This window comes from Copidosoma floridanum, unplaced genomic scaffold, assembly GCF_036245765.1.
Source record: "Copidosoma floridanum isolate Cflo_tuat_1 unplaced genomic scaffold, Cflo_Japanese_pri ptg000012l, whole genome shotgun sequence".
NCBI lineage: Eukaryota > Metazoa > Arthropoda > Insecta > Hymenoptera > Encyrtidae > Copidosoma > Copidosoma floridanum.
This window is the reverse complement of record NW_028321889.1, coordinates 3,899,777-4,017,538: the sequence shown is the minus strand read 5'-3', so window position 1 is coordinate 4,017,538 and position 117,762 is coordinate 3,899,777. Positions and strand designations below refer to the sequence as shown.

General features: G+C 34.9%; 11 protein-coding genes across 25 annotated transcripts; 6 read left to right on the top strand and 5 right to left on the bottom strand.

Moving 5' to 3' along the window:
- Positions 1-6,487: 6,487 nt before the first annotated feature.
- LOC106637253 (uncharacterized) lies at positions 6,488-24,680 on the top strand. The gene is made up of 13 exons (XM_089590368.1): positions 6,488-6,941; positions 11,065-11,244; positions 15,411-15,607; positions 15,694-15,835; positions 16,247-16,550; positions 17,430-17,582; positions 17,665-17,938; positions 18,932-19,210; positions 19,319-19,520; positions 19,890-20,083; positions 20,472-20,779; positions 23,426-23,608; positions 24,477-24,680. Exons 2-13 carry the CDS (start codon positions 11,114-11,116, stop codon positions 24,633-24,635), a joined length of 2,526 nt encoding a protein of 841 aa, XP_089446494.1. The 5' UTR covers positions 6,488-6,941; positions 11,065-11,113; the 3' UTR covers positions 24,636-24,680.
- Positions 24,460-29,135, bottom strand: CSN6 (COP9 signalosome subunit 6). 4 transcript variants are annotated; one of them, XM_014350018.2, is made up of 6 exons: positions 28,704-29,134; positions 28,192-28,475; positions 27,947-28,112; positions 27,680-27,873; positions 27,457-27,600; positions 24,460-24,696 (listed from the first exon to the last, which is right to left on the bottom strand). In XM_014350018.2, the coding sequence occupies exons 1-5, from the start codon at positions 28,999-29,001 to the stop codon at positions 27,460-27,462; spliced, it is 1,083 nt and encodes a 360-aa protein (XP_014205504.2). In that variant the 5' UTR covers positions 29,002-29,134; the 3' UTR covers positions 24,460-24,696; positions 27,457-27,459. The 4 variants fall into 4 exon arrangements, with proteins under 4 accessions (XP_014205504.2, XP_089446500.1, XP_014205505.2 ...); XM_089590374.1 differs by lacking the exon at positions 24,460-24,696 and adding an exon at positions 27,285-27,388; XM_014350019.2 differs by lacking the exon at positions 24,460-24,696 and having other exon boundaries at positions 27,285-27,600; positions 27,947-28,109; positions 28,704-29,135.
- Positions 29,136-29,485: 350 nt separating this feature from the next.
- LOC106637338 (3-hydroxyisobutyrate dehydrogenase, mitochondrial) lies at positions 29,486-35,713 on the bottom strand. Of its 2 annotated transcripts, none has more exons than XM_089590376.1 (6): positions 35,539-35,713; positions 31,823-32,087; positions 31,617-31,738; positions 31,338-31,548; positions 30,169-30,295; positions 29,486-30,074 (listed from the first exon to the last, which is right to left on the bottom strand). In XM_089590376.1, exons 2-6 carry the CDS (start codon positions 32,035-32,037, stop codon positions 29,886-29,888), a joined length of 864 nt encoding a protein of 287 aa, XP_089446502.1. In that variant the 5' UTR covers positions 32,038-32,087; positions 35,539-35,713; the 3' UTR covers positions 29,486-29,885. The 2 variants fall into 2 exon arrangements, with proteins under 2 accessions (XP_089446502.1, XP_089446501.1); XM_089590375.1 differs by lacking the exon at positions 35,539-35,713 and adding an exon at positions 33,915-34,300.
- A 262-nt stretch (positions 35,714-35,975) lies between these two features.
- On the top strand, positions 35,976-38,052 carry LOC106637252 (luciferin sulfotransferase-like). Its single transcript, XM_014349963.2, has 6 exons — positions 35,976-36,036; positions 36,666-36,913; positions 37,010-37,106; positions 37,197-37,498; positions 37,565-37,659; positions 37,735-38,052. Exons 2-6 carry the CDS (start codon positions 36,739-36,741, stop codon positions 38,050-38,052), a joined length of 987 nt encoding a protein of 328 aa, XP_014205449.2. The 5' UTR covers positions 35,976-36,036; positions 36,666-36,738.
- A 4,688-nt stretch (positions 38,053-42,740) lies between these two features.
- Positions 42,741-43,924, top strand: mRpS26 (mitochondrial ribosomal protein S26). The gene is made up of 3 exons (XM_014349962.2): positions 42,741-42,778; positions 42,856-43,244; positions 43,368-43,924. Exons 2-3 carry the CDS (start codon positions 43,009-43,011, stop codon positions 43,810-43,812), a joined length of 681 nt encoding a protein of 226 aa, XP_014205448.2. The 5' UTR covers positions 42,741-42,778; positions 42,856-43,008; the 3' UTR covers positions 43,813-43,924.
- Positions 43,925-49,123: 5,199 nt separating this feature from the next.
- On the bottom strand, positions 49,124-58,914 carry Med (Smad/Smad4 homolog Medea). 4 transcript variants are annotated; one of them, XM_089590369.1, is made up of 11 exons: positions 58,561-58,914; positions 57,758-58,477; positions 56,388-56,539; positions 56,031-56,310; positions 54,150-54,425; positions 51,883-52,029; positions 50,996-51,160; positions 50,390-50,920; positions 50,028-50,309; positions 49,820-49,950; positions 49,124-49,749 (listed from the first exon to the last, which is right to left on the bottom strand). In XM_089590369.1, exons 2-11 carry the CDS (start codon positions 57,822-57,824, stop codon positions 49,669-49,671), a joined length of 2,112 nt encoding a protein of 703 aa, XP_089446495.1. In that variant the 5' UTR covers positions 57,825-58,477; positions 58,561-58,914; the 3' UTR covers positions 49,124-49,668. The 4 variants fall into 4 exon arrangements, with proteins under 4 accessions (XP_089446495.1, XP_014205530.1, XP_023248609.1 ...); XM_014350044.3 differs by having other exon boundaries at positions 50,390-50,647; positions 50,732-50,920; positions 57,758-58,912; XM_023392841.2 differs by having other exon boundaries at positions 54,150-54,410; positions 57,758-58,914.
- A 3,598-nt stretch (positions 58,915-62,512) lies between these two features.
- On the top strand, positions 62,513-70,669 carry CkIIalpha (casein kinase II subunit alpha). 7 transcript variants are annotated; one of them, XM_014350029.3, is made up of 8 exons: positions 62,513-63,132; positions 65,617-65,869; positions 65,957-66,068; positions 66,147-66,359; positions 66,429-66,623; positions 66,698-67,049; positions 67,237-67,314; positions 70,061-70,669. In XM_014350029.3, exons 2-8 carry the CDS (start codon positions 65,775-65,777, stop codon positions 70,225-70,227), a joined length of 1,212 nt encoding a protein of 403 aa, XP_014205515.2. In that variant the 5' UTR covers positions 62,513-63,132; positions 65,617-65,774; the 3' UTR covers positions 70,228-70,669. The 7 variants fall into 7 exon arrangements, with proteins under 7 accessions (XP_014205515.2, XP_014205519.2, XP_089446498.1 ...); XM_014350033.2 differs by having other exon boundaries at positions 62,518-63,132; positions 67,237-67,330; positions 70,061-70,134; XM_089590372.1 differs by lacking the exon at positions 70,061-70,669 and adding an exon at positions 67,883-68,512 and having other exon boundaries at positions 62,519-63,132; positions 67,237-67,330.
- A 5,815-nt stretch (positions 70,670-76,484) lies between these two features.
- On the top strand, positions 76,485-78,151 carry Arp6 (Actin-related protein 6). Of its 2 annotated transcripts, none has more exons than XM_014350107.2 (3): positions 76,485-76,693; positions 76,800-77,793; positions 77,864-78,151. In XM_014350107.2, the coding sequence occupies exons 1-3, from the start codon at positions 76,645-76,647 to the stop codon at positions 77,991-77,993; spliced, it is 1,173 nt and encodes a 390-aa protein (XP_014205593.2). In that variant the 5' UTR covers positions 76,485-76,644; the 3' UTR covers positions 77,994-78,151. The 2 variants fall into 2 exon arrangements, with proteins under 2 accessions (XP_014205593.2, XP_014205591.2); XM_014350105.2 differs by having other exon boundaries at positions 76,488-76,693; positions 76,816-77,793.
- On the bottom strand, positions 78,061-80,413 carry Uba5 (Ubiquitin-like activating enzyme 5). Its single transcript, XM_089590373.1, has 6 exons — positions 80,172-80,413; positions 79,683-79,818; positions 79,228-79,424; positions 78,928-79,114; positions 78,513-78,846; positions 78,061-78,431 (listed from the first exon to the last, which is right to left on the bottom strand). The coding sequence occupies exons 1-6, from the start codon at positions 80,312-80,314 to the stop codon at positions 78,256-78,258; spliced, it is 1,173 nt and encodes a 390-aa protein (XP_089446499.1). The 5' UTR covers positions 80,315-80,413; the 3' UTR covers positions 78,061-78,255.
- A 4,223-nt stretch (positions 80,414-84,636) lies between these two features.
- Positions 84,637-94,211, top strand: LOC106637352 (phospholipid-transporting ATPase ABCA3). The gene is made up of 22 exons (XM_089590367.1): positions 84,637-85,332; positions 85,708-86,021; positions 86,341-86,499; positions 86,588-86,828; positions 86,900-87,067; positions 87,152-87,339; positions 87,407-87,574; positions 87,669-87,777; positions 87,859-88,013; positions 88,086-88,244; positions 88,370-88,441; positions 88,521-88,897; positions 88,970-89,129; positions 89,222-89,435; positions 89,721-90,242; positions 90,319-90,444; positions 90,517-90,741; positions 90,816-91,420; positions 91,488-91,635; positions 91,715-91,925; positions 92,004-92,217; positions 92,302-94,211. The coding sequence occupies exons 1-22, from the start codon at positions 85,017-85,019 to the stop codon at positions 92,485-92,487; spliced, it is 5,037 nt and encodes a 1,678-aa protein (XP_089446493.1). The 5' UTR covers positions 84,637-85,016; the 3' UTR covers positions 92,488-94,211.
- Positions 94,212-94,935: 724 nt separating this feature from the next.
- On the bottom strand, positions 94,936-101,875 carry LOC106637351 (uncharacterized). Its single transcript, XM_089590355.1, has 7 exons — positions 101,857-101,875; positions 99,662-99,830; positions 99,531-99,563; positions 99,468-99,491; positions 99,160-99,381; positions 95,815-96,036; positions 94,936-95,105 (listed from the first exon to the last, which is right to left on the bottom strand). The coding sequence occupies exons 1-7, from the start codon at positions 101,863-101,865 to the stop codon at positions 94,936-94,938; spliced, it is 849 nt and encodes a 282-aa protein (XP_089446481.1). The 5' UTR covers positions 101,866-101,875.
- Positions 101,876-117,762: the final 15,887 nt, after the last annotated feature.

Genomic DNA, 117,762 nt, shown 5'->3' with positions numbered 1-117,762 from the left:
ATATAGGCACCTATTGCTAATCCATAGGCCGCGCAAACTCTGTACAATATATAATGGAGCAATAAGTCATGAGCACAAGAGGACCTCAACGAAAATTACATCGCGTACACATACGTATTATACGTCTTACTTGGCTTCCTTGAAAGGACCCCCCCCTCTTCTGCACTACTTTATTTCTCCTTGTGCCCATACCTAACGGTAACCCAAGGGCTTTTAATGAAATAAGGAAATTTACGGAGCATAATGGACGGGCATCCGCGTGAAATTCGGCCGAGTTAGCGCTTATCGCGGGTTAAACAGGGAAGAAAAAGATACCCCCCGGCGTTTGTTCTTCGGCACAAAGGGGCGCACGGACGGCACACACCCGACACTAATTTCTTTATTAAAGTTGGGTGTGCCTGGACAATAGTGGGCGAAGCAGGAGTAGCTTGGATTAGTATTCAAGTGAAAGCAAAAAAAAAAACAAAAAAACAAAGCGCAACACCTTAATTCCTGCCTGGAATAATATTTAGTTGGTCCAACCACAGTTTGGTTAAATAACCCGTGATCATTTATTGCTTGGCCTAATCAAAGGAAATTCAACGTTATTCAAGTGAACGTGAATATTTTATTTTAAACTATCTTTTTTTGGAACCCAATAAATTTATTGAGTCATGTAAAGAAAATATTTACGCAAAAATTATTTAGATTTACACATGTACGAATACATTTGGGTGTGTAAAACAGCTGTGATAATTAATTGTCACGATAATCTCCTGCCAAAAGATACTACATTTACTTACGGAAGGCTAACGCGTCGCTAATGGTTAATATCGATCTCGTCTTAGCCACCCTAATCTCGTCGACCAGCGCACTCCCTAAGACCTGCGCTGCATGTCCGTGTGTATGTATCTGACGATGAAGCGCTTTAGGCCCCTTCTGATTAAGATGCATCCAACAGAGGCCCGACATAGGGAATAAGGAAGTAATAGTCGTCCAGTGACATGTACTACGCCGTTATACACATTCAAACTGAAACAGAGAAATAATTATTGTTTTGCTCAGTGTACTGAATACTTAGTAGTTAAGAAATAATTTTGAATATTTAATTACATACAAAATTAATAATAAAGCTTTGATTAGTAAATAATCTTAAACACAATAATAAACTGAATTATCAATAATAAATCGTAAAATAAAAATCTAGTTCAAGTATAATTTTTATGAATTCAATTTAAATTGTTTAATTGATTTTAATCAAATGTAGTTAATTCCAACAACTTAAAAAAAACAAAAAAACACACATCTGAAACAAGATTCATTTGGTTGATAATTATTTAAATAATTCAATAAAATTGCAAGTGTACTAATAGTTGTGGTTTATTGGTAACATAATTTTTTTTTAATAAAAAATGATATAAAAAAACCCCATGTTTGGAATATTTTAGTTGGAACACTTAAAGAATTCACTAAAAAACTTTTATCTCGGACATTGTAAAAAATTTTTATTTCAATCGAATACAGTTTTATTTTATCAAAAAAAAAACAACTTTTTTTCAAATACATTTTATATTAAAAATTGTTCAAAGACACCAACTGTTTTTTTTTTTTAGTGCAAAAATGTTTCAACTTACATTTATATGCGAAAACATGGAATTATTTAATCAATAATGTTTTATTTAAAAACACTTCACACATAATCATCAAAAATAAATTTTCATTTGTCGTTTCGAGTATATACACATCCGAAATTTCAACAATTCCTGCGTCAATCTAAACAAAAGCGTATACAAAGGTGGCTCGTATGGAAATCCCGATGGCATAGGGACATTATCCAAACGTGGAGCAAAACAATATGATAAGCACGCGCCCGTCAATCCGGAAGGAAGGATGCCGCAGCTGTGCATTCGTACGTGCGCACAGCATCTGCAGGGAGTGCATATATACCTCACCTGCATTGTCGGACTCGTCGACGATGGCGAGAGTTAGTGCCGATCCGCGTGAATTCAACGGAATTACGTGATTAAAGAATGAACGAGAGGGAGAGGAGAGTTTACGGCGCGCTTCGCTGACCCTCGATTCGTTGTAGCCTGAGCTAAACTAGTTTCTCCATCCCGTTGAACCAACTGGTTTCTAATTGTCATTTGTACAGTATCAAACAAAAATTCTTTTATTTTTTTTTATTTTTTTTTTATTTTTTTTTCAATTAAATTTATTTAGCGAAAAATAGGGTGGAAAAATGAACACGATTTCTTTGCTCTGATTTATTTGCCGCTTTTTTCTTATACTTACAATAGCGTTTATGTGTACGTGTATTAAAATTAAATATTATTGGTCGTGTCATCTAGCTTTTACAATAAATAATTAACGCTTACTTGGTAAACATCGATGATGACAGTCGGGTATTCAACACACAAAACTAATGTACCATGCACAGTTTCATTTGATGTTTCAGTTTGACCTTGACAGTATCATCAAACAACCAAAGACAATTGAAATGGTTCAAAAAAAAAAAATGAACAAATATGATAAACAACTTGTGTATAAAATTGATCTAATCGCATCAAAACATTATTGTTCAGCTCTGTACCAAACAACAGCTTGAGTTATACATTATTAAATTAATTATGTCGATGACTACACTAGAATTTTCAAACATCATGCATCATAATTATTAAGTAGAATGTGATATATTATAGGTACATACGAAATGTTCATCAGCGATTAAAAAAGGCCTCTCGCGTGAATTAAACGATTTATGTGTATTTAAGTAATTTGCTTAATATGTGTTGTATATCATGTAAAACCTTGATTTTTTTAAACAATTGAAGTAATTTTCAATCAAAACTTGGACCATCCCTTGAAAATCAGATATGAGTAATCTACTTAGGCAAATAAAAAACTTGCTGCAGAATATTCAATGCTCAAAGCTCTACGAATTTTGCATAATCTCCTAATGAAATTCTACCCCTTGCAATGCAAGTCCTGACTTGAGAAAATTTTTTTTTGCAACAGTTCTTACCAAACCTGCGAACCGACTATAATAAAAGAGTTTCAACTCCCACGTGTCTTCGCACCCGAGAACAGTGTGTCTTGCAGTTTGGCGTCAAAAACAAAGTGTATACGGAGAGACTCGTCCCACAAAGAAAAAAAAAAAAAAAAAGAGGAAGAAAAACTTAAGAAACTCGCCTCAAAGGGAGATCTTGGGCGAAAAAGGGGGAGCAGAGATGTGGCAAGATGAAAAAAAACCTTGGGCTTTCGCGGTTCATGTAAGCATATGCGCTGGCACGGCTCTCACTTGTCTTGGAAGTGTATACGCACATCAGGTGTGCTAAATGCTAATGTGCTGTACTGTATCAGAGCTTTGTTAAGTTTATGGCTGGGAAAGCAGCTAGAGCTAGCTTTTTTCGAGCACAGATGAAAAAAAAAAAAAAAAAAAAAATTTGGTTTTAAGACCTACGAATTCACTTTGTAAAAATTTCATGCGTGATTTTTTATGTTTATGAATATTTGATAAAAAACAAGTTGGAAGCATCAACTTGTTTTATTTATTAGTTTGACCAAAATACGAAGACAATAATTATGCATTATTTTCATGGTAGCAAATAAAGAAACACGAAACATAAAATTAATCAATAATCAGTTCACTTTAATGACAAAAGTGAAAATGATTTATTTATATTAAAAATATTTATTTAACTAAATTTAAAATTAAGTTCAGTCCTTAAAAACAATTTTTAAAAAATCTTAGATTTATAATGTGGAATATTATGTCAGTTATTCTTTGAAAATTATTAAGGTAGAAATTTTACTCTAAAAAATTAGTAATACACTACAATATTTTAATTATTATTTAAACTATAATTACAAATAATTACTAAAAATTATTTATAATGCTCTTGCGAATTTCCTGCTAAGAAGCAATTTTATTTTGTTACACAAATTTATTTTTAAAAAATTTATTCTTTGACAAAAACCTTATTTTTAACCGCACATCCTTTTTTTCATCAGTCTATAGTTGAACACGAGAAATATAAAAATCAACGCTTTTCTGTATGGATATGCAACACATATATTATTATACGTTTATTATTCATCTGAGATATCAATAATGTACTTGAACATTTTCAAAAATTAATAAAATATGATTGTGATAAATTTTGTCTGCTAACACAAGTATTAAAATACACCCACGCTTTTAAACTACTCGAAAAAAGCGTGTCTACAAAATATTTCTGACTTATAAGATTTTATACTTTATGACCTAAGAGTAAAATAATTATTGTTTATTACTACTACTGTTACAAGTGCTCAATAGAAAACTAAATTTTTATCTATAAAATCAAGTCCTACTATTGCATCAAAAAAATTTTTTTTAATTAAGTTAAATACTCAATTACTCAATGAAATTAATTTAATAAATATGAGCTTTTAATAATTAAAAAAAATACTCTCCAGGATGCTAGTATGATATCCAGCATGAAAATTCGGGAAACTGCTTTATCTGCAGATGAGAAATCCCACAACTCGATCAGATTATCGTGCGTTGCCACATCACCAAATGTTCATATTTAATTTCCCTCGGTTGAAAACAAAACTAAATTTTCAAAATAAGTCTTTACACAATATTAATAAATGCTATTTATTGTGGTTAAAACGTAAGTTTCGGGTGATTATTTAAGATAAGAATAGTAACAATGAGGATCTTTAAGTTACGTCACACAGTGATAATTTTTATTATAGTTCTGATTTTTATGATTTTATACTTTTAGACACTTAAAATAATTACCACAAGAGACTAGTTTTCGAAGTATTATTTATTTTATTCATTTATACTTTAAATAAAAAAGAAAATAGCAAGTCACTTAGCTCTGCTTACAAACCTTTAATTTTTACCCTGAAAATCATAAACTGCCATCTACTTTTATCACTATTTTTATTGTTATCGACTACTGTGAATTTTTTATTTCCATTTCCAATTGACGATGCTCTCCATAACGCGAACTACATGTATGTGTAAGTATACCTTTGATTTTCATCAATTTATATTTTAGCCCTCTTTTATATATTTTTTTGTCATCCCTTTGTATTTGTTGTGCTATAAAGTAGGCGTAAAGATTTTGGTGTTAAGTTCCAAAGAAACTAACAAGACTTTAGAATGTCATTTAGTAGCCCCGAAATCTAACATACCTTGTTTAAAGACGTGTATTGTTATATTTGGGCAGCAATACTTTTTCAAATACTTTGCTTCAATTTTTTTTCTAATAGTTTACTTCATTGTTTCTGCTAAAATTTTCATAGTAATCAATAAAAATATTTCCAGTAAAAATCAATTAATTATTGTATACTAAAATTCGAAGTACATTGATTATTGGTTTAAATTTTTTTTCAAATACTTTCTACTGAACCTTATCCTTTAAAAATATATCGCACAACTTCAAAGTGTAAATTATTATGTTTTATAGTGTTTCAAGTAGTAGAACAAAAAAAAGAACTTTCCTTTTTTTAAGATAAAAAATTTTGTATAGCAATCCTTATAGTTTATTCCTATCATTTATAAATCAATAGTAAATAAAATATTAAAACAACATTTTTTTTAAGATTCAATGTATATTAGCGTTACAAACAGATTATCAGAGAGTAAAAATCACTAATACATAAACATCACATTTTGTTTAAAGTGGAGTTTTTTGAAAAATTTAAACCATACTCATTTTTTAAAGGACAACCATATACTGTATTATAAAACAATCTGAGTCACGAAAACTTATGCAATCTATTTAATATAATATTAAGTAGGGCTAAACTTTTTTTTTTTAAACCGAAACATTAGATACTTTCTCGGTCATTATTTGAAAAGGGATAATCTGATTCTCTCAACAGAAAATAAAAAAAAATACACATAAATATATTTCCATCGCAACAAACTGTCTCAAATTCCTCGTAACTAGTAAAAAAAAAAAAAAAAAAAAAAAAATGATAAATAATAATAAATAATAATAATAATAAGAAATAATGTACGAAAAAGCAATGACATGTTAAAATCACGAAGGCTCCGTCCACACTTGACCCGCATAAAAACAAAAAATCCCAGTTTGAATGAGCCCGTGAAAAATGCAAACACGCCCGTACAGGTGCACCGATGCATCTTCATGAATGACGTAAAAGGGTTAAAGGGTCGCGAGGGATGGAAATTCGGTCCGATCGAGAGCGTGTAAAACATTCATACTGCACGGTACACCGGGGTAAAGAGAGGGGAACGTAAACCAGAAAGAGCGGGATGCGCAAGCTCCGCAAATAGAATATATACAGCACTCGGAGCTACTATACCCCCCCCCCCCCGCGCCCAAAAAAAGCTCTCTCTCCGATTGTCGTACTGGCACGTGTGTATGTGTGTACACGGCCACACACGGATGGTGTGCGTGTGGTGAAAGCCTCTGCATCTGCAGCGTGTTATACGGTACAGTAGCGCACAAGGCGCCGGAGCGCGCGCACCCCTCCCGCTCGCTGCAAGCTTTGCGTGCTTTCTTTTATTTCGGCAGTTTTTTGATTTTTTAAATTTTTTTAATTTTTTTTTCTCGGGCCGAGCTTGCACGGACGCCTCTTCCCGCAAATACACAAGTCGACGCCGAAGGACAAAGCATTTTGGTTTGTTGAGAGGTGGTGGCGTGGTGCGCGCGAAAGTGAGAGAAAAGTAACAGAAGAATGACGTCGAGGAGATGAGAATAAAAAAAAAAAAAAAAAAAAGCTGTTCAGTGGCGCGTGTGTGTGTAAGCGGTGAAATATGAGCACGAAGGAGAGCAAAAGTACGAGGGACGTCGTCGATTGGCCGGCGCTCGGGTGGCTGATGGCGCTCGGGGCTAACGATCGATCGCGATGACAGCGAAGCGGCCCGCTGTGAGCGTACCCTCGTATAGTAGTCTGGTGCCCCGCTACCACAACCACAACACCGAGTCACGGAGGTTCGTAATTTTTTGGAGATGATGATGTTGATGATTTATTTTTGGCCGAGACTCGAGGGTAAAAACGATGTTGGGTGGGGGTGCGAGGAGAGAAAGGGGGGGGTGGTTTTGATTCGTTGGTGGAGCGGCTTTTGACTTTGACGGGTGCGTGGGTTCTCAGGCGAGATTTGTGGCGTGAATGATGTGTTTTGTGGGACAGCTTGAAGCTCGGGTATGGAGCATTTGATGCTGAGTTACCTGTAAATTGTCGGAGAAAGAAATTTTAGAAAAAATCCATGGATATCTCGTTTATTCTTTCTCTATTGGTCAACTGAAAATTTGTGCTAAATTTTATTCTCACATTTTCTGTATGTTTAACATTTTTTTCTTCTTTTTTTTTTTTATTTCTCAATGTATTCAAATTTTCACCTAATTGTTTCTTTGTTAACTCGTTCATATGTGGCGTTATTTATCTGTTTTATTATCTACTAATTTATTCATCAATTACTAAATTTCTTCATTGTTCTTAGTCATTTATTTTTTTATTTATTGACAATTATTTGAAACACTCAATGTGTTTAACAGTCTATTCATTAATAATGCATTCATGTACTTCTTTTTTCATGTAGTTATTAGATTTCTTTTTTTTACTTATTTTATTTCCTTTATTTAGTCAATTATTTATTTACTAACTTTTTCTGCTCACTTGTCTTTTTACTTTCTTACACTTTTTTTCATTTAGCGTTAACGAACGTATTAATTAATTTATTAACTGACATGTAAATATTTATTTATTTAATTATTACCTCCCAAGTTTTAGCTTTCATATTCATTTATTTACTCATTTGTTTTCAAGTACATATATTTACGAAGTTGTGCATTGAATAAAAATTTAATTAACTTTTTTTTAAATTTATTTGATCGTACGTATAAATCAACATTAACATTATTGCAATAAAAAATTAATAATCTCCTCGGTATCATGCAAAATAAAATAATCCCATTCAAAAACTACTCAAGTGGTACGCAATCCTTTGTTTACCAAAATAGTAGACAAAATATTTAACAAGCCCGCCCACAACAGCAATCTTTTTCAAAAAAAAAAACGCACAAACAAAGCGCTCAGTCAGAGCAACGCCCATCAAAGCAAATCCCCGCACGACCCAGAGCTTTCTCGCGTTACATAAAGGCCAAACTCGCCAGACGATGATATCACGCACAAAAGGTGCAAATGATGGGAAGGAAAGGCCGGGAGAAAAAGAGGAGAATCTCGCTCGCGACGCGAAAATCGCCGTAGCCTAGTTTTAAAATAAGATTAAGCGGGTTGTCGGCAAATAATGTATATACACGTTTTCTGGCTTGAAAAATCAGGAGTATTGTCCCAATGATGCTCTCGGTGAGTCCCATCTTGACGAACACAATTTGACAAACGGCACTGCTGTTGCTTGGGCATTTTGGATTTTTTTTTCATTTTTAAATATTGAATCAAGCCAGAGTCGTGAAAACGGTAGTAATACAGTGCCGCAAATAGCTGCGTCTTGAGAATCTGTGCACTACAAAAGTGTAACGGACTGACATGACGGTCGAGTTATTTAAGAGCGTCCGAGCTATGGTGTCACTGTCGTTATTCGATTCATATTCTTCGTTTCTCGCGTCCCTCGTCACTTATCGTTGCAGCCGTACGTGCACTATTACTCATATTTTGAAAATTCAACGAGAAAAGTCTGGATTTTACATTGCACCTAATCACTTCAGTGATGATTATACCCTCACAAATGCAGCACAGCAATAAGTATTGAAAAAATTACATTTATCGATTTGTTGTCAACTATTCAACCAGTTTTTTTTTTTGGTTTTTTTTTTTTTTTTTTTTTTTTTTTTTTTTTTTTTTTTTTTAATTGGCACAATTTTTGACTGAAAATATTTCAAGCATTTAAAGGATGTAAAAACACGGGCTAAACCCTCACCGATTGAAAAAACAATATTGCCATGCATTTTATAAGAAAAACATCAAAATTTCGATTACGCTCTTCGAACACACGTAGTACTTTACACTGGGATCAACGGTGTACAAGGACACTTTTGTTTTTGATTAATCTCAAGAGCGATGAATAAAAAAAAAAAAAAAATATGTATCGTTGAAAGCTCCAAAGCTCCCCTTGGTATCCGCATCGAGCTCAGGGCGTCCGTTGATTCCACTATCTTCCAAAATTCCCGTGTCGTGCAGTGTATATAAGCGGATCAAAGTCAGTGAACCGAACTTGCAAGCTATACACCCAGCTGGCGCACACACGTGCGCTTGATGTGAGCTCTTGTGTTCATTTGTTGGCGCAGGCGCGTCAACGTCACTCCCACCCTTTCGGAGGATGTATATAATATATATATATATATGTAATGTGTACCAGAGACGATGGAAAAAGGGAAAAACGTAAAAGCTTCGTTGTGACGTAGTTGACGCGGCAGTGGGTAGACCGAAGAAACGAAAGGAGAAGGGCTCAAGTTCGCAAAGTGCTCGCCTTGCGAGTGAGCTTTCCGCCGGTGGCGTAATTTCTACTGACGGGTCCGAGAGCTTTTTTCGATTCGGTTCACGAGAAGGTCGATATGTGACACCGGCTAGCCAGGATGGAAAGGTGGTGGGTTTTTTTTTCACCGTCAGTGTCTGGAGATTGGTAGTTTTTTTTTTTTTTTTTTTTTGTGAAGAAGGAATTTTCTTACTTTCTTTGTTGAGGACAAGCAAAGTTGTTGAGCAGTACTTTTAGAGCTTTTTACGAGATAAGAAATTACCGTATGACATTGAGGGGATGACAAGGAAGGTGAAAAATTATTTATAGATTTTCGAGCGATAATCCGTGTTTTGAGAATATACTTCTCCTTGTTTACTTCAAATTTTTTACCAAAATTATCCATCGTGTCTTATCTATATTTTGAATTATCTATATTTTACAAGCCTCTCACACAAATTTTGGTTAAAATTTTTTTTTTTTTTTACTTAAAAATTTTAGAGTGTACATAAATTACTGCATTGATTGAGCTAGTAACATTAAAAATTTGGACAATGTTATTTAGTACTAAAATTTTGATTATGTACTTTTTTTACTTGAAAATTGTTAAAAATTTTCTTTGAAAAATCGAATACATCCCAATAAAAAAAGTATAAAATTGTATGAAAGAAAACGTTCTATAAAGAATTACGTAATATTGAAGCAATAAATACGTTTTTTTTTAATAAAATCTATTTGCATCATGATATAGATTTGTAAAAAAATAAAAATTTTTAGTTGTGCATTTTAAAATGCGAATGAACCTCTCTCATTTCTATACAACTCAGGTACAAACGAAGCTTGTTTTATTTTTACCGTTTTTAATACAAAAAATATGTCAAAATAAATATAAATATTACGTTAAAATTTGAACATTCCCTTTATCAAAGAAGAAATCTAATACCTTGACAAAATAATTTGATACGCATTTTCGGCATTATTTTTTAATCCATGTATGTTGCATGTACTTATTGTACATATTAAGTGAAAAAAAAAGGATTTTGTGAAAAAACCCCTATACTTTTCGGCAAAACAATCGTAAATAAATGAATTCGCACTATGTTTACGGCACAAATCATTCGGAAAAACATCGAAAACTCATCCTCTCTGACCAAAATACCCTATCACCGAGAAAGAAGAGAACAAAAACAACACTCGACACGCAAAACATGACTTTAACTAAAGACTTGTAAAGATCAAAATTCACCAAACAAATTCAACTCGACGAAGAAACAAAAAATTAACATTGTTTTTGGATTAAATTTAAAAAATAAATAAATAAGAACCCCCTCAGCAAATAATAAGGTCGATTCTGCTATGCATAACGTGCATGCGGGTGCTCACCCATTTTTTTTTTATTTTACAGTCTATAATCATCGTCTCCCATTACTGCACACTCACTTGGCTCTCCCCGGCTTTCTCATACTCATTACCTTGCATTACTTATTCGAGAGCACGAAATTAAAGAGGCGCGGCACCGCGTCTCGTGCACGCGAGCACGCAACGAATGTAAACACGTGATACACCTTACAATAATATTACACATGCATATTATTTCATGGTATATTATTAACGTAATCTCAAGTCGTAATGAATATCAGCAGGCCTTAATCTGAGACTACGGAAGAGAAAAGGAAGGAGAGAAAAGTTACCATGGCACTGGTTATGTTGCCGTGTGACCTGCCCTGGTGGTCGGCGGTGACAAAACAGCTGGACAGAGCTGCCGCGGCAAAGGACTCGATCGAGCTCATCGACGCCATGCGCCGGCTTCACGACATGTGCAAGTGAGTATATTATTTTTCTTTCGGGTAGAAGTCAGGGATGAAAGAATAAATAGTCAGTCTTAACGCAAAACTGAGAATCAATTGTGAAACAAACATTTTTCATTTTTTTTTATCTTTTTTTTTTTACTACAACTACTAAACTAGATTATTATATTATTGTAAATATGATTCTTACAAGTATAATAATGTCATTTATAAAATTTTAATTAATTATTACATAATTTTATAACCGTTAAAAATAAAAAAAATTTGTGCTTTTGAATCCCCACGTTTATGTATCACGTAGTTAAAAAAACCAGTATACCAATGATAATAAAAATCATTTGTTGAAAAAATGTTAACTTGAAACTTCTGTGACTACATTTTCCAATAATAATAATGGCAATGATATTAATTGTTTCATGTACTAAGAAATAAAATCAAACAATATTAAATTACTAAAATTTAATTTATTAATATTACTATTGTACGACTTATTACTAAAAATGTTTAACTTATGATAATTTTAAAATTAAATAATTATATTTAAAAATATCTGAAACAAGTAAATAAAAACAAACAACTTATAGATTATAATTTTAATTATATTTTATAATAGTTATTATAATCTGATTCAGAATTAAGCATATATTAATAACTGAGCCATAAAAAATTATTAACCACATCGATTGATATGTATGAAATACAAAACATATACTTAATGTACGAAGAGAAATTTTTTAAAGATTTTCTTTACAGTATAAGAAAATTCTGAAAATTTTACAACACGAAAAAAATGTATTTAGAACTATAACGAATGTTCCATTAACGATGATTCATGTGATAGTTTGTTTCTTGTAAAATAGTTGAATTTTCGCCACTTTGATAGAAATACAACATTTTTTGGTTGACAAATACTACTACGATCTAAACGGAATTAACATATCATCAATTCACATATTACAAATATCAATAACTCTAAAATACATTTAATTTTGTTCCATCAATCGATACAAAGTTAATTTAGCATATCTACTACTGTACGTACAATTATATTAATTGAGTAATCCAATTATTATCAAACTGACAATAATTGTATATCAACACGTTAATACACGAATGAGGTACATTGTTATTAATTTCATTAAAACAAAACAAGTACTCCCCAGCGTGTATATGCACTCGCACGTAACAAAAATTCTCCGGAAGTATGGATGAATAATGAAAAAAAAAAAAAACCAAATGATTTACAGTATCTCGGTAAAAAAAGCTAGCCGGCTAGGAAAATATAGCCGTCGAAACTGGTTTACGACCTCTCGCCGATGCAGCTTTATGTACGTATATATATATATATATATATGTGTGTGTGTACCTACATAGATGATCAAAAATATAACACAAACAAAGCGTGCAAATGAGATTTCTATGGCCGATAGTCCCTAAAATAGCACGTTGGCCAACAAGTAGTAGTAATGGTCTAGTAGTAACAGCTAGGTATGGTCGGGCACATCGTCGAGTCAGCAAAAACAGAAACAAGTCACGTACAATGTACTTGAAAATTCAACGATTTTACGTATTTTGACTCTTATACAATTTGCACGCGAAACAACAAGAACATATATCATTGAAAAACTGCTCGGGTTTCTCAGTCTCAATAATTAATGTACTCCGTACATAAAATATACATAACAGGGGTGACACGCAACTTCCAATCATTTTGATATGCATCAAATCGGAATGAAGCCAATAAGTCAAGAGGCAATGTCGTGACTCGACATTATTTCGTCTAAAATGTTAACTAGTGATTGAATGACCGATTTCATGGAAATATCTACCAAAATGTCCCACTAAGCTATGAAAAATTTCCTTTTCAAGGACTCGTGGAGTACAAGAAACTTTTTAAACTTGCGGTAAGGCTGAACGTGGTGTACTTTTTCCAGCCTTTTTTATCATAAATAAACTATACAATAACACTTTATTTCAATAATTTATTTTATAACGATGGAGGAAATTTTTTGTTTTTTTTTGGCGTAAAAGTATGAAAAAATACTCCATACCTACCAACTTTGTTGCACGTCCAAGACTTCTCATTCGTTCTCAAAGACAGTTGATGGAAAAAAAAAAAAAAAATGTTCCTCCGAAAAGCATCAGGACTCCCAAAAAAAGGATTTGGCACGTTGTAACCACTGCACCACGTGGATGTTGCATTATATTGGAGCATACACGCGTAAGCCTCAGGACGCGAAGCGAAGTAATTGCGTGTGTGACGTGTGAGAGCGTATAGGGTACGTAGGTAGGCTCTATATCCGTCGGCGTGATGTGATGGACTTGGAAAGCCGAGCTGGTGCGCGGCACTGGGCGATATTTTTGGAAGCAAGCGAGAAAGAGGCTGTGCTCCTCTTCTATTTCTTACATAAAACGTTAATGTGTATATGCCTATGGGACAGCGATCTCGACCTTCGAGGTTCGACGCACTCGGACTTTTGCTTTGCTCCATTGTATAAGGGTGGGTATGGTATCGGTAACTTCCGGTTTCCTAATGGTTTTTTTTTTTTTTTTTTTTTTTTTTTTTCAATAGATTTTAGGTGATGTATGGGGTTACATGATGTTTACCACTTACGAAAGTACCGGATGGATGTGGGATTGCGAGAGTTTCTTTTTTGGGGTGAAACTTTTCTGGACTGCTTTAAAAATCGTTGTGGTTTAGGATGTTTCTTGAATTTTATTTCATTATTTGTTTACAGACATATGAGTTTTAACTAGAAAAGTTTACTGTTCTAATAGTTTTCTCGGAGTAATTAATTAATCACCACAAGGCTTTCTGTCTAGAGATTATATATTTACTTGGCTGATCGAATAAAACCAAATAAGTATGAAACAAATAAATTTTTTTATCATTTTCCTAAAAACTTATATACGTTTATTTCGTTTGATTGTTCCTTTTTTTCATTTTTTTACTTAAATCACCACTGCGTAAAGATATCATGTCTATGTCTACTTGCAATATTTTTCTAAATTGTAGTAAGAAAATGTAAGAACTATAATGTAATCAATTGAGCTTGTTCTTATGATCTTCAAACTTTTTTGTATATCCATGAGTTGCAATGATGATGAATAAAATAAATAAATAAATTTAATTAAATGAATTTAATCACAGATCAACGTCATAAATTTATAAGATGAGAAAAACTAAAATTAAAAATTATTCTACACTGATTTTAATTATATTTAATTATACATCGTAAATTACAAATGTAATTATATTTAATAATACTATTTAATAATGTAAAGTTGAATTATTTATAAATTTATAACTTTAATAAAAATGTCACTCTGTACTACAGAAGAAAGTTTTACCTCTACTCTTACTGAGCGCAAAAATATTTAAGAGTGTATTACAAAATCTACATTAATAAACGCATTCTCACGGTACTTGACAAAAACTTTTTACAAGGTTAAATAAATTGGAAATGCACGTTTGACAAATTTTTAGTTGCAAGGGAATGTGTTTTGAATGAGCCGAGCTGATTTCATAATAATGACACAGATTAAACAACTCATCATCGTCTAATACATAATATGGATATGCATGTTAATCTTTTACAGTTTAATGATACGATAATTTATTGTATGAAATCATAATAATAAAGAAATATTAACGTAATGAAATGTTTCACTTTAAACGTTACAATATTTATAGAACTAACCCAAATCTTCGGAAGATTAACGATTTAAATTATAATTTATGACTCTCGCGCTTCGATACTCGCGTGGATTAGATTAAAACATGTTAACAACATATACTTGATTTATCATCAATTTTGAATCACATATTATTTTCTTCTTATTGCTTTTCGAGGGAATTTTGGATCAAATAAGTAAAATGTAAATTATCCTCTTAAAACCATATTAAAAAACATGACTTGTGATGTAAAAATCAAGACAAATCATTTTTGAAAAATGCCAAGCTAGGTAATTGTATTTTTACGTATTTTTGCATTTCAATGATTCAGATCTTAAAATTTGTCTACTAAATATTTTTACACCGATTATCCCACTCTGTACGCATTAAATAACTGATATTCCATTAAAATGTAAAAATGACCAGCTGCACTTTGATGTAATCACGTAAATCATGAGCCAACCACCGTACGACTGAAATAATACTTTTGAAATGTTGAGCGCAGCATCAGCCTGGATCCAGAAGAGGACGTGCAAGACCCCGACCTGTTCACTGGCTTCGCGAACTACCTCGATCGGGACCTGAGCCCCGACGAGCGCGAACGCGTCTTCGCAAAAACCATACCCAGGATCGCCAAGCAGGCCAAGGCTCTGAAAGCGCACAAACCGCCGCAGGGCTTGCACTTTAGTTTGCAGCAACAGGGCATGTTCTTACATATGCTCTTTAATTCATCGTCTCTTGGGTATAAGGTGAACAATAAATTTTTACTCCCCGCTTTTCATCCCCAGGCGATACGATAGAGCACAGCTACGCGTTCGTGTCTTCCCTGATAGCGAACGCCTTCTTCTCCACGTACCCGAAACGAACCCTCAAGACTCATCCGACACTGCGGGACTTTAACTTTACGAATTTCTTCAAGCACCTGCACTTGTAAGTTAAAAAAACAAAAATTTAGTAATCCAAATAATTTATAATGAGCCATATAAACATTTCAATGGTTTTTTATTACTGTGGTTTTTTTTTTTTTCCTCTTCTGATTAAAACTACGATGAAAAATAATAGTTATGAAATCGTTATACATGTATGTAAAACAGCTCGAACATTTCATACAATTTTCACGTACAAATGATTTCCAAATCAATATAGATGTCATTTTGAATAATCTCGAGTCAAAGTGAGATTTTAAACAAAAGTACTCGCTATGTATAAGTAAATGATATTGCATGAGACAGCCGTTGGAATTAGTTGGGGAAATCGTTTTAAAACCTTGTAATGTGAAATAATGATTAAACGAGTGAGATAAAAGGCACGTGGAAAAAAAAATAATGATAACAATCCTAGAAACAGCCAGAAAGCAAAGTTGCGCGGAATATTCCAATACTTTGACTACCTGGACAGCGGCGGGGAGAAGGTGCTGGATGGCCAACTGTTGATATCGCGGCAGGTGATGCTGTCGAAGCAGTGGCTGACGATCGAGGACTGGTTGGAGAGCAGCGCCTGTCTGTGTCCTCTGACCATCCGCCACGAGGGTAGGCTCGAGCGCGTGGATCAATTGGACTCGAAGCCCGCGATGCAGGTGTGCTTCGCCAGTAGGAGCTTCGGCGACGGTGTGCTCGAGGCTGCCGCCACCCAAGAGACTATACAAGTAAGTAAGTACGCACGACAGGCTTATTGTTGTTGTATTTCGCCGTTTGACGATTTTTAAGGGGCGTTGCGACTTTTTGCTTCGGCAAGTGGTTTGTGGAAAAAAAATACATTCATACAAACTCACCGAAGAGTCGGTTTATCAAATCGGAGAAATAATGGGTCAAAGATTATACTAACGGCTTTTCTAGAGCTTAAATTATATATGTTTTTACCTTCCGAAACTGCTTTTTCAAGATGAGAGTCCAAATAAGGGCGATATGTGTATTGTTGTAAACAAATTTGTAAATTTTTAAGTTTTTACAATCAAAATGTCCATTTGGAATAACAGAATCCCAAGCGAATAAGATATCTTGTGATTTTTTTCAAATTTTATGATTTAACGCTTATTTCGGTATTAGACAATCTGTAAAACTTAGTCTACCCATTCATAATCTCCTACATAATTTTTTAAGGTAAAAGTCTAAGAAGGTGCGAATTTATTTATTTTATTTTTAATTCATTTGATGTAAATTTTAATTTTAATCTATACAAAAAAAAAAGAATTTTCGTTTACAACAACTAAATTTTTCTTTAATTTCTACTTACTCTCAGCAATAAAATTATTGTGTGATTTTTAAAGGACATGATTGGATTTAAAAAAAAAAGAGTAGTTATCATATCATGAGTCACTCCGATTTTTCTCTAGATTTATTCATAAATCAAGATAACCAATTGAGATGTTCCAATCATTCAAAAATTGTTGTAAAAAATCAAATGTATTTTAATGTGAGGAAAACACATGCATACAATAAAAATGACCGATTTGTCGGGGACACTATATAATCAGACGTTGACACTTGCCTCATTTTATAATAAAATTCCATCGCCCTGCCAACAGGTAGCGACGCATCCCGAGCTCCTAGCGGCCATCCTGTCCGTGGAGGCGTTGGAAGACAACGAGGCTCTAATCGTTGAGGGCCTGCGCCACATATCCCGGATCCAAGATCCCAAGCACCGCGCGATATTCGAAGCCGTTCCCGAACCAAAGACTGCAAGTCCAATCACCATCTTCGTATATTTCATGAGCGAACAATAAAAGAAAGAAAAAATCCAATGCTGCATTGTCCGCGCAGGTGATGGTCTGCTGCATCGACGCGGAGGACTACTCGGGACTGCCCTTGGCACAGTACGAGGAGGACAACGTGCTCAGGGAGCTCAACAAGTCGCTGCTGGGTTTTCGGCAGCGCCGACCGCCCCAGAGCCCGACCGCGAGCTCGTCGTCGCCCGCGACCGAAAGTGAGAGTTGCGCGCGAAGGTTGTCGCCGATCGGCGAGAGCTTTAGCAGCGCCTCCCCGGAGATGGACGACGCCGCGCGCAAGGCTTACGAAAAATTGAACGGTAGCCAAGGTGAGTCGAGACCAAAGTTAGTTGGGATGGAAATATTTTTGCCCATCGTTTTGGAAAATTTTTACCATACGACATCTCATGCGTTGCATTGTACACGTATTTACATGAATTTTAACATATTTTACAATACTCAAGATGTGCGTCCGTTGACATCAAATTTAATCGGTCTATGAAAAATTTGTAAGTTTTTTTAACAAAAAATCTGTTTTCCTTTGGGTACAAAAGTATTTAATTCATCAATTATATACAGTGTACCTATTGTGTAATTTTAAATTACATTTGCATGTAATTTTTTTTTTTTTTTTTTTTCATACATTTTTCAACAAATAAAACTTGTATATTCTCACGCATACGTTTGAAACAAACAAACGCAAGAAACATTGTACATTAGCGTAGCATGATTGATTAGTGCATATAAAAACTGATTCACCATAACTTTGCTTTTAATACTCTAATTAATGTAATGATTTTAATACAAATGAATAATCGCAAGAGGGAAAAACAAACAATTAATGGGTGTGTATCATATCATAATTATATACACGTTCAATCTAGGTGATGGTAACTTTTTTTCTTTCGATAGCCAATTATTATTTAACAGCCGTGTTTTTCATCTTCATCTCAGGATTTCCAAAAAAAATAGTTTTACGTTTTTTTACAATTTTAGTCATTTATTTGTGAAACTGATGCTCCTCACTGAAAGGTACGGGGGTTAATTTTTCATCCAACAAAACAATTTGAATTAGATGATGAACGACATCTCCACCTATATGCATGAATACCATATGAATGTAACGATTAGTTACTGGCATACTTTACAAAATAATTTATTTTTGTTCAATAATGTTCTCACTAAATGCAGCACCATTTAATTTTACAAATTAATAGTTAATTTAATTTTTTTATGGCAATATTCCCCGTTGAATTACAAAATTATCCAATTTAACGAACAATTACATGTTTATAACCTGTAGAAAATACCGATATTTTCAGGGTCACAACTGGCACCCACGGAGGTCCGAACGCGGGGCAACGGCTCGTCGGCCTCGACAACCCGAGCCACGAGCCCGGGCCGCCTGTTTAAGGCCAACAGCGGCGCCAACAGCACCTGCACCGGCAGACGCAGCCGGTTCATCGTGTTGGGTTCGAGCGGCGAGGCCTTGCCGGTCACGCGCAAGTCCATCGCCCACTCCTCGGTTTACAACAGCCTCAGCAGCCAAAGCACCGATAGTTTTCACAGCGCCAAGGAGACCATCGACGAGGAGCCTGCGGGTATTACGCTTGTATACATTTGCCCGTGATAAATATAAATTATAGCACTGTGTGATGTGATAAAATGTACCGATTTAAATGGACGTTTGATGTTGGGTTTTGCTTTAGAAAACGACGAGGACGAGCAGAAGCTAACGAGGCGCTACAGCACGCAGCTCGACACTCCGGAACGACGGGGCACGTTCGCCCAGAGGCTTAAAGAAGCGCTCAAGAGGGAAAGCTCGGCCACGAGCACCAACGATTCTAGCGAGAGTAGTTACGCGGTTGGCATAAGCGTCGCCGGGAGCCAAGTTACCGATCAGAATATCAAGTTCGTTCCATACATTTTTATGTGATTTCTTCTCACAAAAATAATTCATAAATGTTGTAAAAATGTTGGCAATGCCCCCTGAACTAAAATCACTTCTGGACAAAGTAGTTTCGCGTTACTTCATTCGTTTGCCATTGGTGATCGGAATAGGTGCTACACCATCTTCATAACAATACCCGTAGTCAGGTTTTAAGCTAATTTTTGACTGTCTTGATATTATATCATCTAGATAGTAAAATCAATGTAAGACACCAATAACAAGAAAATTAACACAATAGAAGTCGAGATATGGTTTTTAGTTCTTCAAAATGATGTCCTGAAACGATAAAACATCAGCGAAAGCTCTGATTGTTGGACTATGAATTTCAGGGTAAAGCGAGGGGGTTCCCGGGGTTTCGTATTGAGGGACGAAACGGTGGACGAAGAGTTTCTCAAAGAATCCCTCGAGGCTGAACAAAAGTGGCTGGGCAGGTTCCGTCAGAATCATCCGGCCATTCTGCAGCGCAAGGACACAGGGGGAGGCGGTAGCAGCAAGTACAGCTTCAGTACCGAGTACAGTTCTGGTAAAAGATAAATTTCCTTATTTTTTTTTTTTTTTTTTTTTGTGAAAAACAATTGTCATCTTTTCGCTCCAAATTATGTATGCTAAGTAACATTATTCTCTATGAGAAGTGGTAGTCCTAGTAAGAGAAAATGAAAATTCGATCGCAGCACCATTACTTGTTGTACCACTTAACCTCCAAATATCTGCTTCGAAAACATATATTTTATAACATAATAAATCGTGATTTTTCTGATTTTTCAAATTTTTATCAGTCTATAACGTAGTTTTTTTGGTAATTGAATTTTGCATAAAAGCCCATGTTAAACACTTGAAAACAATGATAACCCACTCACGCACACACACCTTGAAATCCTAACCTAAATTTGTTTGTTTGCCTCACGCAACAGATTTCTGCTCCGAGTTGGAGGAGGTCTACGAGCAACTTTCCAGGTGGCTGGAGGAGCCGGCCGATTCCGGCAAAGGCGGCGTTTGCGGTGGCGGCGAGCTGGACGCGCGAGACCGCGCTGTCGTCACGTTTGCCGGCTCGCTGCTGAAGCGCGCGCTGAGCGAGTCGTTTGCCGGCGTGCCGGTACAGGAGGGCGAGCCCCAGCCGTTATTCGATGCCAGCGATCTCCACCAGAGGCACAAGCTCGCGCTCGCCGTGCGCAGTCTCAGTTTCGAGCTGGCCAGGCAAAGGAATCGAGGGCAGCCATCGGTGAGTCTCAACTCAGGACTAAGTATAGATTTTTTTTTTTTTTTTTTTTTTTTTTTTTTTCATAGGCTATTTGAGAGCGAATGAGGAAAGATGTAAAATAGTTGGAGATACGAGGTTATTTTTTGTTTTTACGGCAACTTTCAATAGGATGTATCGTGGATGGTTTTTTGCGAATCATAATTTTTAACACAACATGGTACGCAGGTTTTTCAAAATCATTCTACAAATGTAGAGATGGAATGAGAGACAGTGGTAGAGGTATTTTACAGCTGGCTTAGTGCAAATTTAACAGAAATAGTTTTCATCGCGATTTTTTCATAAATCATACGACAAATTATTTGATGAGACGCATACAATATGTACATAATTTTTTTATCATCACGATTTTTAACATGCAGTAACTAAAAATTTTAATGTACATTTTTGCTCCTGTGGTGTGTATGTAACTTATTTTATTTATTTATTTTTTTTTTTCATCAATTCAACCGAAAGTGATAGGTACTTACCCTCACCATCATGAAACGATAATAAAAGTATACTACTTTCTGTTGAGGTGGGTAAAAATTTACTATTTTATGATGGTACAGCACGTATATTTCAAACACACCCTCGTCCATCAACACAAATGTAAACAAAATAGTGACTTTGAGTTTATTAACTGTGCTGATGTTAAGATTTTGCACAACAAATTTTTCTAATGATCAAGTGCACTTAATCTGCTCATAAATTTTTTTCATCGCTGGTTATTTTTTTATCTCCGATTTGTGTGTGTGTGTGTGTCTGTGTAAGCCGTTTTAACATGCACTTGTAAATAAAAAAAGACCACGTAATTTTTTTTTTGTTTTTTTTTTGTAAATTAATTACTGATAACTTTCATAAATAATTGAACATGGCTTTCCATCTAATAGTAAAAATATAAATATAGCTATTTTTTTTTCGTTTTAATGATATTACGAGCTTTACCAACAAAGGGGATGAATAATAGCTTTCATTTAATAACTTTCCAATAAAAAAGGTTGATTTACCGCTCTCGGACAGAACAAATCACTTGAAAAGCTTGAAATTTAATGAAAAAATTTTTTTTTAAACCAAGCAATTACAAAAAAAGGTAAAAAAAAGGATAATTATTAGAACAACGGTGGACTAAAATTGGACTTAAAAAATGAGTTTGAAGATGAAGAGGACAGATTCGAGGATGCATTGAGCGGTGAGCCAAAGCAGTTTCAAAAAGCGAAAAACTCGCAGCGACGCAAACTAATGGCGGTTACCTTCACTTCCGAGATATATCAAACATTGTTTGAGGACGAAACGACAATAAGTTTGCCTAAACCAGAGAAGAAGGTGCCCATGACGTTGTATATACAACTCAATGACTTTTCACAGTTCAAAAATACTACTCAAGCTGCCAACAATATACCTAACCTAACTTGCTTCATACTTTTCCTGTAGTCTGCAGTTTAAATGAAAAAAAAACTTCTTACTGAGTGTTCGGCTTTTGCTTTTCATAATTTCTATTATAAACGCAAACAATTGATATATATCGCTTTGGTGTTGTTAATTTAAAACTAACAAAACGCAATTTTCAAATTTTATTATCCTGTCTCTCGTTCTATCGACGAAACTGTTTGATGCTTGCGATGTCTTTGTTTTAAGGTTTTTATGTATAGGCAAGTCTTTTCAATTCGGTAAAAAATTACTTTCTTGAGTTTTTGCACAATAATCAATGTAAAAGCCGAAGAGAAAAGTTTTTTGATTTTCAAGATGACTCGAAGTTCAACTTCGCGTACCTGCCCAGGGGACCACAGACCAAGGGTTAATATTGCGTAACTTTTTCACTTGTCCAACTCTGCGTTCATGAGAAGCTACCTTATTAAAGTGTAACATACGTATACTTATGAGATTATGCATGATAAGTACATGGTTGAAAGCCTGCAAGATAGCTTGTAATTTATCGATACCTATATTATTTGAAAATAACTATAATATCCATGATGTCATAATTTCGCCATTTTACAAGTTTGCACTGCGGAGCTATAATCGCAGACGCTGGAAAAGTTACGCACGAACGCCCCAGATGAAAGCATGTCACAATTAATTTAAATACTCGTTTGGACAGACGCTTCATTTTTCCAATAAATTTTATTTAATAACGAGTTATATTATTATAAAAAAATATCAAACTGCATCATTTTTTAATGAAAATTTATGTATGGAATATCTTAAATCTACATAACGGGATAGCGTGAGATGTGCAATTTTTACACGGGGAATATACATGAAAACAAATTCTTTTTTTTTCCTTTTTTTTTTGTTTTTAAGGTACATAAAAGAAAAGAAAAATCTTGGGAGGATTCCAAGGTTAATTTTATTTAAGGGGGGGAGGCGGTTGCTTGGACTGTCGTCTGAGAAAAAGGAGGGGTTAACTTAGTTATTGATCACATTTGTATTGCAAAGCAAAATTGTCCCCTTTTTTTGTCATGCAACGATGTACATACAATACTCTTTATGACATGACTAAATTTTCCACACATGCGTTTATTGACTAATTTTTATTTTTTGTTTTTACGAAACTTCCCGATTTTTTAAAATTTTTTTATTTTTTGTTAAGAACAAAAGTAGCCATTCCACGAGTCAATGTTTGTACAGGTTTCTCGAGAAAACAGTCCACAAGACGGTGGCCTGCTTCCCGTCGCAACCGGCAATTGGGGCTGCGGCTCGCGCCTCAAAGGCGATCCTCAACTCAAACTCGTCATCCAATGGCTTGCCGCTTCGATAGCCGGAGTGCCTAGACTGATATACTACACATTCGGTCATTCTACCCTGTCAAAGGTACACTAATTTTATTTAACTAATTTTGCGGTCAAAAATTTAAAACATAAATACTACGGCACGTTAATTTTGGGAAAAACTTTTTCGTAAGAGTTGTACAAAATTAGTGAAAATTAAGACTTTTTTTTCCTTTAATACATCATTATGGAAATTAAAACTATGATAAACAATATGTTGAAACTTTGAAAACAAACATCAGTTATACAAATAAATTACAAACATCTGGTGGGTCAGGTTGAAAAGTTTAAATGTATATAGACATTGGCAGTACTTTTTTAACATTTCATTACTTTATTTAAATAAATTTTATTTTTTTAATGTATTTAAAATAGTAACCAAAGTACAAAACATTACATTTTGTATAAAATACTGCAACGATTAAAATTTTCAAATATTTAAAGAATAATAAGCATATTTATAATTATTTCATTTTATGTATTAATAATATTTCGTTTTAAATAAAATCTAAAAAAAAAATTTGAAATAAGATATTTCAAATGGCGTTTGATTAAATACTGAAAAACTCTTTAAAAAATATAAACACACAAGAAATTTCACATACTACATAGAAAATTTTAAAATAAAATATTTGAAATATATTTATGTTTGATTAAATTGTTTGAAATACATTTAGCAAATGCACTTCAATTTGTCCAAATTATTAACTGCTTTGATGAATATAATTATATTTGAGACATTATGTTTAATATAAAGTATTTAAATTTTTTAGAATGTATTTTAAACATTGTAATGGAATAACTACTGGCTGTTGTAATAATGTTCAAACTATTTATTAATTGTTGTACTTTGCCAAAGTCCGACTGAATGAATAATATACCCTAAATTGAAAAATTCGTACGAACCATAGCTGGACACGGTAAGCCGAGTGCTGACAGATCGGCAATGGTCGGTGGGCGATCTCGCCGCCGCGGCGCTGAGATTCTCCGTGCAAACGATCGAGGAACGACTCGAGGGCAGGAACAGCCTGTTCGAGGAGCTCATCGGCATGGACAAGCCGAGCCCTTAACCCGAACTCTCTGTTCTCGTCGATCTGATCGCCACAATGATCGAAGACGCTGCCGAAGCCGCTGCGATCGGTAAAAAATCGGTTGGATAAAGAACCAACTTGGATTTTTTTCACGCTCAAATTTTATATCGTATACATAAATGCATGGCGAGCTGATATATTTGCAATGTAAAATATCATAGCAGCCACTGAGTTCGGGCTTACCTTATGATGCCAGTTGGATTTTTAATTTTTTTTTTTTTGTTTGGCTTTTTTTTCGAGCGCAGAACAAAAATTAATATCAATAGCCTGAATAATCATAAAATTCGAGGACGGTGCTCTTTGTATACCGACAGGAGATTTTTCCAACGAGTAGCGCACAAAATAATACTTTGAATCCGTTTTTTAAATAATTTGTACAATAAAACTTTTTTAAGTATTATTGACCGTGTTCTTTTTGAAAATTTCATGTTAATTTCGTATAAAAAAAAAATAATAATAAATGAATAAAAATAACAAATAAAGCTCTAATGTACTGCAAAAGCACAAAAACACATAATAGCGTACAAAAAGCACAGCTGTGAAAGTAAACCGACTTAAATTGTCTTGTTGCACGCGTTTACAGGAGCTTGTATGTAGAGGTTGTGATGTGCGGTATAATCTGAAATATCGTCACGTGCAAGCTAGGGAGAAAAAAACGGTGGTGCTTTATTTCTTCAAAATATATATAAATACCTATAATACTTCGAGCCTAATGAAGATGCAAAGTGATTGGATGTGATATACATATATATTATACAGGCACCAAAAGTGATTTTATTTTATAAGTGCAATAAACTATACCAAAAATGCATGATTTTTTTTTCTCGTGAAATACATGAGTTTCACTCAAAGTTCAAAAGCTGTATATATAAAATCTATGAATTTTGTCACGTGCACAAAAATCTTGGTACCTAAGTATACCTATGTATTTCAATCTAATGAAATATTGAAAACACGACAATACAATAATTAAAAGATTACATAATATATACTATACCATACCGTCTTAAATACACTGAGAAAAGTTTTTAACGATAATTAGTATGTTTTTTAAGATGAGATAGTGAAGCTGTAATATACATACTTGGTGAAATTAAAAATTTCTCATGATGCAAATACATTTTGAAATGTTTTGAATTTTTGAAAAGTATTTGAATTGTTTTGAAACGTACCTTCTGCGAGCAAAAGTGGATTTTATATGGAAGATACTTATTATTTATCATCATCTTTACTATTTGACATTGTTTTAATAATTATACAATTCTAGAGTATAAATAACTAGATTTTAATACTCAAAGTGGCATTTTCCAATGAATTTCGAGACCATTGTTGGCGTTTCGACATATCAGCACAAAAGTTTTAATGTAAATGTAAATGAAAAATTAACTTTTCACCGTAACCGTAGAGTATAATGTTATAATATACTGTATAGCAAAATAATTTAATATCGTACGATTTCCGATTGGGTATCTTCTCAAGACAGAGGAGAACGTTATTTTAAAAGATTTTAAATAAAATGTAAATCCCAACGGTTACAAATCTATGACGTAGATGTAAATAAACTAAAATCCACGAATTTTAAATTTTACAAGTGATATAAATTCATTGTAAAAAACATGCAATAGCTGGAGAAGCACTACATTTTAGACATTACGGCTTTATATGGACGGATGATAAGTTGGAAGTTAGATTTATGGAGAGTCATTTTTACAACAATTTTATGAAACAACACCGGAATAAATAAAATGGCAATTAGAAAAAAAAAAAAAGTACTCAACGCGCATTTGCTTGATAAACAATAATGTAAAATGGACATGCTTTTTTTCTTTTTTAATGGGATGAAGGAAACTTTAAAAAGTTTAGCAAAATTAGTTGATGCTTACGCTTTTTTTTAATAAAAGATTTAAAAAAGGAAGTTTGATGAGCGTTAGATGAAAACGATTTGTATGTTGTGGCCTAATAATTCATGAATCGGTAAGAATGTGCCAATAAAAATAAGGTCTTCCATAAAAGATTGATGTGAACATATTCAAGTGAGCATAAAGTTATAAATTTAGTTAATTTTTTTGACACACATGTACGTTGTTGAATGTGTATTCACTGTATATGTATATAATGTTTATTGTTAAGAGTTTGTTAAGTGTAAAAGATTTGATAATATGAGAGAAACGCATGAAGTATGTAAAACATATGTAATAAATAAATAATAAATTTCTATAATATTTAAGAAATAAGAGATATATAGAGTAGATTATTTAACCATTAATTTATTGAGTCAAGATTCTAAACATTTCTATTACGTAGTTTTATTTGAAAAAATTCAACTGAAATAAAAGGACTTAGTTTCAAATTCGTTTATTTCATGGGCCATGATAGCTCCAAGCTTTGATGAACTTGAAAGATCGATGTTTATGTACAAGAAACATGAAGGATAATTATATGAGCATAGGATGAATGTTTGCAAGCAAACAAACATGTAGACTTATTAAATAATGGTTTTCACAAGTGTTCTAGTCAAAGTCATTGATTAATAAATCACAGCTTTTTTATATTAATATCACATTTTTTCTATTATTTTCTCAAATTTTATAAAATTCAGTGTCAATTTATTTCAGAAAGTATCTAAAGTAACCAAAAAAAAGTAACTGTACTTGGTTAAACTTTAATTATTGAAATTGTAGCAAGTATTTTTCGTAATACTAAATTTTTTTCTTCTTTTTGATTGCAAAAATCTTAAAAACAAGGAAACTGGTGAGATAATAGAAAAACACATAACATAGAAAAAAATAATTATATTGACCTATCAGAAAAAGAGACTTCTCACACGACGTCCAACGCCTTGTCTATCATACAAAATATTGAATTTGTGGACAAATTGATTGGTATCATTACAACCTTTAGTTATGATGCCAAGGTGCGTCATAAGGCCAAAATCATTACATTGCTGAAAGAAAATTATTCGTTTTATTTAGTTATGAGTTATTACAATAGAAACGATACATTTTTAATTTGGTCAAACTTACGTCATAGAAATCAGCTTTGAATTTTGGACTGTTTAATACAGGCAAGCGATGACTTAACGAGCATGCAGCTCTTAAAACTTCATGATTACCCTGAAGCTCTCCATTTCGTACTGCTTCAACGTACCTCAAAACTAACTTTACCCTTGAATGAAGCATTTTTATCGCACTGTGTTGTGCTAACAAATGTTCAGCCACTGCAGATAAACAAAAAAAAATAAATATGTTTTTATATTTTGTATAAAACCAATTTGAGAAGGAAATAGTCACCTAATGAACATTCTGCCTGTTCGTTTGTACACATTCTAGCTACGTGATCGACGCCAATCCTTTCTGCTTCTTCGGTAGCAAGTGTGTATGTCAATGGTACAAACAGCATGGTCGCTTCACCATTTACTAAATCTATAACTGATTCATAAATCGATACCGGTAACTGCTGCAAAGAAAATAACCAATGGTTGATGGTGACCAAAAAACTAATACAACATCAAAAACTGTTTAAATCTTAATGTTACCTCTGTACTCTTAGGTCGTGGATCAAGTTTTAGCATGACTGGACTCTCGTTAATTTTACATATCTGTTTGTGAACTTTAATATCTCGTTCATTGGGTAAACCACCAGTGGTGTACCAGCCAAGAAAATCCATTTCACTGAATACTTGCTTAAAGTGGCTCTCTTTTGTATCATAATAATCCCTGTCAATGATAACATCATCTCCGATGCATGTAAACAACAACTCGAATGAATTCATAATCTCAATGTTGCGTCCTTTTTGTTTTCCAATTAGTGCTCCATACACTACAACACAACCGGACAAATCACTCATTACTCCAAATGAAAAATTGAAAAACCCTTTTAAATATACAAAACAAAACTTCAGAATTATCTTGTTATCAAAGAGTTCTGTTTTTAAACTAACCTAACAACCTTACAAAAAAAAGTATACACCTACAGGAAACAATTTAACAACCAAGAACCCACCTCTTTGGAACAAAAAACCATTGAAATGAAATCAAAAAGACTTACCAAGCTGATCAGAGCCCTCCTGAGCCCTGAGTCTAGTCCAGTGTTCACTGACATTCATAATAACAAGCGGATGGAGACTAATGGACACAGAGCCGACAGTCCCAGAGGATGCCATGACTCTTGCGCTGTTAGCCTGTAGCTGCTGCTGTTGGCTAGGGATGGGGGCTGCAGAAGCTCCAGCCTCCGGTGGCTGGACATCATCCATTGTCACGTCCTCCGGGACTTGCTCGACAGCATTGTTTTCATCCACGTCCATGCCACCGACTTGCTGCTTTGGTTGAGCTTCGGACTCGTCCATCTCAAATCTTTAAATTATTGCTCCCGAAGACGATGATTCTTGAGAGTCGAGTGGAACTAGAGAATACAGAACCTGCACAACCGTGCACTACCACAAGACCAGTGCTCCGATATTTCACGGAGAGCGAGACTGCGCGAGAGAGATGCTTCGAGCTTCGAGGTATGACGTCTGCAAGACGACAATCACGATACCTATCGACACTCGAATTTGACACTTTTCAATATGCGATATCTCGCAAAGTCGTATGGTTTTCAGATTTTACTGAAATCATCCAAATCATTTCATAAAATCTGCAGACGTCACTGAAATCGTTTCAGATTCAGATGCATATAGGTAGTAGATTCAGACTGTTCAGACGTCATTTGAGGTGGGGTTAGTATCGACCCTTCGATGTATCGTATTACTGCAACGACAGCAACCTGATAAGAAAACCTACAGTAGGGCCCTCACGAGGACCTTGCGGGGCTTCATATGAGCAAAAAAATTTTTTAGCACGAAAAATGAATTTTATTCAAAGAAAAAAAAAATTACTTTTAAAGTTTTTGAAAATCCATAAAATAATGATGCCCAAGTCTGATTATTTTACAAAAAGAGCATAATTGTAGACTCACCTGTTTATTGTTTACAGAGCATAAAAATTAATCGTATACGCGCACACAATGTATATAATATATATGGTACAACAAACAAACATATCAATATACATATATGTGTATAAAAAATATAAAAGAAAAATCTTTACGACATAACATATTTTAAAACAGCTGGAATATGCCAATTAAAAATCACAAGAATGGAATCATCGCAACTTAAAAATCATACGGTCCAACGCACCCGATCGATCTCGATTTTGTTTTTTTTGTTTTTTTTTTTTTTTTTCTATCCTACTTTTTGGTCTCGCCCTGGAGGAATTTATACACCACGCTGAAGTCCTTGTTTCCCAGCTCGTGGGTCGACAGAGTCGAATAAACCTGGTGGCTCAGGGCGCCCAAGGGTATCACCGACCCGCTTCTCGTTGCGGCCGCCTGCGCCAACCCAAGGTCTTTGGTTATCAGAGCCGTGCTGAAGCCACCCTGGAATATCGTGTCGTTACTTTATTTTATACTCCGTATTTTATATGTTTACGAGATACGATGGGTATAGGCGTTTGAGACAATTTTTTGATACCTCGTAATTATTAGAACTCGGTACAGTTGGAATCAGTCCGGGGACGGGATTGTAAATTTCCGACGACCAGCATCTCCCCGTGCTCGTGTTAACGATGTCGGTGAGGACCTTTGGATCGAGCCCTAATCTACGAAAAGAAAAAAAGAAAAAAGAAAAAAAAAAAAGGGATTACTGGTGTGCATTTTGTAAATATATTGGACGACCATGATGACCTCTTAAAAATCTCGAGAGAAAAACATTATTACCTCATTTGAATTTTGTATGAAAAAAAAAAAATAAACCAATTTTTCAATATGGTTTTTTTATTTATTTACTTATTTAGTCTACGGGCCCATGCCTCGGTTACACAGGTAATTAAAAAAAAAAAAAAAAAAACAACAGGTTTGCATTTTGCTAAACGCAACACATGCTCAAATTAAATTTAGCAATATAAATAGTAATAGTATTTCATACTATTTAACCAACTAAAAGATTTAGTAATAAATTTTTTTGTTCAAAGCGATTAAATAAATAAAATTTGATATACAAATGAAAAAAAAAAAAAAATTGATAACGCACGTAAATAATCGAGAGAAAGAACAAGATAACATGAATGTCTAACAACTAATTAGATTACGGTGAGCATGTTGAAATAAATTTTATGACTCACTAATCCAAAAAAACGGCTTTTTAATGAAAAATTCAAATAAATTCCATCACATTTTTTTTTTTATAATAAGTATAGAGTGAGAAAAAGAGATATTTTTCGCACTGTTTTTTTCCAGAAAATCCCACCACTCGGGGTGATGGACTCACACTTTTGACCGATGCCGGAAACTCTGGCCCATTCGTGAGAGTCTATAATAGGGGCAAATACGGGAAACCGTCTTTTCCGCACTTGTTACGTAAACTTATCTATTACATTACACCTGCTGCTACAAATAATAATTAATGTTGTACAAACTATTTTCCAACTATTTCAATTAATGAATATTCGAAGTTATTTATCATATACGAATCTTAAAATTTACGTAATAAATATTTTTTCAATTACTGTAGTAATGCACAAACATTATTCTTCAACCCAGCAAATAAATGAAAAGAAAAAACTTGCTAAAGGTAATTTTTTTCGTTTGAGATCATTCAAAAGGCAATCGATACGTATATATATATATGCGATCAATGCTCACCTTTTCCCCAAGTTCAAAGCTTCGGACACGCCAATCATTGAAATGGCAAGAAGCATATTGTTGCATATCTTTGCCACGAGGCCCATACCAACGTCACCGCAGTGAACGGCCCGCGAGCCCATCGCCTCGAGGACGACCTTGGCCTGCTCGTAATGGGACTTTGCTCCGCCAACCATGAAAGTCAGGGTGCCATTTTCAGCACCGACGACACCTTTACATCAAAATAACAAAACCCAAATTCATACCCAACGAACGGTGAGTTGGAAAATGTTTGTTTACCTCCCGATACTGGGCCATCGATGAATCTCAAGCCTTTCTTTTCTGCCTCCTTGGCAACGGTTTGAGAAACCGAAGGGTCGATCGTACTGCTGTCGACCAAAAGTGTACCCTCTTTCGCTGCGCTGCAATGCATATATTTACATCAATACAATACGATCATTTATACACCCTCCACCTTCCCAACTATAGTTGATAAGTGTATGTACCTTATAATACCATCTTTGTCAGTATAACAGGACAACACGTGCTGGTTCATCGGTAACATGGTGACGACGAGTTCCGAATTTCTCGAGACCTCGGCAATACTTTCGGCGCCCCTGGCACCGGCGCTCGTTACATTGTCGATGGCTGTTCTGTTTATGTCGTAGACAGTGAGTTTGTATCCTTTTTTGATGAGATTCTTCGCCATGAAGGCGCCCATGTTGCCCAAACCGATGAAACCGACATTGGATATGTTTCGGTGCTGACCAACTGCATGACAGTGATTCAAGATAAAAATATATATGAAAAATAAAAAAAATTTATTTCAAAAGGTTTACGTAAGTAGATCAAACATAAAATTTTTCGGAAAATGTGTACCCAAGACAAAGTACGTCATTTAGAATAAATGTCCATGTTTTAGTGGGTGTAATGATATACAATGAATCGTCGGTCACATTTCTCCCTCGATCGATTTAAATACTTGAGAGCTTGGAATTTTTACTTTTACTTGTACAGCACTCAAAAAAAAATTTCGCCGTGTATTTCCAGTCAATGAACATTTTTTCTTATTTTTAGATCGATTTTACAATGTAAAGCGTAGAATAACTTAATTTAAGTTTTAAAAAAAAACAAAATTAACGTTTAAAAGTTGTAAAAACAAAAACAAAAACAAAAAAAAACTAGAACATAGATATAAAGAATTCATTTTTTTATGATATACATCACAGTTGCTGTACTGATCTAGACAAATTTTCAAATGATCTTACCAATTTTTTTTCCCTACTGTAACCATAATTTGATTTCCGTAAAATTTAACATAATAACTTCACTGAAAATGGTAAGTATATGCTGTGTATATTAGGTACATGTTAAAATTTTTTTTTTAAGAATGTTACTTTTTTTGTTCAATTTTAACAAATAACAATTTTTTGATAAATGTCCAAGTACTGGCATGAATAATTTTCATATGGACGAAAAATTGAAAAATTTTTTTACAAGTTTTTTTCTACAAATTTTTTTTAGTAATGCAATTTCTTAAAGTTGATAAATACCTTACTGAAAAGAACTATGGAAATCACTTGCTTTTTTTTCACGATATTATTTGCAAACAATACAGTTGTCAACTAAAAGTGTTACTTAAGCAATATTATGGTTTATACATTTTCATAGTCTCAGTACTATTGACTTTTTTTTTTTTTTTTTTTATGGATTATAATTTGAAATTATTATATACACACAATGAAGTTACTAACATAAATCCAACTTATAAATCAGATTCATCATTTTTTTAAAGTATGAATTAACAATTAATACTTATAATATAATATTTTGATATACAGCATGTTTAGATTTGTATTTTATGATTAGATTTGCTGGGATATTGATATTTTTAAAGTTTAAGGTTTTCAACTGTTTTAAAACTATTTTTGCTTTTTACTGCAATTAAAAACAAATCGTCCAAATTTCGTGTCTTTTGCCTCAATTCACTCAAATAAACAGCCAAATATTTGAATTGATTTACGTATTGATAAGACATTTATTATTCAGAGCATGCACAGTCAGTTCATCCGCTTGTCAATTCTTCATAAATTACTTTTTTTAGTGATAAAATCTTTTTTGAGTACTGATAAAACATATGTTAATTCGTATCACGAAACTTAAAAAGTAAAACTGATGAAAAATATTATCCCATATAAACGGTATTTTTGAACTTTTTTTCTAAAGAACAGCATTCTACACTCGCGGTTAGTGAATATATTATAATATGGTTTGTGAGACCCCCACTAAGAAGCCAATGCTTATCTCACGGTCACTTGGTATCTTTGTGAATTTTTTTATCAAATGTTCCTTTAAAATAAAAAATCGCACTTTGAGGCGTAACTATGAAGATTTTTACTTACTGCATGTATGGTTTTTTTGTCTTATTTTTTTTTTTTTTTTTTTTTTTTTTTAACAATCAGTTTCAAAAATTTTCGATCGTATAGGAGAAAAAAAAATAACAATAAAACTTAATTTGTTTAAAAAACACAAAAATCTGCTCTCTAATCTCATTGAACATGAGAACAATGAATAAAAAAATTAATTACAATAACTTGCCTGCCTTGAATGTAAAGACACTCAACTTATTCACAGTGTTAAACATACTCATGATCCGCAGTATGTACTGATTACGTACACAATTTAAGACGAGGGCACTAAACGAAAAAACAAAATGTCGAATGAAACTAAAATGTATGTGTATTTTTTTTTTCACTCGTTTTTAATGCCAGTTGAACATCTAATGCGAAAAAAAAATTTTTTTCTTCACACAATCTACGTGGAGTTGGCAAGATCAAGAAAGTAAACACAGCGACGTTGTACTCGTATAGCTGCAGAGCCAACACTAAATGAGTCGAGCTTCATATGATTGTGTAGGAACTTGATTTTCTGCTCTCTTCCCGTCTCTCGTTTTTTTCTTTTTTTTCTTTTTTTTTACTCAACTCTGTCGCACACACTCATCCCGGCGCTGAAGCACGTGTTCTATATCTTTATGGAAACAGGTCTTTTTATTTTAAATCATACGACAGATGGATTTGTGTTTCATCTGGGCTCGAACAGTATCATTTTCGAAAAATATTAATTCCTCGATAATGTTGCTAGAAAAATAGTTTTCGTCCAAAAATAATTATAAAAAAAAATTTACGTACAACGAATAGTCTTATAATTAGATACGTTACTTGGTATTTCTATGACTTTGGAGTACACGCATGGAAACGACAATTAATTATAACTTCCTTTTATTAGACTCCACCGAGGAAAGAGTGGGTGTGTGTACGCTATGTTGAATTAAATTTTCTATCAAAATAGTTTTTATTTCATTATTATTCAGAATTTCTTTAAAAAACCTATAGGCACTGTATATCTTCAAATTATACGATAAAAAATTGTATCAGTAATTGTTGTTTCAAAGAATTATTTAATGTTCCATAAATGGCTCGATAATTAAAAAATTTAATTTAATTGCAAAACAATTGTTTTCTTGATTATTTCAGCTTTTTTTTAAAAGTCCGTGCAAGGTAACCAATTTAATCAATTTTTGACGAAAAAAAAAAATTCTTTAATAAAAATTGTTTCTTTTGATTGAATTTAATGAAACATTCATCTATTTATGTCAAATGTAGGAGTATAATATTTAATACGCTCAAAAAAACAATAAAATAAAGTTTATTGAAGTGCTTTTGTAATCAAATCATAGATTCTTTTTATTACGTATCACAAATTTACATTTTTTATAAAGTTATTTTTTTGGTTACATACACACTCTTCCGAATAAGCCTTTACTTTGATCGACAAATATTATGAAAAGAAATGAAATATGAAAACCACTAATAAATAATTAAATGCAATTATAATAGTAAATAAATATACATTGCAATTACAAAGTAATAATTTTATTACAAAAGCTGCATATAAGCTAAATAACAAACACTCGATCAATCTAGACATACTTTTATTTATCTTTTAATAATCGTATTTTTTAATTTCCATGTCCTTCAACAACTAATTTCTAATAAGATTTAATATTATGGTGACCACTAAAATTAATCAAGTGAGATCTTTTTTAATCTTCTCAATTTACCAATAAAATCAAAAATTTTACAGTGATATAAATACCCATTCATCGGTATGCATTTTTATAAAATACGGACACAGAAAGAAATAAAATAAAAATGGTCCTCACCTTCAAGATACGTAAACAACTATAGCTTGTAAACCTCGTCGAATCATTTTTGTTATCGTATTGGATCTTGACGAACAGCAAAATCACAACACCTAACGATTATTCGATTTCACTGAAATGCTCCGTATAAAGGATGAATTTTTTTCCAAAGTAGTTAACGCAAATGTACGACACCGCAGTTACTTCACACCCACGGAGTCAACACGCATATTGCGCGTTTGATACAGGCTTATTGCATTCCATATGCACTTGGAAAGGAGAAGGGAAAATGGGAACGCGTATGCACGAAGAAGATAGAAAGAGAAGCCGAAAGAGTTGATTGAACAAAGATGGATTGATTATACTTATGTAGCGAAAAAGGCAACAACTTTTACATTACTGCCTAACAGAATGTTTGTTCTGCGATACAGTGCATTGAAGCATTGAGTTTAATCGCAGCTTCTTGCAACGCTTATACTTTTATTTTGGCTGTTTGCAAAATAGTTTGATATTTTTACGGTAAGTTAAATATTTTTTAAGTATGTTGTTTGGATGAAGTATATGAAATTTCTTGTTAGTGTATAAAAACAACTTCAAACTGTGGTTTAACTCTTTGGTGTGGTGATACAAGTAATTGTGCCAAACCTCATTTTAGTTGTATGAATAAATTTGACGCTTGATAAACTTATTTATAATTGATTTTTGGCGAAGAAAATTTATTTAACACTTGAAGAATTGTGAGTATTTTTTTTTTGGTACGAATTTTACTATTATCGAAATTATATTGTAATATTTTGAAATGCTTGTTTTTCTATCAACTTAAAAGTTTTTTATTATCCAACTACAACATAAAAACAAAAATAAAACCTTTTTAATCTTTTAAATTTTGTTTTATTTTAATTTTAATTTTAAAGTTTTTTCAAAAAGTTGTAAAATTGGAATTAATATTTAATATAACATAAAAGTTTCATACACTTTTTGGGATATGAAATAAGCCATGATATAAAACATTTTCTGTTGATAACTTAGAAACAACTAAACCAAAAAAAGCACTGCAAAAAAACTCAAAGAAAATGTTGAAAATTTTTCATGATTAAATCTTATGTGATCTCAATCGACCAATGTAGAACTGAAATTAATATATATAGTTACATCTGCATTGCACGTACGTAGTTTTGAAAGTTCTCAACTAATACGTACACTCTAAAGAACTAAATAAACATGGAAGATGAATTGGACAAATTATTATCGAAATGCTTAGCTGATGGCATTCCGATCAAGTTCGTAAATTACAAGGGTCTCTGGGTCCCAGATACTTACGCAGAAATTGCCGATGCCATAGAAAATTTTGAAGTACGTGACGATGACGTTTGGGTTTGCACTTTTCCAAAAACAGGTGGTTATTAATTTCTTGTGACCCTATTTTCAGTAATATGTTAATTTTCTCAAAAAAAAAAAAAAAATAGTATTTTTTTACCTTTATTTATTTCAGGTACGACTTGGACCCAAGAAATGGTTTGGGGCATTTCAAACGACATAAACTCAGAAGCTGCTAAAGTAAATCTGGGCCAGAGATTTCCTTTTATTGAGTACTTAATTTTTTTTATTTTAAAAATAATTTTGTTTTGTTTTTAATGAAAATGTTCTATAGCCATTTATATATCCAATCACATGTACAGATTTACTGGGACGACAGTAACAGGTTGGATATCACTGAGAAAATCTAAAGAAGAACTTCCAGATCGTATCACGAAAAGCGTCGAGTTTGCCTCGAATCTGCCAAGTCCCAGATTTCTCAAGATTCATTTGCCGTTTAATTTGTTGCCTCGACAATTACGCACAGGCGAAAAAAAAAATAAAATTATCTACGTGTCGAGGAATCCGAAAGACACCTGTATTTCTTATTATCACCATTACAAGTTGCTCGAAGGGTTCATCGGGAATTTTGACGATTTTGTCAAATTGTTTTTAGGAAACAAAAGTGAGGAGTACTACAGAGTCATGTTACTATAGTTAAATAATTATTAAAAAAATTTTTTTTTTTTAGTTATCTATGCACCTTTTTGGGATCACGTAATTGGTTTTTGGGAGAATAGAAACAACCTAGATGTACTATTTCTAAAATATGAGGACATGAAAGCTGTAACTTATTTGTTGATGAATTTTTTCTAACGACTATTAATCAATCAAATTATTTTCGATTTCTCGTATTTCTAGGATCTTCCTTCGGTGATAAGAAAAACGGCGAATTTTTTGGGTAAATCTTTGACGGATCAGAAGGTGCGAGAGTTAGAGGATCATTTAAGTTTCGCTAGTATGAAGAAAAATCCTGCACTTAATTTAAATCACATGGCCGAAATTATAAACGAGAAAAAAATGTTCGGTACAAATTTCAAAGCGGAAGGAGAATTTTTGAGAAAGGGGCTGGCACACCAGTGGAAAAAGGAAATGTCGGAAGAGTTAATAAAAAAATTTGATGACTGGACAGAGGAAAAATTAAAAAACCATCCACATTTACTGAAAGAATTTTTGTAATGTAAAAAAAAAATGTTATCATTATCAATGTATACAAATTGTAAAACGTGTTAGCTCATGTAGCTGAATAAATAATATTAATATTAAGTAATAACATCAATGTTAATAATAATAATAATAATAAGAATAATAATAATTAATACAATTAATTTGCAAGTCACTCGGACATGAAAAACAGAAAAAAAAATTATGCTTGTTGTACTGTATTGTTAGCAATGTAGCATTCATTCATTATATATATGTGATTATTTAACAATTTTTATTTTTTTAATATAGTGTTATTTATTGTGTTAACATTTACAACTAAAACACTCAGGATCGTTTTGCACAAAAATTTTTGGGAAAACAACACATATAGATACATACTGTTAATTTACGTTAAAAAATAATAATCTTACGACGTACGAATTTTTTTTTTTTTTTTTTTTCATTTAGAAAATATTCTTTATTCATAAAAGATACTTAAGTATTCAACTAATCGACTATACGTTCGATACAGTGCTCTCGACAGTGGCACCCAAAGAAGCGCGAAGTTCAAATTAGCTATATGGAGCAAGACGTGAAAACCCAGATATCACGACAGTATTTCATACACAATAAATTAATAAATAAACCCTAAGCTATTAAACCCAATTACCCAGTGAGCCTACTGGTCGCTTTGTCATTAAATGAATTTAATAACACAAGCGCCAATCACCACACAACCCGGGGCGCTTACTGGTCGCTGTGTTATCAGAAAAATTAATTTAATAACACAAGCGCCAATCCCCACACGACCCGGGGCACTTACTGGTCGCTTTATTAGTAAATAAATAAATTTAATAACACAAGCACCAATCACCACACAATCCGGGGCGCTTACTGGTCGCTTTGCTATTAAATAAATAAATTTAATAAGACAAGCGCAAATCCCTAAACAAGCCGGGGCGATAACTGGTCGCTTTATTAATAAGTAAATTAATTTAATACCACAAGCGCCAATCACCACACAACCTGGGGCACTTACTGGTCGCTTTATTAGTAAATAAATAAATTTAATAACACAAGCACCAATCACCACACAATCCGGGGCGCTTACTGGTCGCTTTGCTATTAAATAAATAAATTTAATAAGACAAGCGCAAATCCCTAAACAAGCCGGGGCGATTACTGGTTGACTTATTAATAAATAAATTAATTTAATAACCCAAGCGCCAATCCCCACACGACCCGGGGCGCTTAGTGGTCGCTTTGTTATCAAATAAATTAAAATTAATAAGACAAGCGCAAATCCCTAAACAAGCCAGGGCGATTATTGGTCGCTTTAATATTAAATAAATTAATTTAATAACACAAGCGCCAATCCCCACACAACCCGGGGCGCTTACTGGTTGACTTATTAATAAATAAATTCATTTAATAACACCAACGCTAATCCCCACACGTCCCGGAGAGCTGACTGGTCGCTTTATTAATAAGTAAATTAATTTAATACCACAAGCGCAAATCCCCAAACAGGCCAGGGTGATGACTGGTCACTATCGTAATTATTAAAGCTATTAATAACAGTGAAAGCAGTAATGTTTACATGGTAATAGAACTTGCATCATTGACTGGCGCTCTTGTTATTCAATTTGTTTATTCAATAATAAAGCGACCAGTAATCGCCCCGGCTTGTTTAGTGATTTGCGCTTGTAATATTAAATTAATTTATTTGATAACAAAGCGACCTGTCAGCGACCCGGGTTGTGTGGTGATTAGCGCTTGTGTTGTTAAATTTATTTATTTAATAACAAAGCGACCAGTAAGCGCCCCAGAACGTGTGGGAATTGGCGCTTGTGTTATTAAATTTATTTAATGAGAAAGCGACAAGTAAGCGCCCCGGGTCGTGTGGGGATTGGCGCTTGTGTCATTAAATTTATTTAATGAGAAAGCGATCAGTAAGCGCCCCGGGTCGTGTGGTGATTGGCGATTGTGTTATAAAATTCATTTATTAACAAAGCGACTAGTAGGCACCCCGGGTTGTGTGGGGATTGGCGCTTGTGTTATTAAATTAATTTATTTGATAACAAAGCGACCTGTCAGCGACCCGGGTTGTGTGGTGATTAGCGCTTGTGTTGTTAAATTTATTTATTTAATAACAAAGCGACCAGTAAGCGCCCCAGAACGTGTGGGAATTGGCGCTTGTGTTATTAAATTTATTTAATGAGAAAGCGACAAGTAAGCGCCCCGGGTCGTGTGGGGATTGGCGCTTGTGTCATTAAATTTATTTAATGAGAAAGCGATCAGTAAGCGCCCCGGGTCGTGTGGTGATTGGCGATTGTGTTATAAAATTCATTTATTAACAAAGCGACTAGTAGGCACCCCGGGTTGTGTGGGGATTGGCGCTTGTGTTATTAAATTAATTTATTTGATAACAAAGCGACCAGTAAGCGCCCCGGGTCGTGTGGGGATTGGCGCTTGCGTGATTTAATTTATTTGATAACAAAGTGACCTGTAAGCGCCCCGGGTCGTGTGGGGATTGGCGCTTGTGTTATTAAATTAATTTATTTGATAACAAAGCGACCAGTAAGCGCCCTGGGTCGTGTCGGGATTGGCGCTTGCGTGATTTAATTTATTTGATAATAAAGCGACCAGTAAGCGCCCCGGGTCGTGTGGGGATTGGCGCTTGTGTTATTAAATTAATTTATTTGATAACAAAGCGACCTGTCAGCGACCCGGGTTGTGTGGTGATTAGCGCTTGTGTTGTTAAATTTATTTATTTAATAACAAAGCGACCAGTAAGCGCCCCAGAACGTGTGGGAATTGGCGCTTGTGTTATTAAATTTATTTAATGAGAAAGCGACAAGTAAGCGCCCCGGGTCGTGTGGGGATTGGCGCTTGTGTCATTAAATTTATTTAATGAGAAAGCGATCAGTAAGCGCCCCGGGTCGTGTGGGGATTGGCGCTTGTGTTATTAAATTTATTTAATGAGAAAGCGATCAGTAAGCGCCCCGGGTTGTGTGGTGATTGGCGATTGTGTTATAAAATTCATTTATTAACAAAGCGACTAGTAGGCACCCCGGGTTGTGTGGGGATTGGCGCTTGTGTTATTAAATTAATTTATTTGATAACAAAGCGACCAGTAAGCGCCCCGGGTCGTGTGGGGATTGGCGCTTGCGTGATTTAATTTATTTGATAACAAAGTGACCTGTAAGCGCCCCGGGTCGTGTGGGGATTGGCGCTTGTGTTATTAAATTAATTTATTTGATAACAAAGCGACCAGTAAGCGCCCTGGGTCGTGTCGGGATTGGCGCTTGCGTGATTTAATTTATTTGATAATAAAGCGACCAGTAAGCGCCCCGGGTCGTGTGGGGATTGGCGCTTGTGTTATTAAATTCATTTAATGACAAAGCGACCAGTAAGCGCCCTGGGTCGTGTGGGGATTGGCGCTTGTGTTATTAAATTAATTTATTTATTAATAAAGCGACCAGTAACTGCCCCGGCTTGTTTAGGGATTTGCGCTTGTGTTATTAAATTAATTTATTTGATAACAAAGCGACCTGTAAGCGCCCCAGGTTGTGTGGTGATTGGTGCTTGTGTCATTAAATTTATTTGTTTACTAATAAAGCGACCAGTAAGCGCCCCGGGTTGTGTGGTGATTGGCGCTTGTGGTATTAAATTAATTTACTTATTAATAAAGCGACCAGTTATCGCCCCGGCTTGTTTAGGGATTTGCGCTTGTGTTATTAAATTAATTTTTCTGATAACAAAGCGACCAGTAAGCGCCCCGGTTCGTGTGGGGATTGGCGCTTGCGTTATTAAATTCATTCAATGACAAAGCGACCAGTAAGCGCCCCGGGTTGTGTGGGGATTGGCGCTTGTGTTATTAAATTCATTTAATGACAAAGCGACCAGTAAGCGCCCTGGGTTGTGTGGGGATTGGCGCTTGTGTTATTAAATTCATTTATTAACAAAGCGACCAGTAAGCGCCCCGGGTTGTGCGGTGATTGGCGCTTGTGGTATTAAATTAATTTACTTATTAATAAAGCGACCAGTTATCGCCCCGGCTTGTTTAGGGATTTGCGCTTGTGTTATTAAATTAATTTTTCTGATAACAAAGCGACCAGTAAGCGCCCCGGTTCGTGTGGGGATTGGCGCTTGTGTTATTAAATTCATTTAATGACAAAGCGACCAGTAAGCGCCCTGGGTCGTGTGGGGATTGGCGCTTGTGTTTTTAAATTAATTTATTTGATAACAATGCGACCAGTAAGCGCCCCGGTTCGTGTGGGGATTGGCGCTTGCGTGATTTAATTTATTTGATAACAAAGCGACCTGTAAGCGCCCCGGGTCGTGTGGGGATTGGCGCTTGTGTTATTAAATTAATTTTTCTGATAACACAGCGACCAGTAAGCGCCCCGGGTTGTGTGGTGATTGGCGCTTGTGTTATTAAATTCATTTAATGACAAAGCGACCAGTAGGCTCACTGGGTAATTGGGTTAAATAGCTTAGGGTTTATTTATTAATTTTTTGTGTATGAAATACTGTCGTGATATCTGGGTTCTCACGTCTTGCTTCATATAGCTAATTTGAACTTCGCGCTTCTTTGGGTGCCACTGTCGAGAGCACTGGTTCGATACCACATGACACCAGAATTTTCCTAACCTTTGAAAAACACACACATATATATATATATATATATATACGGTGTAACTAGCAGACGAAAACGTTGTTGACACCGAGACATTTGTGAAAAAAAACGTTATAAGTATAAATAACATAGAAGATTGTTTTTTTTTTTTAACTTGTGTTCTCAAAAGCTTTTTAAATTAAAATGTATTTTAGAATATAAAACAAGTGTCTTACAGAGTCATAAGTCTGAATCATACTATGCTAAATTGAGGTATGCGTGTGTATTCCTCCCAAATGGATCTGCTCATCTGATTACTCGTCTATTTGTTGTTTAAAGTTAGAATTTGAAAAAAAGGAAAAAAAAAGATGCAAGTTGCTAAACTTCTGGGAAGCAGTCCATTGGTAACAAACGCCACACACACGTGCAGTTTCATTAATTCAGTGTTTACACAGAGCCTGCGATGGAAGCGTAAGCCCATTTGGCTGCCCACAGCGAAGACAAAAGTCTTTAGAGTTCCCAAGAGACCAAAAATACCTGAAGATGAATTTAAGGAAATCCAAAGATTATACAACAATTACAGGACCTACTTGCGCTCTACACTGTAAGCTACATTTTATTGCATTGTCTATTACTAGTTGAGCCACTGGCTTATTTGAGAGCTATTCTATGAGTGATCATAAATCGAAATTGTGATACTTACTCTATATTATCATTTTTGTTTCAGTAAATACTTTAGAGAAATAAACAAACAAAATGAAATCCAACTTGATCCAGCTGTAATTGAAAAGGCAGAGCAAGAAGATTTTGAAAAGTGTAACCAAATTAATGATGAATGGAATAAACAGATTGCGGCAGATCGAGAAATAAGATTAGCAAAGGAAAACGAAGAGAAGAGATTGAAAATTATGTTAAATATTGAGAGACAAAAGGAAAAGAAAAAACTCCTTCAGGAACAAGCGGATGATAAAATTAAAAAATTGAAAATCCTCAGTTCTACTATTATAACCAGAAAAAATATCGATGAAGCCATAGAAAATGCATTAGAAAACCCCATTAATTACAACAAGGCTATAAACGTAGATGGAGAATGGTATACAGAACCAACAGGAATTCCACCTCCAAAGATTCCAGTCACAACAGATGTACAAACTGAACAGGCTCGGCAATGAATTATTTCATTATTTGTATATTGATCTAAAATATAGATTTTCATGTGTGTAACAAGTGTGTTATTTCTTGTCAGTACAGTATAACTACGTTTTCCTTTTTTTTTGCAATCAATAGACCCAGACATTTTTTTATGATAATTAGAACTTTCGACTCATTAAAACAAGTTTTCATCAGTTTAAAAATAAAATTGTGTTTTGAAAAAAAAAAAAAAAAAAAAAACAATAAATTTTTCAGGTTTGAAATAAAGTAATAGACAGTAATATTAGGGTTTTTTTTTTCTTTTTTCATTTTATGTATATAGAAAAAACGACACTAATGTACAAATCAACAATTCGCCTTGCTAAATCATAAAATACCAAAGAAACTAGCGCTTTTCCAAAAATACACTCAAAATCGTCGATACATTACTTACAATTATTTATTTTGTAAACAAAAAATCATTAGTACCAGTCTGCCTCACACATCCTCACAAAATGTTTGCACATCATGAACGACGTGAAAATATTATTTCGATAACAATGACCTTAATAAATGTTATTGAAAAAAAATGTAGTACTAGAGCGTATGAAATATATATGTATACGTGCATACTATAGTATACATATTTATTTATTCCGTTCAAAATACAGTTTGATAATAATGAGCAGAAAGATAATATGTTACTTTTTTCTTTTACACAGCAGTCTACTCTATATAATATTTGTAAAACTTACAAGTATTTGTAAATCATAGTTTTTTGTTTTCATTCATTCACTCTGCTTAAATGTTAAACGCAATGTTTTACATGTTATATGCTTAATCTATTTTTTTATCATAATCTACCTGTTGAAAGTACCTCAGGCAATGGATTTGGAGTCGTTTGGAAAACGATTATACATAAATTATAAATGTTCCATATATATGATTATATGTATAATTTTTTATTATTTCTCTCGATCAAAAAGGATTATTTGTTGACTCATTCGTTATAATTATTCTTTGCCAAAATATAAATTTCGAAACACAACAATTTAGACACCATTATTTTTTTTTTTCGCTTAAAATTTCCAACTACTACAAAAGAAATTTCATTGGTGACGATAATAATAGAGAACTTGCTGTTTGAACAGTAATTCATATAATATGCGTAATACACTCCTAACAATAGTATATATAAATAGGTTTTTTTTTTTTTTTTTCTTCAATCGTACATAATTTCTCTAACGTCAAATGATTTACACTCGCAATAGTCCAGTAAAATCATCGTTACATAATGACTTTTATATAATCATATAAAGTTTCATGCATAATTTACACACAATATTTTCCGGTGCAGGGACAAACAGTAATAATCTTCTATTGCACTTGAGATGACGTGGTTTCGAGGGAAAAGAAAACCGATTTATTGCAGACGCGCATAAGAAAATGATAGAACCAAAAATTATCCATGTATCATCCGTATAATGTAGATGTATGGATTTTTTTCTCATTTTTGCTTTGTTTTATATTTACGTACGTTAAATTTTAGGTACACGTCATTATACAATATATATATATATCTGCTAAATTCTCGTACAGGCTTATCATAGGCATATAAACGTTGTACTGACTTCATTTTTGTTTGGATCTAGCGTTTTTTTGGGAAAAAACACAAGACTCGTAGTATTTATTTCTTGATCACGCACTTGGCAAGACTTTGTTTATATGCATCTCGCATCCAAAGGAAATGCATGAAGGAGAACATATTTATATATAAAACTGTCAAATGTACGGTGGTATGTACAAATCTACTTGATATAGGTACATACGAACATACATTTCATCGTGGCTATTGTATAGCTAAATAAATATTATTATTATATACACACGTGAATGTACTGGCATTTCGTTTCGTTATGGATCTTTGAGATAACTTTTTCTGGCATCACTGTTTTATTGCAAAAAAAAAAAAAAAAAAAAAAATGTAACAACTCAATTCAAGGTAGTTTTTAACTTGGGTCGAATATAATAAATGTCCATAGTATATATAATTTTAAGATGTATGTCGATAATGTTAAGAGTATTGGATTTTAGCGTGTGATATTTTTAGTATTTTCAGTATTTACATAAACAACGGATTGTCTTGATTGGTTTTGTTAATTACTTTACTGTATAAAAGTAGTTTCTAGAGATCTAATCAAGACCGATCTAACAAAAATAAAACTAAGCTACAAAAATTTGTTGCTCATCTTTAGAAAATAAAAATAATGATAATAACCGACATGTTTTTGTTGCAAACTCTTTTTTTTTTTTCTTTTTTCTTTTATTATAAAGATTTGTATTTATTTTCTCATACACAATTACTCGGATTGTTCATAATTTCTTTTATATAATTAATTCTATATAAATGAAATAACAAAATGTAATTATTGCTGCTATCTATTGTACATAAATATCTAATAAATATATATCAACATAAGCCTCAAAAAATTCATTATTTTTTTTCTTCACACAACACTTTGAATAATAACCTTAATCTGATTATGCTTACACTCGTAACTTATATGCTTTGTTAAAATATCTCACATTTTTTTTTTTTTTTTTAAATCTAATCGGTAGTAGCTTAAAATTCACAATTATTATCATAATAAATGATTTTTCATTCCTGAAATTTAACTACAACTTAACATATGATACACAATAACAGCTTGAAAATCATAAAAAAGAAACAATACTCAACAATCGAAATAAACTGTATTGATAAACAAAATCCGTATTCTTCTTCGTAATTAATTAAAAACACCCAATTAAAAGCAAAAAACATGTTCTTTCATGCAAGAAAGCGTATTTTCAATGTTCCAATGAGAAATTTAATAAGGTCCTGATCCATTAGTATTTCATATACATATTTTGTGCACCTCTAACGTAAAATACGTCTGAATCTCATTTTCTTTTTTCTTTCCACATACTTATATTGAATATACATAATTTTTCATGACATTTTCACATTCACATAGGCATTTTTTTTTATACACGTGTGACATTATCAACCTCATTTCAATTTATAATATTTTTTTTTTTCAGCACCACAAGATTACAATAAATGTGTGTCTGTACGTGTGTGTACGTGTATGCCGTGGTATAACTGTCCGGGTTATTTATTATGTTATTAATATTATTATTTTTCTCTATATGCATAAAATACATGCTTCGTAGAAAAATGTCTAAATCTTATATTCTCAGTTTTTATATGAATTATCAACTTTGTATTTTTCGTATTGAAAGATGGCACGTATATTGTTTGTTACAATTACCATTATTATTAATTTAACTTTATGTACTAATTCATTAATTTGTTTCACTCGGCGCCACAGAAAAATTTGTTTATCTTTAAAATTCGCGCTTCAGATCTTTCATACCTCCAATTTTTTTTGTTTATTTTCATTTGGGCAGTGTAATATTTGCTTTTTCTTACCGTTTGCTATGTTTTTTTTCATTATTAATATTATTACTTTTTTTCCTTGTTTTTTTTTTTTTTTTTTTTTTTTTTTTTTTTTTTTTTTTTTTTTTTTTTTTTTCGTAAAAAAGGCATTGTACATACAGCTATTATTTAATGCAGGCCGCATTTAAAGAGGCTTTTTTTCTCCTGCTATTGGCAAAATTTATTAATTTATTAATTTTTTTTATTTCTTCGTCGTTTAACATCACAGTGCCACTCGAACACGTTCCAGTCTCTCTTTCTCGAAAGCATTTTTTGTATTGGCGCGAAAATCAGTGGTATAAGCATAAATCAGATCAGAGATATAATATATTTTTTTTTTTTTAATTTTATTTTAAACACAATTATCTACATGAGACTTGATTTTTAGAATTAATAGTGTTTACACTGTTAAGTCTGCATTAGTAAAAAAAAAAAAAAAAACTTAATCAAGCAAAACGTTTTTTAGCCAAGTTTTAGCCAATGGCAACATAAATTCTCAGTACGGATAAATGATGTGCAATCGTGATTATGTAGCCCTTAGATATTAATGTGTGATTATTGAATGGTTATCGACATCATGATTATACGAAAGTAGAAAAGGAACCAACTGTAGGATTGTAAGAAAGTGTATAAAAATTACTTTTTAAGAAGTTTGTAAAAATTGCAAAGTAGCTAATTTTATTTATACAATGCGATATTGCCATGTGAAAAATTTGTATGTAATGTTTATTTGTCTCATTCCGATGACCATTGTTTTGGATTTTTTTTTGATAAAACAGAAAAGTACTTTAAACAGTCTAACTCAAACAAGTGTGACTATTTGACACAAGTGTGTATAATATTAAATCGGTACTTGTGATATGAACATACGTACGTACATATCCTGCATGTGTATAGATTTTTTGCTACACAATGTTGTATTGTAATTGTATTGACGAAGATAATCGCGTATCGGTGAATATATAACTATCTTCAAAAAATTCATTGTGCATTAAAAACATTTTTTTTTTAAACTTGTCTTTCTTTATCTCTCTCTCTCTCTCTTTTTCTCACAGCTACGTGATAATATTGCATTCTCATCATACGGTTTATGTGGCGTATACGTAAGATTTTGTCTAGATATAATGGTAATAAAATAATTGATTCGTAAAACAGCAAATACATGTAAGTAGTTAACATGTATTACGTGATAGGTGGTAAAAACATTCACTAAGAAAAACTATGTGGGGGTGAGGGGGGAGGGAGGTGAAACAAACGTATGTATAAAAAAGGACTTGATCCAAAGGAAAAGAAGGACTTGTTACGTTTGTTCCACCTCCAATGAAAAATCGGCTACAGCACAATAAAAAGGACCTTCCGTTTTTGCGTGTTTCGGATCCGTTCAAAGGAGGGCTGTAGTATATATTTTACGAAATACAATGCTTAATTATGAGAGCTACTTTTAGTCATTTTCTTTTACTTCATTTTATTTTTTTTACGAAAATTAGTTTCCACTTAAACCATTAATTAACATATAATTGTACATATAATAGTTTAAAAATTAAGATCACCCGATTTTTACTGTATAACAAAACTTAGGTTAAAATAACGGATAAAAACGATGGATGTTCTGGTAAGCCGATAAAACGTCGAGACTCACTTATATACAGCCCACCTTTAAAACGCAGTACAGACACAATATGCTAAACGAACACTGTCTATGAGAGTGTCTATCTGCACACCCTCTTATTTTTTTTGTTCATTCTACGCGTCTAAGAAGGCTGCATAGATTAATTCTATTTCTTTTTTATTTGTTTATCTTTGTACGTTGTCCCATCATAATTACAAAACTACATTATTTTTTCTTTGCATTGTCTATTTATTTTTTTAAATTTATTTATTTTTTTTTTTTGTTGAATAATTTACACCACTTTTGTCAAATATTAAAATTGATCCGCACACAATCAATAAAATGTAATCTACAGCTTCACGCTTTTTTAATTTTTTTTTTTTTTTTTTTTTTTCTTGTTTAACCTCGAAAACACACCAAAAAGCTTACCTTTGTGCACATGGTCACGATGTTGTCTATGCAAAACAAAAATTATTGTTTTTCTTGTTTCTTTCATTACACTCACCTTTGATGATTATCATTGTATGTTACTTAACTATTGATCTATCTCTCTCTCTCTCTTTCTTGTCATCATCACTGGTTCATTTGGTTTTTTCTCAAATCTCTTGGGGATCAAAGACAATGCAGACAGCAGTAACGTCTCCTTTCAAGCTTTTGACTTCCCTGTGTTTCGCTTTATACTATTTAATCTTGTTCTATCTCTGACATGTGATTTTTAGGCACACCGTGCGCATCATATCCCATCTTTGTACAAAAAGAAAAGTCATCGGGGTAAAGGTAATTGATGATTTCACAGCTTAGTTACGGCTACTCGATACCCCTTGGCCCGTCTATTGGCATCGTGTGTAGTACTTCGTCAAGGAGTTGCAAGGCTCTGTGTAAGTGTACCTGAAATGCCAATACATTTTTACACACACGATTCGCAAACTTTTATAACAACTTTAACACTAGTAATCACCTCTATCCAACAGGGCGTCTCTTTGATGCTCTGCCTGGGATAGTCGGGTCCCCAGCCTTTGACGAAACTCAGTCGTAAGATGCACAGACGTCGAAAATCGTCAACCCCAATGCCGGCAGCAGCGCTCAAACCTAACGTAAAAGCAGGAAAACTCAGCAATACCATACTTGAGCAAAATTTTCCCACAAACAGCAAACAACAAACTTACTCTTCGTGATTGGCGCTCCGTGAGTGAGATGCCCGGCCACAGCGGCAGCCTGTGCAGCAGCTGCCGCCTGGGCCGTCGCAGCCTGGGCTCTCATTTGCTTGTGACACTGACGAAGATCGAATACTTTGATGTAGGCCGCCGGGTAGATTTTATGGACAGCGTCGCCGGGCGCTCGGCCGGCCTCGCGATCCAAATAATAAGACTGCACGAATACGCTGTGCTCGCTGAGGCACCGCAGCCAGACGTCGCCCTCGCCTCTCAAATCGAGCACAACTCCCTTGCCTGAGGAAAAAAAACGTTTCAAATATCAACCCACCGATAAAACTGGTCCGTGAAATCAAATTTAGATAACAAAGACGTACCGATGTAGAGTCGAGCTCGTTCGCTCTGCTCTGTACGATGGACGTTACTGAGGGCACCGAGGCAGAAGCGATTACCACCGCTTGGATCAACGTAGCCGTCGATCGTCACGTTGGGACAGCCACTGCTCACCTTGAAGGTCTCACCGACTTGGGTGTCGAGCTCGAAGTACGCAACCGAGCACCAGTACTCAGGCGCCGGCTGACTCGACAACAGACCGCCACTTACGCTCCCAGCTACGTCGCCCCCATGATTACCCCCTGAGAAAAGAAAAGAAGCACGTACAAGAAATGCAATATAATAAATCGAAGTAACAACAGTATATGGCAAACGTAAATACTCACAGTAAGAGGAAGGATGCAGGTGTCTGTGATCGGGGGGTTGCATGCTCTGAGTGTAAGTGAGGGTGTTGGCGCCTGTCCACTGGGGTGCACCCGTGTTGTAAGGATTGGCGGCGTTCGCGACCGCAAAACCATTGTTCTGATGGTGAAGGTGCACAGGCGAGACTGGCGAACTTTGGCTTCCACCTGCAGCTGTAATTAATAGTTGTGTGTTTACTTGACGAGTGAAAAAATTTAGTGAGTTGAGGTACATGACAGGTGACTTACTGAGCGAAGCTGCCAGTGCATCGACGGACGTTTGCGCTTGGTTTAAATCCTGGGGTGGTGTGTTTGTGTTGTAGAAGCCACCCTCGCCACTCTGACCCTGCGAAGGATTCAGTATTTGCCCACTGCTGCTGCCACTCGTTGAGTTCAAGGATTGCTGTTGATTGCCTATTTGCGGGTGTGGGTTATCAAACAAAATTTCTTGATGAGTTTTTTTTTATTTTTTTCAAGTGGAAGCTTACTGCTAATAGGTGGTCACGACTGCTTCATTGAGAAAAGTGCTTTGAAAAATATAAATTTCAGTGACTCGGTACTCTGGACTCATTTTTCCAAATCTGACACTTTTGTTTAACAATCCTTTTGACTGATGAATTTTTCTCTATTTTAATGATTTCAACAATCAGCCATACAAGCAAGGATCGATGAACGTATTTGTATACATCGTATTGATATCATAACCGAGGATTTTTCGCTCCTTTTACATTATTTCAATAACAAAGCACTTTTTCGTACATCAGTTCGTACCTTTCGTAATTACTTGAACAATCCTATTAATTTGTGTAGCTCATAAGTACAAATCCAACTGTTACATTAAAATGTGTACAATTAGTTTACATTCTAACTATATAATATGCATTCTACGTGAATTAAAAAAACAAAATACAATACAAAGAACAAACTATGTTTACATGATCGAAAAACTACAGTACAGTTATGAGCAAACAATGAATTAAATACATGTTTGAAAGAAAAAAAGGCGTGTTATTGTAAAACTAAAGCAGAAAGATAATAATAATAATAATAATAATAATAATAATAATAATAATAATAATAATAATAATATATTACGTATAGCAAAAGAGTGAAAGAGGGGTAAACAAAGTACGTACAATGGTGCATGTTTAGCGCTGAGGGACGGTGCGACGCGGGAATGGTCCAGCTCTGCCGGGGGCGCGGGCTACTATCGTCCAGCTTCACGTGGGGATTCGCACTGGGACCAACTGCCCCGTTAAACATGCCCTCGCTCCCGTTATTAGCTGTATTTGCGGGTAGTAATAATAGTGATGATAACAACAACAATGCGTGCGTGGGTGTATTTTTTGATACTTTTTTTTTTTTTTTTTTTTTTTTTTTAGGTAATTAGCGGATTTAAGCCGAGGAAATGGTCGTTTTTAATAAAACTGCGATAGTTGTTTCCTGCGTTATTGCGTACTTGGACGCGATTACTTTTTCAAATATTTTGTTTCACATTTTTTTTTCTTAAAAATATTATCGAAATTTTACACTCAAATGATTTTTTTGTTTTTTATTTCTATTAAAAAAAAAAAAAATAAATAAATAAATAATGCACGAAAAAAAAAAATTTAATGGTTTGTAATAACTTCGATTCTTTTAACAAATATCAGATTTTTTCGTAAAAAAATTTTTGTCGAGGGTATTGTATCATAACTACTTAAATAGTAATGAAAAAAAAAAAAAAATGCATTAAATTTTCGAAAAAAATTTGCATTTCCAATTATTTAAAAATTTATAAAATTCTTATGCTCACGTCCTCATATTCGTAAGGAATCGGATTTGAAGTTACTCGTTTCGACTCATAAATTGAACGCATCTATTAATTTCATCCCCGATTTACGTGTTAAATATTTGATATTTTATTCAATTGATTGAGTGTTCGAAATTTAAAAGATTCAATATAAGAAGTCAGAAAAATAATATTACATTATCGTTTATTTTATACAGGAAAAAAAAAATCAGTTTGCATTATTTTGATAAATCAACGATTCGCGATTAATGAAAACAAAAAATATACATAACATCGACGACTCTTATTTAAACGATACTTATTAATGTGATTCGAAATTAAAGATTGGAATTAATGAAATAATTTTTTCAAATGGGTGGAACTGCAAAGATAGTTGCAAAGTTTTACGAGATATGGACTACTTTTCTATTAAACCACATGTTAAAAAAAAGAAAAAACCTTTTATCACGTAGTGACCGACAATAATTTTTTGGAGTATTTTATTTTCCATTATAGTATACCGATAACCAAGGACCATTGCAAAAATTCAACAAACCGGTTATTGCTACTATTTCAACTCCTGGAGTGTATACGAATACGCAAAGCATTAGTGGCTATAAAAAAATGTTTAAGCACGTGAAAAATACATTAAAATTACAAAATAGCATGCATCTTAGCAATAAATAAATACCAACTTTTACATTCCTATAACGAAACAAAATGATATTAATTATTATAATGATAATTGAAACAGCTTTGAGGCACAATTATTTCATATTTCTGCACTGATGTAATGTAGCGTAAAATTAAATGCGTAAAAATGTGCGTAGACTGCACGAATTTTTTTAATGAATCATCATTTAGTTTTTCTCAACTTATTCATTTAAATAATTGAAATTTATTTTTTATTGTAATAATAATTATTTTTCGTTTACGCAAATGAATACGAACTTAGCTGAAGCACGAAAAATCTGCAAAATGATTTAAAAATTAGGACAAGTTGGTACACCGAAACGTGATAAAAATTTAAGTCATTAATATTCATGAGTAAGTACCATGTTTCAAGTTTTGTTGAGAAAAATTATTTCCGTACGAACAATTAAAAAAACAAGTAAAAATTGTTCATACTTTATTTTATTATGGTAAATTATCAGTGAATAATAATAATAATAATAATAAAAAACACTTGACCAGCTAATTTTGCTATACTTAAATTTGGTGTTTTGATAGTTATTTGATAGTTGGTCTACATCAAGGCGACGAAAAACTATGTTGTACGATATAAATAAAACAAAAAAAAACTAATAAAAGCCAATGATTAAACCAATGCTGTCTACATCTGCGTTCAAAAAGACGTTTATACATACATTAGAACCTGTACAAACCACAGCTATACTTTATCAAGGACTATGGGTGCTAATTCATTTTGATTACCACAACAAAATACTGCTCATAAAAAAAAAAAAAAAAAAAAAAAAAAAAAAAAAAAAAAAAAAAAAAAAGCCAAACTAACAAATTAGCTCTCTTAACATCTCTTTAAAATATATTCTACGATTTTACAATTCATAATGACACGTTTGATAATCCTATACATTAAAAAAAAATATTGCGCAAAATAAAAGTCGTTCTCACCACTTGCCGACTGCCCAGGCATGCCCGGCATGAACGACTGCTGGGACTGTTGGGAGCTGCTGGTCGTCACCGATTGGGCGGGCGGATGGTGCTGTATCGTCTGGTTCATCTCGCCGTCGACGTCCATCCCTGGCCCAACGGCAACTCCGGCAGCTGCTGCGGCCGCGGCTGTGCCACCACCTCCGACGCTGTACTCATCCTTGACCAAACGTCCGCCTGGGCCGACTCCGACGCCGGATTGCAGGGTAAGGCCCGAGAGGTCTGTAAAAAAGGGGTCTGCGTGTGCAGGGGACAGGGGAACACGAGCGGAATTTTTTCATGTACACCAAGGCAACAACGATCAAAGAAATCTTACCATAAGCGCACTATTTTTTTTTTTTTTTTTTTTTCCTTTCACATTTAGAGATGCCAGTTTTGTTAAAATCATCGTTGTATCAAAGTTTTGTAGTGAAGATTGTTATTTTATTGCAAACAGAGATTGGATTATTTCAATATTATTTGGTCAGTTGCCCAAGTAGTACGACAAAGACCAACATTTTTATTTCGAAAACCTTGCAAGTATCGTGCCTGGAAATGTTTTGGTTGATTCAATTTTTTTTAAAAAGAAAAACACATGAAATGTGCTAAAAAATAAAAAAAATAAAAGTTTCATGATACCGACAAGATCACAAGCGAGACATTTCAACGTAATGACATAGAAATCTGCGGGCGATATAAATACAAGTTATTCAAAGTGTTTACCGGCATCCTTAAATTTAAGAAATTATGCAAGTAGTTCCACTGATTAACTGATTAAATTTATGATAGCCATGCATTGATATTTATTAACGGATTTATGTAAATTGTAAAACCTTTACTGTAATGAGCGCCTATACTTGCATATTTTTTATTTTAATACAGTCCTAAAGTAATTTCTTAAAATAATCAATTCTCCCAGAGATTCAATAAATGGAACAGTTTTCTAAAGTAAAATAAAACGTAAGTGCATATTGTCTATCAATAGATATATTAATAGATATAATTGAAAAACGTTAGGACTGTATTAAAGAATAATCAAAATTTTCAAAGTTGTTGCAACTCTCCATATTTTAACGTTCCTTTGGGATAACGTCCTTTTAGGTTATCACTTTCATCAACTTTTTTCTTTTTAAACGTAAATCTAAAATTGATGGAAATATCCCGAAAATAACATCTTAAACCTTTTTTTGTTTCGATTATTTTTACAAATTATAAATAAATTTTAAAGCACAAAATATTTACATTAAATTGATTTTGTTCCCATTTAAGATGTCAATAAGTAGAAAAATGAATGTTTGAAAGATAATATTACATAAAATATTAAGATTGCTATGCTACAAATTATGATAAGAATTCGTAGAAATAATAAATTTCTAGACGGAATTGTGAAAATAATTTTTAGAACAAACAACAAAACTAATTATTTTTGATTCAGCTTTGTTCAACTCTTAGACATTAGATACGTAATTTATCGTATAAAGTTGTTAAGCCAATAAAGAACAGGAACAAAAATTTAAAAACAAATTAATTTTTTTTAATTAAAAAAAACAAGGTTCTCAGAGCTGCAATCCATATTGAACTGACTTGAAATGTACAATGCAACAACTTTGAAGTGTTGATCTATAAAAGCAAATTACTGCTCAGAAAAAAGAAGCAACTTTATGCTTAACCCTTGAGATAACAAGCCAACTTAACGAAAAAAAACAAAGTAAAAATAACTGTTAGCAATTAAAAATTTATTAGCTCAGCTACTACAACGCACTGACTGAAGATTCATCAACAATGACAAAGCCCTTGTTAGAAGCGCAAAAAGAAAGCGCAAAGCCAGCGCCAGACACCACACACGAATTTTATGTAGCTTACCTATACCGGGTGAGACAACGCGCTCATAGTGGTAAGGATTAACGCAGACGGAATCGCATTTGAGGTCAAACGCGTATTGGCAGTACTTGACGTGCTTGAGCTCATTTTTGTGAAGATCAGGCCACCTCCAGATTCTGGCATAAATCACGTGTGGGAAGCCCTTGCGACCTGCAACTTGTAGACGACCGTCCAGTGTCCTCTGGATCGTCACGCATTTGCTTGGATGCGCTCCGTTTGTTGTGATTGCCGTTATTAAACTGTCCAACTCGTCTCGCTTTTCCTATAATTGTCGTTTATGAGTTAGTTGTAACTTGAATCACAATGCTTTATTAAATACTAAATTGTGCATTTACATACCTTCAATTTCTTTACTAAAGATTCAATAGCACGCTTACTGAAGTTTTCACTCTCACCTCCCTGACGATGGCACATCAGGGAGTGAACAATGCTCAAACAAGCGTCAGCACTTGTTGGAGCATTGGCTGGAGTGATCCCTGGCATCTCCCTCACTGCAACATAAATAAATTACCTATTACTATGTATGTAGAAACTATAACGATTGATTATTATGAAATGAGTATTGTAATATGGATGTGTTTTTAAAAGTTTTTGATCATAAAGTCAAAACAACAGAGCTTGTTCAATCAATTCAATAAAATTTTCAACTACAAAGAATACTTCCTTTGTAATGATTCTATGTAAATAAATTTGATAGTCTTTAAAGAATGGATCGATTTCCTTACCATCTAGCTAGCATATCTATTGAAAATTTGAAGTGTGGTTGGTTTTTTAACTAAAACGTTCAATTACGAATTGGAAATTTGCTACAAAATAATTTATCAATATCACTTACTAAGTATTTGATAGTTAAAACTGGAGGGAAAAAAAATTTTATCGGAATATTACTGGAATCACAATTGTAAGGTAAAATTACACTTTGAATTTTTGCATTGATAATAAAACTTAAAATAAAACCAAAAATTCGTTACTTCAAGCATAAGTATAGATTCAAACGAAAATTCCCAATTACTCATACATTCCAAAACAAACTCTGCACCTAACCAAACATTTTAAATCCATTGGGAACAAAATTATCTGCCTTTTAAAAACCAAATTACTTATTACATACGTTAACTTATATTTCAAGCTCGAGCACTCAATAAACAAACAACAAATTTTGTATGATAACATGTCATTGTTACCTAACAACTTGACCTGTATTTATTAATTTAAAAAAAAACCTCTTCCATAAAAACTTGTTAAACAAAATCCCTATTGTCAGCAAACACTTCAAATCAAGATTCATACATCATATGACACATGAAGCACATCTCTGCAACAGTACATGCTGAACTCGAAATCTTTAAACTACCATAGAGATACTGTACGAACTGTCGAAAATAAGGTTCTTCCTTAAACGCACTCTCACTTATCATACACCCCATCGAAAGAATTATTTTCCATAGCTGAGAGACATACTTATGTATAATACTCATCAAGCATGCGTACACACATTACAATTATTATCATCATCATCATCATCAACAAGCATAGATATCAAGTTTTTCTTAAAAACAGACAATTGATAATATCCTACATCATCCTACAAGTTTATGTATACATGCCTATGTATCTTTGAAAATTAGATTGAACATGAGGAAAGTGAGGGAAGACGAATAAATGAAAAAGGCTGTATATACAAGAGTAACAATAATGTGTAAACTCACACTCAGGGTTAGGCTGCATGGGGGGTGAGGGGTATAGGTGCGCACCCCCGCCCGCCAGGCCGACCATCTCGGTGAATGCCGTGGCGGCAATCGTAGCTGCCGTCGTAGCTGTCGTCGTTGTTGCTGCAGCTGCAGCAGCTTCTGCGACTGTGACGAAGATTTGCAGTACGACAATAATAACAACAATCACCAGAAGTAGTAATATCAATCGGAGTCGGCAACACGCAAACTCTTGATGGTCTAACTGATGCTGCTCTCTGCTGTCTTTGCGTTTCTTCCTTCTGTTCCTCTTCCTCCTCCTCCTCCTCCTCTTCCGCAGCAGTAGCAGCAGCTAGTATTATTATTACTTCACTGCACGAGCAACGATCACAACGACGACGACGACAACGAGAACGAGAACGACGACGAAAACAACAAATAAGATCGCAGCTGTATCGCGTTACTGGACGATGATTGTTATCACAATGGTTCAATAAGGCAGCCCTTCTGGTCTTGCCCTTCTTGCGTTTAAGCCCGAAGCACTCGAGCCCTTTATTCTCGACCATCTAGAGGTAGCTGTGGGGGGGCTCAGGGACACCTTTTGCGCGGCGGCTGCTCTCTCTCTCTCTTTTCTTTTGCCGTGTCGTTTCCGCAGTAAATTCCGCACAAACACACACTGCTCTCTCTCTCTCCTCTTATAGTACTGTCCTCTAGTCCTCTTCCTACACACACAGCTACATGCTATAAACAATTTTTTTTTTTCTTTATTTATTTCACACTTTGACGTGGCGAATCGCGAAAAACCCAACAGCAATTATACACACCAGGCCACGATTGTCAAATTATTTCCAAAGACGGAGTATTTTTTTTTTTTTTTTTTCTTCACAAAAAATATTGCTGGGAAACTCTCCCTCCTCTGTTGGTGGAGGACCGTCCTCTACTATATACGCAGTACATTTTGTACATATACCTATTAGCACACGCGCGCCGTGCCGTACACACAGCACACACACCCCCCGGGCCGGGGGGTAGAAGAGGGTTTAGTATATATAAGAGAGTGAGGGCGGACGGACGCAGCAACACACTTTGACGAGGAAGTTACAAGTTTTAACCCACTCCTCCGAGAATTTGTCTTTCGTTATCAAACCGAGGATCTCTTTTTTTCTCTGCTCTATAGTCGAGTTTTGTTGTTGCTATTGCCGTACTTTATATATATATATATATGTATTCTCTTTTTCTCTATCTCTCTTTTTCCTACACAAGTAAATGAACCAAACACTGCTCCAAAGCAAAACTTCAACTTCGACGAGTTCGACTCCGAAACTCCAAAGTCCGAAGCACGAGATGCATACACTGACACACAACACACGGCTCGAATCTCGAATCTGGTTGATATAGGGTACTCATACTTATCATAGCTCAAATTACTCCTGTCAATCCATAGGTAAGTTGCGCCGATCCAAAGATCTTACAGAGGACGTATAAGTACACGACTAAAAAAGTATATACCAAATTACCAACTATAGCAGGTAAAGGTTATTTAATTATATTGCTATTATATTATACTGTGTGATGATAATATATATTTACACAAGTGTACATGATGTGTATATAAACTATCCATTGATATCTCTCGATTACAGGTAGGTATATAGTATATTGTTATATTTTTCTTCAACTCTCGAGTCTCTCGGCACGACGTCGCGATACTTATTCGCTTGCTCTCTTTTACGTGGTGATAGTAGGTATGTCCTACTCGCATTCTTTGTTTTCTTTCGTTTTTTGTCCACCTCCTTTCTTATAAATTTATCATACAAATCGGAGAGAGTAGTTATATATTCGATCGACAATCCGCGCTTCTCTCTCTCTCTCACTCTCTTGCTCCAAGAGATGCTGTGATGTATTAATAAAACAATCGTTTAAAACTACTCTCTCTTTTTCTCTTTAGCCATAAGCCTCCCGAGATGACTTGATTACATTTTTAGTTGTGTATTCTTTTTTACAGCTTCTGCAAGGAAGTAACTACACCAAATCTCTAATGTAAAAACTCATAGCAAAACATGGCATATTTTGTATGTATACTTTTAAGGCATCATTATCATCGCTTAACAATCACTTGTGTATATACCACGTAAAGAATCAAAGTGAACTTTAAAACATTTTTAAATATCAAGTAATGAAAACTTTGATAAATCTGAGAGCACTGCGATAAATTTCGTTTCTCGGTTCACCATTGAAATTTTTAAATTTTGAGATTTCGGAACCAGGAGTTTTAACATGAAACAAAAATCAAAACAAGTATAGGTATAGTTACTTTTTAATGCTTTTTGTTTCCATAAGCATATATATATATATACACACGTAATAAATCTAACGTACTGGACTTGTTAAAAATGAAATAAAATAACACAAAAGTGACACTTCATTTCACACATGTATATTTTTACATATAAGTATATATGACATCCAGATCCACTTGATCTATCTTTTTTTTTTCTTATCAAGTACTTATTGTGAGTTGCAATAATCCCTCCGCATCACAACAACAAAGAGATCAATCACAGCGTCGAATTCGAATTGGTTTTTAAAAATACCATCATCGTATATGAACCAACTGAAAAAAAATGGACAAATCGAAAAAAGTATACACGGTCGAAGAATACAATTAAATGCGTAAACAATGGTATTTTTTTTGTTTTTATTTTTTTCTTCACAACAAAAATAATAAAATTACCGCAAAAAAAAAAAAATATTCAATTACTGTTGTGTAGGTGTGCTTTGATACTTGATAAAGAAGCTGCGGGCCACCCAGTTTTATTATCGCGTTCGCCAAGCCAAGAAAAATCATGTTCGTCATCCCCGAAGTATATAATACATATGAGTAAGATAAGGGGTGGGGAGGGATCTCTCTCTCCCTGATGCTGCAGATGATGACGAAGATTGTCTTTTGTTCGCAATGTCCGCATAGCATCACCGGGGTAAGTAAGACGGCGGTTTTGCGCTTATGTATTACTTTATATATATATATATGGGGTCTGGGGTGGTAAGTATATTGGGTGTATCCCATGGTGTGCAAGTTTCTATATTTTTCTCCGCGGGCAACGACAACGAAGGGGAGGGGAAATGATGCAGACTCGCGGAGGATGAGTAATATCGGGCATTTGTCAGCCCGCATGTTGTGTATAGTATATAAAATAAATAAGCGGCACAGGGATGACGTGATCGCAAAATTCGATGATATACGTTGTACCCCCCATCCTTATCAGGGAGTGAAATTCATCGAACCAGCCTACAATGAAATGTCAGATGCATAAAAATTATGGATGTAAAGTAAATAATGCAACATTTTTCGTACAAAACATTACGTACAGCGTCACTATAATAATTTATTATGGTGATAAAAATGTATTGTATCAGTTACGTGTATCTTGTAAGTATGCGAGAGATGTTCATTACTTTAAAAATGAGAAACATAAATAAATCAATATATACTTGACATGTTCAACGGTAGACGCATTATGTGAAAAAATATCTAAATATATATAAAGCCAACTGAAAATTAAGTTGGTTAAGTCGTTTACTATGGACAAACATTTTATTTCATGCGTCAAAATAACAAATAATTTACTGTTTCGTAGACCTACGACTTTACATTTTACGCAAAATCTTTTCCAGTTCAATTTTGTTACAAGACATCATAGAATCCGTCTTTCTAAACACATGATCAACGTAAATACTGCAATTGCATTGATTTTTATTTCAAAATTTCGCTCTTCTATTCACGTCAGTCAGTAAGTCATCTTTTAGAATTTTTTGACCAACGATCGATAAATGCTCGCAAGGTAATTTGGTGCCATCAATTACCGACGGGGCTAATCTTTTAATTCCCGCGCCTTTTTTTTCGCTCTAAAATGTATCTACCAACAATTTCTTGTCAACTACTAAATTAAAAGTATTTGTTAGGTAAACTTTCCAAGTAGCATTATTTATTCGTATACTTGTTATCTGCTGAGACGTCTTTCAGGAATACCTATCTACAAATTTTGAGTAATTAAGAATTAAGTAACATGACGGTTTCAAACATCGAAATTCCCTTCACTACTTCTTCACACAATTTCACTGTGGCAGAGATTAGTAGGATTTTTCTCCATCGTCCTTATTAACGACTGACAATAGCAATTTTGGGTTTACATATATTCAAGGTGCACACAATTTTCCGTATTTTCGTATTGTACCGTGTTTAAAACCAATGGTAAATAAAGATCAAAAGATGCCCTCAAAGGGACTCAAAAGTTATGAAAGTTAAAATACCGTGCGTATTTTGCGATAAGTAGCGCTTTGCGGATTTTGATGTTTGCATGATTTCACTTCTCTCCCCATGTGATCGCGGCTTTACCCAAAATTCTGTCACATACTTAATTTCTTTCCGCGTGCAAGTGTAAGTGAGGACATTTTTAGTCAATATTTTTGTTGTTTTTAATTTAAACTAAGTAGCTCAACAAAAAGTGAAAAAAATAATAACAGGTAGCACAGTGCAAAATAAAAAGGGGTACCTATTTACCTAACCATCGTAACAACAGAGCTCAGTCGCTCAAGCAGCTCTCTTCTTGATCTCGCGCGTTCTCTCGTGTCCGCATATCTGCCCTGCAGAAGAGAGAGCAGATGAGGTCCAATTCTCCAAAGTCAGTCCGAAAAAAGACACATATATATATACGGCGCGCATACGCGCGTCTAGCCTAAAGTATATACACATATAATATACACACGGCGAGCCGTCGTCGTCGTCGTGGTCGTCGTCGTCGTCGCCAGCTGCCATCTTGGAGAGAGAGCTGCTGCCTCTCTCGCGCTTCCGACGACCAAGGGGAAGCCGGCCGCCCGCGGCTAGCTCTCGCCTGCAACGATCGACTCGTACCCTACGAGAAGACGACGACACCCAGGAGTCGCGGCCCTCTGTCTCTCTCCATCACTGAACCAGTAACGGGCCGTCGCCGTTAACATCGCGACACTCTGGCCTCTGGAGAATATAAAATATATTATACACCGAGACCAGTCAACACACGCGCGCTCTACTCTTCTCCCTCTCTCTCTGGAAAAAATATTAAATTCCCACCTACTCTACGTACTTGCCTACATCGGAACATATACATTCATGCATCATCCGCGTAACTGACTCTTCGATCCAAAAATTATATATACGTACTCAGTGCAGGTGTGCTACTGTGCTGGCGTTCATTAACGACAAAATCGCCCGTGTACGGGAGTGTCTAGTGTGTAATTATTACAACCGAGTCAGCCTGTGGTGCGTGTGTGCGCGCGGCAATAACTTCTACAGGACGCCGTGCCGGAAGGTCCCAGTCTCCTGCCGGCTTCCAAAATTCAAGCCCGGAATGCATTAGGTACTTGTATGCACACCCACATTTTCTCTCTCTCACCTATTTTTTTTTTTTTTTTCCGCTTCGTTTGTTCTTTCTCTTTTTTTTCGTGCATGCGCTTCTCTTTTACGGCTTCCTGGTGCTTAGTCGTGCTCTAGGGGTGTGGGACACGCGCGCTCATGTATGTGTGTGTAAAAAAAAAGATTACCGTCTCTCTCCAATTCATTACAGTTCCCGATTCCCATGTCCGTGTTACTTTACTGTAAACGGTGTGTGCGGCTGCTGCGCGCGTGCCTACTGCCTACGTGTATGATAAAAAAAAAAAATGCTTATTTAAGAGACAACCGATGTTAAGTTTTTATCGAGTTGTGGAGGAAAAAAAAAAAGGTGTTTTCATTAAATTGGTGATTCCCAAGAGAAGGTGTGAACGACATCGTTTTCGTCACTTGATTCATCCTCGTACACGCCTTCTTCGTACATCACAGGACGCACGTTACTTTCACACTCTCGCTGTTGTACGTATAAACCTACCTATAAATTCTCTCTGCTTCTTAGTCTGTTTCTTCATTTTTTTTTTTTTTTTTTCCTTGGAGAAGGGTCAAACTGGTCGTATACTAACCCCAAGAATCGAAGTACAACACGTTTACCTTCCAGTAAAATTATTTCACCATTGCATTTGCACGAATTCTTTCTGCTTGTGACTCGATGCTTTCGCAAAAGAAGGAGAGTACGAATGTCTCGGGTACGAGAACACCGGGGATTCGGGGAAGAAAAAAAGAATCACGGCAGTCGCCGTCGCGCGACACCTCGTTCCTCTCTTCAATAACGAATGCCCTGCATTATCGACCTTACATGTGACTTGTGAGTTTTTTCAAGTACTTTTTCCCGCGATATCGGTTGCAAAAACGTCCTTGAAATCGTGGGATAACTGGGTTGAAAAACGCAAGGGTAGTTTAGGATTGTCGAGAGTGAGATGAATGTGCAATGATGTTTTGTCGCGTCGCGGAGAAAGGGCGGATAGTGTTGGAGGTTAGGTTCTCGGATATTTAGAGCCAACTCTCGTAAATACAGCGGGTCTTTCGGGAATGCGTGTGGGCCTGTTTTGCGGGGAAACCGTCGTGAAGCGGTGCCTTCTTAGATCTTAGTCGTGACCAAAGATTCGGTGAAACATTCAAGTACCTACTTATCTGCATGCATAGTTTTTACGGAACGTGTAAACGCTGTGGCTAGTCTGTATATGTATATATGTATCTATCATAGCACTGGTTACAGGCTTCACTGATACTTGATATGGTGATGTCTGAATCTACACTTAGCGTGCACTGGTTATGGGTATGAACGATACACTGTTTCTGCTCTGGGCAAGCTTAGGTACTCTATTTCACACTTTTCAACTGACTGATCGCCAAAGCAGCTACCACCTAATTTATCACTGCTAACTAGCTTTGATCTTCTTTAACAAGTACGAATCAATTCAATTTAAGAAAATACTGCATGTGCTTTGGTTTATCATCATTCATCAAAAACACAATTTGGCCTGATTTTGTGTATTGTAAGTGTTGTGCTTATACTCTGGTATGTAAAAGATCAATAAGTCATATCAAGGTATTTGCCTAGTGTGTAAACAAGCAATATTAATCATGAGTAGTAATTATTTTAAGGGCTCTTACTGATAAATTTTTTAAAATGATAAAATTAACATCTGGCCTGCTCTTATTTGAAGTAAATGTAAACATCGTGCCATACCTTAACTCTCATTCTTGTCATTGCTATAAATATAACTTACTCATGAGCCTACATCAAACGTGTACTCATATTACTACAATTACCAAGTGTAGGTGTATAATAACATAGTTTATGTAATACACTTGAGTTTGTTTTTCTAAAGATATGTGTATACATTTCATTAAGAAATGTTTTTATTTACTTTTAGTAAATGGTGACAAGATTTTTCATCTTGTGAATGAAAATTAATATAATTTTTCTGTGATGTAACTCCACTTGCAGTGCTTGGTTTAACGAGTTTCTTATTTTCAGTGTGACATGCATGTAGAGCTAAAATCTATTAACCTGTTACTTACCTCCTCTTGGAGTGTTGAATTTCTCAATAAAATAGCTTTTGCGTTTAGAGCCGTAAGTTTTTTCAGAGTCGACAGGAAAACTCCTAAACTTTTTATTTATTATGCAATCATTCTCTCCTACATAAAAATTCAGTAATTTAATTTTTCATTAATTGCTTATTTTTATTAGTTCTCGCTCTAATATCGCTAGATTTTATAAATAATTATTTGTCTTTATTTTTTTTTTCTAGTTAAAAGACCTACTAAACTAACTCTATAAAGTCTTTAATGCATCATCAGCTGTTTAAATTGATCTATTGATTACAATGTACCGTATGCCAGTCCAAATGAAGTATTCCTATTGTGTTGCAAAGGGTCAACCAAACAATTATTTCTTTGTATCATTTGATTTTTCATTTTTTTTTTTTTTTTTTTTTTTTTCCAACAGGTCTGCTGCTTCACTCGTATGTTGGAAGTTGGGTGAGAGGGCGACATCGTGTGCTAAAAAGGTGTGCATATTCGATTGGTGATCAAGGTAGTGCGATTGAAAGATTAGGTGCGACGACAGACGTTAACAGTGTTATTGGTAGCCAGAATTACAATAGAATGGCGCTTCCAAGTAGAGCACGAGTGTACGCAGACGTTAATTCACACAAACCTAGAGAGTATTGGGATTATGAGTCCTACGTTGTTAATTGGGGGTAAGGATCTATTTTTCTTTAAGTATAATTGTTTGTGACAAAATTGTTGTAATCATCTAATCGATTGTAATTTTATTTTTTTTCCAGTCAACAAGATGACTACCAGCTAGTTAGAAAACTGGGCCGTGGTAAATACAGTGAAGTGTTTGAGGCTTACAATATCACAAATAACGAAAAATGTGTCGTTAAAATATTAAAGGTCGATAAAAAGTACTAACTTATCTTGACAAAAGTCGTAAGCCCGCTCAAAACTGATGTTTGTTTTTAAAAATTGTAGCCAGTCAAAAAGAAGAAGATTAAGAGAGAAATTAAAATCCTAGAGAATCTTAGGGGTGGGACCAACATTATAACGCTACAAGCTGTTGTTAAGGATCCAGTTTCTAGGACACCAGCATTGATATTCGAGCACGTTAACAATACGGATTTCAAGCAACTGTACCAGACTCTTACAGACTACGACATACGATACTACCTGTATGAGTTGTTGAAGGTAACGTTGAATTAGAAATTAATCGGTATCTCATCTACAATCTTAATTAATTGATTTTTTTTCTTGCAGGCATTGGAGTACTGCCATAGTATGGGTATTATGCACAGGGATGTGAAACCGCACAATGTCATGATCGATCACGATAATCGGAAGCTACGGTTAATTGACTGGGGTCTAGCGGAATTTTATCATCCAGGCCAGGAGTACAATGTCCGCGTGGCCTCGCGGTACTTTAAAGGGCCAGAACTCCTTGTGGATTATCAAGTAAGAATTTTAGAGTTCCAAAACAAATATTTGTATATGTTTAAAACACGGCAACTAATTTCGGTATTTCACAGATGTATGACTACTCGCTAGACATGTGGTCGCTTGGTTGTATGCTGGCCAGCATGATATTCAGGAAAGAGCCATTCTTCCATGGCCACGACAATTACGACCAATTGGTCAGAATCGCAAAGGTGCTGGGCACTGAGGAATTGTTTGAGTACCTTGACAAGTATCACATCGAGTTGGACCCGCGTTTCAACGACATTCTGGGCCGGCATTCGCGCAAGCGCTGGGAGCGCTTCGTCCACTCGGAGAACCAACATCTCGTTACACCCGAGAGTCTTGATTTTCTCGACAAACTACTACGCTACGATCATTACGAGAGACTCACTGCCCGTGAAGCCATGGATCACCCGTACTTCTGTAAGTTCTCAGCTTGCTATCCTAATATCATCAATTACAACACGTAAATGTCATTGATAAAGTTTTGCGTATTGTCTTGTTGCAACTCCTAATTGTATAAAAAGAATTTAAGTACACCAACTTGATTGATATGTCTAAAAAATCAATAATAATTATATTTTTCTTTTCTTTTCTTTTTTTTTTCTAGTTCCCATTGTAAAGGAACAAAACCGATTGAACATGGTGTCGTCGTCGCCTACTCCCATGACAGGCTCATTGCCTGTAGGTGAGTAGCGGCCCAGGTAATGTCATCATCTTAACTTGCTTCTACCTCCAAACTAAAATCACAAAAACTAAGAAAAAACAAAACCAGATAAACTACATATTAACCGGCTTAATTAACTTACAAAACGCTTATAAACAAAGTAGTTTATGCATGTTGAAATGCATATGTGACGGATATTGATAATTTGTAAATTTAAAACTATAAGCAAACCATCACAGAGATGCCTTACTCTTTTCGATTTTTAATAGATTTTTTATATTTTGATTTTTTTTTTTTTTTTTTTTTTTTCTTAACAGATATCATTTAAAGAAAAGAAGTAAGAGCTATTATGTATGAAAATTTTTATATGACAAAGCAATTATTAGTCTGTATGTCAGTATGTAACGAAATAAACTAAAAAAAATGAAAACGTTTAAGTATTTTTAATTTTTTGAACTTATTTTGAAACAGTACAGATTAAACTGATTTATATGATTAGCGATGTTTATAGCTTAAGTTGATAAAATTTATTTATTTAAATTTTTTTGTGCAGTCAACTCAAGACAGTCATAAATATTTTTTTTTTTAGGTATCTTAGTTGATATATGAAAGAAATATTAAAGAAGCGCCTGAATGAAATGAAGCTGAAGTGCATTGACTCTATTTATTTATAGAAATGAATTTTTTTTTCTTTTCTTGAGACTTATACAAGTCACTGTGAAGAAAAGAAAAAAATTACTGTTCAAAAGTTGCATATTAAAAGAAAATTTTATTACAATTTGCATCTTTCAAAAAATAGACTTCTGTTTTACTGACCATTTCACATATGATGTACAATCACATGCAAAATCAATGTACATCTACAATTTTTTCATTGTTAGTATAAATATACATTAGTTAGGGCTATAACAATGTGTAATGTCCATCAATTGATGACAATTATCGTTACATGTACATATAAAATATTTTTTAAAAACTTTATTAAATTTTAATGTTTTGAATAAGCATATTTTTTTAAAGAAACTTGATTTATTTTATAAGAATTATTGTTTGTTAGGTGTAATACTTTTGCAATGTAGTTTCATAGCATTAAGTTTAGTAAAGTTTTTAAACAAAATAAACAAATTCAAAGAAAAATTACATAAGAGCTGTAACACAAATAAAATAATTATTTTTAATTCTGAAAATGACGATTAATAAAACTCAGTTTTTGATTGTATAGATTGTAGTTTTATCAATCTTTATTGTACAACTTACATTTAATAACACATAGTGTTATGTCTCCCTTCTTTTTTTTTCAATATCCCATCTCATTTATTTTACCTAAACGACGTGAAGTACTTACCTGTGTAAAAAAAATTATCTCCAGGTTGATCAAGTTTTACATAAAATAAATTACATATAATGTACTTGTGATATAGAGCATGACTTTATTAAATAGTTTTACATACTTCAAAATTTATATTAAACATTACGATTGACCGCGACTAATTTTGTTATTATTAATTTCTGATTAAAAGTAACATAATTGCATGAAAATTAAAATCTTGAATAAACTATGAACATTTCTTAAAATCTTGAAAGGTAGGTATATCAAAATTTATTTCTAATTAGTTATATACGCGATTATAAATGCTCAATGAATTCGTATTAAATTTATACAATACGTTGTGAATGAAGATTTCAAGATTTTCAAGAAATATGTTTTGACTAAAACGTTTCATGAAACGTTTTTTCTTTGAACAGTCTCATATTACTATAAATATTTTAAGAAAAAACTATAACATTGTAAAGTAAAAAAATAGAGCCAGTTTTTACACTTGCAGCATAAAAATCCTAGGTAGTGATGTATGCATGTATGTATGTTAATTATTTTGATCAACTTTACGAAAAGTATAAAAGTAACGCATCAGATTTTTTAACAAATGATGATAACACAGAGTGAAAAAAAAATAACGTTGCACTGAAAGACATAACTAGTCAAGTTTATCACCAAAATTTTTTTATAGCTGTCTGGGTGGAAAAAAAATTAATAATTCCACTAACCTGGGTTTAAGTCTGTCTATCTTGCCAACAAAGAGAAAAAGGCCTTGAACCCCTAAAGAAAATTATAAATAAATTATAAAATAGTAAAACAAACAATCGTAGTTAAGCCGTATCAAATAAATAAGAAATAACTTGATAATGATTTTTTTTCAAAGAAATTGTGATTCTATACTTAACTGGATTAAACAGTGGCGTGAGTTACAACACAAATATTATTCGCTGAAATTTGGCTTTGATGTAAAAATACTCATTTTGCAGAAAAAAAGTTAACATGTGTGCTTATTACATGTACATGAATTTTTTTGTTTTTTATTTCAATCATCGCTAGAAAATACCAAATAGTAATTCATTAAATATTCTTATGTGTTCAGCTTTGAGACAACTAAACTTTGTCGATGATTCTCCATTTTTTATATGTGTTACTTTCCAAGTGCAGACCTTAAAATCATCACATCGATAGTGTCTGAAGCAACTGCAAATAAAACAGCGACTGCCCCACATGTTGTAACATTACATATTTCAAAGCATGCCCTTTGCACCCTCTCGACTGCAGCTAATATACCCCTCCCTCGAAAAATTCCTCAAAAAACAAAAGGAAAAATAACAACTTTTCGTACCAACTAAAAAAAAAGAAAAATCCATAACGCTATTTCACAAACCGAGTCCAGCAAACGACTTCATTCTAAAACAAGTTCTTGTGTGCCTCCCGCACTTTGTACAGATGATCATCGAGGTGCATCAGCATCAACGTCTACAGTGGGTGGAAGCAGCAGTCTTACATCAACAGCATCCGGGGACACATCCCAGCAACAACAAGCCGAAAGCAGCGAGCAACAGCTGCAGACTGCGCCAAATCAACAGCAACAGCCTGTACCTCAGCATTTGTAACCAGGATTTACCACTGGTTATTACTACGCGTCCTCGTCGTCATCGTTGCTGATGATGATAATGATAAGCCAAAAATCAAAGTTGCATACCATCTCTACGGTGTAGGATTATTATCAGCTTTGATGATAAATAAGGGCATTCAACGCGTGATGTGGTCGTTCACTTACTTTCATTAACTCAAAATGAACAGCAGCTATGTACCAATTGTTAGCAAAAAGGAAAATCGTTATTTGGGAAAAAAAAATTTATAAAAAAACAGACTTTTTTTCTTACGTATAATTATTAACATACACACTCGCAGAATTATGACAGTTTACATGATTACAATGATAATACGTGACACGGTATCGCATATGATATTATCAAAAGGATATAGGCTCTTTTTATCGGATAAAATATACTTACCCATTAAAAAAAAAAAAAAAAAAAAAAAAAAAAAAAACCATTGATGGGCGCGCGCCGGCGCTAAGCTGCGCCCAAATGAATAATAGTGGAGAGAATAAAAGATATACTTTACTGTCACACGACAATTAACACATGGCGTTAACAATAGGCAATGAGAGAAGGATCTTGGCACATCATCAATTGTTCAGTATTTTTTTTTTCTCTTCGCTCCATCATGTTTATTTCTCAAGTTTGCGTCAATCGAACCCTCGCTTTTGAATAATTGTTAAAAAAAAAAGAAATGGCGTAAGAGCTGCGTCTTTCTCTCGTTGCATCTCAAACAACTGTAGGCGTTTTGTAATGTAAAGCGCAGGTCGAACAATGTTGTATACAAGGGAATACTTGGGAGAGGATGATGTATTGACGATTTTTAATGAGAAACAAATAAATTTTTGAAAATAACGAATGATTATGATTGTAATGATGTTAGAGAAATAGTGCGTGCGATTGTGTGTTTTAAATGTTGCAAACAAGAGAAAATCGTCTAATTGTAATTGAGAAGAAGAAAGAATGAGTGAGACTGACATTTATGTACTATTGTAGTTTTTAAGAGACAGTGAAACATATTAAGGGAAGATACGGAAAAAGCGAGAACAAAATTAATAGAACGCGAAGATAAAGCATGACAGACGAATGTTCATTTAAACATATATAAATATATATGATTCAACAATAATGATAGCTGAAAAATAAACTGTTTGTTATAGCCAAGAAATATTATTTTCGTGCTTTGTGAATAATTCCTATACAAAAGAGAGCAACGATAATTAAAGTGGTAATATAAGTTAAAGATTGTTTATCTCTATGATGCGAGTGCATTTTCTTTGTACTTTGTAGGGTTGATTAATTTTTTTTTTAAACAACAAAGTACATTTTTGCGAACAAAGACTCAAAAGTATGTACACCATACCTATAAACATAAAGCCTTTTCCTCTAAATTGAATTTGCTGTAACAAATACCTCTGGTTTATTTATCCTTTTTTTCGTATTAACTCGGAAGAAATCTTCTATGTATTGTTTTTATAAGATAAAAGTGGGAACATAAGCAACTGCGCTCAAAAGAGGCAGTCTTGTTACCGAAAGGCAAGAAAAATAAACGAAAATCTATACATATACATATATGTTATCATGACAAGATTGCGTCTGTAATACGTTTACGACTGATTGAAACTAATACGCATGTATAAACCGATTGATTGTTGAAAGCCTTGATATACCTTTAAAGACCAAATTTACTCTGGTTCATTAGTTATTCAATTAAATACTAACATTAACAAAAAAGGGAATTTTCCTTTGTAGAAGTCATCCAACGATTTAAACTGAAGCTAATATAGCACAGTTTAATATTGGCAAATATTGATACCATCGATGCTTGAAAGCGACACCGGACAATACACGGAGAGGAAAAATAAGAGATAGTAGTGCGTGAAAAAATAAATTAAATGAAAAAAAAACCAACGTGTACATATAACTGTTATTATTCAACATCTTATGACTGCCTAAATTGTTTTCAAAGTAAGTATACGAAACAATTTGTTCATACCTCGAGCCATTTTCGTCATATTTTGGACGTTTTCTGGGGCCCTCGGTAGGAACAATAATGTTTGGCAACTAAGCATCTCCCAACCGGGGCTATACCCTGTATGCTCGATGCTCCCTCTGGATTAAAATATCTCCGGTGCCGATAGAGCTTCTGTGACGCAAAAACTACGACTTTTGGTCGTTATATTGCATTTTATATAACAGGTTTAATAACAGAAGTACTATCGCCACCGAGGCTATTTTCCGTAAAGTAGTACTGGTTGGATGGGAACTTGTGTGGCGAACATTATTTTCCCTACCCCGGGGGCGCACTAAACGCCCCAAGATAGAAAAAATAATTTTTCATTATGTCATGTGACACTTCACTTTAAATCAAATATATTATTTATTTATTCAAGTGGGCATGTACTGGGTATGTTCCTTTAAAATTAACCCAAACGCAACACATGCAGCTTAATAATTTATATTGCATTTTATTGCAAGTAAAAAAATTAATCTTCCATGAATTAATTAGTAAGGGAAAAATAACGTAAAGTCATGTTGTAGGGACACATGTTCGGAATTATTTATTTATTTTTTTAATTCTTACATATATTGTAGAGATAAAAGCCAGACTAGGCTATATAAAAACATAGCCTATCAGTACAGAGGAAGATTGATCAAAATTTTAATCTGGTGTTTTAAATTTATTAAATCATCTTTATCAAATCTTTTAGACTTCAAGGGTTTGCCAGTTCGCGCTTCGACATATCGACACACTACATATTTATTATGTAGTATATATACTACATTTTAGAGGATCAGCGCCATCTCGCGTGGCTTATTTAGAACTAAAAAAGTACCCTTAAAACTCTCCGCCGTCCGCCCCCAGCAAACACATCCCACAAAACATTGAGGTGACAACCGACACTGTCTGTTTTGATGATAACATCTATAGTTATCTAAAAGATATCAATTAGTTATCGAGAGAACAGTTATCGAAAAATGATGTCTTGTAGTTGTCTTTTAACAGACGTCTACACGATAACTTTAGAAGGCAACTTAGTGTTATCTTTTTTACTGGTATCATTTTGAAGCGTTGTCAAAATGTTATCGAAAAAATTATTTTTAAAGTTATGTCCACGTTATCAAAACAAAAGATGCCTTATAGTTGTCTCATAAAAGACGTCTATGTGATAACTTTTAAAGACAACTTAGAGTTATATTTTCTGACCGATATCTTTTTTAAGTGTTGTCAAAATGTTATCGAAAAAACAATTTTGGAGTTACCATATTTAATGTAGAAAATGATAACATTACGATAACTTACGATAAATAAAAATGATATCAATATTTTTATCTTATTCAGACATCATTATGATAAAGCCGGTGCCGCCGGTGCGATTGGTTGCGGTATATATATATATATATATAGGAGGTGCACGGTTCTTATATATTTTACGTGGATTATAACCTCCTTCTTTCTTGCATCAGCTGTCAAGCAGGCCACATCGGATCCCGTTCGCTTTTTGTCCAGCTCTCTTCGTCAGAGGCATCATCAAAAGGTTGTGTCATTTGTTTCAATAATCTATACTTAATCTTTTATTAATTTTTGTGCTCTCTGCTCTTCTTCTTTCAACTCAAAAGTGGAATTAGTAACTTTTGATAGAGACCTTCTATTAAATCAAAATTTGTCATCTCAATTTGTAAGTATTTGGTTTGTTTACAAATTACCTAGTTCTAGTTTAAGCATTTATAACTAAAAAACATTGAATATTATTCTTTAGGAAAACAAAATTTTAAGCCTGGGAGGAATAAGTTTATCTAATACTATAAATAAGATTATGCCTACCATTATAACATGAACTGTGTCGTCAACTACTTAACTTGGTACGGTTTTCATAGAACTCTTGCTGTAATGGATCTCCATTTTCCATCGATAATCGTAAGTATGTATTTTGATTCTGAAAACTTATGTATTTTTAAAAATTTATTAATCGCCAACATTTTTATAGGTGCTACACGAAAAAAAATTGCATCTACTGTATCAGATGTACAAGAACGCATTAAAGATTGGTTGCGTAGAACATCTGACAGGCAGAAAAAAAAGAGGAGTCAATCAACAGCCTATGTTGTAAATAATTTTCTAATTGTGCTTAAACCAGTGATTCTTAAGTATGACATAAGTATAAAGTATTTTGTAATCGTAAAAAAACAATTGTAAAAAATACACTTTTAAAAATATCTATTATAATGAAGGCATCGTGCAACTCAAAGAACTACAGATACCTTTGAATTTAATGAATTGATTGATTAATTTATAATTTAAAGGCCATTATTCAAATGAATTATAAATTTATTCAATTTAAAGGTATCTGTGGTTCTTTGAGTTGCGTAAATGCTACTTCTATTATTTAATACGATTTAAACGATACCCTCAAGATATCATTTCATTTACACAGCAGATATCTGTAAGATATCATTGAATTTAGCACCACAGATATCTAAAAGACATCCTTAATTCTTGCTCTAAAGACATCCATAAGAGATCAAAAACATTTAGTGAGTGAAAAACATGGAGCATCGGATCTCACGAAATAAAAAATACATATATTACAGAGAAGTAAATTTTAAGTGTTATAAGTCTCTTTAAAGGACTGATTAATTTGTGCTTACATGAGTTAATGGTAAAAGGTCTAAAGTATTTTAATTTTGTAAATATGGTAGATTTTATGAGCCGTATAAGATAAGTGGAATATTTATACTTTTCAGGGTCCATTTACAGGTAAAAGACATATTGTAAACTTGCCGCAAGTAGCATGAAAAATGTCAACTGTTCATCGTCTATTTATAAGATTATTCGCGGCTGGTTTATAACTAATAAAGTGACTTTGCTGTAAATAGCAATAGTTAGTTGGATCAGCGCCATCTAGCGGTCTCAACTTTTTGGCCAAAAGTGGCTCCTAAAATTCTCAATCAGAGCATTCAGGATTAGAGCCATTTAGTCGATTATAAACCAGCCGCAACTTATGATGAAGCTATAAAAAAGAAAAATAACAATACATGTGTTTTAGGCGGCAAGTTAACAATCTATCTTATGCTTGAAAATTTATCTTCAAAAGTACAAATACATAGGAGGTCGATTTTTGGTAAAAAATAGATTGTTAACTTGCCGCCTAAAACACATGTATTGTTATTTTTCTTTTTTATAGCTTCATCATGAGTTGCGGCTGGTTTATAATTGACTAAATGGCTCTAATCCTGAATGCTCTGATTGAGAATTTTAGGAGCCACTTTTGGCCAAAAAATTAAGACCGCTAGATGGCGCTGATCCAAATAACTATTGCTATTTACAGCAAAGTCACTTTGATAATTACAAACCAGCCGCAACTAATCTTATAGATAGATAATAAAAAGTTGACGTGGTTTGTGCTGTTTGCGGCAAGTTTACAATCTATTTTTCACTCAAAAGTCGACCTCTAAAAATAGAGATATTCATATGGTTTAATAAAATCGACCATATGGCATTACTTAGTAGTAATTTCTTTAATTACTACACATAACTTCACGTACATCTTACACCGGGCTCTCTTTACCAGAATGATAAAATCAGAGGCTGTAAAGTTACGTAGGTCGTGGTGGTAACGCCGCTTGGGGTGTTTTCCGCAATCGTCGTCACCAGCAAGTAATTTAAATTTGCGCTCTATACGTTACCGTCAGCCTGACGGCGTCAGGTCAGTAAGTCAACAAATATATTCGGTAATCTGCAAGTTAAAACAGCAGACGACGTGAAAGTCGAGAAAAAAGTGAAGATTTCATCGCTGTTGACTGTCGTCTGCTATTTTAACATGGCCAGATTACGGAACAGAGCGCCAGTTAATTCAAGGTAGTTGACTTATCGACCTGATGGTAGCGTAGAGCGCAACCTTAAATTACTTGCTGGGGACGATTGCGGAAAACACCCATTTTCTCAAGATTTCTTGTAGAAGTCTTGTAGACTTTTTTTACCCCAAAAACTCCCTAAAGATATCTTTCTGATGGACATTAGAAGTCTACAAGCCTACAAGGACATTAGAAGTCTACAAGAAATCTTGAGAAAAATGTGTTTGCTGGGCCCAGAGATTCTCCGCCACTAGCGTTATCTGGCGTAGAATTTTAACAACTTAAAGGGTACTTTTGACTTTTGACTTTCGTACTTTACTACTTTTTAGTTCGAAATCAGCCACGCGAGATGGCGCTGGTTGTTAACCAAATGTAGGGGCTCACCCTACACAAATGTAATAAATCGAATGTGACGTTTAAAGTTTAAAGTCGAAACGTACCCGGAGTAATAGAATATTTTCATAACAATATCAGAAAACAGGTGCCTGTGAACTTTTATAAATACTTACAATTTGTGTTAGTTATAAATTTTCACAATGAGAATAGGCACGCCAGTATGTATTTTAGATAATGGAGGCTACACTGCTAAAGTCGGCGTATCTAGCAGCGATTCGCCACGGTAAGTAAAAAGTAAACAAACACGAGACGAGGTTATGTGCTTACCTGCAAAAAGTACAATTAATTGTAAAAAAAAAGTCAAGTACTTATTTAATTCTTCATTTAAGTGACGTATTTTTCTAGTGTAATCCCGAATTGTATAATGAAGGCAAAGAGCGAGAGGAGACGGGCGTTTATTGGCAATCAAATTGAAGAGTGCAGGGATGTGTCTGGTTTGTATTTCATGCTACCGTTTCAGAAAGGCTACCTCGTCAACGGGGACGTCCAGAAGACCGTATGGGATTACATTTTTTCAAAGGACTGTTGCAGCGTGAATCTCAACACCTCCTCGCTGATCATTACAGAGCCGCTCTTTAACTTTTCGTCCATTCAGGAAGCTATGAATGAAATTTTATTCGAAGAGTACGAAGTTGCTAGCTTGCTTAAGGTCAATCCATCGACCCTGTCATGCTATAATTACAGACAGAAGCATCCTACCTCCAAATGTTGCATAGTAGTGGATGTAGGATACAGTTTTTGTCACATTGTACCATACGTCAATGATATGAAGATCAAAGCTGGTATAAGAAGAATAGACGTTGGTGGTAAACTGTTGACTAATCATCTGAAAGAAATATTGTCTTACAGACAGTTGCATGTTATGGACGAGACTTACGTTGTTAATCAAGTGAAAGAAGACTCGTGCTTTGTGTCCAAGAACTTTTATGACGATATTGAAATCGCGAAGAGTCTGAATCTGGAAGAGAACAGTATTGTTAAGGATTATGTCCTGCCTGACTTTACCACGAGAAATAGAGGGTACCTTACAGAACCAAACACTACCGACGATCAGCAGCAGATTTTGAGGATGAATAATGAGAGATTTACAATCCCGGAAATTCTTTTTCATCCTTCCGATGTAGGTATCAAACAAATGGGAATTCCAGAAGCTATAATGGACTGCTTGAAAGCTTGCGATGAAGAGACTTGGCCTCATTTGCTGGCAAACATCGTTCTTACTGGTGGAAGTTGTAAGTTTCCAAACTTCCAAGAAAGGGTATTAAAGGAAATTCGAAGCCTTGCTCCCGATGATTACACAGTTAACGTTTACTTGCCAAAGGAGTAAGTATTAAAAACTTTTACACCACTCATTTTGTTATTTGACTTTTAATAAAAAATTTTTTTCTGATAGTCCCATAACTACTGCATGGGAAGGTGGTAAGCTTCTATCCAACGATGCAGGGTATTCAAATTTAGTTGTAAAGAGAGAAGAATACGAGGAAGAAGGCCAAGCTGTATGTTACGATAAGTTTGACATATGAAACGGTATTTCTTATTTTTTAAACTTTTTAAATCAAAGTAGATTTCCAAAGGCAGTATTGATTAATCTTTTGACTTTGAAATCTTTTGTATTTTTGTACATAAATAATTAAAAATAGACTTGTAAATACATTCTGATAGTCTTACAAATAAAATAAAATTTTTTATTCTATTGTGAAAAATTAAACAACATATATATATATATCTTCATTTTTGTATAAATGCTGTTGATTAAAAAATTCTTCCAAAAATTGGAAAATACAGTTATATGGATTTCATTTTTGACATTAGTTCCTCTAAACTTTCATCACCGGCATCCACAGCAACTTCAGATTCGAAATCAACCTCTGGAGCGGGCAGGTCGTAAGCCTGCGATATTCCTGGTGCAACGGTTTTGTTCTCCGTCTCTTCTGGCACTCTTTCGTCCACTAGAGAAATTCCTATGATAGGTTTAGAAAATTTGTAATTTCAACATATTACGAGATATTTAAATATTTTCACAACTGTATTAAGCAACTTACCCCATTCGTTATCTTCATGTATGGGCTTTTCTTCCACACACTCTTCGCAATATTCAACCTTAGGCTTGGCGGCAAACTCTTTTTGTCTTTCTTTACAAAATTTATCATCACAATTAGAATTGGGCTTGAGACTCATTGTCGGAAAGAAATCTTGCATAGCATTGTAGCCCAAGTAATGAGTAACAGTACCAAACTCTAGTAAATACTTTAAAGTATTTTGCACTAAAAATCCAGCAACGATGCCCATTGTCGTAGGTAAAGATGCTGCGCAGACGCCGTCACGTTTCAAAGTTTTTTCATCAATGTTTGATGCAACCACTAGAGGAGGCGCACACTAAAAGTTGAAACGATTTTTGAAATTTTTGAAAATTTATTTTTATAGGGTAATTCATATATATATATATATCTTACGCACTGCGAAGCATGCGGTTTCTCCAGGAACAATGAACTGAATGTGTCCGGAAACCGCATTTTCCGATACTCCACTCTCAAACCACTTCTGATTTAATTCATTGCAAGCTGTGTTTATTGCCATTCTAGCTTCAAAGTTGTCGACACAACTCAACACTAAATCAACTGGTCCCTCGTTAATACTCGAAGTTCTAAAATTATTTTGAATCAACAAATGTTACATTAGTAACTTATTGATTAAACTGTACGAAAAAAGAGTGCAATTTTATATACTCTTGGCAGAAAAAAAGCAAAGTATACATACTTAATTGTATTTATGAACTCATCAAAGTGATCAACCGTCGTAATATTGTAGTTGTGCGTCTCTATTTCGACATCTGGGTTAATAAATCTCAGCGTTCTAGCCGCAGCTTCGACCTTAGTCTGTCCTACTTGGTGGGGCTGGAAGAACAGCCTGTTCATATTGGCCAATTCGACTTTATCGTAATCAAATAGCACCAACTGAAAACAAAGAAGAAAAAAAAAAGCTGCACGATGTTTTGCAAACTGTTCTATTAAAGCCATTGACTCAAACGAATCACATGGCGTGACGATTGCGCTCAACATGAGTGCTTTTGCTCTTATGTGCCGAGTATTATTTGAAAACTTTGTGTCGATGTTTTGCTAACTATTCATCAAAAGTCTATCGGGAGTTTTTTTTTTTTCTCAGGGTCGAATATCGAAAAACTATATTATTTTAAGAAACAATATCACGCTTACCTTTCCAATGCCGCATCTAGTTAACATTTCAGCAGTGACACTTCCTACTCCTCCAACTCCAACGACGGCCACAGTCATGTAACGAATCTTTTCATAGTTTTTTACTATTCCCATTCGCTGGAGGGCTAGGAGTCGACTGAAAAAAAAAAAAAAAAAAAAAACAGGCTTAACAGTCAAATGTGAAATACAACTTGACATTGAATTAAGTAAACAAACGGAGACCGGTAATAATATAACGATTAAGCGTGGAACAAAAATATATTGTTATTAACAAAAAAAAGCTTGACAAAATTTGTATATATTTTCTTCCTGCCAAGTAAGCACCAAAGCGATTACTCCTTCTACAAAGTGTTCAGTCAGCATATAAAACAAACCATGTCAACGCGAATTGGCTAAAACGTCCAAGCATTCGAGTACTTATTTATGCCAGCACTGCAAAATCAAAAGATCGGTTGAAGAAAAGAAAAAAAACAAGCCACGAGTAAACACCTGTAAGGATTTGTGTCCACGACTTCGCTGGACATCTGTTGGATCCTCGCGCGTCCTTGTGCCCCAGCCTCTCCGGCTTTGGGCTCCTCGAGCTGCTGCTCCAGCTCCTTGATCCTCTTTTGCAACGCTTCCACCGTAGCCATGTTATTGACGATCAAGTACCAATCAGTGAACCAATAAATTCTTTTCAATAAAAAACCATCCTTCCATATGTCAATTTTACAGCGAAACACTCTCTTTCTCTTGAGCGCAGCAAAACTAAAGTATATATACATGTAAGCAGAAGCATGTGCCAGCACAGATGACGTGTGAGCTGAGTATGTAAACACACGCGTATAAGACCTTTGCTACGGGTATAATACGTCGAAATCCTGTTTTTTTTTTACGTGAGATAGACAGTTGTTTTATAAATTTTTAAACATTAAAAATAAACTATAAATTTTCATTCCAGAGCTTTTTTGCAAAGAAAATTTTTTATTCATTACTGGTTGCAATACAATACCGAAAAGAATTTTCTCATCCCAGATAAGTGCAATAAACTATAGTTATTAAAGTTTATTGCGAAGTTTTGGGTACTTAACGTTTGGATACTTTTTTAAATATTTTGACTATTTGTTTTCTAAATTGTTTTTTTTTTCTCTTTCAAATTGAAATACATTACTTTTACTGAAAAAAATTTTTTTTTCATGTAATGTGTTGATAGTATTATTAAAAAAAAAAACAATTGTTATTAGCCTAAATAATATACGTTACGCTTGAAATAAAATATAACATTTAAAAAAGAAAAATTGAAAAAGTATATCAAGCCAAAGTCTGATCACACCATATATAGACATATATATTAATTAACAATAGAACGGGGATAATCAATCTTCGTGAGTCGTGAAGCAAATTCCGACGTAGGTGTGCATATATATGTATAAATTTTTTATCATGGAATGGTCCCTACTATGTATGCATGGATATGTTATGTGCGGTGCATACTTTAATGCGCAGAGTGTAGGCTATTTTTATTAGAAGCGTCTCTCGTATACATGTGTAATGTGCTCATAAGTTATATTTGCGTGCCGTGCCCCCGGGAGCCGATTTTTTGCGCGTTTATTCTAGATCTGTACGTACGCTATTTTTTTAAATTACTATAACTAATTTAAAGACTTTTTTTTTTTTTTTTTTTCGAGGTAATACCGATATAATTATTTCCACTTATGTACATGTACAGTATAAAAATATGGTAATCTGAATAATGGGTGCGGGATGCGTTGTATTGGTACATGCATGTACTTGGTCCCTGATGTTGTGTAGTGAATTAATGATTGCACGATTGATCGCGGCGATTAAAAGTTTTATGGACGATGTACGTACCAATTTGCGTCTAGATTTCCGAGACTTAATCGATTTATAAGAGGACGGTCTTTGATGTTTTGTATAGAGGTTTCAGTTTTATAATAAGCTTCAAATACTTACGCTGCTTTTCTTACTTTTTTACAATTGATCATTATTTTTTATTTTTTATTTTTTTATTGTAAAATAAGCCTTTCTGCAAGTAATAATCGTTGTGATTGAAGGCAGCAAGAAACGTTGTTAGTTTGTCACGTCGCTCTTGAGAAAACGTTGCGAAATTATGTGAGCATTTATATTGTACGGTGTAGTTTTATCAATTTCTTTTTTTTTTTACAGACGAAATGAATCTTTTACAAGAGAAAGTTGGTTCAGCTCCTGATCATTGTATGCAATATTAAAGTGTAAATTTTGACTAATCACCAGTATACGTAATATTTTTGCGATCGACGGTGATTCAAGATGGAAAAAAAAAGCGTTAACAAAACGCTTTCGAGCTCAGCGCAAATACCTTACGCGTCAGTTGAAGAGGGGAAAAAAAAAAAAATCGCCAAGTCGCAAACGTGAGAATGAAAAACGAAGTCGAAAGAAATTAAAGAGTCGAGCCCCTAACCGTCGTATATGTATATGCTAAATGTGATCCGGCGCGCGTCGTACGATATTTATTATTAGCAGTAAATCCCGAGCCTGAGCTCTTTGCTCCGTCCAGTTCAGACCGTCCCGGCAACGTTGTGTGTGATTTATACGTCCATCTTGTACTATACATCTACGACCGCTTCCACGAAAAATCTGTACAAAAAAAATGTCCATGAGCTTTTTTTTTTTTCTTTGTTTAGTGTATGCGCTTTTTTTGGACCACCGTAAAAAACACACATTTCTCCAAGATTTTTACAATTCACTATTTTTCGCACATTAATTATTTTTAGTAGGTCTGGCTAGAAATTACAAACGGGGAAAATCAAATTTTACTTGGCCTGTGAATAATTTGTAGAACAAAGGGAGAAGTGACATTATTCATCTTTTTGTAATAATTTAACCATGACCTGAAAAAATGCCAATTGCCATTTTTGTAGTGTGACTTGCGAGTATAGAGTAAAAATAAAAATTTACAATCCGTAAATTAAAAAGGTAAGGTTCCGTCAGGAATTTAGACATTATATTTTGACTGCATTTGATCGCTGCACTTTATTTTATGTCAATCGCTGTTGGAAAAAAGTGAAATTTTAAAAACTATTTCCACGATTTTTCTCACTCATCGCACACAACAATTACAACAGTTTCGAGGACGAGTACAAAAAAAAACTTGATTTTAACTAAAAATCTCGTACAACAAACGATTTTTTGTGTGATTGATCGTATACGCGTATAAGTAGTGAAGTTGTATAGCTGAACAAAAAAAAAAAAAAAAAAAATCAAGCATTCCTCGTGATGGGCTTTGTATGGATCTCCGCACGAAGCGTCTTGTCTCGTCTGGAGTTGAATACTTGGAAATGATTTTTTCGGGTAAGGGGCAAAAAAACTCACCACACCCGATGCACGACCAACCGGATTCCTCGCAGAATTTTTTTTCAAACGACATCGATACTTGGAAATAAATTTTTTCTCGTTCGTCACTACACTCTATTGTAATGGCCAATAAACAAAATGAGCGTTTTTCCACGTACTTACACGCCGATTTCTAAAAAAAGTTGAAAAAACATTTTTTCACGTCCAATGAACCTGATAAATTGTATGAGCAATTTGTCGTGAAAAAAAAAAAACACGTAAAAAATTCCTGAACTGCACGTGGCATTGTTGTTTTGAAATCGAAAAGCGCGCGCTCTCTCTCTCTCTCTCTCTCTCTGTAGTGATCAGCAAATTGTTCCTTTAACTTGAAATACATTCAAACGATCGCTGGAAAAAAAAAGTACGAGCGAAGCATACGTGTATTCTTCACGTCGGCCGATTGATCGTCCACTCATCGAACTTTCCCTGTCCGCCTTTGTTTAATTTATCGTTTTATCCGCGCACGTATATTTTTAATAAATGTAACGGGCCCGTAAATAATATTTACCTCGTTTAACATATTTCAAAAGTGTCGAGGAGACGATGATATTGAAAAAAAAAAAAAAAAGAAAAACAAAAAATTGGCACAACTATTAATTTTAACAGGTTTAATGGAACAATGTTCATCCTCTTGAGTATTATTTCCTTCAATGTGAACATTAATCCATCTGTACCTATGTGGCCTGTCTATCAGTTAGTCTGGTCTGTCCGTCTGCAGCTATACACGTAATATATATATATATGTATAAAAGATCGGTATTATGCATCATGATCGGCAACAGCTCTCGTCTGGTGCCACACCTCCAAAGCTCACCCGACGAGATAGAGAGTGAGCGGGGGAGAAAGGATATATTATAAGTACATCGAGTTAACGATACATGTGTGTTCTACGAATACGCATTCCGTATTCCGTAACGGTACCATGGCAGGGTAAAGGAGTTTCACCATTGGTTGGCACGACGTGACGTAGCGCGAACATCCGATCGCGCGTTTTATTCCCCTCCAACGGGGAAGGAGCACCTACTTATATATGCTCTCTTTTTCCTCCCTGTCGCGTTTTTTTTTTTTTTTTTTTTTTCCATTTATATACATCACTTGGTTGCGAATCAGAGAGGCCGGTGCATGGTCAGGTCAGTAGCGCGGTAGCAGCGCGACTGGTTGCCTCGAAAATTCGCTCCGACCCGCGAGAGAACACCATTATACCTACTTACCTGCGAATAATCACGCTGGAGGGTGTGTGTGTTTTTGTGCAGCCCCCTTTGATTAAAATATTAATTTATTGTACACATGGAAATTGAGTGGATTCAAAAAGTGCGGGTCGACCGTATTTCTCTCTGTTGTACGCAGTTTTTATATTTTCATTGTCCTTTTCCTTTTTATCTGGCAATCCGTGATTGTTGATTAACCACTCGTACGAATGACAAAAGTACGCGTCCAAGGGAAAAATAGAGCCTCACAAGTACAAGAGTGCGTTAAAAGTAATAATAATATAATTGTCACGCTAACAAGATAGACTGCATGGCACCTGGGATTCTGGGAACTACGAAATCGCAGCACTGTATTGTACATATATATATATATATATATATCATATTCACGCGCGCCCCCAAAAATAGGTCGTCTGCTACACTGTGTTGTGTTTACAGTTTGTTTCATTGACATTTCACGCGCTACAGAGCGTAAAATTTACTACAAGTGATAAGACAAGCGCGTATTATTAAACAGTGGCGCGTATCGATCGCGCTTTTTTAAATGATGCATCGCACGGCTGTCTCAATGGCAATTGCTTGTAGAGGACACCTCGAGTGTTTTAATAATTCATGCTAACATTAGACTATACGACGACGACTCAAGTACAAGTTCAAGCAGTGTCGGGGAGGGTGTTGTATAAAGCCCGTGGCGTTTCGGTGTGATAAATAAGTAAATTGTGGATAGATACATAGAGAGTGTACAAAGGACAAAATGTTGAGCGAAAAGCTGAGGATATTCAGGCTGTTGCTCTACAAGAACTACCTCACCAGAAAAAGACACTGGAAGATGGGTCTTTTTGTCGAGATTATGATGCCGCTTCTCTTGTTTTTGCTGATACAGGCTTGCAGAGATTTTTCAGCCGCACAGCCTGAGAAGTTTGACAGCAATACCTACCACGAGATCAAAACGAAAACCGAATTACTCGGGACTGTCAATTACATGACGTTTATTTACTTTGTGCCTGAGAACAGGTTCACGAGGACGCTCATGGAGAAGACGAGGAATTGTCTCAAGTTTCCCGATGACAGTAAGTTTGTGCTCGAATGCCTTACTCGTGTTCTTTCTTTATGTGCCTGTAAATGCCACTCTTGTGAGTTTTTATCTCTTGACGACGCATGAATGACATGTATAAAATTACTCTTAATTTTTCTCATCTTAATGGATGAATAAAATGTATTTCATTGAATTTTATTCACACCACCCGCGTTTATTGTGATTTTACTCGTAATGTGTTCCTGTTACATTTTCATAACATTAAAAAAAAACTTATATTCTGATTAAATTTTTACGAATGTAAAGAAAAGTTATATGTTGTTGAAAGAATCGTTGCTCGACAACAATAGCTGTAAAACAATCGATTGAGTTAATTTTTGCATTTCAAAAAAAGACCACTTTGTTTTAGAACTGACTGGTTTCAACACGGAGGAAGAAATGCTGAAAATGTACGCGTTGTATCAAACAAGATCACCGACTACCGACATTATGGCCGTAATATTTGACCAAGATCACGTAAACATTTCCACGAAACACTTGGGATATACTATACGTACCCCATACGTGATACCCAAAATTTTGTACAAAATGGAAATGCAAGATCCCTCGAAAATTACTATAGATCAGGCTTTTATGGATGTCATACCGTTTGTCCAATTGCAACTGTGTCTGGACGAATCATTTATAAAAATGAAGTCTTCGAATGCAGCTTTCAAGTCGCAGGTTTATATTTGCTTTTTATTACGTTATTACGTGCGATCGATCTCACCCCGAGAAATAACTTTTGGTTCACAGTGAATCCATTGTTTGAAAGCATATTGATCACACATTCCAAACACAAAGATTTAAATTAAGAGTGATTAGCATTCAATGAAATGTCAATTAGTGACCTTGAATTTTCATCGATTGCATCTAGTATATCAAATGAGGCAATAATCTCACTTGCATAGTTGTAATAATAAGAAACATGTCACTAACTAGTGCTACACGTTTTTGCATCGATTAATTTTACGCCCATTAGCCAAATTTATTTTCTTTTCAGGTGTCCATTCAGCAAATGCCTTACCCACCGCATGTTAAACTAGATGACAACGATCTGATCACGAGAATCATGTATTGCAGCTTTGCTGTCATTGCCTTTTTGATTCCACTGTGCATTGAGGCGACTTTTGCGGCAGATGAAAAGTTCATCGGCATAAACGTAAGTTTGGATCCGCACTGATGAAAAATGTCAAAGCATCGCTTCTTGGACAAACAACGAAATTTTCACCCTGTAATTTATATCGCAGGTTCTTATGGCAATGAACGGAGTACCGACGTATTTAAGCCTGCTGAGCTGGCTCGTTAGTGGTCTGATATTTAGTTTGTCGTACGTTACCGCGTTAATCGTATCGTTCAATTTCGCCTTCACCGACAACGTTCATCCGTATCTGTATTATGGAAACAGTTTTATTTTCTGGCTGGTACTTATTCTACACGTTGGTCATCTCATCACCTTTGGCATGCACATATCTGCGTACTTTTCCAAGTGTAAGCATATAATTTTATGTATCTCGTATATATGTTTAATCGAATCTGATAATTAAAATAAATATTTATAGCTTTGTTCATGGTATGCGGAATCCTGGCTCTTTATGGTGGTTCAAGTATGATACAAAAATACAGTATTAAAGGAGATTTTTACTCAGTAGTACCTTATCTAGGAATTTTTTTTCCTAACGTATTGTTGTTTAGAGCATTCCAAGAAGTAAATAATTACGAGAGCATGTGTAAGTTTATCGATAAAATAAGCAATCTTATCATGTTATAAACGATAACATTGCTGATACATTGATTATAATTTTCTATAACAGTAAAGGGAGTGCAATGGAAAAATTTATTTTCGGTCGGAGATCCAGTCTACAAATGCGCGGGAAGTTTAGGAATGATTATGATTTTCTCGATTATTGGGACCATTTTTCATTTTGTAATGGCCATTTACATACACGCAGTGAGACCCGGAAAATATGGAGTTAAGAAGCATCCCCTTTACTTTTTAAATGTAAGTCTACTTTCTTTTTCCCACACTGAGGCTTGTGTGATATTTACTACGAATTTGTGAATTTTAGTTTGGAAAAGGAAACAATAAAGTAGACTTGGATGACGAAATGGAAGATTATGAATTCGATGACGTTGATGGAAAACCATTTGAATCCGTTCCCAAAAATGCTTTTACTCCTGGTATTCAAATTAGATGCTTGAAGAAAGAATACTGTACCCATCTGTTTAGCAAATCGGTAAATTTACTTTTTTTACTTTATTTTGGGTAAACATTAGAATAAAAAAAATAAATATACATAAAAAATTTAACCAAAAAAATATGAATTACAGAAAGTACAAGCTTTGAGAGGTATTTCGGTGGATTTTTACAAAGGTCAAATTACTGCTTTACTAGGTCATAACGGAGCTGGTAAAACTACTATGATGTCCATTTTAACAGGTAAGTTATGTTCCTAATGATATCTGGATGTATTTGAAATTAATTTTTAATATATCAATGATAATTGGACCTTATTTTAAGGTATGATAAGTCCTACCGCTGGAAAAGTTTTAATTAACGGAAGGAATGTAAAATACGAGGCCAGTGCAATAATGAACGATATTGGACTATGTCCTCAAGAAAACATGCTATTTCCAAGTCTTTCTGTTTCTGAACAAATTGAATTTTTCGGCATGGTAAGCGTTTTTTTTTTTTTTTTTTTTTTTTTTTTTTAACTAAATACTTAACTTGTCATTTTACTCATTCAGTTAAAAGGCAAACACAAGAAATCAGTGATCAAAAAAGACGTGAATGCTCTGCTTCATAAATTAAAATTATTCGATAAGCGCAATGCATTGCCTCATCAATTGTCTGGCGGACAAAAAAGACGAGTCTGTCTGGGAATGGCTGTTATTAGCGACTCGAGTGTAAGATTAAAATTTCTTTCTACACTTGGTATTTTAAAATTATCTGTGTGTTGCATGATCTAATTTACTGCTTACCCAATCATTAATTTTAACCATCATTGTATCTTGTATTTATTCATCCAAAGACTCTAATTTTGGATGAGCCGACATCGGGTATGGACCCCGAGTCTAGACGAGATACGTGGGATATCATACTCGTGAGTTCTTTCTTAAATTATTGATATAAATAATCAAAGACCGACGAAACTAAATCATGCCATTCGTTTTATCAATCAGAAAATGAGAGGGCAAAAGACCATTTTGATTAGTACTCACGATATGGAAGAAGCCGATATCTTGGGCGACAGAATTGCAATTGTACATATGGGCCAGCTGAGGAGTTACGGAACCTCCATGTTCCTCAAAAAATTATTAGGCCAAGGAAACATAGAAGTGACTCTATCTACCGAATCTTGGTGCGATCCAAACAGAGTAAAAAATGAGTTTTCCACCAATGGACAGATACTCAACGTTGATGGAGGCAAAGTAGTTTTGAGTATTCCGTACACACCTGAATTGCCGGACTCCTTGGATAAAATGGAGTCAAAGAAAAAGGACTTTGGCATTACGGGAATGAGCGTTTCTTTGATAACTTTAGAACAAGTATTTTTAAAGTGTGTATGAAAATCTCTTTTTTTTTGTTTTCAGTTGAAATAATCATTGTTGAATTGTTGAATAATTTTCAGGGTTACTCGAGATAACGAGGATAATACGGATTCGTGTCACACATTTCTGGATGGGGGCTTAAAATTACAAGGCCACGCCTATTTTGTACAAAGGGCTTTAGCTTTATTAAAAAAGAAATATGCGTACACCTGTAAAAATATCATAACTATAAGCCTCATTGTGAGTAAAAAAAAAAAAAAAAAAAAAAAAGAACCGGTAAATAACAGTTTTCTCACTTACAGCTACTTCATATTTTATTAATTTTTTTACAGATTCTGTTGCCAATCATATGTATAATACTGATGACGATGGATTATAATATCTCGGGTGACGTTAAGAATTTAATACCAATGAGACTCGACATGTACAACGAGCCCGAGACTTACTTCACAAGTGACGATAGATCCATTGGGCAAAAGTACAAGTTGGTTACAGAAGAGTTTGACGGAAAAGCGACGGAAACGGGTTTTTCGTCCCTCACTGAAGGTAAATGCGTCAACAAGAATATCTCTATTTTTTTTTTTTTTTTTTTTTTTTTTTTACAATAGCAATATATCGAATTTCGTACCGAGAGAAATTTCTTTCGTTTCTCAAGTTACTTGCATATCAAGTTACTTCTCACTTCGTTACCACTTCAAACCGCAAATATTGACGGCTATGTAATATCCTCATTTCAATCGCGCTACCACCAAATATAAATATTCTTATTGAAATTGTCGCGGTTTACAAAAAAATAAGTTCCCTTTGTGAAAAGAAAAATCTGTATTACAGCAATGTTAGACTTGGGCCGACGCGACATAGCGACCTACCGCAACCACCTAATCGCCGCAGCAGAGTTCAACAGCACGGGCAATGACACGTCAGCCGCGAATGCTTTTTATTCGGGCTACGCGATGTTCAGTATCCCCATCTCCATCAATCTTCTGTCCAACGCCTTGATAAAGAGCCTGGCAGGTGACGAGCACTCGATCAGCATATCCGGCCAGCAACTGCCCAATTCCCTCCAGTCGACGCTCATACCCGATGACAACGTCGACGTTTACGCTACTGTGCTGCTGTTTGTGTTTTTCTTTTTCCCTGCGATCGCGTTGTTTGTCATTCACCCGCTGCGCGAGGCTCTGACGAACATTAAACAGCTCCAGAGAATGACCGGAGTGTCATGTTTCACCTACTGGGGAACGATGTTTATATTTGATCTTGCGGTCTTTCTCATAGTTATATTCTTCATCGTCATCGGCTTTATTTGTATGGATAAGGTGATAGACCTGAGGCTCTATGAGTTGACTGAGATCGGTACGTTTTCTATTTTTACTCAATACTAACGAGTTCATACAATTTTATATTTTACACCCGAATCGTCTTTTTCCAGGCATTACTGCGCTAATATTAGTGTTATTTGCGATCAACGCTCTGCCAATGATTTACATATTTAGCTTCCTCAAGAAGTCCACCAGTACAGTTATTACCATGCTCAGTCTTTTGCCGTTTGGTCTTGGTAAGTTTGTAAAAGAGCTAAGTCGAGTATACTATCAAACTCTTCTCGTTTGTACCAATATTTGATTTGCAGTTTCGTTGGAACTGATAATGCACGTAATCGCGCTAACGCTGAAACATCGAAGGATCGTCAAGATCTTGCGAGCTATACAAAAGGGCCTGTTTCTCTTCATACCCTACTTGAGCTTCTTCCACAGCAAAGTTTCGTTCTTCTCCATTGCGACTCAGAACGCTCGGTGTCGAAGATTGCCCAATTTGCTGCACGACGTTGCGTGTCTCACCAAAGACGTTTGCTGTGGTGAGAATTTTTTTTTTTTTTTTCTTTTTTTCTTCAATTTGTTGGAAAAAATTTTTAATCGTAATTTCGTACAGGGCTCAATTGTTACAATGGAAAGTGCAAAAAGAGCCTGAGCTACTTCAACAAGTTCCAGGAAGACATGTCGCTGGAAGAAAGCTTGATTTACATGTGCTTCACACCTATTGTCTACTTTGGAATTCTAGCTGTGTTGGAGTACCAATTGATCCCGTTTTTGTTAGCAAAGATGCGCAAGGGTAAGTATCAACTTGTGGAAGATCTCCACGATGAGCAGGTGAAGAAAGAAAAGCACACAGTCGCTTACGAAATCATAAAGGCGAGAAAGATGACGTTCAAAGACGACGATAACGGAATGCTTACGTCCGTAAAGTCTGTCAAACCGACAACGAACGGCACAGTGGTGGCCGAGGAAACCAATATCCTGCCAAACGACAGCTCCAACACCTACATGTTTTACGTTTACGAGTTGAGTAAGCGGTACGGTAACTTGCTCGCCGTCGAGGAAATTAGTTTTGGCGTGAGGCAACACGAGTGTTTCGGGTTGCTCGGTGTTAACGGAGCCGGCAAGAGTACGACCTTCAAAATGATCACAGGCGAGCTTGTTCCCGACAACGGCGTCATGTACTTGGGCTTCGAGGATTACAACAAGCACAAGAGAAACGTAAGTTGTTTTCTTGATGCTTGAATTGACAACATAGAATTATGATAGCCTGCATTTTCTCTCTTAGTATCTGTCGCAGATGGGCTACTGTCCTCAAAACGATGCCATAATCAGATGCTTGAACACGGACGAGCATTTGAGACTGTTTGCTCGACTGCGGGGAATTCCAGAGGAGCAAGTTGAAAACGAAGTTAAAAAATGGATCGATATATTGAGTAAGTGGCAAAAAGCGACTTAGAGTCATGGGTATTTGATTTTTGCCAAGAGTCGTTAAAACAAAAGTAATTTTTTTAGATTTAAACATATGTGCTTCACAACCGAGTGGAACGTACAGTGGAGGCAACAAGAGGCGTCTAAACATTGCGATGTCGCTGATTGGTAATCCAAACTTGGTTTTGCTCGACGAGCCAACTACGGGCGTTGATCCTGCGGCGAGAAGATCACTGTGGAACGTGATTCAGTCGTGTCAGTCCACCGGCCAGGCTATCATATTGACGTCACACAGGTACTTTGATTTATGATCCATGAAAATACTTGGCACCAGTGAAAGTTGATTATAGCAATTTTTAATAATAATTTTCAGTATGGAAGAGTGCGAGGCTCTTTGCAACAGATTGGCTATTATGGTCAACGGACAGTTGGTGTGTATAGGACCGTGTCAGGAACTGAAGCAGCGTTTCGGAGCCGGGTACGATATCCAGATGAAGCTGAACCCAGAAAAAGCCATTGATGAAGTAGAATCCATTAAACATGACATTGAGCAATCCTTGAATTGTGAACTAGTTGACGAAAATTCGGTAAGAATCACAAAGTAAAGATTTTTCCCACCAACTGAAACCGCTGTTGTTGAAATTCAATGATCGTTGTTTATTTGACCACAGGGATTCCTGATGTACCACGTCACAACGTCGGATGTCTCCTGGCGTAAGATGTACGACGTGATGAGCGAACTTAGGTACAAGTACGAGTGCATCGACGATTTCTCTGTTCTGTCCTCATCTCTTGAACAGCTGTTTTTACTCTTTGCTCGTACGGCCAAGCGAAACAATCGCAAGTCCTTCAAATAGATGCCAACGAAATAATGAACGGGAATCCGTCAATTACAATATACTATGGAACCAAAGGTCAATCGATAAGGCTGAAAGAGGCCCCAAATAAGTGTGATATTACGATAAAACGAATACGCAAGTGAACAAAGACGATGACTTTGTGCTGTTTGCGTGACACGCGTTGACACGTTTGGCAAGCGACGTGTGTCGACATGAAGTTTGGTGTGTTGCGATAGTTGAAAATTGTAGTAAGTAAACACAATTGAAGTTTCAGGGGAGATCTGTGATAAAAGTCATTCGAAACATCAGTATCATTGTCAGTCCTGTTCCTGTAAACGATTTTTTTTACAGAAATATTAAAAAAAAAAAAAAAAAAAAATTTGTTTATGTAACCACCAACAGCGGCACAATATACTTATTACAAGTGCTCGATAATTTTTTTGAATGTATTCAAAGTATTAAGACTTGCTGCAAAAGTTGGTCTATTTGAATGAGTTTTATTACAAACCTTCCTTCTCAGTTGATTTTAGAGTTGTAATTAAGACTGCAAATTTATTTTCCATTTCGGATTCTTACACTACACGTGTCAAAGCCATTTATTTCATAAGCGCATACAAGCACTCCGAATTTCAATCTCCATTATCATTAACAATATGTTGTAAGATAATCACTAATAAACTGCCACGAAATATTTCTTAATGCACCATATTTCGTCAACACTGAGACTCACGAAGGACTTACGTTTGAAACAGTATTTATAAATCTTTAAGATGTAAGTTCAATTTTAAACTCGAGCCAAGCTGGAGTAACCTTATAAGGCTGCATCTTATTGGACCTATTGTGTAAAATATTTAAGTATGTATCAGTAAGTGGCCATGGGTGGTAATTATTATTATCACCAACAGCCACTTGTGTGTTAGTTAATTTTATGACTCACTTCAAACACTGAGATCTGATTGTTTTGGAAGGATCTTGTTTTTATCATTAAGTAGAAAATTAATGTTGCCGTGGATTTTTTTTTTGTTTTTAGAATTTTTACTGTTTGGTATATTTATCATGTTTTTGTGCGAAAACAAACATCGCCAAAAAGTTATTCTAAAAATTTTTATTCTTAGATAGAAAACTCTCGATGTCTCGATTGCATCCGTATTTGATATCCACTGTAGATTCCAAAAAAAGAGTACTGTTGAGAAACTTTGTTGCCTGAAAAAAATGCGATGAGCTGACGTTGAAACGTATATTACGCACGCGAATCTCAATGACCTTTGTACTCTTATTATATAGAATCTGGCCGAACAAAATATGTAATTGATATATCATGTAAAAAAATGTAGTTGAAAAAAAAAGTATTATCCGCGATGTATTTGTATTGTTTACAAAACATTGTGTATATTATAATTTCCGTTATGTGTATGCAAATGAAAATTCTGAATTAACCGCAGTATCTGAGTATAAAATGAATCTAGCAACTCTGTACATATTATTGTAATGTAGTTTTGCGTCAATGTATCGTTTATCATCACGTTGAATAATCGTAACTTGTATACGTTTAGTCACTAATATTTGTAAATTTCAAGTATTGCAAATCCAATGTGTAATGTACACAACCTGCGTTAATATTCAACTTCAGTATCTCTGTACATTTAACTCATTTTTTTTTCTTTTATACAAAAATAATAAGGCTACTATAACACCGTAAGATATATTTTTTTTCTCATATCTATTGTATAATACGCAGTATTGTAAAAAAAAAAAAAAAAAAAAAAAATTGCTTGTTTTAATAAAAAAATATATTAAAAATCGATTCAACTGTTCATATGTATGTACATACCTGTACCACTAATCTACTATGTTTGTAGTAGGCAAATGAAAACCAAAATACAAGATTGTCTATTGACAAAAAAAATATACATATATATATAATGTTTTATTATACTCTCTGTATAAAATATGCTCACTTGAAACAATACGTCACATCGTTTTCCAGAGTAATCAAAAAGATTCGATCACTCTCCTCGTATCCATCATCGTCTATATAACAAACGTATATATACGTGACATGGAAACATACAATATAGACATGCAAGGAAAACTCCGTGTCCTACACGATAGTACATTTAATATGCGAAATAAAAAGATAAATGGAAATGCTCGGATATTTACATTAACATTATAAGTACATGGGAGCAGAAAAATCGAAAAGAATCGAACACGCGTAACGGAGCCTATATTTAAAAGAAATATGATATTAAATGAAAAAAAAAAAAAAAAAAAAAACAGGTGTATTTTTTCATCGCGGCAGCTCGATTGTATATCATTGCACGACGCGCTCGTACGTCAATTAAAATAATCATAATAATACAACACAAGCGCATAATATATAATATGTTGTCTCGCTCAACGATTGTCATAAGCGTGTGTATACGTAGAAATGTTGTACTCGATGGTCGAGAGGGTAAGTTGAGCTCAGTACTTGTACCCTCCCTGCGAGCTCTGGTAGCCGCCTCCACCGCCGCCGCTACCGGTACCCCCGGGAAATCCCCCGCCTCCGCTGCCGCCTGGAAAACCGCCACCGCCGCCTCCACCGGGTCGGCTGCCGAAACCGCCCGATCCGCCGCCGAAGCCACCTCCGCCACCTCCCTGGTAGCCACCGCCTCTGCTACCACCACCTCCTGGGAATTTGAGAAACAGCAACAGCTTAGTAGGGACTTGGGTTTTTGTTTGGTGAGGGGATCGATTCAGCCCCGGCATCCTCAGAGTTTATTTCATTAATACTTCATTAGAAGACGTTCAGTGAATTTTCATTAAATACATCACCAAGGAACAATCGTTACGGTATATCGCTCATGATTCACACCCTGTTCGGCTCAAAAATCTCCTTACTGTCCGTCCTTCCATACATTTATTTTTCATTTTTACTATACCAATTTATAATTCGGTCTTTTTATCTTTCAAACTGTTTCTTTTTTTTTCCTTTTTTTAATGACTATTAAAGTTCAATTACTTCTCTGTCATCAATGAACTTGGGCACTATTATTTTGGAAAAAAAAAGCTGTTTTTCTGAATAAAATTTTTTTGTGTACAATATAATATATGTTTGGAAAGATAAATTTTCGAAAAGATAAATGCAGTAAATTTCACGTGTATTAAAGTTTACTCTCAAGTATTTTTTAAAAAATATTTAAACACTTTTTCAACTGTTTGGCCTCTTTTATTCCCCCAAATCGTTTTTTTCTATCAAATTGTATTGAAAATTTCACGATCCAAAATCACAACGCGCACCTTCGCCCTCAACAATAAAAAAAAAAAAATAAATAAATAAAAAAAAAATACGCTCCAACTCACCAGCTCCCTCGCCCTTGTAACTTCCATCCTGGTTTTCTCCCCTCGCCTCAGCGGCCAGAGCCAACTCGACTCCCCGGGCGATCTCAGGTGGTACGGGCGGTGGTGTCGGCAGGTGGTTGCCCGAAGCGTGGAAGCCCGTCTCGTCGGCCGTGTAGCTGACGGTGTACACCTGGCCGTCCGGGCCCGTGTAGCTGTACGAGCCGCTCACCGCTTCTGAGTTACCTGTTTTTTTTAATTATTTTTTTTTTTTTTTTTACGTACGCACACGATAAGCTGGTTTGATCAGAGCTTATGTTCTCGCGTATAGTCGCGTCTTTGACTTTTCGAGTCCATTGTACAGTATAGCAGCTTAAAATTTACTTACAACGAAGGGCAACTTTTTGAAAAAATTCCCCGTAAATTCTTCTCGGTTACCCTCCATCAGGACTATCATGTAAAAAATCATGCGTAAATTCGGTACCTATGGAAAGTAATTAAACGTTGGATATACCATCAAAACAACCACACGCGAGCAGCACGATCGGGTGAGACCGGTTTTACATTAACGATCCATATCGGAAAAAATCGTTATTCACGCGGATAAGGATTCATGTCTTAAAAAAAGGCTCTTCGATCCGAAAAGTGTAAACGTTTTTGCAACGTTGCATAAGCGCGATCCCACAATGAGGAGAAAGGACACACACGCGCGCAGAGGTATATAATTGAATCACTGCACGGGATGCACGCGATTTTCATTGCGCAACCGATTTTCCCTCACTGCGCGCACCTACTCCCCTCTTTGGCGTCCGAAAGCAAAAAAAAAAAAAAAAAAATCAGCATCTGCCGATGCGGAACGATAATGCACACGCGGGGGCTTATCGAGTGATTATCGCGCGCTCGAAAATTTAATTTACTCGATCTGTACCCCCCCCCTCCACCAGCATCAACATTTACGATCGCCGATAAGCGCTTGTCCCGGGAAAACCAATCAATCAAAACCCAAAGGCAAATATATCTCTTTCTCGAGGGGAATAACCGATGGATCATCACGTGTATACTACGTGTACGGCATACCAACGTGTAATTTTCGTGAGAAAGCTCGGCGCAACGCACGATTACGTGCAACCTATATGTATATACATACATCAGCCACGTAGGTACAGAGGTTGGGGTACATATACACCACATAAGTACATGGGCTCATTATTATATCTTTTGGTGGAGGTGAGGGAACGGAGAGAGGATTCGCGCGCGAGAGATGTATCATTACACTGTAAACTCTCTTTGGGTGTAGGTATACACGTGTGTGCAGGGTTACGTATGTACCTACGGGTGGCTCTTCTTTTCAGACATTTTTTTCATTCGATACATATGTATATATTATATCTCCGTGAGCGGTGTTTATTTGTTTTTCTTCATTTTCATCCGAAAATATTTCGGTCTTGTAGGTTGACTCGATGGAGTGTATAGGTAAGGCGGTGATTTCTCGACATGGTTGTGCTACGGCTTTAAGCATTTTTTTCTTTTTTTTTTTTTTTCCTCATATACCTTGATAACTCCGAATCGATATAGAAATGCCAACAAAAATTGCAACAAATTTAACAATAATTTTATTGATCGATACTTCTTCCGATGGACGACTTCGTAAGGGATCGGTTGAATGATATAATGACAATGATTACGGCATTGAAAAAAATAACGAAGAAAAAAAAAAAAAACTAGGTGGTGTTCAGCCAATTACAAAATTTATCCTCGCTTGGACGTATTTCCGATCAACAACCCGATAGAATTGGAGTTGCCGTAGACTGAAAGGGAAACGTTTACCAGGACCAACCGTGGAGTCCTTTTTAAACAAATTTCCCTCGAAATAAACTTTGAAAGATTTTTTTTTAACGTTCGTTCGCGTTGTTGCAATGGCCAAACATTGCATCCATATAATATGTATGTATAAAAACAAACTCATTGAAACAAAGAATCAAACTGTGTACCTATATATTGTATGGGATGGTATTTCCAATCTATTACAGCATCGTTTGGACCGCGCGAACGGAACATTATCGAAATAAGTGTACAATGTAGAAGAAAGAAATTGGAAACGACGCTATTATATGGATCCTGTAATGCACGGGTATACGTACACCTAATGTATACGCGCGTGTCTGGCTCTGTATATAATATACAAGTGAGCTATTTCAGGCCGCACGTACACACAGGGGGGTAATTGAACAATGAAAGCCATTATAATATAGGCAGTAGTGCAGTACACATGTATATTATCTACGATACGCTAGTAGGTACATACGTGTACAATGCACCTGTAGGTATACATACATACATACATGGACCATTTATAGCTTAGTCATAAGTTGTCTACATGATTCGGTACATGTATACCAATATAAGTAAGAGGCGGCTGACGTAACCGGTTCGCTTCTACTGAAACACATGTGCGGCAAGACATGGAGAATCGTTTGTTTTAATTTTTTTCTTTCTTTCTTTACGTTGGTTGGAAGAAAAAAAAAAAAAAAAAAAAAAAAAAAAATTAAAAGACGATCATTACATTGAAAATCGTCGCGTTACGGTTATCCTGTACTTACGTACGAGGGGGTTAATTTTTACTCGAGTGGCTCGGATCGCCGCGATCAGTCGTACAGGTACATAATATGTATAACATGTATACGTACGTGTGAATGTACTGTAACCCTATTATATAGAGTCGTTTGAGTGCTCTGGTGATGGTATTGAGCAATTTTTGGTTTTTTTTAGCTAAGAAAATAAATAAACGAAGGGTCGTTACTGCGAACGGACTATTGTATACCTTGCCGGTATCTTGTAACATACGCGATTGTTATAATGTTACCACGTATACCTATACACGTATAAAGAATGTTGCAATGCGTCGCGATATACTTTGGTTCTTACACTCGCGCGTGTCCGTTTTATTTTCCCCGTGTATACCTATTATCGAGGCACACACCCCCGCGATCATCATTACCCACCGTCCAAATGGTAGTTCTGTTGCCATGTGGTTTTTATATGTTACGACTTGTGTTATTACACGTTTATCAAGAGAAATTTATGATACGATCCCAATTAATGTTGCACACGCGAGGGAGGTATTGAGAGAAACCGGCCGGTGGTTTGAAGTTTGTGATGTAAAAGAGCACGATTGTTCCAATGCAAAACAAATTGGGTTGGAAAAAAAAAAAAAAAAAAATTGTCTACTTTCACTAACACATGTATTTATCATTTCGGGGATAACGGTACACAGTGAAACACCGAGCTCTCGATTGTCATTAAAATTAATAAAAATAAATAAAAAAAAGTTAGACTCACTCGGTGTAGCGATGTCTGTTAAAAACTCACCCTGCGCCTGTCCCTGCTCCTGCACCTGAATGCCGTTGCCGGTCTCGTAGCTGTACCTGTAGTTGCCGTCGCCCCCGTTCTGAGCGTCGAACGCCACTATCGGTATCGGCGGTCCGCCCCCGGCTCCAAAGCCACCGCCGCCACCTCCAGCCGCTCCCCCGAAGCTTCCGCTCCCTGCTCCGCCGCCACCACCTCCCGGTCGACCTCCGAAACCTCCCCCACCTCCACCTGCAATCACGCGAATTTTAATGGACGATGAGACTAAATTGTCAACGGCGCGGCTGTGGTGAACAGGGACCGACCGGGACCACCGGCGCCTCCACCGAAGCCTCCTCCTCCTCCACCAGCCGAGAAGCCACCGCTGCCAGCACCCGGTCGAGCTCCGAATCCGCCGCCTCCACCACCTGTGCGTGGAAAAAACTTTATTTTATCACGGACGACTCGGGAAACAAAGTGCGCCGAACGATACAAAAATCGGTGGTGTGTATACCTCCTGAGCCGCCGAAGCCAGCCCCGGCCCCGGGTCGGCTGCCAAAGCCCGGGGCTTGGAGGCCGCTGCCACCGGCAGATCCCGCGCTACCGGGCGGTAGGTATGTGTTGTCGAGTCGGGCGCCCAAGGACGTACGGGTCGCCGCGAGCACCACTGCCATCAGTAGGGCGGCTGACCGTTGCTGCAACCGAAGGAAAAGCGTATACCAATCGCGTGTCTTGGATGTTTAAGTTATTTTCATCTTTTTTTCTTTTTTTTTTTTTTTTTTTTTTTCCAAGGTTAGAAGCTCCAAGAAAAACGACCGGTATCTTGGGTAGTTTTTCCGGTTGAACGGAGCCGAAAAATTTGAGTTCCGTAGGATGAAATTTCAGTAACGCTTTGACCATTTAAGTTTTTCACTAGTTTTTCAACTCGAGAGTGATTTTTGGTACAGGGAAATAGGGCGTTAAATAAGGGTTACGTTGCGATTTTTATTATTTTTTTTTTTTTTACTCCAATTTTTTAGCTTCGTTCATAATTTTATAAAAAAAAACGCGGGCGTTACCCCTTACTTGGAACAGTTGGAACGGCGAGCGGTGTCTTTTTTATAGAAAAACCAAACGATCCGCATCGATTGCAATTTAAAACCACTCGATTAAGATCATAATAAATACATAATCACTTTGCACTTTGAATATTCTTTGTCAGAAATGACGAAATAACCAGAGGCTATAATTCCGAAAAATTGCATTTACGAATAATCCTAAAGTATATTACCGTCAATCGTAAATTAACCACATGTGACATGTCGTTTTCGTACTAAAATAATTTTGTTTTTTATTCTGTCGTCAGCTTACGAGTTCTTGAATATGATTAATTCCGTTTATTTTATTTATTTATTTTTTTTTTTTCTGGAAAAAAGATACACCGATCGAACTGCGTTGAGTTACCGCGTAAGTGATTTTAATTAACCATGGAAATACACTTTGGTCTTTTATTTTTTCACAGTTCAGGACACTTTGAAACTACACTTTGGCGAGCACACTTACTGGTCACTGTACACTCAATCCGAAGGTTTGAATATTTCTTTTGAAGCTGTAGAGGATTTATAATAAAATTACAAAATACAAAAATGGATGAATTTATCTATATCGCTGAGTAACGGATACCGAAGTCGTGATACGTCGATGGTGAAGATTTGGCAAACCAATTATATATTACCGCAACGTCCCAATTACGAACAAATTTTTTTTTTTTTTTTCGTATAAACATAACGCAATTTTTCAAATAAACTGTGGATAGGGTAAGACTCAAAAACTCGAGATCTGTACAATGTTTCCTGGCCCGTTCTTGTAAAAGACCGAAGGACCAGCTACGTAAAATCTCCTTACGGGCCTCCATACTTTTGACTAGCAATGAAAAATTTTCATGTCATTTGAATAAACGCAAAAATACTATTTCTAATTAAAAATTCTTTGTGACGTTTTTAGATTGGCTCTGTTTCAACATCAACAACAAAAAAACAACGTCAATTCAAGGAATGGAAAAAAACGGCCCCAAGGGTCTCCAAACGTAAAAACAAAAGGCCCCACAACAACAAAAAATGTCAATTCAAGGAATGGAAAAAACGGCCCCAAGGGTCTCCAAACAAAAAAACAAAAGGCCCCACAACAAAAAAAAATGTCAATTCAAGGAATGGAAAAAAACGGCCCCAAGGGTCTCCAAACGTAAAAACAAAAGGCCCCACAACAACAAAAAAAATGTCAATTCAAGGAATGGAAAAAAACGGCCCCAAGGGTCTCCAAACGTAAAAACAAAAGGCCCCACAACTACAAAAAATGTCAATTCAAGGAATGGAAAAAACGGCCCCAAGGGTCTCCAAACGTAAAAACAAAAGGCCCCACAACAACAAAAAATGTCAATTCAAGGAATGGAAAAAACGGCCCCAAGGGTCTCCAAACAAAAAAACAAAAGGCCCCACAACAAAAAAAAATGTCAATTCAAGGAATGGAAAAAAACGGCCCCAAGGGTCTCCAAACGTAAAAACAAAAGGCCCCACAACAACAAAAAAAATGTCAATTCAAGGAATGGAAAAAAACGGCCCCAAGGGTCTCCAAACGTAAAAACAAAAGGCCCCACAACTACAAAAAATGTCAATTCAAGGAATGGAAAAAACGGCCCCAAGGGTCTCCAAACATAAAAACAAAAGGCCCCTCTCAGCAGTTTACCAGCTTCATGTTGACTCCTGGCTCGTGCACGATCCCCCTGAACTCGAACGGGCTCCTCTGTTGGTGCACAATCAGCGACAAAGTAACAAAACCAAAAAAAAGTAACTTCCTCTTGTTGCAGAAGAAAAAAAAAAAAAAAAAAAGAAAAAAAGAAAAAAAGAAAGCAATGAAAAACCAAAACGCGGCAAAAACTAGCGAGAGATGTTTGGCGCGACTGGGCCGTGCGTGCGCCACGCTATTGTCGCTCTCTGGCTGCTCCCGCGCCAACTTTTATACGCGAGAGCGCCTCTCCTCCTCTGCACCAGTGAAAGAGCAGAGCATCATCGTCCTCTCACCCGCCACCGTCGACTCCTCCTCTTCCACCTCCGATGCACTACTCCTTTTCTCTCGTGGCTCTGCTGCACTTACCCGTACTGGATCATTGGTCTACGAGTCGATGTATATTTTATCGTGGTTATATGTCCGCTCGTTGATGCTATTTGCAAATATTTTTTGCTCGGGTCACAGGATGATTGTGCCGAGGGGATACACGGGGTACCTAAGAACGCCTTGCTAATCGTCATCGCCTGGGTGAACGAATTTTTTTTTTCCTGGGCCTTTTCACCTGGGACAGAATAATCGTGGAGGATATTCGCGATCGAGTAAGTTACTTACACGATGTACAGTATAAATCGGCATCCCCTGCGACACCACTTGAACTTACTTTTTCATGCTCGAGAAAAAAATGATGATTAGTATCGGAAGAATCGAGCAAATTTCACGTTCATAGGTTTGGTATGGATGTATGTACCATAGGGGCGGGCGATGGTTGATTTTTTCGGGGGAGTCTCGCTTGGTGGCGTTTCGCAACAAGTGAAGAGAGGAGCGCCAGCTTGTCTTGTCCGCGTATATTACTCACATGCGTCATCGCGGGAATGTTTTGGGGCGCCGTTCGCATGAATCGCATTGCATACGGGTTCATCTAAGTATTATTATTGCCAACCTAGTTTGTATGGCAAGTCGATATGACATTTGGTGTTTATGGACAAATATGGTACTTTTTTCTTTTTTTTTTTTTCAACACCTACTTTTAATTGATAACCATGTGGTCGTGTGGGTACACCTACAAGTTATAGTTTTCTGTACTTGAAACAATAATAACAAAGAATATCTTCGTATGTATATATACATGCACCTCTGATGCAGGCACCAGTAGTTTCTTTACCATCTTTCTGTCTTCCCGTGCACATAACTGCAAGTACATTACGTACAATAATAATACAGCATAATTATAGCACAGTGTGTGCCCATTACGCCTAATTTAAAATGTTATACAAAACACAATAACAATCATGATAATGACGATGATTGTACACATATAATATAATAATTTTAGACCCGTTCGTGCTATTCGCGTGCATGTACATGTGTGCACAGTGTACGTGCACAAAAGCGCGCTTAAATCCATATTTGAAAAACAAATGGTAGGCCAACTGCGTTTCGCTGAAAAAACTATACGTGCAAAATCCTAGCTCTTCTCGATTTTTTACGACGGGATTTTAATGTTCCTCCTCCGTAGCACTACTATGCACTACTGCTCTTCATCTTTCACTAGGAGGAAAAAAAAAAAAAAAAAAAAAACAGCCAGAAGCGAGGTCCGCGCGAAGGTCGCGACTTTTTCCATCTGGCCTATTTGCGGTCGGTGCGCGTTTTTCTCCCTTTTCGCGTGCCGTACTTACTTCGTTTCTCATCCAAACGAGAGCTCCCGAGGCTCACTTTCATCACGGCAGACTCTTTGGATTACAATTTTTTTCCTTGCTATAATTTACGCATGTACGCAGGGTTGGACGAAGCTTGCCGATTTTCTCATCATACATATAGAATCGATATTAATTCAGCTTACGGGAGTACGTATATTAAATTTAAGCACACAAGTACTTACGTTACGAGATAAGAGTGGCGCAAGTGCGTATGTATAATGTATATTTCGTATTAAATCGTGTACCTATGCCAAAAAATATATAAAGGATGGATATAGGTACATATATAAATGGAGTAACGTCATCCTGCAGTGGCTAAAATAATCGTTACATAATTCCTCCTTCGCATCTATGTAACATATACTTGATATATATGTGCAGACGTATATATATATACAGTTATATATGCGCATCGGTGCTAAAGTACCTTCATAACTCTTCTTCGGAGCCATTGCGCTTTTGATGCACGAAAGCATGTGAGATACAGTCGAAAGTTATTAGACTCCGCGATGCCGATGAACGTCTTAATAAAATGTCGATGTGTAGACGGGCTTGCAAATTTGTCTGTGGATATATACGCGTCGGTATACATATATGCATGATAAAGAGACCTTGTTTTGATACAATTAATCAGTTTCGGGGATAAACAGTGTCTTGGAGTAGGTGTAATACATGTATGTACGACAGAGTCTCTTAAAAATTGTGAGATGAAGGAAAACAAAGGCTTTCGCGTGTCGGGCCATTTAGATTTGGAAATTTATGTAAATAATGGAAATACCGAAAATGATAAAATTCGTTTGTTACGACGGACATTATTGCAACGATGGATTTTTCGATCGGGTTGGAAAATTGAGGTTTGTAATTTATATTTTTAATGCTTATTTCATATTTTTTTATTTGAAAATGTTACATTTTCAACAAAAGTACGTTTATCTGTGTTTTTACACGTTTTTCGGAGCTCTGCAGAAAATATATTCAATATACAATATATATGTTAAAATTCCTCTAAAAAAACCAAAAATAAGTTTTTTTCGAATTAAAAACTCAATATATTCTGTATTAAAAAAAAAAAATTATGAATTTTACTTTATTAAAATTAATTATTTATGATTGTTAAAAAAATTTATTTAAAAAATTCAATACTTTCGATGGAATTTCGCTAAAGTATATCAATTTCGTTTCCAACAAAACGGACGGAGCTATTATTTTTATTAGATTTGATGTAACACTCCTAAGCGTATATTTTTCTTGATCAAAAATAAAACAACGACGAGGAGTAGAATATGGTTTTTTAAAAGTCCAAGTTGGTGTGCCATATAAAAAATTAATGTGTCCCTCAATCTGATGATTTACGAAAGATCTTAGCATATGTATACATTTGTAGAATAAAAAAGTACCCATCTCACACACTAAACAAGGAAATTGTGTTGTGTCTACAGGTATACTGCGTGCGACCATAGTAAACACATAATATTGTAACAGGGGTATTATGCAAACTAAGCGTACATTATGCCCACGTGTACACGAGTATATGCCTTATCTGATGGCAAATCTCGATTGATGTCTTAATTTCCTCGTAAATGGGAAATTGGGTATTTTTTCTGTACAGCGTTTGTTAAGTTACGAATTTTAGGAATGATTTTTTCCCACGGCAGTTATTAAACAATATTTTTTTCATGCCCTAAACTTAATAAAGTTTTGCGAGCGTAGAACAAATGTCACGTAAAGCTCATCAGGAGTAATGAAAACGCACCCAAAATTATTGCACCTGAATAAAATTAAGGATCAACAGCCAACCTCCTGCCACTGCAGCCCCACATAACAATAATATTGAAACTTTCCGTCTGTAGCGACACAGACATCGGAAGTGAACTTTCCCATGCACCTGGAGCCAGCTTCTCTGAGGTGTGCTTGAAATGAAAAAAAAAAAAAAAAAAAACGCAGGAAGGCAACAACAGACTGAGTGCAAGCAAGTGCGTGCACGAAAAGCAAAGGGAATCAGAGCGCGGGTGTGCTTTTGTGTGTAACCGAGTTTTGCAAAAGTCACACGCTCAAAGGAGGTTGGCGCGATACGTTGCGATAACCCTTTGCTTCTCTTTCTCCTCCAGCTCTTCTTTGCCGAGTGCATGAATATACATATGATATATGCACAAATATGAGACACATGCACCGCATGCACGTGCCGTTCATAATGCAATTACGGAGACACTACATGTGTATCATGAAAAAAAAGACTTTCCAAAATTCTTAGTCCAAGTACTTACTTCGTTTAAAAAGAGTTTTAAAAGATAAAGTTGATAAATTAAAAAAAAAAGTTGATGTTTTTGATGAATGAGGTGTTTTTTTATTTACAGCGACTATTTGATTCCTGCACAACTTATTGACTGGACATAGTTTTTGTTGTTAATAGTACATAATTTAACTTTTATGATAATATTTCATAAATTGTGAAGATAAACATTTTAATATAATTTTTTCAACTAACATGTACTAAACATTTTTTATCATACAAAATATAAGAAAAATATTTACAATAAAAAGTCGAAAAACATAACACAAAAATATTGAATTTTCCAATCAAAAAATAACAGTTGGAATTCAAGCCTTAATTAAATTTATTAATTGATTTTCTGCTTCTCAAGCGAATATTTTACCATGATTACAAGTTAAATTACAACTGTGAGAGTAACAATATTATTTTTAATTTTTTAGAATTAGTTTGTTAATTTAACCAACTTTTAATTAAGAATTCTACTTAAGTATTGATTAAAACAACTTGCAATCAAGACCAAAACTGAATTATTTATTTGAATGTATTTTTATTGAAGCGGTTAGTTAGTGGAAACAACTCTTATTAATAAAAAATCTATAACTTATTGGAATGAATGATTTTTAGTTATGTATTAAAAACAAATAAAATAGAAAAATAAGTAGTTTGTATATGAAGTAACTCTCATTTTACAAGTACTAATGTTATTGTACATAATATTATAGGATAAGCAAAACTAAACTTAAAACGGTTGACAAAGTAAAGAGATTTTTCAACAAAATTTAATTTCAATATGAATAAATTTTTTCTTAGAGAATTAAACGTAAAAATAATATAATATAATACATTCTTATGTACAGTTGGTACAAAAATTGTTTTTGTAAAAATCAGGAAAATTCATTTTGTAGATTGAAAAATAAAACATAATTAACATTAATATTACGGATATTAATAAAAAAGGGAAAATTATATTAAATTTATTATTAGGGTTTCATACATTTATTATTATTTTTAACGAATGAAAAAATTTTCTATTTGTCATATACTTTACCCAGTTACCACGACTTGTGACAATTCCTGTAATAAAACGCTTCAAGCACGAGTTATTGCGAGTCTGGTATGTACAAGTGTCTACTGGGGTATTAATATATCATCAAAAAAAAAAAAAAAAAAAAAAAAAAAAAAAAAAAAAAAAAAAAAAAAAAAAAAAAAAAAAAAGAAAATATATTTATGTATTTCAGAAAATCAGCTTAAAGCCTTTTGTTGACTGAACGAAAACTGCTAAATTTTTACGGATAATATCAATAAAAGACTCTTTCAAGGCTTCAACAAACACAAAAAAAAATGATCAACAATTATTCGTATTTTTCGATACCATACCAACGATTTCTTTGCCGAATCACGTATCGTCACGTAAAATTGCTAAACCCCATAGCAAACGTTGACATCACCTTGTACCGGCGCTCGTACGAACTTTATCATATTTTATGCACATGCACGACGCGTTTTGATTTTTACATCGCACAGACGGAGGAGAAGGTGCATCAGTCAAATTAGAACTCGTGTAACTTTCGGATCTCACGTGTAGTATGTGTATAGGCAAAAGAAAAAAAAAAATTGCCATCGTTAAAAGGTGCGTACACATATATACATGTGCCATAATAAGCTGTTACAAAAGCTGCGAAATAGGTGCACACTTATTGTGCAACTTTTCGCGAAGTGCCGATCGATCGGCGAGGCTCTTTTCCCCTCGGCCGCGATCATCTTAATTTTTCACGTGAGCTCGTAATGGTATGCACCAGCGAACGGCTCGCGTCGAATTTGGCTGTCATCCATTCGTGTGCGATATGATATTAGACGCGTTCGAGTAATGCGTATTTAAGTGCACGTCTTTCGTTATTACCGGCACGTATAGACCGGAGGATCGGGGCTTCGTCTCTTGCGTCACGCGCTACTCCGAGGAAAAGATGGGACGGGCAAGGAAATTTCGTCTCGAGTTCGATGCATCTTCACGTGGGAGGTAATGCTTTTGCCGACCGGCCGAGTTGTCGATTGCTATTTTTTATAAAACGAAATCTACCAAATATACTTAAAATCGATAATTTACACTTTAAGCCGAAAGTATAATTATTTTTTCTTGTGCATATAAACACATGGGATGAAGCGAAATTTCATCGTCTATGCGGTATCTTATCTCGCGAGAAATCGGATTATTACGGGCCTAATTAAATAACAGGAAATCCAAGTTAGCGTTTCGAAAATCCTTGTAAATTGTATACCTAATAATGTGGATAACGAGGATGATTCACTCGCTTATTTGAAATATAATAATGACGAACGGCAAATATAACCCAGACGTTTTAATAATGCAATAATTACGCTATTTTTAACTTGGCGCTCTTGTACGGTACGTGACGTAACGAAGAAAAATTATTTTGAAACTGTATCCGCACGTGCGTGCTGACTTTAGAAAATATATACCTCAAAAATTGCCTTTTCCGCGCGTAATGGACCAGCGCACCCGTACCAATCGCTCATAAGCAAAAATTGAAACGAAAAGAAAAATTTGGTCTCAGTACTCGAATCCATGGCAATTAGCTGCGATCTCCACTATCGCGTTACTTTTAAGTTTAATTACTTGAGCAGTTCTCGCGAGTTACGTCATTTTATTACGTTATCGGGATCCCTTGGCCAATCATCAATTATTATCGCGCCTCGGCATCCGAATCGACCTGTTCGATTCCATCGACGCCAACGGAATATCAATTTTCAATCATTCGCAAGATTTTTCACAGTATTTTCAGCAAGTCACAATTGGAGGGTGTTCGAAAATATATTTGCGAAAGTTCGTCTAGATACGAGACTTGCGAAATTCCGAGAGACGCTTGTCTCTCAACGGAAAAAAAAAAATATAATATAATAATCATAATTAAATGCCACTCCAATAAATTGTTCACGCAACGTGTGGCAAGAGCAATCCGATCGGTCGTCGATAGTAGAAAGCAAATTGCCGGCTGCCATCGGTATGTATATGCACGAGGTAAACACGATCGTGGCATCACGCCTCCTATAGAGGTTCTTTTGTACCACCTCTCGTCTATACATGTATATATGTACATGTATGTATAAATATGTATGTGCATCCTCGAAGAATGCAATATTACTTTTATTTGCCTCTCTGTACTCTTTTTAGCTAAATCAGAGGGATATTCCACTGTTCGTAGTGAACACTAACTGATCGAAGTAGTTTCAATGGGGTTACTGCACAAATCAGTGACTATGATAGGTATAGGATAAAAATTAGCAAAATAAATTTTCCCAACAAGCCTTTATTCATCAATTTAAATTAAATAAATTGTTTGTTTGAACAACCTGTGTGCGACAGTAATTCAATGCCGAGGGTGCGACTGTTTTTGGTTCTGATGGATCTAAATTAATTGTTTATAATCATTGCATTTAATTTGGTCTTTATAATTTCAATTTTTTTTTAACTATCCCCCCCCCCACCCTCTGAGTTATAGTGTATTTTTAGTTTGATAGACGAAAGCTTGTTTTTTTTTCTATTTTTTTATACTGTCATACTATACTTTCAACATTATTTAAACATCGAATCATTTTGGTTAATGGCAATATTAATCTAGTTGTGGAGGGTAAGTTATATTACATCTTGGAGCGTCTAACAAGTTAGATTTGTATATCTGCGTCGCCTACCTTATCATACTCGTCAAATACTTTAATTTAATACCCATGCCTTAAGGGTCCTTGAGAGAAAATTAATTCACTATCTTGTGGTGTTCACCACAATTAATTCAATATATCGTCATAAAGCTTACTGTATTATATTTATGATGTGTTTGTATTTAATGCACAGTCAAAGAGATTGTAGGGGATTAAGCCGTCTTCCATTTTCCGGAAAACCGTATCACTTGGGAAATATCCCTATTTTTTTGTTTCTTGATTAACTAATTATTTTTTGAGCAACAGTAAATTAAAAATTGTTGTGTAAATTTTTCATGAGCAATGTGCATTGTTAATTTGTAACATGTTCACTTGTTATCTACATGCTATCAAAAAGATAAACACAAAATGTTTCAAATTGTGCATTATGAAACTAGTGCGGAACACGAGTGTTAATTAATACAAAAAATTAATTGCTTCAGGTACTGAAATTTTATTTTCAAAATTTTTTTTTTTAAATAACATTTACTAATTACACAGATGATGTACATATTTATCTTTCAGTGAAAAGATACGTTGCAGGGTTTTTAAATAATATATAATAACTCAATTACAATAAATTAGACATCTTCATATTGTGGTGTTACAATGCGTCCTTCAGAGATTACTCCTAGAGGCGACAGAATGGCGAAGTAAAATGGCTTGTTGATATTTATATGATCAATATAATTGTATTGACTCCCAGGAACTACTGAAAAAAAATGTATTAATTAACAAAACAATCTCTAGCTAATTTGCTTCATTTAAAAAATATATACGTTGTGCTTTTTACCGTACATGTTTTTTCTATTATATTTACTGGCCGTTTCGTTAACAACAATAGCAACTTTTTGAACGACTCTGTCAACTTTCAGCTTTACATTTTCCGCGATGAGCTTGAAATCGGCTCGATCACTGCTGAACATATCGGTGGCACCCATCTAGAATTTAGAAAACGTTATATATTCGTATCATTACCAATTCAATTCAATCTAACATTTTATTAGAAATATACCCATGCTCTAGACTAAAGTTTTTAGACAAGGAACACGACTTTTTTTAAATCTCAGGCAAAAAACATGACGCTTTTAATTTTTCAAAAAAATTAATTTTCTTTTAATTGGCTTAAGAGAATTTATAATATTTTTTAAGATTTATTGCAATACTAAACGAACGATGTATTATGAAATCCGCATGTACAAAATTATTTTGGAAAGTTATTAATTCAAATCGTTGAATAAATATGTACACAACATTAAGAAATAGTTTTCTCGAAAACATTGAATGGTAACGTTTTTCGCCAAAAAGTTATCAAAAGGTCCGTTTTTTTAGCTAGAAAAAAAAAATGTGTAGAGATTGCGTGCCTACCTTTTTCAAAATAGGCTCGAGATTGATGCTGCTCCTCACAGTAAATTTTGGCATGCTCAACCTTACTCTAGAGAAACTATTAATACTTTCGAGTATGTGGTAGTCGATGTCTTTTAAATGTCGACCAAGCTTTTCGAATTTCGTCTCGACGAAGTAATCGTTGAGAGGCATGACAATGATGATTTTGTAACCTTGTTTCTGTACTTGAGAAGCAATTTTTTTTTTTTTAATAATGCAGTATAATCTGTTACTTACGAGAGTTTCAATAAATGAAAGTACTACAACTCACCTTGTATGGAAGTTCGATGAACCGAGCGTAAAACGAGTTATGCATTATTTGCAAGATTCAATTATGTTGTTTGTATTATTAATTTTCAACGCATAATTACTTTATAATGTAGTAAAATTAAGTAACAATAACCATTCAAAAACTTTCAATTCATGTAAGTATCCAATGATTTTCGTAATTAAAAATCTTTTCTACTCTATTTTTGAGCAAATTAACGGGAAATAAGTCCAGGAGTTATTTTTAGTTGGAAAAATTTCAACATTTTTATTCTCATTGACAAAGTTTCAGTTTTTCAACGTTTGTACAATGTTGGGGACTAATACAGGATGAATAATAAAATAAAACTAAGGTAAAAAAAAACTTAAGATACAAAAGTAGTGATAAATGTGATTTAATACGTATTATGATGGACACGCGAAGTAGTTCTATAAAATTACCTTTCTTGAGAATTTTTTTAATTTTATTATTTGTCATGCCACGGACCCATTTGTTTGCACCTGCGACGAATATCGACGAATTTCTATCGATCAAGTGAATTTCATTCAAGTACATCCTTCTCATGAGACTAATGAAGTTCTTTCTTATTTTTGACTTCTCGTGTACGTAAATTTTGTTGGCAAGAAAAAAAGTCACTTTTTTCATGTTCTGTACGAAAAATCGATAAAAAATAAATGATGATTTTTTTTGTGCTAGTTGAAGTAGTTGAAATAAGATGATAAAAGTATACAACGTACGTCAACAGCGTCCATGAGTAGAGATGAGCCGAGCATAAAATTGAACCGATTGTACTTGAGAAAAAGCACTTCACGCAGTTGTGTGAGGGTATTTTTTTGCGCTCCAAGAACTACCAAAGTCAGTATGGCGTGAGCACCGGCAGGTGAACAGACCACGTTTTTGTCCTTTCGAATTTCAAGTGCATGCTGAAAAAACAACATAAAATAATTAAATGCCGCTATCAAGACTTTTTACAACCTTGTCTCGTTGTAATCTTACGTTCGTGAAATTTTTTGCGAATTTCAAACCACTTTTGACAAATTTCAACCGTTGTTTCTTATTTTTCAATTGTCTTGCTTGAAATCTGGCCCCCATCACTTCTGAAACTGCTGATGAAACAAGCAGTACTGATAGTAAAATTTCTATAAAAAGTAAAATGTAACGTTTGACTATACGAATCAAGTGTTTAATAGTTTATTTAAAGAAGTGTCCTTAGTACCTCATTCATCCAAATATGACTTTGTTTTTAAATAAGTACAAAGTTTTACTAAAATTGCTAATACTTAAAAACTTCAAATAAAAATAATCAAAAATTAATAAATAAACAAAATAGATAAATAATGCTTATCCTTATAAAAATTTTTCATTACTCACAGGTTTTACGGTAAGTCAATAAACTGTTTTGCGATAAAAAAATATGCGACGAGGTTTTAAAAAATTTTAAGTTTTGTTACTTTGTAACGTTTATTTTTATCTTGTAAGTATGTGCGTGTAATATTTCAAGCTCTAACATTAAATTTAAAAAAATTAAGAAACAATTGAACGAAAAAGTGTCACGCCACAATAAATGTTTTTTTATGTTTTTTTTTAAACTCATGAGATACAAAATTTTGTTGACATTTAGAACATAAAATAGATACTGTTAGTAGAACTTTGAATATTTTGAGAAAAAAAAACTCAATTTTTTAAATCATCAAATAACTTACTGTAATTCATTGTTGTCGTACGTTGTCTGTATCGCTCTGTGTTTCAATGGGCTCTAAATGCAGACAAAATGCTACCTCTTGATACTCTATGTAAAACACATTAGCTAGTTGGTGATTATAATGATTCGATAACGCACGATCGAGCTACTACCAATATATGATGTATTGCTAATGTTAGTTTTTAGCTCTTTTCTAAGAGCATGTGACATACGAGATATTTCTTTCTTTTTGACTCCCACAAATTTTTGATAACCGATTACTTTTATTAACCAGTTATAATTATTCAGGCTGCTTCCGTAAATTTCACTCTTTCATTTTTTTAACGATTATTAAATAACCACCTTAACACAAAAGAACTTTATACAAACAAATAATAAAGACACAAATCTAATCACCTCTATGTTCCTATTTTGTGCCTTGAAAGATTGATCGTCCCAAGATCAAAGCCTTTTTATTCGTTATGTGATTGGTTAAAATTGGTCACATGGTTTGGTTGGCGGGGGTTTTCAAAAAGTCAAATTCATTAAATTGTAGCAATATGTCATTAAGATGATACGGATTTATACCACTTGATTTTATTATTTAATTATAATTGTAGTTAATATGACATTAAAAAATTCGTCATACGTGACTGAAAAGCTATAGTCATTTTTATTTATATTACATAAAAAGTCACATTATTGATGTCAACATAAAAATTGTATGCTTTTGATGTGTAGTACGGTTGTTTTCATGGATAAAAAAATTAGCGAAGATTTGTACTAGTCAAAGTAATTATAAAAGTGGCAATAATGCAGATTGGATATGAATTCAGAGTATTCTGATTAATTTTTCGCAAAATATAAATTGTTTAACAAAGGGGTGAAAATACGATGACTAAGGGAACTAAAAGCTTATTTGGAAAAGTTGAAAACTCATGTAATTAAGTACGCTACAATTGAAACAACTTTTTCAAAAACTCATTAAGTAAAGGCTCTGTAGCAACATTTATAAAAAGTTTCCCCCAGTAAACAACGACTTAGCATGCACTGAGTCGATGGATCAATATGTACCCTAATTATGATTCGTTTCCACGTATGCATCTAGCAATAATCCAATCACTTATTTACATTGATGAAATGATAATGTTTAAGATTAAGCTTAACATGATAAAATTAAAGAATAGGGAAATTACTATAGTTTTACATACTCATTTCATTCGTATTGCTAACGCTTTTTTATTCTAAATTCTCATTTGAAAAAAATAAACATACATCAAGAAAAAGGGCAAAGCTATCAGCATGCTATAAAAACAAGGTATAGTACACCCATAATGTTAAACCCTGATAACCCTGTATAACCTTAGCTCTCCAAATTTTCTGGCTTGCACAATCCTAACTGTCGAAATCAACAACCCTTAATAAATAATTAATAGAATAAATTTTTTCATATCTTAATGACTGTGAATAAAATTCATTAACTTCATAAAGACAAAACATAAAAATTAAAAAAAAAAAAATGTATTCCGGAAGTTCCTAATGGCTCAAAAAATTATTCGGAAATATCACAATTTCTCTATCTCAATTTTTAACTATTTTTTGTAAATTATAACGAAACCACTGTTTGCTAAGGTAAGAAAAAAAAAATTTTTTCAGGTAATGGTCTTTAATTTTAACTGTACTGTATAATAGCACAGTTATTACAATTGAAACATGCGACTCAATCGAGAGTTTACAAAAATGGAGCTTTTCAAAACATGCCGAAAACTAATCAATTTCACTGCAAACACACCAATCGAGGTGTCCTTTCCTTTTTGGAAATTCGCTTATATGCTCATAGGTTAACGAGTCGGATATTTTCACCCTCTCTGTTTTATTTTTATACTTTAGATTTTATTTTTATTTACCTGACTCTTTACCTACACCTTCTTACTTTCTTCCTGTGTCTTTATGTCTGTACACTGAGAGAAAAAAAATAATAAAAAATAATGGAAAAATTCCAGCAAAAATTAACATTCCGCACAATAGATCTAGTGCAAACTGGCAAAAAAGGAAAAAAATTTTTTTTTTTTAACAGTAAAAATTATTGCTTTAACAGTTAAAATTATTGTAAGCACAGTAAAAATTTCTATGGTGGAAAGTAAAGTTTACTAACCGATCTAAAAGGATATTAAGGTTTACCGTTCCAGCACGCAATTTTAACTGTTAAACCAATAATTCTTACTGTTAAAAATGATACAATTTTTTCCTTCTTCCCCTTGACTTGCATCCAATTTACTGCGCAGAATGGTAATTTTTCCTGAAATTTCTTTATTTTTCTCTCTCAGTATATGTGTTTCTATATCTAAATATGTACAGGCATTTCTGATTCTATATATATTTTGTTGGAGAAAATCCGAGACCAGTTAATTGCCAAGGGTACCTCATTTCTCATGTATATACCCCTTACATTAGTGAAACGAGGCAAGGGTTTAATTTCACGTAGATACAACGCGTGCCCACGTTAATCGCACAGTTAAGCAAAACACAATAAATATCAATAACGAGGAGCAGAGCGAAGGGGAGAGACGCGCGTGATTACCATGCGCAACATTTTTCACTGCGAGCCAAAATTGAAGGATGAGGTAATGACACACGAGAACGTGACGTCTCGCAGCGTTGGCTCACGTGCTTCAGGCACACGAGCGATTTCATTCCGTATTTTCCGGACACCCGAGAACATCACACGAGCGACCATTTGTCATTATTCGAGCCACCCCCTTTTCAAAGCCCCCAACTATTTAATTAAAACATCAACTTGGCACAAATGATGAACGGACGATGATTCGCTCGTTCTGGTGGATGATATAATTAAGTTACGCAAGGGAGATGTAAAGAAGTTCCCATAAAATGCGCTCGCGGGCTCTTCGATCATCTGTCCTTATCAAGTGCATTGGCAAGGATCGGCTGTTGGAAATTTTTCTAATTTTCCACGGTTTCGAGAGAAGCCTCGGGGTGACGCGTATATATATTTGTTGTACCGCCCCTCGATTGAGGGCAATTTTCGCTCGGCCGGGAGCGAGAGTTTCATACCCGAAGAGGCGAGCCAAGAGAGGGAGTTCACCTGTTCGGAATAAATAATTTCGACCACCGAATCGATCGGAACGAAGGTGGACGAGAACTTGGATTTCAATTTGTTTTTTTCACGAGTTGCGGTGTTACTTGCGCAATCGGTATATATATATATATGATTGAGTTTCAGACGCTACACGCGCAAAACTAATTATTCTCACCCAACTGAGTGTATTTTCGAAGCTCAACGAGCCAAGAGCACGACTGATCCTTTCTCCATCCACCGAATAATAAACGAACACAGGTAACGCCCCGACGAGCATCCCATGAATTACACATCATATATATTATGGTATAGTCGCGGAATCGCTATTGGATCGCCATCGGGTGGTGAACAAACATCGGTTTCTATAACGTAACGAAATAAAAAAGGGTAAAATAATCACTCGAGTAATTTACCTCGTGCAATGATTTCCAAGGCATGTTCAACACGTTATAACCTTACACTCCCTGCCTTTGGAAAAAAACATGTATATATGTACCGATTTAGCAAGGGGTGCAACAATGCCAGGAAAAACGAGCACCTCGTAAAAAAAAAAAAAAAAAAAAAAAAAAAATTCAAACGAGTGGGGGGAATCCCCGTTTTCGATTTTTTCTTTTTCATTTCCCGCGTCGATCGATTCGTAATAGAGCACACGGAACATACTCTGTACATATACACAGCACGTGAAGAACTTGAATGAGCATCAGGGCATGGATGGAGTTATATTTTCATTACGTCAATTAAAGCCGCAGCCACTCATATACAGCAGAGCAGAGCATAGAGGGAAAGAAAGACCCAGCTCCGTTGTAATGTACACACAACAGCTGCTCGGCTCTCATATCTCGACTGGCGAATCTATCCTCTCTCTCTTTATGGAATATAAGTGGGTATGCAGAGGCCGCAGAGCGGGGCACTCTGTGTGTGTCGAAAGAAGCGCGCCTCGCCCTAAATACACGCGGAGAGGAGAAGAGAGAGAGAGAGAGAGAGAGAGAAAAAAAGATGTAGCTTTGTGTTTTATGCATAGTAGACGAATTTCCATGGTACCGGATTGCCTTAATGACGAAATTGGGAACGACGGAGAGCCGGGGGTTCCCCGGCTTCTTTCTTTTTTTTTTTAATTTTTTTTTTCTTTTAGGTCAGGATCGTGTTTTTTGATAGAGGGAGTGTTGCACGCGCGGCATCAATTGTGTGGATTGTATTTTTGTACTTATCGTGTCTGGCGTGCCATCATCGATCTCTCGGATTTCGGGGAGATTGGGGTTCAGGCTAATTTTACGCTCTCTCTTTTTCTCTTGCTTTCTCAAGATGGTTAATGTATCGAAGGTGTGTTGCATGGTAATATTTTTCGCATTTAATTATGTAAAAAAAATTTTTAGCCTTTTTTTTTTTTATTTATTTCAAGTACTACGGAAAAGTAACAAAAATGAGGTTTCAATTGAAGTCAAATGTGGAGGAGTGAAATAATAAACGTTTAAAAGGTCTACTTGAAGAAAGATTTGGCGGCAGCTAATGCAACGCGGCTCCTGCGTCGAATTTAGCGCGAAAAGATAACATTCTCTTTTTAATTAGCTCTGCGCGCTTGTGACATGAGAAATGCGTCGCGAGACGTTCTCTCCGCGAGCGCGAAAGTCTGGATGCTTTACTGTTCATTATTAATCTGGTTTATTGTTTTCTAATTTGCACGGGGTGATGCGTGTATGCGATGAAAGATCGCGAGAATTTTTTTTTTTTTTTTTTAATCATTAAAAGTGT

Bases quoted from the DNA above. Each gene is read 5' to 3' on its own strand.
- LOC106637351 (XM_089590355.1), bottom strand. The intron at 99,564-99,661 runs GCGGCTCAGGAG...TTCCACGCACAG, and splicing joins CGGGGCCGGGGCTGGCTTCG to GTGGTGGAGGCGGCGGATTC. The intron at 96,037-99,159 runs GTGAGTTTTTAA...TAAAAAAAACAG, and splicing joins GGAGCAGGGACAGGCGCAGG to GTAACTCAGAAGCGGTGAGC.
- LOC106637253 (XM_089590368.1), top strand. From the start codon at position 11,114: ATGGCACTGGTTATGTTGCCGTGTGACCTGCCCTGGTGGTCGGCGGTG. The intron at 15,608-15,693 runs GCATGTTCTTAC...TTTCATCCCCAG, and splicing joins CTTTAGTTTGCAGCAACAGG to GCGATACGATAGAGCACAGC. The intron at 19,211-19,318 runs GTATTACGCTTG...GTTTTGCTTTAG, and splicing joins CATCGACGAGGAGCCTGCGG to AAAACGACGAGGACGAGCAG.
- CkIIalpha (XM_014350029.3), top strand. From the start codon at position 65,775: ATGGCGCTTCCAAGTAGAGCACGAGTGTACGCAGACGTTAATTCACAC. The intron at 65,870-65,956 runs GTAAGGATCTAT...TTTTTTTTCCAG, and splicing joins TCCTACGTTGTTAATTGGGG to TCAACAAGATGACTACCAGC. The intron at 67,315-70,060 runs GTGAGTAGCGGC...CACTTTGTACAG, and splicing joins GACAGGCTCATTGCCTGTAG to ATGATCATCGAGGTGCATCA.
- LOC106637352 (XM_089590367.1), top strand. From the start codon at position 85,017: ATGTTGAGCGAAAAGCTGAGGATATTCAGGCTGTTGCTCTACAAGAAC. The intron at 89,130-89,221 runs GTGAGTAAAAAA...ATTTTTTTACAG, and splicing joins TCATAACTATAAGCCTCATT to ATTCTGTTGCCAATCATATG. The intron at 91,636-91,714 runs GTAAGTGGCAAA...TAATTTTTTTAG, and splicing joins AAAATGGATCGATATATTGA to ATTTAAACATATGTGCTTCA.
- Uba5 (XM_089590373.1), bottom strand. From the start codon at position 80,314: ATGGCTACGGTGGAAGCGTTGCAAAAGAGGATCAAGGAGCTGGAGCAG. The intron at 79,425-79,682 runs GTAAGCGTGATA...CTTTGTTTTCAG, and splicing joins CTAGATGCGGCATTGGAAAG to TTGGTGCTATTTGATTACGA. The intron at 78,847-78,927 runs GTGCGTAAGATA...TTCAACTTTTAG, and splicing joins GAGAAACCGCATGCTTCGCA to TGTGCGCCTCCTCTAGTGGT.
- mRpS26 (XM_014349962.2), top strand. From the start codon at position 43,009: ATGCAAGTTGCTAAACTTCTGGGAAGCAGTCCATTGGTAACAAACGCC. The intron at 43,245-43,367 runs GTAAGCTACATT...TTTTTGTTTCAG, and splicing joins ACCTACTTGCGCTCTACACT to TAAATACTTTAGAGAAATAA.
- LOC106637252 (XM_014349963.2), top strand. From the start codon at position 36,739: ATGGAAGATGAATTGGACAAATTATTATCGAAATGCTTAGCTGATGGC. The intron at 37,499-37,564 runs GTGAGGAGTACT...TTTTTTTTTTAG, and splicing joins ATTGTTTTTAGGAAACAAAA to TTATCTATGCACCTTTTTGG. The intron at 37,660-37,734 runs GTAACTTATTTG...TCGTATTTCTAG, and splicing joins AATATGAGGACATGAAAGCT to GATCTTCCTTCGGTGATAAG.
- CSN6 (XM_014350018.2), bottom strand. From the start codon at position 29,001: ATGGACGAGTCCGAAGCTCAACCAAAGCAGCAAGTCGGTGGCATGGAC. The intron at 28,113-28,191 runs GTAACATTAAGA...TTTTCTTTGCAG, and splicing joins CACGACCTAAGAGTACAGAG to CAGTTACCGGTATCGATTTA. The intron at 27,601-27,679 runs GTAAGTTTGACC...ATTTTCTTTCAG, and splicing joins TCAAAGCTGATTTCTATGAC to CAATGTAATGATTTTGGCCT.
- Arp6 (XM_014350105.2), top strand. From the start codon at position 76,611: ATGAGAATAGGCACGCCAGTATGTATTTTAGATAATGGAGGCTACACT. The intron at 76,694-76,815 runs GTAAGTAAAAAG...GTATTTTTCTAG, and splicing joins TCTAGCAGCGATTCGCCACG to TGTAATCCCGAATTGTATAA. The intron at 77,794-77,863 runs GTAAGTATTAAA...TTTTTCTGATAG, and splicing joins AACGTTTACTTGCCAAAGGA to TCCCATAACTACTGCATGGG.
- LOC106637338 (XM_089590375.1), bottom strand. From the start codon at position 33,966: ATGAGTATGTTTAACACTGTGAATAAGTTGAGTGTCTTTACATTCAAG. The intron at 31,739-31,822 runs GTACATACACTT...TATGCATTGCAG, and splicing joins GACAAAGATGGTATTATAAG to CGCAGCGAAAGAGGGTACAC. The intron at 30,296-31,337 runs GTGAGCATTGAT...TTCTTTTCGTAG, and splicing joins GCTTTGAACTTGGGGAAAAG to ATTAGGGCTCGATCCAAAGG.
- Med (XM_089590369.1), bottom strand. From the start codon at position 57,824: ATGGTCGGCCTGGCGGGCGGGGGTGCGCACCTATACCCCTCACCCCCC. The intron at 50,310-50,389 runs GTACGTCTTTGT...TTTTTTCCTCAG, and splicing joins ACGAGCTCGACTCTACATCG to GCAAGGGAGTTGTGCTCGAT. The intron at 49,951-50,027 runs GTAAGTTTGTTG...CTTTTACGTTAG, and splicing joins CGGAGCGCCAATCACGAAGA to GTTTGAGCGCTGCTGCCGGC.